This window comes from Mustela putorius, unplaced genomic scaffold (assembly GCF_011764305.1).
Source record: "Mustela putorius furo isolate JIRA1106 unplaced genomic scaffold, ASM1176430v1.1 tig00003869_pilon_pilon_pilon, whole genome shotgun sequence".
In the NCBI taxonomy this organism is placed as follows: Eukaryota; Metazoa; Chordata; class Mammalia; order Carnivora; family Mustelidae; genus Mustela; species Mustela putorius.
The window spans coordinates 14,742,961-14,864,856 of NW_025422021.1; the positions used below are offsets into that span (position 1 = coordinate 14,742,961).

General features: G+C 35.5%; 1 protein-coding gene across 2 annotated transcripts; it reads left to right on the plus strand.

Moving 5' to 3' along the window:
• The first annotated feature begins 27,272 nt into the window (after window positions 1-27,272).
• SCN7A (sodium voltage-gated channel alpha subunit 7) lies at window positions 27,273-113,283 on the plus strand. 2 transcript variants are annotated; one of them, XM_004744002.3, is made up of 25 exons: window positions 27,273-27,709; window positions 47,020-47,255; window positions 50,639-50,751; window positions 51,104-51,193; window positions 52,669-52,797; window positions 54,225-54,319; window positions 61,416-61,622; window positions 65,016-65,085; window positions 66,482-66,623; window positions 71,512-71,718; window positions 78,649-78,751; window positions 79,451-79,689; window positions 81,040-81,213; window positions 82,690-83,046; window positions 88,537-88,974; window positions 91,996-92,101; window positions 94,085-94,239; window positions 97,465-97,638; window positions 100,083-100,190; window positions 102,899-103,177; window positions 104,125-104,178; window positions 104,969-105,106; window positions 106,866-106,970; window positions 107,249-107,519; window positions 110,200-113,283. In XM_004744002.3, exons 2-25 carry the CDS (start codon window positions 47,034-47,036, stop codon window positions 111,264-111,266), a joined length of 5,043 nt encoding a protein of 1,680 aa, XP_004744059.1. In that variant the 5' UTR covers window positions 27,273-27,709; window positions 47,020-47,033; the 3' UTR covers window positions 111,267-113,283. The 2 variants fall into 2 exon arrangements, with proteins under 2 accessions (XP_004744059.1, XP_004744060.1); XM_004744003.3 differs by lacking the exon at window positions 27,273-27,709 and adding an exon at window positions 27,791-27,939.
• Window positions 113,284-121,896: the final 8,613 nt, after the last annotated feature.

Sequence of the window (121,896 nt, forward strand, 5' to 3'; positions counted from 1 at the left end):
AAACTGGGTGCAGGAAGGAGTGCGTGACAAGCACACACACACAAAAAATGTCAGTGCATGTGTTTTCCCCACTTTTTCCAGGCTCACCACCACTGAGAATTATTTTGTTGCTTTAGGGAAACAATAGCATACTGATTAATGATGAAGATCATAGACAGTAGACTCAGACTTTCTAGGTTCAGACAGGGTCCCAACCATTCTCATCCTTCTGATCTTGACAAATTACTCACTTCTTTGTGCCTCACGTTTTTCTCATTAAAATGAAAATTGCTTTAGCCCTTATCTACTGGGATTTTTGTAGTTTAAATAAGTCAGTCTACAGAAAGTGCTGAAACTAGTGCCTGACATATTGCAAAGCCCTCCGTAGATGCTAGCCATTATTATTTCCCCTTACCTCACTTATTTCTGTAAAGAGTATCTCCTAACCAAAGAGCCCCATCCTTATTCTAATAGTGACTTAAAGGAAAGCTGAAGAAGAGAGGGTGGTAAGATTTGATTTGGCTGGAGCACAAGATTTCTTCAGGGAGAGAGTACGGAAAGACAAGAAATGGGAGATGGCCAGGAGGTGTAAGAATTATTGAAAGTGGAATAAAAGTAGGGAAATGATTTTTTTTTTAAAGATTTTATTTATTTGACAGAGAGAGCTCACAAATAGGCAGAGAGGCAGGCAGAGAGAGAGGGGGGAAGCAGGCTCTCCACTGAGCAGAGCCCGACATGGGGCTCCATCCCAGGACCCTGAGACCATGACCGGAGCCGAAGGCAGAGAGGCTCAAGTCACTGAGCCACCCAGGCGCCCCAGGAAATGATTTTTAACAACATGCCTTAGTAAGATACTAAAGCTTTAGAAATTTTAAGAAGATTCAGTAGAAACTAAAATTGTTTTTTTTTTAAGGTTGCCAGATCATTTTATCATTCATTAATTCATTCAACAAATTATTAATGGAGCTAGAACTATGTGTCATATATCTTGTGCTAGGTACCTGTGATAGTCATGAAAGGTTCTGTCTGCATTTAGCTTTTGTTCAAGGAAATGACAAACATTGATTGAATAATCAGACATAGAAATGTTAAATTATTAATGTTGCAGTTGCTATAATCATTCACTCCAGGTGATCAACAAAGCTTTTGTCGGTATCTGACTGATGATTAAGGGAGGGAGCTTGGCCTGTTTTAGGAAAAGAAGGAACGGGTGTGGCTGGGCTGCATTCATTGAGTGCTTGAAGTGAAGGAGAAAAGGGATCAGACATGTGTATGTGTGTGTGTGTGTGTGTGTGTTCCCATGTGAGTCTTAATAAAGATTTTGGTTTTTGTCTTTAGGAGAAATGGCCTGATATAATCAGTTCTTTTTTTTTTTTTTTAAAGATTTTATTTATTTATTTGACAGAGAGAGATCACAGGTAGGTAGAGAGCCTGGCGCAGAGAGAGAGAGAGAGAGGGAAGCAGGCTCCTTGCTGAGCAGAGAGCCCGATGCGGGACTCGATCCCAGGACCCTGAGATCATGACCTGAGCCGAAGGCAGCGGCTTAACCCAGTGAGAGCCACCTAGGCGCCCGATATAATCAGTTCTATATAGTGAAAGAATTTTTCTTCAGAGACTGCTTAGAATAAAAGACCAGTGGACAGACCAGTGGGAGGCCATTGAATTCATACTGAGGAGAGCTGAGTGGCTAGAACGGGGTAGTGACATCATACAGATGGCTTTATGTATGGATTTAAATGCTTTTAAAAGCTGTTTAAGAGTGAATCAGCAAGTTCCACTAAGAATGACAGAACCCATAATAAAATGTGTGAGGTTCAAGGAAAAGGTATGACAGATGACTTGTAATTTTCTAGCTTGACTAACTAGTTAGATAGATGGCAGCTGCATTCCTGGGAAGACTGGAAGAGACTAGAAACTGCATTGGATTTATTTTTGACTCTGAGAAATCTGTCCTCAAAATGAAAGAGGGTTTATATAGAGTTAAAATCATCACCGTAGAGATGAGCCAAGAGTACTGACGATTTATGAATATTGAAATTTACTGTTAAAAGATATGCAAATTATGTTTCATTTTAGAGTTATTTTAGTTTCAGGTATATCACATAATGATTCAACAATTCTGTACATTTTAGAGTGCTCATCAAAATAAGTGTACTATAGTGGGATGCCTGGGTGGCTCAGTAGTTAAGCGTCTGCCTTTGGCTCAGGTCAGGATCCCAGGGTCCTGGGATTGAGCCCCACATCGGGCTTCCTGCTCAATGGGAGCCTGCTTCTCCCTTTCCCACTCCCTCTGCTTGTGTTCTTGCTCTCTCTGTCAAATAAATAAATAAATCTTTAAAGAAAAATTTTACTATTAATTTCCTTTGTCTATTTTACCCATTACTCCATCCACCTCCCCTCTGGCAAACACCAGTTTTTTTTCCCTGTATTTAAGAATCTGGTATTTTGTTTGTTTCTTTTTTCTTTATTCGCTTGTTTTTTTTCTTATATTCTACATTTGAGTGAAATGATATGGTATTTGTCTTTCTCTTACTGATTTATTTCACTCAGCAGTGTACGTTAAGATACAGCCATATTTTGGCAAATGGTAAGATTTCATTCTTTTTTATGGCTGAGTAATATTTCAGTGTGTGTGTGTGTGTGTTCATATCTCACATTTTCTTTATGCATTCATCAACGAATGGACACTTGGGTTGCTTTCATATCTGGGTTCTTTTAACTAACGCTGCAATAAACATAGGACTGCATATATCTTTTTTAATTAGCATTTTGTTTTCTCTGAATAAGTACCCACTAGTGGAATTATTGGATTATATAGCAATTCTATTTTTAACTGTTTGAGGGAACATCATACTGTTTTCTATAGTGGTTGCACTAATTTCCATTCCTACCAACAATGCATGAGGGTTCTTTTTTCTCCACATCCTTGTCAACACTTCTCCCATTCCAAAGGTTGTCTGTTTTGCTTATGGTTTTCTTTGCCAGGCAAAGCTTTTTATTTTGGTGTAGTCCTAGTAGTTTTGTTTGGTTTTTGTTTCCTTTGCCTCAGGAGACATATCTAGAAAAATGTTTTTATTTCAAACAGATTACTCCTTATGTCTTCTTCTAGGAATTTTATGGTTCCAGGTTTTGCATTTAATCCATTTTGCATTTATTTTTGTGCCTTGTTTAAGACAGGGGTCCAGTTTCATCCTTTTGCATTTAGCTGTCCAGTTTTCCCAGCACCATTTGTTGAAAAGACTGTCTTTTTCCCATCATTTACTCTTGCCTTGTCATTGATTAATTGACCATAAAAGCATGGGTTTATTTTGCATTTTATTTTATTATTTTATTTTATTTTTAAATTAATATATAATTATTATTTGATTCAGGGGTATAAGTCTGTGATTTGTCAGTCTTACAAAATTCACAGTGCTCTCTACAACACATACCATCCCCAAAGTCCATCACCCAGCCACCCCATCCCTTCCTCCAACCCACCAACCCTCAGTTTGTTTTCTGAGGTACGAGCCTCTTATAGTTTGTTTCCCTCTCTGGTTTCATCTTGTTTCATTTTTCCCTCCCTTCCCCTACGGTTCTCTGTCTTCAGTGAGATCATATGATAATTGTCTTTCTCTGATTGACTTAGTGTATATTTTGCTTAGTGTATACCCTCTAGTTCCAAGCATGGGTTTATTTTGGGTTCTCTATTCTGTTCTATTGATCTATGTGTCTGTTTTTGTGCCAGAGCTATACTGTTTTGATTACTACAGCTTTGTAGTATATCTTGAAATCTGGGATTGTGATCCCTCCAGCTTTTTTTTTTTTTTTTCCTCAAGATTGCTTTGTTTATTCAGGATTGTTTTTGTGGTTCCACACAAGTTTTGTGATCATTTTCTCTGGTTCTGTGAAAAATATAGTTGGTATTTGATAGAGACCACATTAAATCTAGAGATTGCTTTGGGTAATATGGATATTTTAACAATATTAGTTCTTCCAATGTGCAATGTTCTTTTTAATTTATTTTGTTAATTTTTTTTCTTATTAAATAGAGAAAACCAAGGAGACTTCTTTGTAAAATTTCAAATTAAACAATATTTTCACCCAACCTGCATGGAAACCCAATTCTAAAACATTAGGAGCTTTTCTTGGCTGAAAAAGATGTCAATATTAGGCATGCCTGGATGAATTTAAAGTCTTTGTACTGCCCTGCTAACTGGGGCTTGAGACTTGGCTGCTGATATACAATTTGAAGATAGTAAGCATTGTTTTTGACCAGAGACTGAAGAAATTTATAGGTAATTCTGTGCAAAGAGGAGGAGAAAAGGAATTTGGTTTAAAAGAATAATAAGCTCTTATTATAGAAGAGAGAGAGAAACCATTAAAGAAGCACAAAAATGCTGCCAATTGTGTAAAAGTCTGTCGGACCAAGTATTGTTAGACAGTGTTCCAGCAGAAGATGCTCTTATTATATTAGAGGTAGCATAGTTACTTGAAATCATATGCAGAATTCATAACAGTTATTTAAATAAGAAAGGTACAAAATAATCTGCCTGTGAATTTAAAGAGAAGAAACTTCTACTCTGAGTAATAAATCAAGGAGCCAGTATTGTTAAAGATCAAAGAAGTTGAACAAATCCATGGAGGAATCTTTCTTCAAAAATAAACCTGTTTTGGGACGCCTGGGTGGCACAGTTGGTTAAGCGCCTGCTTTCGGCTCAGGTCATGATCCCAGCGTCCTGGCATCAAGTCCCACATCAGGCTCCTTGCTCGGCAGGGAGCCTGCTGCTCCCTCTGCCTCTAGCCTGCCACTCTGTCTGCCTGTGCTTGCGCGCGCGCGCGCTCTCTCTCTATAACAAATAAATAAAATCCTTAAAACAAAAAAAAACAAAACAAAACAAAAAATTAATAAATAATCCTGTTTTGAGCCCACCCTAGCACGCATCTTGATTACTTGGTAAAGTCAGTGAAGAATGAAGAAAGAGAGGAGGAGAACTGTGGCAGGATTCTAGGAATAACAAAAAAGAGACAGAAAGATCTGAAGAATGTAGATGCCACGCAGGTAAGCTTCAGCTTCTTGAGGAAAGAGACCCAAGTCCCTCGGTGATCCTTCTCCCCAGAATCACTTCAGCAAGCCTAGGGCAGAGCTTAAGAGAACAGTACTTAAACAATTTTTTTTTCCTGAAATCAAAGTTGGTTATTTGATGGATTAGGGACACATGCCCTTGTGTTCCACAGAGCCCTCCTTGAAAAATGAATGATTTGGTTATAAATCTGCTGAGTAAACAGGCACATTTCAATATACCTATATGAATATTCAAAAGGACAAATGAGCGATGTGTTGTGAGCACAGAAGGAGAGATTCACCCTGTCTGAGCAACTTACAGAAGTTAGCCCAGAGGAGAATTATTGAAACTAGATTTTTATTTAAGGTATAGAAGAGTACGTATATAAGTGTACACCTCAATTAATTTTCATAACATGGATATAGCACATACAACCGACCACGCAACCAATGCACAGATGAAAATAAAGAAAATAGCCAACCCCCTCTATCCGTCTCTCTACCACCTTACCCAAAAGAAAACACTATCTTGATTTTTTTAATTTAAATTCAATTAGTCAACGTACGGTATATCATTACTTTCAGATGTAAAGTCCAATAATTCATCAGCTGTGATAACACCCAAAGCTCATCACATCAAGTGACCTCCTTAATGCCCATCACCCAATTACCCCATCCCTCTACCCCCTCTCCTCTAGCAACCTTCTGTTTCCTTTAGTTAAGAGTCTCTATGGTTTGTTTCCCTCTCTGATTTCTTCCCATTCAGTTTTCCCTCTTTTCCCCTATGATCCTGTATACTGTTTCTTATATTCCACATGAGTGAAACCATATGATAATTGTCTTTCTGACTGACTTATTTTGCTCAGCGTAATACCCTCCAGTTCCATTCATCTTGATATAAATGGCGAGGATTCATCATCTTTGATGGTTGCTTAGTATTCCATTGTATATATGTACACCACCTCTTCTTTATGTACTCATCTGTTGATGGATATCACAGCTCTTTCACAGTTTGGCTATTGTAGACATTGCTGCTATAAAAACTGGGGTGCACGTGTCCCTTTGGATAACTACATTTTTATCTTTGGGTAAATACTTAGTAGTAAAATTGCTGGGTCATAGTGTAGCTCTATTTTTAACTTCTTGAGGAACCTCCATACTATTTTCCAGAGTGGGAGTACCAGGTTGCATTCCCACTAACAGTGTAAGAGGGTTCCCCTTTCTCTGCATCCTCGCCAACATTTGTTGTTTCCTGACATTAATTTTAGCCATTCTGACCATGTGAGGTGGTATTCATTGTGGTTTTGACTTCTGTTTCCCAATGCCAAGTGATATGGAGCATTTTTTTCTTGTTTGTTGGCCATTTGGATATCTTCTTTGGAGAAATGTCTGTACATGTCTTCTGCCCATTTCTTAAATGGATCATTTGGTTTTTGGGTGTTGATTTTGATAAGTTCTTTAGACATCTTGGATACTAGCCCTATATCTTTTATGTCATTTGAGAATATCTTCTCCCATTCCATAGGTTGCCTTTTAGTTTTGTTGACCATTTCTTTTGCTTTGCAAAGGCTTTTTGTCTTAATGAGGTCTCAATAGTTCATTTTTGGTTTTGTTTTCTTGCTTTTGGAAATATGTCTAGCAAGAAGTTGCTGCAGCCAAGGTCAAAGAGGTTGCTGCCTATTTTCTTCTCTAGGATGTTGATGGATTCCTGTCTCACATTTAGGTCTTTCATCTATTTTGAGTTTATCTTTGTGTATTGTGTAAGAAAATGGTTCAGTTTCATTCTTCCTCATGGCTGTCCAATTTTCCCAATACCATTTGTTGAAGAGACTGTCGTTTTTCCACTGGATATTCTTTCCTGCTTTGTCAAAGATTAGTTGACCATAAAGTTGAGGGTCCATTTCTGAGTTCTCTATTCTGTTCCATTGGTCTATGTGTCTGTTTTTGTGCCAGTGCCATACTGTCTTGATGATTACAGCTTTGTAATAGAGCTTAAAATCCAGCATTGTGATGCCACCAACTTTGGATTTCTTTTAACATTCTTCTGGCTATTCGGGGTCTTTTCTGGTTCCATACAAATTTTAGGATTATCTGTTCCCGCTCTGTGAAAAATGTTGATGGTATTTTGATAGGGACTGCTTTGAATGTGTAGATTGCTCTGGGAAGTATAGACATTTTAACAATATTTATTCTTCTAATCCATGAGCATGTAATGTTTTTCCATTTCTTTGTGTCTTCCTCAATTTCTTTCATAAGTGTTCTGTAGTTTTTAGAGTGCATATCGCTTACCTCTTTTTTTTTTAAGATTTTATTTATTTTATTATTTATTTGACAGAGAGAGAGATCACAAATAGACAGAGAAGCAGGCAGAGAGAAGGGGGAAGCAGGCTCCCCGCCGAGCAGAGAGCCCGATGCGGACCTCGGTCCCAGGACCCTGGGATCATGACCTGAGCCAAAGGCAGAGGCTTTAACCCACTGAGCCACCCAGGCGCCCCAGATCGTTTACCTCTTTGCTTAGGTTTATTCCTAGGTATTTTATGTTTTTGGGTGCAATTGTAAATGGGATCTATTCCTTAATTTCTCTTTCTTCTCATTGTTAGTGTATAGAAATGCACGTGATTTCTGTGCATTGATTTTATATCCTACATGTATATGTTGCTGAATTCCAGTATGAGTTCTAGCAATTTTGGGATGGTCTTTTGGGTTTTCTACATGAGGTATCATGTCATCTGTGAAGAGTGGGAATTTTACTTCTTCTTTGCCAATTTGAATGTCTTTTATTTCTTTTTGTTGTCTGATTGCTGAGGCTAGGACTTCTAGTACTATGTTGAACAACAGTGGGGAGAGTAGGCATCTCTGTCTCGTTCCTAACCTTAATGGAAAAGTTCTCTTTTTCCCCATTGAGAATGATATTCACTGCAGTACCATAATTTATATATCCATTTGTACTAACCTAAAAGATACACTCAATAAATCAAGGACCCATTGTGTAATCTCTAGAAAACTAATCCTTTCTCTTCCCAAAATAGCAACACAATTTATAGGGAAGTTAATATAAGGGAACATAGAGAGAGCAAAAAATATATTTGATTAATTCTTGTTAAGTCAAGAAAGAAGAAAAAGGAAATAAGAACAGAAGGGAAAACTTGGAAAAAAGCATAAGATAATAGACGGGGATTCAAATATACCACTGATAACTTTAAGAGATGAAGATTTTTCACTCTGGATAAAAATAACCTGGCTATTTTCTAATTAAAATAAAGGTACCTTAAATATAAGAAAAAATGAAAGGGGCTCCTGGATGACTCAGTCAGTTAAGTGTCTGCATCCTGATTTTGACTCAGGTCATGATCTCAGGGTCCTGCAATTAGGCCTCATGTGGGGCTCCTCACTCAGCATGGAGTCTGCTTGTCCCTCTCCCTCTGCTCCTCCTTCCGCTCCCCCCACCATGTTCTTTCTCTAAAATAAATAAATCTTTAGAAAAAAAAAAGAAAGAAGGAAAATAAAGGGTACAAAAGGATATGCCATGCAATATTCATCAAAAGAAAGAATGTATAACTTTACTAAAAATCAAACAATAATTCTTTAAATCAAGAAGCATCAGTAGAAATAAGATGGCATTTTTGTAATGAGAAAAGGTTGAACCTACTGGGAAGTTATCATAATATTATATGTTTGTATATCCAAAATATAGCTTTAAAATTAGAGAGCAGGGGCACCTGGGTGGCTCAGTCAGTTGAGCATCTGCCTCCAGCCTAGGTCATGATCCGAGGGTCCTGGGATTGAAGGATTCCCACATCACATTGGGCTCCCTGCTTAGTGGGGAGCCTGCTTCTCCCTGGCTTCTGCCCCTCCCCCTGCTTGTGCATGTGCATTTTCTCTCTCTCTCAAATAAATGAAATCTTTAAAATTATCAAATACTGACAAAACTATATGAAAAATACACACAACCACGCTCATTATATTTTTTCCAAACTTCTTTCAGTAACTCATAAAAGAAGGCAACAAAAAATCAGGATGCATATAAAATATTTGAACAGCATTATTAACAAAAGTAACTGACATACTACCTATTAACCACAGAGTACACTTCCCCCCCCAAGACCACAAGGAATATTTAAGAAAATAGCTCTATATGCTCTTGGACCATAAAGCTCTTTATGGTTTTAGACCTTAAAGTTCAAGGTTTAAAAATCATACAGGATATTTATCTGACCACAATGGAATTAAGCTAGTGGCAAATAACAAAACAAACAAAAAGGAAATCTCTAACCCTTTAGCAATTAAATAACATACTTCTAAATAACCCTTTGAACAAATTGTCAAATAATATAATATTTTGAGCTAAATGAAAATAAGAAAAGCAAACAGAAACTTATAGAGTATAAAGCAGTGCTAAGTAAAATGTATAGACTTAAATGCATATTGTGGAAATGAAGAAACCTTAAACATTAGTCATTGAAGAATCAGTCTAAAGAAGCTAGGAAAACATCAACAAATCAAACCAAATTAAAAGAGAAGAATATAAATAATAATGTGCACAAACAATAGAAAATAAATGAATGAGAGAAGTCAACAAAATCAAATTTAGTTTTTTAAAGACTTAAAAATTTGAAAAAATAAAAAGACTAATTAAGAACAAAGGAAATTATGTATATTAAGAATTTTAAAATGAGATATTGTTGTGTATCTTGCAGGTATGCAAAAGTAATAGGGAGTATAATGGACAACTCTATTCCAGTAAGTTAAACATTTAAATGAAATAGACTAATTTCTTAAAAATGTAATTTTCCAAATTTGGCATGGGAAGAAATGGAAAATGTGAATAGTTTGGTACCTATTTGAGAACTTGGATATGGCATTAAAACCATGGTTTCACATGTGAACTTTTTTAGCCATATACATAATCTCCTTCATAAAATAGAAAAACTACTTGAATCATTTTATGAGGTCAGCATAACCACTGATCAGTAACCTGATGAGGTTACTGTTAGAAAGATAAATTATATGCCAATGTCTCTCAAAGTTGTAGATGCAAAATCTCTAAACAAAATATTAACAAATCAAATATAGCATATAAAAAGGATAATATGTCATTATCAAATTATATCTGCAAGGATGTAAAGGTAGTATGACATTAGGAGAGCAGTTTATTTCAAACTCTCTTTTCCAAGCCAGGGTTCCTTCTCTTAGCTGAATTCTGAAATCATTTGCCTTTTTGCTTCTTTATTTTCCCAACTTCATTTTTTTTTTATGTTTTATTTTCCTTTGCCTATCAGAAGTCTTTGTAGTCTTAAACTGGGATGCCTATCAACCACAATTCCAAATCTCCTTCTAGAAATACTCAGGCAGCCTTGAGTTGGTCAGACAGTTTGGGGCATAAAACTCTCCTTATTGGAGAATTTCTGGTTTCCCTAACTCAGGCTTCCCTGGTGAAATGTACTTCATATGGCTTCCCATACCTTCCTCCAGTGGGAGCAGAATAAACTCCCGTACCCATTGAAACTTGCATTAGGACTAAAACTCTGTTATTAAATACTGCTCAGCCAGCCACATCTTCTTAGAAAAGATTACCTAAAAATAGAATGTGAAGTAAAATCTTATTTAGCTGATTTTTGTTGGTGATTGAAGTACCATGGGATCTGAGGTCTGGGGTACCACAGTCCCCAATGGAGCATAAAAAAATAGCTTTTGCTTTAGGTTCTAATTTCTTTAGAAGGGAGAACAGACATACAGGAGTGTTTTACTGGGACAGGCAGAGCTTTGTAACAAGGATGAGTTCTTGCTCTGTCTCACTGGATGTTTTCAGAGAAGCAAGATGGAATAAGCCAGGTGGAAGTTGAGAGGAAATTTATTCTGGTTCTCTTTGGACCTGTATCCCTCATCAAAGTTTTCCTCATGGAGTTTACTTTGCCTTCACTTCCAGGTGTTTCACCTGACTGTATCAGCTCCCATCAGGAATGTAAATCCCCCTAGCCGCTGCATGGAACTTTCTTTGCTTCGGAAGTGGTAGAACGAGCAAATACCACAAAATTTAGCATGAGGTTGTACTGCAACCATTGGGACAAGGTCCACATAGAGTTATTAGATGCCCAGCACCTGGGACCAAAGAATTGGTCTAGGAAACATAAATGAGTTTGAGATGCTCTGGTAGCAATAAGTGGTGCCAGACACACTCATTTAACCTCAGTCTGCCTGTTAAACTCTAGAAATATATTCCATACTTCTAGTGTTGCATGTTTAATGAATAAAATTATTTGCTAGTTTTCAGTTCGATACTCAAGAACACTGTTAGATTAAATCCCTGAGCTTTTGCAAATTCCGAGCTACCACATTATTGAGATGTGGAACACACATCCTACCAGAGCATACCAGGTTAATATCCCCAAGTAATGTATCATAGAAAAATAAACCATACATTGAAATTCAGAATATTTTAATAGGACAAATGCTAATAGCAAGTTTTACCAATACCAGTAATTTTACCCAGATATATTTTTGTCCCATATTTTTATAACGCTTCTTAGAGCATTCCATCAGATGTGTTAACATCTCTTGCATCTACTCTGTACTTCTCAGACATTATAAAACTTGGTGTGATGACTAAAAATAGATCCTGGTTATATGGTTATAAATAATATTCACTGTAAAACAAATTTATATATACATTGAGAAAAGAAGAAAAGTAGAGAATGAGTGCTTAGAAGTAAGGCATAAGAATGACCAATATACTAATGGGTTTTATAGGTTTTTAACATTTCTGTTTTATATCCAAGTTATGATGAAACTGGAAATTATGTTATTACCATAAGAGATGACTGCTCCCATCTTTCTATTCCTTTTAGCATCTCCATTTAATCGTGTTTAGAAGATGGATTAGAATTTAACTTGTCACTTATGGCTTTTAGTAAAAAGCTTGGAAAGAGTTGCTTTTCGACACTTTCTCCTCAGCGGCCCCAGTGGGCCTGTGAGGAGTATTATGTTCTTCTAACTCTTGGCATAATACTCTAAGAAGATGCCAATGCTTAGCCAAAACAGTTGCATTAGGAGAAGTGAATATTTGGGAGAAAACAGAGCATCCCTAGGAAAGAGTTTGGCTGGTGCTGGCCAGCAATGTGTGGCAGCAACTCTTAGGGGATAGATGCAGGGTACTGAGTGGAGAACTTGGCTCCTCCACCTGCTGGAAGACAAATAACCAATACATGTGTGTAGAAAATAACTCCATTATTATATTCATGATCACTACCAAACCCGTATAGCACAGTACTTTAGGGTCTCTAAACTTGTGATCTGGGCTGAAGTTATAATGTAAATCCAGGGACTCAGTCCATATCTGCTAGTGTTGCAGTAAGTCCTTTAAGCTACCTTTATGCAAACCAACGTTTGGGAACTATGTTTGGCTTAGAGTCTAACAGTTAATAGGTTATACGCTAGGGATTAAGAACATGGACCCTGGTACAAAGTCTACCTGGACTCACTACATAAGCAGTGAGGCTCTTCCCTTAAGAGCCTTTAGCTCAGCATACAATTTGGGCTCCGTGAATCTTGGCTGTACTAACAATTGTCAAGGCAAATCTCCCTATTCTCAGTGCCTTCGTTCCTTGTGTGCTGCCTTTTCTTTTTTTAAGATTTTATTTATTTGACAGACAGAGATCACAAGTAGGCAGAGAGACAGGCAGAGAGAGAGCTCGGAAGAAGCAGGCTCCCCGCTGAGCAGAGAGCCAGATGCAGGGCTCAATCCCAGGACCCTGGGATCATGACCTGAGCCGAAGACAGGGGATTTAACCCACTGAGTCACCCAGGTGCCCCTGTGTGCTGCCTTTTAATAAATCTATTTCACCCTTAAGAATACTCTAAATGATCATTTTAACTAGATTTCAAACCTGCCAAATTGGGAATGTTTTTAATTTTAAAAAATGGTATTCTACCTTCTTCTGGAGTCAGGAGTCCATTTATTTATGGTCTAGTTCCTTCCCTTTACCCTGGGAAACCTTAGAGTTACCTAAGTACAAGCATTATTGTTTAACCATGTTAAATGTCAGAGGCACATAGGCTGGATTGCCCCCCAAATAACTGAGACCCAAGTAAGCAATCTAGGATTCTTTGGAGTTTCAAAGCCAGATCTTAGTTGGACGGGGAATGAAGGAAATGGGTGAGGAGTGAGGAGCCCTACTAAAAAGAGAATCTGGGCTATTTTCAAAAAAACAGATTGTTGGAGAGTGCAATAATGCATTATTCACATATTCCATTACGTTTCTGACTTCGATAAATAATTAACCCCCCATGAAATGAATACTGTAAGTTTGAGATTGAGCTAAGAATGTATTATATATAATATTACCAATAAAATTTTCAACTATAAATGTTTTTTAAACAACTAATTTTAAGTAAAATGAAGACATTATGTTTCAGATGCAATTGTGAGTTCTGAGATAATCATAGTCTTCTTAGTCTCAAATTCCCCAAAACTCACAGAATTGCTTAAGCAGTAATATATTTCTTACATTTCTTCACTGTCTAAATGCATTTTTAGTTTTACTTCCTTGCTCTTGGACTATTGAAAATCATTGCAAGTGCAGCAAGACTACTTTTTGTGCCATTACAAATAATGACATTTATTCCTAATGACTATAAGGGGGGAAGCCAAAAAGCAATTGCAATTGGTTATATACAGAAGGTTCTTTTAGTCACAATTACAGCATTTGTATAAATTTTCAAATCTTCAGTTGTAGATGTCTCAGAAGACAAATTCTCAATTATCATTAAAATACAAAATATAATTTTCTAAAACAAGTGTTTTTCTCCTAAACAAGATCTTGATCTTGTAACTAATTCTTCCCTACACCGTTCTTTTTCTAGATCCCAATATAAATTGTCACTTTTGCAATTTCCCTCCCCCAAAATATGTTAAAAATTTCCTTGCATTCTTTAATTATTTTATTAAAATAAAGTTTGAGCACTGGTTTTATATAAATTCCCTATTCTCTACCTGGAATTTCAAATGTGATTCTTTCTCTGACACACTTCAGTGTTATTATTTTTTTTTTAACTGAAGTACTTTAAAAACCTTCTAATGTCCTTCTTGCCACTCACCTGTTTCTCTTCTTTCCTTGCATTTTCCTGTGCTTGGGTTAGGGGAGGCTCAGTCATTTTAATCAGTGGGTTCTTTGTTTTTCTTTCCTCTTTACATATCAATCCCTATTTCTGAACAAATATGGTCTGTAGAAATATAAATTCCTTGCTCTTATACCTCATGGCCAAATTTCTTGTTGTTAAAACCAAACTGACTTTTAAGAGGTTGTCAAAATTGCTGCATTGGCCAAAGTTTAGCCATCATTTATTTTTTTTTTCTTTAAGATTTTATTTATTCATTTGACAGAGGGAGAGAGATCACAAGAAGGCAGAGCAGCAGGCAGAGAGAGAGGGGGAAGCAGGCTTCTTGCTGAGCACAGAGCTCGAGATGCCGGGCTTGATCCCAGGACCCTGAGATCATGACCTGGGCTGATGGTAGAGGCTTAACCCACTGAGCCACCCAGGTGTCCCTAGCCATCATTTCTGACAAGAAGTGTTTTTGATCATTGTCATCTAGATCTAGAACAGTTTTTTTTTTTATTCCCCTATACAATACCTTCTATTTGTTCTTTTAATGTACTTATCCCATTGTACTGTAAGTTCTATTTATTTATCTGTATACCCTATGAAACTATATTATTCATGAGGGACGTAAAAAGGGGGTCTGCCTTGTGGCTAACACAATATCTGACACATAGTAAGTAACCTACAAATATCTGTGTGTAAAATTAACAATGAAAACTCCCTCTGCCTCCCTTTGAGGGATTAAGAATGAAAAGGCCTAAGTGGGCAGGATGTCTAGCACTCCATCATTGACATCTATTATCTTCGAAGTCCCTTATGAAATACATCTTAAATTCTACAATGAGAGAGTTGAACTAGATGCTATCTAGGGAACATTGTCAGCTCTGAATGTCTAATAACAAATGATCTATGCTGTTCCTTCCAATTAATCTGAACAAGAAGGAAAAAAGGAAAGCTACGTGAAGATGCATCACTGCAAATGCGTGGAAATGTCTATATAAACTGAGTAATAAGAAGGAGAGAGTAGAAAAGGAGTAAGGAAAAGAAGGAGAAGAATAGCGAGATAAGGAGAGCCAACATAGACTCTGAAATTTTATTTTAGACAGGAATAATTTCAAATATACCAGTTGAATCAAGTCAAGCATATCATGTATAATTATTAATTTCACTAAAGTCACAGATGCAATAAAAATAGATCTATCTGAATCAAAATTTTGCACAACACCGTACCTCCCAATAAGAAAAAACTAAATAAAAACATGGGGATATATGGTGAAGGGACATGGACTGTGTAGATATAAGGCTTAATTTGAACAGCAGGGGGCACTAGGGCATTTTCTTATTTAAAATATGACGCATCTAAAGGAAAAACTTAACTTTGAAACTTTTTCAATCAGTCACATTTGCTCAGAATGCTCACCATATGCACACTTTTGAAAAATATATTGAGGAAAATTCCTTGAGAAATAATGTACTAGCTCATAAGTATTTAAAATGAAAAAATTATTAAATTAATCATCATACCTATGTTACCTTAAGTCAGTGCTTACTAGTTCAATTAAAACAGATGGCTAATATATATGCCTCTTATAAAAGCAAACTGCAATAATTTCTTCTTGTAATTGAGATATAATTGACATATAACATGTCTTGTTTTAGGAGTATAACATAATTATTCATTATATGTATACATTGAAAAATAATTATAGTAATCTAGTTAACACCCATCACCACACACAGTTACAATTTGATTTCTTGATGAGAACTTTTAAAATCTCTCTTAGCAACTAAACTATAATTTGTGGCTTTCCTCTTTGTGCAAATGCTCTCTGAATAAATGCCAATAACTAACTGAGTGATAATTCTCTTCTTCAGTATTTAAGCTGCTTCAAGGCATGAAAAGGCATTCCTAGTAATTGTGACTACTTAATGCAAAGTGCCATGAGGATTTGGACATGCTGGCAGAAAATAAATTGTGCATGATTAGTAGGAAGAAAGAAAAGATTCCCAAATGTACTAAATGTATTAAAATTATTTGCCATTGTCTATGATACTTACACTACCTTTTTATGGCTTTTTAAAAGATTTTGTTTACTTATTTGAGAGAGTGGGAGGGCCCGAGGTTGAGGGAGAAGCAGGCTCCCCACAAGCAGGGAACCTGATGAAGGGCTTGATCCCAAGTCCCTGAGATCATGACCTGAGCCAAAAGGAGATGCCCAATAATGCATATATTATGTTTTTCTTTGCCTTTAGTGACTTTGACACCTTTGAAGAGTACTGACCGGTTATTTTGTAGACTATCCCTCAATTTGGGTGTCTTACATGCTCTCCTGATAAAATTGAGTTTATGCATACTTTTATTTAAAAAGATTGTATTTATTTATTTGACAGAAAAAGACAAATCACAAGTAGTCAGAAAGGCAGGCAGGGACAGAGGAGGGAAGCAGACTCCCTGCTGAGTAGAGAACCAGAGAACCCAGCGGGGGTGGGGGTGGGGGGGTTTTCCCAGGGCTTGATCCCAGGACCCTGAGATCATGACCTGAGCTGAAGGCAGAGGCTTAACCCACTGAGCCACACAGGTGCCCTGAGTTTATGCATATTTGACAAAATACCACAGAAATAGTATTGATGTCTTCTCAGAAGGAACATGATGTTAACATGTCTTACAAATGGTGATGTTAATTTTGATCATTTCATTATGTTGGCCTCTGCCAGGATATTCCACTGTAAAGTTCCTATTTTTCCCTTTTGTAAGTAATACCTATTTTCTGACTAGATTCTTTGAAATTATTGGAAGACTGTTTCTCACCATACTTTCTTCCTAAATAATACTTCCATATTTACAACAGTTTTAGATTTACCAAGGAAGATTTCTGAGAAGACAACAGAGATCCCATATACTACTGCCCCTACTCTCCACACATTTTCCCTTCTTATTTGCATCTTAAATTATATGATATATTTGTTATGATTAAAGAACCAATATTGATACATAATTATTAACTAAGGCCCATAATTCAGATTTCTTTTGTTTGTTTTTTTTTAAACATAATGTCCTTTTTTTCTGTTTCAGTATCCCATCTAGCATACCATATTTACATGGAGTTGTCATATCCTAATCTTTTGGATGTAGCAATTTCTGAGACTTCCTTCTTTTGATATTTGTTTTTTTTTTAAGATTTTATTTATTTATTTGACAGAGAGAGAGATCACAAGTAGGCAGAGAAAGAGGGAAGCAAGCTCCCCGCTGAGCAGAGAGCCTGATGTGGGGCTCAATCCCAGGACCCTGGGATCATGACCTGAGCTGAAGGCAGAGGCTTAACTCACTGAGCCACCCAAGTGCCCTTTTCTTTTGATATTCTTAACAGTTTCAAGTAGTACTGGTCAGGTATAATATACGTTGTTCTTCTGTTGAACTTTACCTGATGTTTTTCTCTTAGTCTGGGGATATGTTTTTTGGGAAAAAGAGGAGAGACATAAAGTGCCATTTTCATCAGGTCATATCAAGAGTGCCCACTGTCAACATGATGTCAGTCATGATGATGACTGTTGATATTGACCTTGATCCCCTGGCTGAGGTAATGTTTGTTAGGTTTCTACACTTTGAAGTTATTCTTTTCCCCCGTTTTCATACTTGACACATTGGAAGGAAGTCACTATGCCCAGCCCACACTTAAGGGATGAGGAGTTATTCTCTCTCTCCTTTAATGTGGTGTATCTACATAAATTATTTAGAATTCTTCTGCATGGGAGATTTGTTTCTTCTCCCACATTTATTAATTTATTCAATCATTTATTTATATCAGTATGGACTCATGGATATTTTATACTTTGAGTTATAATTCAACACTACTTTTTTATTTGGTTGCTCAAATTGTTCTCGCTTTGGTCATTAGTAGCTTTTTCAGTTGGTTTCCAAGTCCCTTTGCTTTGACACAGCCCCATTAATGGGAGGTGGGTTGCTGTTGGGTTTTTTTTTTGAGCATTTCTTTATTTTCTAGCACTATACGATGTGCCACATTCATCCTGTTTATTTCCTATCCCAGTCCTAGAAACAGCCATTTTTCAAAAGAGTCCTGGTTAATTTTATTGGACAAAGATATGGGCAGTAAATACACTAACCATCCCTTGCTCTTAACTCATTTTTTTTTGTTTCTTTCTATTATAATATTTCCTGATAACTTTCTTTTGTAAGGAACAATTTTCATTTAAACTGATTGGCTTTTGTTGGTGCATTCACTTGGGAGACTTTCCCATTCTAAGAAATTGGCTTGTATTATTTACTTAACAATTTGCTCTCACTTGTTCTCTCTGCTCTCTTCTGGAATTCCTTTCAGCTGAAGGTTGAACCTTTGGAATTTATTCTCTGATTTTAATCTTCAATATCCTGCTCTTCATATCTGTGCACATTTTTAATGGTTTCCACAATTTTATTATTCAGGCTCTTTCTATATTACCACCACCACCACTACCACCACCACCATCATCATCATTATCTGCCATAGATATAGACTCCAGGAGGTCTTTCATATATTATTCTTTTAAAATAGGGCATCCTGGGGTGCTGGGTGGCTCAGTGGGTTGGGCCTCTGCCTTCAGCTCTAGGTCATGGTCTCAGGATCCTGGGATTGAGCCCCACATGGGGCTCTCTGCTCAGCAGAGGGCCTGCTCCCCCCCTCCCCCGCCTGCCTCTGTTCCAACTTGTGATCTCTCTCTTTCTGTCAAATAAATAAATAAGATCTTAAAAAAAAAATAAGGTGTGATAGGGCATCCTATCCTTGTTCCATGGATTTATTGCTCTTATTTCTCATGTTAATTATATTGTCTTTGAATTTTCTTCTATACTTTGCTCTGTCTCTAAGTCCACAGAATTTCTTCTTTCAATAGATTTGTTTCAGTTACTCTCTGCCATGCTAAAGACATTCCTCAACTTTTTTCTTGAAGACACCAAAATGCCAGAATCAATGGGCCTATCCTCTGGGATAGATCAGATTTTCTAGTTAAGATTCTAGAATCTCTTTTCTGAAATATAAAATGTAACTACTTGAATTCTGGGTGTTGGTTAAGGGAAAGAACCTGGAGCAAAAAGGAGAATCTTATCACTGAGAATATAAAGTTTTATTAATGTTCCTCTTCCCGGTCCAGCACCTCTCTTCATTCTCCACTGTGTTTAGTATCCCAGATTTCAAGCCTCTGCAATCCAAATTTCCTTGAGAACATAACTGCTACCATGAGTTGAGGAAGAGGGCAATTAACAGAATGGCTAGAGTTGGATCTCTCATGGCCTGAAAATTTTCAAATAGCCTCCTGTTTACAGCACCCAAATTTGCCCAGTTGTATGATAACCAGGTTGCCTCAATTCCTGAGATTTTCTAGCTGTTGGCAGAAAGAATTAGTTTCTCTCACCAGTATCACTCTTTATAGGCAAGTAGGTTGGACTTACTTTGACTTTACTAAATCATTTATTTTCATTTTTCCATCTGCATTTCATTTCATATATTGCATTTTCCTGTTATAAATGTCTCATAGTTTCACTGAAGATCCTGTTAGCAATTTCTGGTTTTTCGTTGTCTTAAAAAATTTGGGAAAGGAAAAGTTGTAAGAGGAGTTTTAAACTTGGCATTTTATCAAACCAAAACAAAGTGGTAGAAACAAATAATGTAATGTAACTATGAAACAATGCATTTGAGGAAACAAACTAGACTCTTACTATAGCTATTCAGTTAGTCCTTCAACCTGAATTTCTTGCTTGACAATTGTAATTTAGGTTGGGAGAAATGTTTATTGATAAATTAGGCTGTGATTTTGTAAGTTCTTAAATCATTAGAAGTCACAGCCATTTTTTCTAATTTGCTGTTTGGCAGGGACATGAAGTCTAAATAGTGTGCCAATTGCAGATAGAGACAGGGCATGGCAGAAGTTGCCGGTCAGCCCACAATATTTATTCTTACCTTTCTCTGTATTAGTAGAAACCTCAACTTTTGACTCACTGAATAGAAACCAGAATGAATATCACATTCCTTAACTTTCCTTGTAACCAACTGTGTCTAGTTAAGTTCTGGCTAATAGGCTATCAACCCAAGAAGGTGTAATATAAAACTTCTAGATTATAATATTTAGTGGAATGGGCATGAATTCCATTTCTTCTATTCCCTTTTTCTACTGCCTGGAATACAAGTGTATTGGTGAGCCATCTTGAATTATGTGAGTGAGTGTTTAATACACTAGAGATAAGAAAGCAACAAAATTGAAAGAACCTCATTGGGGGATATTTTGGACTGCTTATACCTGGATTAGTGGGTTTGAGAGAAAGAAACTTCTGCCATGGTTAAGCCACAGTTATTTTAAGTTTCTGTTACAGCAGTCAAATCTGACTTTTTTACTTATGACATGTATATACTCAACTATTTCACATATATGCACATAAATTATAATGGGATTTCTAGAAAATGACAACAAGTTGAAAATTTGTGATTATCTTTGCTTTCTATTTTATTTTTTCCACTTGAAAATATTCTGGGTTTCTGCTAAACTGGGTTAAGAATTACTTGATACATGACTATTGGATTCAAAATTGCAAAATGGAATGCACTGTGATCAGGAACATTTTGAACAGGAACTTCAGATCTACCTGTGATCTTCGTAATCTGATTCTTAGGATCAAGACAAACTATAAAGTATAGGTACAAAATGACCTACCATATACTATATGAGTATGTATTTTCCATATGAGATATTTACCATTTTCTCTGCTGATTTCCAATATTTATTTATTTGTTTATTTTTAAAGATTTATTTATTTATTTATTTGACACAGAGAAAGAGAGAATGAATGAGGGGGAGGGGCAGAGGGAGAGAGAGAAGCAGTCTCACTGGAGGTGGGACTCAATTCCAGTACCCTAAGATCATGACCTGAGCTGAAGGCAGAGGCTTAACCTACTGAGCCACCCAGGCACCTCTGATTGCCAATATTAATACAGCTTTTTGCTGATATTCTTTATTGACTGTGCCTATCTTTGGAAGATTTTTGGAAAAAGTCAAATTAGGGCTATGAGTTTATATGTGTATATGTATAAATATATATGTGTATATATATGTATGTATATTACATATGTGTATATATATATTATGAATGCAAAACATGTAATCCAGGTATGTATGTATATGCATCTAAGGAGTTAAGAAATTGAAATTAGTTTACAAATTTGTCAAGTGACAAAGGGAAGTAGAGGAGTCCAAACAGCTTTAACTATCTATGGTCTATTCTTTTATTTCTGAGAATCCCTAATAAGCAAGCCATTTATTGTATTCCTCTGACACTGTTAAACAACTTTCTATAGCTTTATTTGTTGTCCAGATTCTTACAGTTCTGGAACCTGGGATAGAGTGGAAGACCATGGCAAAGTTTTCTTAGAACAATTCTAAAGAACTCAAACATATAAATAGAATCATAAGTAGAATACTATACACTTAAAAATAGTGGTAAAGGAACTGATTCTGGCTTTGCAGTACTGTCTTTATGTAGGTATGTAAGGATGACAAAAAGTGAAATAATAAGGGTGCCTGGCTGGTGCAGTCAGTAGAGCATGTGAATCTTGTTAAGTGTTGTAAGTTTGGGTTAGAGTCCCCATGTTGGATGTAGAGATTATTTAAAAAAATAAAATCTTAAGACAAACAAGTATTACGTATTATGGATGGACTGTTTGTAACTCTCTCCCCCACCTGCACCCAAATTAATATGTTGACACCCTGATTCTCAGTGTGAAGGTAATAGGAGATGGTGCCTTTGGGAAGTGATTAGGATTAGACCAGATTACAGAGTGGATCCCTCATAAATGGGTTTAGTGGTCTTATAAGAATCATGAGAGGGCTTGCTTCTTCAGCTCTTCACCATGTGAAGATACAAGCAGAAACCTATAGTCTGAAACCTAGAACATGACTCTCACTGGCCCCTGACTATGGTGGAACTCGCATCTCAGACTTCTAACCACCAAAGCTGTGAGAAATCCATTTCTATTGTTTAGAAACCACCAAGTTTGTAGTATTTTGTTTTAACATCCCTACCTAAGACAAAATGGATTCTAAGTATTTGCCTAGGATATTGCACATGACATGGAAAGCTAACTAGCATTAGCTAAAAAGAAAAAAATATGAAGTCTTAAGAACTTTAAAATTCAAATGATTGAAATCATGCAAATGATTTTCTACAATATGATTTATATTATATTCACCCTGAATGATATCTAAGCCTGGATTTTGACAACAAACCCAAGCCCATGTCTATTCCTTATTATACTAGAATAAGGGTAAGAGAATTTCCTCTTTGATGCTGAGTGCTTTAGTTCCTTGTGTGCCTTGGCAATCCCCATAGATGTAATTGAACTTTCTTGTTTTTACCCTTTCTTTCAGAGAGGCCTGTGCTTTATGTCAAGATTCTGCAGCCAGGGGAAATTTTCATACCTATGTATTACAAAAGCATTGAAGTATATACATTCCAGAGGCTAGGCAGAATGAAAGCAGATCAACAATTCTCATGTTCTTCATATTATGTGTACTCTATGATCTATTTCTATGGTGAATCACTACAATTTTCTGGCAAGCCCATAGTGCCTTGGGGGCATGCTTGGTGCTCATTCCTTTGGCAAATTTACTGGATACTGACTCTATTACAACTTGTGTTCTAAGTGCTACCTCATAGCAGTGGATAAACAAGAACTGTCATGCAGTATTCATTCTGTAGAACAAAACATAAAATAAATAAGCAATTAACATTTAGCATGCTAGGTAATCGTTATGGAGAAAAACAAAGCACGGGCCTCTGGGTGGCTCAGTCATTAACGGACTGCCTTTGGCTCAGTTTGTGATCCCTGGGTCCTGGGATCTAGCCCTGCTTTGGGCTCTCTGCTCAGAGGAAAGCCTGCTTCTTCTTCTCCCACTCCTGCTTGTGTTCCCTCTCTCGCTGTGTGTGAGTGTGTGTGTCTCTCTCTATGTCAAATAAATAAATAAAATTTTTAAAACAAACAAACAAACAGCAGTTGCTAGCTATGGCCAGTTTCACAGTATGGGGATTATAGCTGAGGTGGAATGGAGAAAGAGATCCTCTATTAGAGAGGAAATCAGAAGCTAGGCTATTAGATGTTTCATCCAAATGTTGTTGATATCCAAATGGATGGGAAAGTGATTAATAATAGAAAGAATCTGGATGGAGGAGAAGACTGTCAACCTGAAAGTAAATCCTTAATAAATAAGAATGTCCATAAAGTTAAAAGATGACTGCTAGACTAGAAGAAGTAAAAGATGACACAGCTAGACACATAGATCTCAAAAAAAAAAAAAAAAGGAGTTTTGATTTGTTTGCATTTGGGGAGAATTGTTTAAGATTTTATCAAATCTGGATGTCATGAAATAGAGTGAGAATTAAAACAAGAGTCCCAGCTATACTCCTGATGCTGACACCTTTGAGGTTAGATTAAACAGCCCCCACTTAAGCAGGCTGCAAGGAAAATAATTCCCCTAGGGGCCTATCAAGTTCAAGTGAAAGTGTGATGAAGTAGGTTTTTCTTTTCTTTTTTAAGCATTTTATTTTATTTTATATAGTTTGATTAATTAACATATAGTATATTATTAGTCTCAGAGTAGTGTTCAGTGATTCATCAGCTGCATATAATACCCAATGGTCATTACATCACATTCCCTCCTCCTTAACGCCCATCACCCCATTACCCCACCCCCCATTCCCTCCATCAACCCATTTTCTTATGGTTTGTCTCCCTCTCTGATTTTGTCTTATTTTATTTTTCTCTCCTATCCCGTAAGATCTCTGTTTTGTTTCTTAAATTCCACATATGAATGAGATTGTATAATTGTCTTTCTCTGACTGACTTGTTTCACTTGGCATAACACCCTCTATTTCCATCCACATCATTGCAAATGGCAAGATTTCATATTTTGATGGCTGAGTAATATTCCCTCTTATATACCTATATACATACACACACACACACACACACACACATACATACACACATATCTCATCTTCTTTATCCATTCATCTGTCACTGGACATCTGGGCTCTTTCCATAGTTTTGCCATTGTGGACATTGCTGCTATAAATATTGGGGTACAATTGCCCCTTTGAATCACTACATTTGTATCTTTAGAGTAAATGCCTAGTAGTGCAATTGCTGGGCAGTAGCTGTGCCCAGGAGGGTGGCTCTGTTTTTAACTTTTTGAGGAAACTCCAAACTGTTTTCAGAGTGGCTGCACTAGCTTGCATTCCCACCAGAAGTGTAAAACAGTTCCCCTTTCTCCACATCCCCATCAAAAGCAGTTTTTTCTCAATAAGGTAGGACTTGCAAGTTTAGAGCTTCTACCTTCTAAATATGTACTTGGGAAATACAGCTTAGAAAACACGATTATAAAATTCTTAAGGCAGAAGTGTGGAAAACAAACAGCTTACCCCTACTGAGCAATCCAAAATAATCTCATCAACTCATTATTAGGAGCATAATGATTGTCAAAATTTGTCAAATTAACTTAGTAATAATATCAAATAATGGTGGCAATGATGTAGGAAAAATGTTAGTGTTCAAAGTTGATGGCCAAGAAAGAATTCCTGAGACATCTTTGGTACAAAAAATGGTTTTATTAAAGCACAGGGACAGGACCCTTGGGCAGAAAGAACTGTACTGGAGTCATAAGGAGTGTTGCATTATATACTTTCAAGTTGGGGTGGGGTTAGGGATAACGTAAGTCTCTAAGGAATTTTGGAAGCAAGGTTTTCAGGACCTTAAGGGGGCTAACTATTGTTGGGAAAATGTCATTTATCACTGTCTAATAAAACCTGAGTCATGAGACCCGTCAGATATATACTGGAGGGTCATATGCTTGGGGCATGATTGCCAACATATATCTTGCAGGGCAGAGATAAATGAAGTCTCCAAGGGAATTTTTATATTTTAAAGTTACAGGATTCTGGGGGTCAGGCTAGGGTTGTCTTTTGTCCTTAGCAAAGTATTAATATTGAGGCAGTTGTGTTTCTAGAGGAATGTGACTCTGCCTGTTTTAAGGACTCATTAATGGGCTACAAGTAGTAAAGAAGTTTAATAATTTTCTTCTGCCTTTGTTTCCCATATTAGCAATATATTTGCTCCAGAGCAACAACAAATGATTGCCCAGCTCAGAAGATAAATCCAACATCATTGGTTTCCCTTCTATTTGTCTCTTGTTTCTATTATTGGTTTGCACAGCATCTTGTGTTCATTACACATTATACAAAGCAGTGTATGTCAAAAAATAAAAATTAAAAAAAAACAAAGCAGTGTATGTCAAGTATATTATTTAAACTTTAAAATATTTAATATTAAATTTGTTAAATATTTATATTTTTTTTACACTTGCTCTTCGCCAAAAGACCGAGAAATGATTCTTGTGTTTTTTCTTTAAATATTTTATTTATTCACTTGACAGACAGAGATCACAAGTAGGCAGAGAGGCAGGCAGAGAGAGAGAGTGGGAAGCAGGCTTCCAGCTGAGCAGAGAGCCCGATGTGCAGCTCGATCCCAAGACCCTAAGATCATGACCTGAGCCGAAGGCAGAGGCTTAACGCACTGAGCCATCCGGGTGCCCCTCTTATGTTTTAATATACTGAAAGATGCATAGATTTTCCTGGGCGAAAAGGGATGCATAAGTTGGATTGCCCCAAAAGAAAGTTCTATGCGTTAGAACATTCACTTGTAATACCATCAAAAAGTGTGGGAAAGAGAAGATAATAATTTACACATTGTGTTTTTATTTATTATTATTACATTCAGTTAGCCACTATATAGTTTATTAAAAAGAAATCAAGTGGATCTTTGACACTATGAAGTCCTTGTTAATTTTTAGGTAAGCTAATGGTATTGGGTTGTATTGAAGGGGTTGTATTTTTGGAGAACTTATTCAGAGACTTATGTTGATAAAATTATGGATAAAATATTATGATGCCTGGACTTTTAAGCTAATCCAAAGTGAGAAGGCAAGCATAGATAAAACAAGATTAGCAATAGCTGAGGCAGTATGACTGAGGCAGAGTGATGAGTACAGAGGAGTTTGTTATACTTTCTTTTTATTTTTGTATATGTTTGAAATCTTTCATAACAAGTGTATAACTTAAACAAATAAAATACATGTAACAAGGCCTTTTCTGTGAATCATGGATGAAACATGCAGCCCCTGACATGGTTTGCATAGAACTAGTATTAGTTTAGTTCCATTTTACCCTTCTGTGTCTCATGCCTTGGAATATACACTTAGCGTCTCTTAATAAATATACATGATTTCTTTTCCCTTTTCCTCATTTTTAAGTTATTTTTTCTTGGTGTTTGTGGAAATCTTTTTTTTTTCTTTTTTCTTTTAATTGTTATGTTCATTTAGCCAACATTTAGTACATGATTAGTTTTTTGATATAGTGTTCAACAATTCATTAGTTCACCATTTCCAAACAAGATAGGGTTATAAAATAAACGTTCTATGGTGTAGCAAAAGTTTCCAAACCCCCTTTGAGAAAGAAGGTCCTGCACCTCTTGATTCATCCATCCCCAAGCTTGATTGTTGCACACAGTATTTCCAAATATGCATGATTTTTCCTTTGGCCTTTGTATCTCAAGTCACCAGAGTGGGAGAGAAATCCAGAGTGAGGTTGTAATAGCTCCAACCCATTCTTTTCTTTTTATTTATTTATTTATTTATTTATTTTTAATTTTTTATTTTTTATAAACATATATTTTTATCCCCAGGGGTACAGGTCTGTGAAGAGCCATGCCCCACGTCCCTAAGCAATGTTCACATCTGACGGCTGCAGACTGTTAATTGCCCCCTGACAAGCTCTACTGGGGCAGTTAGGCAAGGGGAGAGAGAAAGCAACTGGAGGTGAAAACCTGAGTTTGCTGCCTTCTTCTCTTTCTCTCCCCTCCTCTCCCTACCCCTCTAAAACCCTTAGCTGCAATCCCCCCTTCCTCTTCTCTCCCTCTTTTCTTGCTCTCGCATCAGATCCCCCTCCTCACGGATCCCCTCGTCTCGCCCCCTCCCTACTCCCACAGCTGTGGGTAAGACGCACGCAGCAGCTGCGGTTGTGAGCTAAGCACTGGCGGCTGCGGGTCTCCTCTGCATCAACCCGCCCACGCCCGCCCGGTCTGGAGGGCGAAGTCGCGCACCGGCCTTGGGATGAGGGCGGGGGAGAGGGTGGAGTGGCTGGGAGATGAGAGGGTGGAGTGGGAAGGACGCAAGAAACAACATCTAGGCGGCAGGCGGGGCTCCACTGCGCATCTGGCCAGGAGTGGTCTCTGGGTCAGTGGCTGGGCAGCCACCCCAGAGACGCGTCTCTAGCTGGGAATTCAGTGGGGCCCATTCACCGCCGAGCCATCGTGGCCTGTAGCATCAGCTGGTGAGGGCAGACGCCAGCCTAGCAACACCGCCTAAGCAACCAGAACTCCTCAGAAGGCCGGAGGGATCTGGGAAGAAAAAGAAGCCCAGGAGGAGAAAAGGGCTCCAGGGAGTTCTGCTTCTCAGGGTTCCCTCAGGTACTGTTGGAGACCCGTCACGTGGTTGCAAGTAAGTGTCTTTTCTTGCTGTGTGCCCAGCCCCAGAATGGTGAGAGCCACCGCCTGCAGCCAGCCTTTCCCACCCACCCCCAGCCTGCCCCACCCCATACACACCCTTAAGGTCTTTAGCAGTAGATTCAAGATTCTGGACCTGAATTAAGAGAGCTACTGCAAAATCAGCATTGGTCTGCGGATGTTTACTCTGCACTGTGCCTGTGGTCAGTTTTCTCATCCCACCAGGTAAGCTTCTGAAGTCACGACGCTTTACACTAAGAGCAGAACGTAGAGTTTCTAATTTCTGGAAACCCTGCATGGCAATGACTTTAAGGTTACATGACACAATGATAGAATATAGGGGATAAAAGCTTACGCAGAATGGAGTATACTTTAAAGGAATCCTGTGTCTTATTTTAAATAACTTAGTGATTTTAAGATTGGTGCTTTTCATATGTGAATCAACGATATAAAATTAGGAACATAGATTAAAAAATTAAAAAAAAAAAGAGGCATAAATATGATGGAAAATGGTGTGCCCAGTTTAAAAGGCTGGGCATTTTGGTACTGTTTGGATCAACAGGTTTGTTTTTCTTTTTGTCTTGTTTAGCCTGTAAACTGCATACCTTCTGGAAGTTTTCTTCTAGCAGTGATGAGGCATTCATTGTGACTCTGGTTATATGTTGCCTCTATTACTTAGGATATTGGTCAAAGCAAGACAAATGATAAAAACATGTAGAATGACATACTGATATGCTCCCTTTATTAGTGGAAACGATGGAGTCAAATTTGGGTATTGGTCAGAAAATTCTCTTGAAATGAGAAGTTTGGGTGGTATTTTGTAGATACTTTTCTTCCTAACTATTGTTCAGTAGAGTGGTTTATGGCAAAATAGAAGGAATCTGGGCTCTATAATAAACAGAGCCTTGTGCACCACCATACTTGCTATTTTCCAGCTCTAATTAAAGTTTCTAAAATCCAGCCACTAATTTTACAAATCAAGAAGATAAGTCTCATAAGTAATTTTTAAGGCTACTTAGCTAATCAATGATGAGCTAAAAGTCCAATGAAGACTTGAGATTTAGAATGATATTTTTTTTCATTTTTTAAAAATGAGTCATTTAACTTTTGATTAAGCTTTATTCTTCTTATTTGTAAAAGACATCAAAAGCTTACATATTCTGGTAAGAACTGAATAACACAGATTACATGAAGGGTTTTGTGAATGTAATATCATGTGTAACTGTTGCTTATATAAGGAATTATTTCATGTTTTTATCCACTTCACTATTCTAGTTCTCATTTTACGTCTCTATAAAAACGAAAGGGGCTTTGACAGCCTCAGTACAATGCACTAAAGGAAAATATATTCAAATCTAGGTTCCGATCTCTTGGCATCTGTACAAAGTATATTCTAACCTGTGAGACTCCATCTTCACAAAATTGTGTGCCATGATTAACAATTCATATTTAAATACTTTTGAATATTCTCAAAATAAACTCTATCTTCTTCCTCTTTTTAGCTTTAAGTTTTATTTTAGAGTTACGGTCTTACTTTCTTGGGACCTTAAGTGTATTAGATATTGCTAAATTTATTTGGCCCATTAATTTATGTAGGAGAAGTGAAAGTTTATGTATACAATATTCTACTCTTAACTGCTGGGATTCATTATAATCCTGGCTTCAAGAAAGAGGTACTGTGAACCCCTTCTTTCCAATGATGTGTTTGAAAACAGTAGTAGAAAAACCTGAAATTGGATGTAGGCTCAACAAAAGGGACTTAAAGACCACTGATGACATAGGCCCCAAGACCTGCTGTTACTTAGAAGTCTCCACTAAGGAACAGAAGGTAGAGCCAAACACGTAGGAATTGGGCATTCTGTCTCATAGCCTCCTGTGGGAGAGGCTCTGGTAGGGTAGCTGATATACACTCCCACTAATTTTGCCCAGGCAAGATGAATATAGCTTTAAAGCACTCTGGGAATGAAACAGCAGTGTTTTGCTCAATATCTTACTTAGGGAAGAAGTATCCTAATACTTCTCAGTCCTAGATCTCTGTACCACAATGGGGCTACTCAGAGACTGACTGAAAACCCTATACCTAGCATCATCGACCCTCTCTTGAAAGCTTATGGTGGGGGCATTAGTATAAAACTTCATTTGGGAGACTCTGGTTCTCCTATTTTCAGTAACCAGTATCAATTTGGTCAGCCATTGGAGGATATCTGCAAGTGCCATCCATGTTGACTAGCTTTTGGCAATGTAATCATCCACTATCATATGAACTTGTACAGATCTCATTTTCCCTGAGTTGGCCCCTTTCTCTTCTTTTAGTGTGAGCTGAACAAGACCAGGCAAGTAAGTCGTCACCTCCACAATGCTGAAGGAGGAAACCTTTAAGGCTAAAAAGAAAGTTTTCATTTGAGGGCTTCTAGGGATGGTTTTCGGCTGGTCTGTATCTCTTGGCCCAGCCGTGATTATGATTTCCGTAGATTTGTTCATTCATTGTTATTTATAAATCAGACTTACTCTAGTTGTACTCCACGCCAGTGGGAGATCCCTCCTTCGTCTGGCAAATAGTTATCCCTCGTATATACATAGTATTCTGGACTGAAGTGACTCAGCTTATTGCTAGCTGAGGATAACTACTCTGTGTACAGTTGTGGACACCACAATCATTGTGGTGGCAGGCAGGTGCCAGACTGACTAGATGAACATCAAACAAAAGGTTAACCAAAATGCTGAAGCTAGCACCCTCACTGACACCACGCCCACAACCCTGGCCAGAGAAATTATGACTTTAAAAGTCTGAGATTAGGACAGAGTGTTTGGTTTTAAACTAGAACCAAAGGATTCTGATTTGGGGGCCACAGTACCTGGTTGAACATATGCTAGAGTGAGGCAACTGATCCACCAGTCTTTAATTCTCTGAATTCTCCCAGAGTTTGCAGGGTCCAAGCACCTGATTACAGGCTATAACTTTGTCTCTGGTCCGTATCTAGTCTCACCCTAACATGTTTCAAAGTCATTCTCCAATTTGAGAAGGAGTTGAGTATCTATGAGTTTGGTTCTCCGTTTGAAAAACTAGAGTAGTTTTGGGGTGAGAGTAGATCCTGGAAATGCAGACCAACTCTTTCAGAGTGATCACAAGCAGAGGCAAGTAGCCAGTTCTAAGAGGCCTCCAGGATTCCAGTAAATGTGCCAGTTTGGGAATTTTTAAAAGAATTTTGTATTCCATAGATCTGATTTTATCTAAAACGATATGCAAAAAGGCCTCAGGCTTGCTGGTGGGTATAGAAGTTACATGTATAACAATCTCTCCTTTGTATTATTCTAGCAGGGGCAAAAATTCATTCCTCCTTCCTGAGTTCTTAAATGGACTCTGGCCAGGTTCTTCTGGTCAAGGGTCTGACTGACTAGGGTCACAAGAACAGTTAGTTCTGTAAAGATTCTGGCTTTTCCCCAATATGCTTGCTTTGGTGGGCTGGACAGGCACAGCTTAGAAGTTGTTATTGTATCCATAGAAATAAGGGAACCATGCTAGTGAACCATGAGGTTGCTATAGAGAAGTTCAAGTGGGCTTAGTTAAAACTGAGGCAGCTTTCCTTCATGTTCCTGGAAGCATTCCCTGCCTGCATTGGTGGTCATAATGGCTCACTTCTGAGACTCCATCCTACACAGTGACTTACTGTCTTGCATCCACTCAGAGGCTTTCAAATATCCACTGAGCTTTCCATGGGCTAATTCTGGTAAGTGTATTTGAGACCAGATGCTAAGATTTTGTCACATGATACTTTTGTCCAGATTTCTTCTCTTCAGTATAAGATGTACCACTCTGAATGTGTATGACCTGCACTCCTCCTCCCTGGCAAGAAGATACTTGTAAAGATCTCAGCTCCTGGTTATTTTAATGAACCATTACTAGAATCTAAGTTTGCTAAATTGGCAGGGGAATTCAGTTTTCAGAAGAGATCTTTTTATTTAAGGGACAGTTGGGGCTTGTCTGTTGGGATTTTTGGTGGTACTCATTTATTTACAAGGGTGTTTTACTAGTTTTTTAATCCAGAAGAATTCCTGGATTATAATTCTTAGAGAATATAATCAAAACAAAATGGCAATGCCTACATATGTTTTTGAGAAAGTTACTTACTTACAATTTTTCTCTGCAGGATGATGTATTCTAGGAATACTTGACTGAAGTCAGAATATATGAAATATATGAAAATGTCATATATAAATATATGGTAGATTATGTTCAAATAGTATAGAAATATTAGCCAGAAGGTGACAAAATTCCCTGACAGTTTTTCCATCCCTCTCCATAGATGTAGCATCATCCTGCATGATGCTTCCTTCCTTCCAGAGGGGCATCATCATGCATGAACTAGCATATTTAACACTATGTATGCAGTTCTTATAAAATACGTTAGTCAAAGGTAAACAATGCAACCCAATTTCAACATTAGGTTTTCACTAATTTACTTTGGGAATCTTTCCATATGAGCACAGACATATATGACTCATTTTTCAGTATTACTAAATAGCATTCCGTGATAGCAAGATTTTGAAATTTATGGTATCAGTTCCTTAGGGTAGACTATTTGATTATTTCTAGTCTTTGGAACTGAAAGTGTGGTGTGACTAACATCTTGGCAAACATACTTTCTCAAACTTTAACAAGAATATTTATAGGACAACTTAATTGAGGGCCAATGAGTACCATGCAACTTTAATTTAGAAACTATTGCCAAACAGAAAAAATAATGCAAAAAAAAAACAGATATTATTTACCTTTCTAGCTGAACTTTGTGAGGGTGCCCATTGCTTCCATATCAAGGTTGCATCCATTGAGAAGAGTTTCAGTGATGTGTTCTAGAACTTTACAGTAAAAATAATTGACTATTTTAATCTTATCCATATATGTCAAAATTTCATGAGCTTCAGTCATCTTTCTTCATAGCTTTCTACTTCCTAAAAGACAGTGATACTATTTTTGTATCCTCCATAAGAAAAAAAAATCAATGCGTCTCATATCATTTGAGTCCTAAATTCTGGAGAAAAAAAAAAGGGGAGAGAGGGCTCTAAAGGAAAAGGCTCTACACCAGGGAATGTAGCTGTGAGTCATCACAGAACGTGGGAAGGATGAAATGTAAGCCATAATATATATAGGAAGTGCATTTAAGTGGTCTCAATGAACAAAAATGTCAATCTAAATTGGTCACTTCACTAAAGCTGGTATGCTTCCTACATTCTCAACACTATAGATTCAGTTTAATGATCACATTAACTCTGTCTCCTTCACTTATGCATGTAATACCTTCCAGTCTCAAGTTAATTTGTTTATCAGCCTTGTCATTACTGTCATTACTTTTTTTTTAAGTTATCTGAATGTCATTGGTACAATAAGCTTGATGCATTGTCCATGTCGAAACTAAGTGAGAAGTCTTTTTGCCCTCATCTCCTATTCCATATCCAAGTGAAATTGACATTTGGGGTATTATCCTGACTCTGTGGATCCACTGTCTTATTTTTATTTTTGTTTTATTTTTCTTAATTTATATTATCTTGCTATCTGATCTATACCCTTGTGAGCTACCATGAATCTTTTTAGTAAATACATTAGGAGAATAAATATATATTATCTGGTATACAGTGGAACATCTCATAATTCTCTTTGACAAAGCCACTCTAGCTCATCCTAGGATCAACTCCAGCTTCCCAGAAAGCAGAGAGTTTTCCATACAGCTATTAGATGGTGTGGTTCCCATTCCCTGAAGTGGGAAGAAAGTAAAGGAGTTGAGCATGCCCTGGGGCAGTCATTTCTTACATGTGTGGACTCTGTCTTCCCAGCCTGACTTCATTATTGGCAGGCTCTACTTTGGGAATCAAACTGAGGAATAGGGGAGGAGAGTGAGAGGAAAAACACTGACTTCTGGAATCATCTTTTTTACCTGTCCTTCATTATCTCTAAGAAGATGCAGCTGTAGTTGCCGATACAGAATTCTATCCACGTAGTCTCTTCCCTTGGAACTCAGGTAAAGAGATGGAACATTGGTTCTCTGCTTGGATGGCTGTGTCATTCGTCATCCCACTAAAGATGATTTTGAAAAGGAAAAAGAATGCTATTAATAATTAGTTCTTGGGGCACCAGGGTGGCTCAGTGGGTTAAGCCTCTGCCTTCTCCTTAGGTCATGATCTCAGGGTCCTGGGATCGAGCCCCGCATCGGGCTCTCTGCTCAGTGGGGAGCCTGCTTCCCCCCCTCTCTCTACCTGCCTCTCTGCATACTTGTGATCTCTCTCTCTGTCAAATAAATAAATAAAATCTTAAAAAAAAATTAGTTCTCAACAATAGACATAAATCCAAACTGTCCTCCAAAACTGTGACTTTTGGCCATGCTACTTAAATATGAGATTAGATGTACTGGAAACAAGAGGAAGAGTAGAAGGAAAAAGATTCATTATCTTGGAAGGAACTGGAAGCAATAGGATAAGGTAGATGTCCCAGTTGCATTTCTTTGTTTTTAAACATTAGAGGTATTTTGCAGCAGGACCTCTGTGGCAAAATGGCTACATCTGGTAAGATCATTGCCAACTAAACACGCAGAGAATGAGAACTGTTTTAGAGCTGAGGAGTAAATAAATAAATACATAAAAAGTACCTAAAGAGGTGAAAAACACATGAATCATCTGGAGGAGTTATGTTCCTAAGCAGGTATTTGCCTTAGCAATTCTGGTATAGCTTTATCTCTTATAGTTAGGAGCTCAGACAAGAAAAAACAACAATTCCCCCAAATGTAATGATGTCTCTGCTTTCTTTATAAATGAGGATGGATGGAGCCTGGCTATTAGCCAAAAGAATCTGTCTAGCAAGCTGCATTAGATTTATCTCAAGAGGCCCAAGCTCAAGATATTCTGAAATTATCTGTGTGGCTTGGGCTGCTGCTTTCTAGATTTTCAATATTAGCACCAGGAGACTTCTAACTTGCAGTCGAGAGCTGGTATAATTCAAATCCACTGTGAAGAGGATTTTCTTTCCATACAGCTATCCGTACCACCATCCTCTCACCTTCTCTGTACTATCAGAGGCCCCAGGATTGACATCTAGTCAGCTGCTCACATTATGCTACATTGTTCAAGTCTTGTGCCCATCTCAAGTTAAGCCAGAGCCAAACTAGGTGCTAGAGGTCTATGGTTGTCTTTATGTGACAACTGGCTCTGAACACTTCTATCTGGTCATAGATTTCAGGCAGTCTGTGGATCTCTGAGTTTAGTTCTACTACTCAAAGGTGGGCAAAAATGAAGGTTCAAGGAACTCTAACAGTGTCAGTGCAGATTAAGAGGATGCTTAGGGAGGTCAGCTTGTTGTGAATGTCCCCAAAAGCTCCAGGGAGAGTGCCAGTTTGGTTTTTTTCAAACAGACACTCGGGTCAGGTCTTACAAATCAGAGGAGCCAGTTGCATTAAGTACTTCAGGATTGAAGGCAAATTGTAGAATCTGGTTGCCTGACAGAGGCCCTTTGCATTCCTCTGAGAAGAAACAAAGGGTACTTTTCTCTCAATTGTTGAACCCTAACATGGCCTCTGGTCAAAAATTTTTGGTCAAGGATCTGACAGATTAAGTTCACTGTGAATATAATTCTAGGAAGATCCTGGCTCCTTTACAACTTGCTCATTTTTGGGGGTAACAAGGGATAATTCAGAAATTCCAGAGGTCAATTTCACAAAGCAATAGAAATTTTGAGAACATCTGGAGAAATTTGGGACATCAAGTGATTTGGAATGCTGGGTTAGACTCCCTTCACAGACTGATTGGTAGGGATCAAAACCTTCATTGTCTTGGGAGATTCGAGTAGGAATATTTCAGACAGAATCAACTTTACTTTTGTGTTCCTGGCAACCTCACTTCCTATTGTCTTCATCACTTTTATGTATAGTGAAAGTCCTTAGTGAGGCAGGAGACCCTCACTGAGATCCTGTTCCCAGTCAACTGCATCCACAGTAGTGGATGCAACTGCAACACAGTGGTGTTTCAACTGCCACAAAGTTTTCCTTCTGTTCACCTTTCTTCCTAAATTTGCAATCTGATACAAAAAGAGAGACTTTGCTATCTGACCCTGCTTATGGACTTCTAATTCTATTGGGTATATTGACTATGTCATTCTGATGCTTAATGTCTTAGACTGCTCCTCTCCCAAGAAGAGAGACATTAATAGTTCTGATTATTGGAAATTTGACATTTTGGAGATGACTTTAATTCCAGTCTTTGTTGCTCTTGAAGCTTAGTTTTCAGAGATGACCAAGATGATGTGGTTCTTATTTGCTTACAAGTCTGTCTCCCATTGTCCTTAAATTCAGTGACTGTATTTTATTAATATTTCCAGCACTTCTGTCTGGCACAGTGCTTGGCACCTAGTAAGTATATATTCCACAATGATTGCTAAATAAATTATGTCAAAAGCAAACACTGTGGTTAAATTTACTGTCATAAATGACATATCAAGGGGCACCTGGGTGGCTCAGTGGGTTAAAGTCTCTGCCTTCGGCTCCGGTCATGATCCCGGGGTCCTGGGATTGAGCCCCACATTGGGCTCTCTGCTCAGCAGGGAGCCTGCTTTCCTTCCTCTCTCTCTGCCTGCCTCTCTGCCTACTTGTGATCTGTGTCTGTTAAATAAATAAATAAAATCTAATAAATAAATAAATAAATAAACAAATAAATGACATATCAAAATGTGAGTGTTGGATCCATGGTCAAAGGAGTGAGCCTGATACAAAGTGAAGGTCAAGCAAAGCTTTATTTCACACCAAGCATCGAGAATCAGACTGACCGGCCAGGCCCGTCTCTTGCAAAGAGGCCGCCCCGCCCAGCCTCACAGACTAACTTTTATAGAGTAAAGGGCATGTGGTTGAGCCTGGCTACACACAGGTGGCCAACTGAATTACAATTCACCCTATAGTAGCTATTTGAACTAGCCTATCACTCAGGTCAGAATTGGCGCCTAAAAGGCAGGGTCCACATTCTTGGGTGGTTAGGGAGGTGCTTCCCTGATTGGATGTCTCCACCTGGCTTGACTCATCCTTGTATTCTGGGCCCTGTTACCTCCCTCTGACCTGACACTCCTGGTATATGGGCTCTGTTATCAGGGGCTGGTTGGTCAGTCATATTTTACTGGTTTCCCAGACTTGTTTCTAAGTAAATTCCTCTGGGGGGACGGGGCAGGGTCAATCTAAGTTTACTACATAAACAACAAAATGGCCTGCTCTGGCTAAGTAGGCCCTTACAGTGAGAACAGTTTTTTAAAGAAAAATTGAAGCTCAATTTTCAAATATATCTATAATTAAAATGTTAAACTATAGAACTATAATAAAAATGTGATTTTTATAATAAAAAATAAAAATAATTTAAAAATTCATAATAAAATTATAAAATTATAACTATATATCATGTACATTATATTATATAATATTTTATATATTATATTATAAGATCATAATAAAAATTTAAAAATAAAATAAAAAATTTAAAAACTTAAAAAATTTAAAAATAATAGTTCTTTCTGCAATGTAACCTATCCCAATAATCTGCTCCAAGGGGTCTGAGAGGGGTTAGGACAAGGGAACTAAGGAGGGATAAAAGGTAACAAAATCTGAAGCCACCAAAAGCCCAGAACTAAGATCCAAAGTGGGTCAGTACTAGATCAAACACACATATTGAGGAGCCTTGGCTAAAAAGGATCAGACACACATATTGAGGAGCCTTGAACTCTGGGCAGAACATAATTACAGAGAATGTAAAGATCAGAGCCATAAAATCAAAAGCCATTTAAGTCAAGAAAGAGTAAACAATTCCAGGGCCAAGAAAAATAGTTGGCATTAAACAAAGTGGTCACTAACTGGAGTGAAAAGATGGAGATACACAAAGAATCCAGAAATATGAATTATACAGTAAATGGAATGAAGCCTGAACCAGTTTTGGAGACTGGAGCTTGTATGCTTACTGGACTAGATGGCTATTTATGTTATGTTAAGTCTCTCCAGCCAGCTGCCTTCCAGTCAGTCTACCTACATAGAAATAGTTATACCACTAAGACATTAAGTCACTGGGTAATAACTGTGACATACTTTAGATTATTCTTATAATAAAAAGAAACACCATCAGCTTCTTCTAAAGCTTAGTGGAATCTAGGAATCTTAAGGGACGTGTGTTCTGCCTTATTTATCCAAGAGTCAACCTTCATCAATCTCAATCCTTCTAGCTATATCTCAGGATAAGAAAACAACACTTAGGATAAGGAAGAGGGAGAAGTTTTAGAAGAGCCAGAACTTTAAAGTTTGGTTGATTTTTTCCCCCCATTGGAAATCTTGGACTGCCAAGATTGCTGGAGGCAATTATTAGAAGAAGAAGCAGATAGAAGCAAGTAACTTGTAGCAGAAGGAATAAAATCTAGAAGTCTGATGATAAAAGAGATATAAATAAGTAAAGCAGAAGAAAATGTAAGAAGCAGAACTCTTTGAGTTTTAAAAATTATTTAAGGATGTCACAGTATTGCTTAGTATTCCTCAGGGTGCCTGGGTGGCTCAGTTATTAACTGTCTACCTTTGGTGCTGGGATCCAGCCTTGGGTCATTGGACTCCCTGCTCAGTGAGGAGCCTGCTTTTCCCTCTCCCTCTGCTTGTGTTCCCTCTCTTGCTGTCTCTATGTCAAACAAATAAAAATCTTAAAGAAAAAAAGGATGTCATAGTATTGCAGTTACTATAATTGAATATTATTACTTTGATTTATCAGTAAGAAATTAAATAAGGGACACCTGGGTAGCAGTCAGTTAAGCAGCTGACTCTTGGTTTTAGCTCAGGTCATGATCTCAGAGTCATGAGATGCCTCTGGATGCGTCATGGATGCATCTGCATCAAGCTCCGTGCTCAGTGCAGAGTCTACTTGAGATTCTGCCACACCTGCTAAAATAATTAAATCTTAAAAAAAAGAGAAATTAAATAACATTCTGCCTATTCTTTTTATAAATTCCATGAAATAATACAATAATTTCAATTAAAAAGGTGGTTAACCATAAAAATACCATGCTTTAAAGGATTCAATAGTAAAAGCTAGTATTTATTGTGTAGTAACCAGCAGACACTGTTCTAGGTGCTTTATATTTATTAACTCTTTCAATGCTCACATTCCCTTTCTTATTCCCACTTCCTATTCATGTTTATGTTTGAGGAAACTGAGGAATGGAGAGGTTAAGTATTTTGCTTAAGGTCATAGTTAGAAAGTGTTAAAGCCCAGGTTTGAATCCAGATAATCTAGCTCTAGAACCAAACATTTTTCCAAATTTTTATTAAATTTTTATTAATATTTTAAACTTACAGAAAAATTTTCAGACCTGTGTAATGAACACCCATACACTCAGAACCTAGAGTCTTCAATTATCATTTTATAATATTTAATTTATCATTATCTATCTATGCACTACTCAAACCATCTGTCCACTCTTTATATTTCCATATTGCTTTTCAAAATAAGTTGCAAACACCATCAGACCTCACAATAAACACTAAATATAATTCATATATTTAAGTAGAATTCAGTATTTGTTTATAGACTTTTTTATTTTCTCATTTTTATTTATTTATTTGGGGAGCAGGGGGCAACTAAGAATTTTAAGCAGGCTTCATGTTTAGCGCAGAGCCCAGTACAGGGCTGAAACCACGACCTGAGCTGAAATCAAAAGTCGGACACTTAACTGACTGAGCCACTCTGTTTATGGGCTTTTTAAAGGTAAAAAAAAGTTAAATGTACAAACTTGAAGTGTATCGTTTGGCCAGTGTTCACCAACATGTATAGCCTTGTGCTCTGAAGTCCTAATAGGCTGTTGAACATCATTTTCACCCTAGAAAGTTGTATCATCCCTCCTACTCAATTCCTGTTCCACACCTAGAGATTAGTTTGTCTGTTCTAACACTTCATATAAAGTGGATCGTATAGTCTTCTTTAACTCAGTGTAATGTTTGTCTATCATTACTTCATTTGTTTTTATTGCTGGGATTGTGTTCTATTATATAAGAGTCCACAGTTTTTATTTTTCTGTCTGTTTTCTTCATGGACAACTGAGCTGTCTCCTTTTTTTGGGTAATTATACTTTATATTTTTTATGTTTTTCCACATATTTACCAAATCTCTTACTCTTCATTTCTTCTTGAAACTCTAAATTTCCAGCTAAAACATCTAAAAATATCTTTGTGTTTTTTCTTGGAAGATACTTTTGCTTTATGTGGAATTCTAGATTTACCTTTTTTTTCTTCCAACACTTTAAAGCATTATTACACAGTCTTCTGGTTTCTGTATTTTTGTGATGAGAAGCCAGTAATCATCTTATTATTGTTTCCTAACATATGCCACTTTTCTTTAAGTGCTTTCAGTATTTTGAATGATATCTCTTATTTTTTATCCATGTAATTGTTTTGTGATTTATTTTTTATCCATGTGATTTAAAACAGTAAAACACTTATTAGTAGTGATACATAAATCACTTGCTTTATAAACTTTTTGAAATCATAAATGTTAAATGATAGGTAGGTGCTTTTCAATGGACTGTCCTTAATATCATTCTATAAAGATATAAAGAAATTCTATAAAAAATTTTACATTTGCAAGGACACATAATTTTTTGATATATAAATTTCAACTCTTTATATATCTATAAAACTATATAACCATATTTGGTATATATATGTATATTAATATATACACATATATTTATGTATGTATATAAAATAGTATACACATACATATATAGTCTAATAATATACACATACATATATGGTCTAATTATCTTTATTAAGCTCCAGATCCAAATTCCTAATTAATATCTGAATTTTATTTTAAAATATTTTATTTATTTATTTCTCATAGAGAGAGAAGCGAGAGCAAGCACAGGCAGACAGACTGGCAGGCAGAGGCAGAGGGAGAAGCAGGCCCCCGCCAAGCAAGGAGCCTGATATGGGACTCGATCCCAGGACGCTGGGATCATGACCTGAGCCGAAGGCAGCCGCTTAACCAACTGAGCCACCCAGGCATTTTGATTTTGGATAGTTCAGATACACCTCAAACCCCCAAAATACAAAACATTACCTCATCTTTCCCTAATCTAAACTGATACTTCTTCCATATTCCATACACTTTATATGGTATAGCAGTCAATCATATGATCCAGATGTGTGTGTGTGCGTGTGTGTATGAACATATTTTAGTAGACGCACCTGATATCAGGATATCATGACTGCTTTATTCTTAGCTATAAAAATACTACTCTGAGCAGTCTCATGAATAGAAATTCGTTTGAGGTATACCAATGAGGTAATTTTCTTTTTTTAAATACATTCTTTTTTAAAATACATTCTCTTCTTTTTCAAAATACATTCTCTAGAGTTCTCTCTAGAGAACCGCTTTATTTATTTATTTATTTATTCGTTTGTTTATTTATTTATTTATTTGTTAGAGGGAGAGCACAAGAAGGGGGGAGCAACAGGCAAAGGGAGAAGCAGACTCCCTGCTGAGGAAGGAGGCTGATGCGAGACTGATCCCAGGACCCGGGGATCATGGCCTGAGCTAAAGGCAGGTGCTTAACTGGCTGAGCCACCCAGATATCACCCAATGAAGTAAATTTCTATTACTCAATTTCTGTTACTCAAATTGCTGGGATAAAGTATATACATTTTAATTTAGATAATTAGTTCTAGATCTCCTTCCAGAAAAGTTGTATTATTAACACTACCAAAAAAAAAAAAGTTTATTGGAGTGCTTATTTCCTCAAATGCTAGCCAGTAGTTTGCTTCATTAAATTAGGACTTCCTTTTTAAATTATTATAAATATGTTCATTTAAGTTTTCTTTTTATAACTTGGATGTTTCGTTTTTTTAAATTTATTTTTCATTTAAATCACCAAACATCTAAGGTTTTTTTTTTTTGTTGTTGTTGTTGTTATGAATCTTGGAACACTGAAAAAAATAAAATTAAGGTGTTAAAAATAATTTTAAAACATTTTTAAAAAGGAGTATATGGAACAAGGATAATGGGCACTGCCCAATTCTGAACCTCCACAAATATACTCCATAAATAATACAGGACAAAAAGAAAAACATAACTATATAAAACCCACACAATCATCATTAACTAGAAAGCAGAGAATGATTGAACTTCAAAATGCTTGTTAAAAAAACCAGATTCATTTGCACACTCTTTCATGCTCCAAAAACTTTAGGGAAAATAATTTCTAAAGTTATTTAAAATGACTAACAGAGGGCGCCTGGGTGGCTCAGTGGGTTAAGCCACTGCCTTCGGCTCAGGTCATGATCTCAGGGTCCTGGGATCAAGTCCCGCATCGGGCTCTCTGCTCAGCAGGGAGCCTGCTTCCTCCTCTCTCTCTCTCTGCCTGCCTCTCTGCCTACTTGTGATCTCTCTCTGTCAAATAAATAAATAAAATCTTTAAAAAAAAAATGACTAACAGAGAAAATGCTCACCTGAATTGTGAAAATAATGGGTGGGGGGAGCATTTTCCATCTGGGTATCTGCAAAAGAAAATAGGGGGAGGGGGCATAGGCAGTGTCCTAAGTCATAGTCAAGATCACAGCCAACAACTGGCAGAAGCAGTCCAGTGAGCATCATAATAGCTCTGCTGAGATCATCAAAAGTATAGCACTGGCCACTGCTACTGCCTCTGTTGCTACTATCGCTCCCAAAACTGCTGAAAGTTTCTGCTGAAGCTTCTTTCTCTCTTGCCAAAAAAAGGGATTCTCCACTGCCTCTCTTACTTTGTGTCATTAAATCAAAATTAGAAATCTTGAGCTGATGCAGTTGGTTTGCTTGGAAAGGTCATGTTGTCACTCCTTAGACTCATGAGACCCTGGAAAATCGTTATCTACATTAGCTTTCCTTTTCACTTCTTTTGCGGGAGGACTCCCACCATGATTCATACAATGACAAATTTTCTAAATCATGTTAGGCAGCAACACCTCCTCCCCTCCAAACTAATGTCTACTATGCTAGCTCACCTTCAATTTTACAAAAACTTCCAAAATATTTGAGTTTGACAACATTTACAACAAAGAAAATTTCCAGACAATTCCACATGACATCAACCTGTCAGTTATTCAGTGAAACTGAAACCTAGGGTTTTTGGATATCTCTAAGGTAGCTATACTAAGGTAGCAATTGTTTACACTTGTCTGAAAACTTATAGTTTATAAACACTTTTGTGGTATAGTTTAAAGATACCTAAATTTAGATTTAGAAACACCTGAGTTAGCATCTCAGTGATAACTCAGTGAGTTAGCATACAGTGATGGAGATATCATGAAACTCATCAATCCCTGTTCCCTCACAGGGATAATATGTGAGTATATGAGATCATAGAATTAGACACCTCTAGTTCAGTGCCTCTCAAATGATAGTCACTCAGTAATTGTAACTATAATTAAAATTGCCATTATTGTTATGATAAATACTGGCCTAGATTCAAATGTTTGAATGTTTGAAATTTGTTTTAAGGAGAATATTTTTCAAAAGAATGCATCTCGGGCTCTCTGCTCAGCAGGGAGCCTGCTTTCCTCTCTCTCTCTGCCTGCCTCTCTGACTACTTGTGATTTCTCTCTGTCAAATAAATAAATAAAATCTTAAAAAAAAAAAAAAAAGAATGCATCTCTTTTCCCCACACTGATGCTGCTGGCTGCTCCTTTCAACTCATGTCCAAGCGAACTGGGGCTTGCACTCGAATCAACAATATAAACTATCAGTACAACTGGAACTTGTTAGAAGCTGAGTGTGAGGTGACTTTGATACAATTTTTGCCAAAAGCTTACTTTAGCTCTTCAGATTTTTATAAAGGCATTCTAATAGACAGATTAACTATTAATCTTTCTATATTTTTCAGGCTTTCATATTATATTAAGTTCATTCACTGGAAAGCATAGTGCCTGACCATATTTTATAAATTCCCCACAGAAATGCTTTCACTGAATTATGAGGTAATGATAAATAATTTAAAGTCTGCACTCAGCCATCTAAAAGTCGGATGCAAGCCAGTTCCATTTGATAATGCTTGCTTTTCTTTGTCATACCATCGAAGAGAATGCCCACTCTCCATTCATTCACCTAGTCAACAACCCAGAGTGGTTTCATTCAGCATCAAAATCATTACTAGAGATGACTTCAGGGTTAACTGACTGGATTGGGAGAGAGAATTAGAACTGGCAAAGTCAGTACTATGGCCCAGGATTTTGGTATATGGTCTAGTTTCATATTTATGACCTTGTGAGATACATAAGGGATTCCAAAGTTTACATATGAGGGAAGTATGACAATCTACATTATCAAGGTCTTGTAGCTAGTAGGTGGCATATTAAGAAATCAAAGATTATTTTGCTAACTAGGAGGTGGTAACAGGAAAAGAATATTATATTTGGACAATGTAATAAGAAGGCTGGCTTGGAGGGGCACCTGACTAGCTCAGTTAGTGGAGCATGTGGCTCTTGATCTTGGGGTCGTGAGTTCGATCCCCACATTGGGTGTAGAGATTATTTTAATAAATAAGCTTAAAAAAAAATCTGGCTTGCAAATTTAACTTTGAGGTTTCTATGGAAAGTGTTCAAAAATATTTGCAGTAATAACAGCATCTTTGCAGTAAGTTTGAACCTCCCTTTGTATCTACTTTTAAGGACAATATTCTTTACATATATAAACTTAATAATATTTTTTAGCTGTCATAGTAGATCCTAAAAATATAAGATGTAATATGTACCTTTATTGTAATTTGAAAAGAAAAAAGACGCTTTTGGTTTTGTTAATTCAGTGTTGCATAGGTTCAGTTTAGCTAATGGCTAGCCCAGACTTTTAGGTCATGTGGTACTCTGTGAAAACTCAATCGAAAGATTTTAAGATTGGAAAGTTCTAAAATTATAAGGTTGCAACCAATCAATATTTGGACCCATTTAAATTATTATACCCAACTGTCAAGGAGGGTGTGCTTTCATATTGCTACTTACAAGGAAGGATTAATGTCCAAATCAACCTGTTCCATGTCTTGACAGCTATTAAAAAGTACTTTATTATTTTAAGCCAAATGTATTCTGCTGCATCTCAGTGTTCCTAGTTCATCTTTTCTTTTTATTAAAAATACTTAAATTTAATTTCTATTCTATTGTGAGAATCATTGAGATATTAGGAATCAACAGTGTTCCACTTAAATGTTTTCTACTTTCAACTAACATATACTCCCTCCATTCTTTTAACTGGTCTATAGATGGTGTGATTTGAGGTTAATCAAAATTCTGATCCCATATGAAGACCCTTCAGTTTACACACAGGCTTCTCAGGTGTGGTCATGGAATGCAGCAAAATAAAGGCTGTCTCCTCTGTCTTCCTTCTAAACAGACAGAAGTTCTATTAGGGTTTTTTGGCAGAAAAAAAACAGTATTGATTTATATTACAATTATTATTAAGTAAAACCCCTTGGCAGTTTTCTCTGCTGCAAAAACATACCTATTGCATTGTATAGATGGGTTGTTTTGGTTCAAATTTCAAAACCTTACATGTATTCCTATTTCATATTATTCTATTAGATTTGGCCCATTATCCTAAGATATAAAATCTTGCATAATTGAAAATTCATATTTACTTTCCATCTATTGTGTGCCAATTACTGTACTAGACATTTTCACTATATTATTATACTTTATTCTTCTTTAACATGAGAAGGAATCCTAATTTTATGACTAACAGGTTCAAGAACATTAAGTAATTTTACTGAGACCATTGAGAACATTAAAATAGAATTTAGGATTTGCATGTAGGTCTATTTAATTCCAAGGTTCATGACTATTTTTGTTTATACTAGTCTATAACCATGAGTTGTTAAGAAACTATTTAATATGTATTCAAGGAATTCCATCTAAGGAATACAATTTTGAAACCTCATTAAATATTTTAAAGGAAGATTTCATATGTAAGAGCAAACATCAGTTATCTGTACCTTGTATTTATAAATTGTACTAATTCAAAGCATTTTGACTCCCCTCAATAAAGTATGATATGTGAGATGTGTTCAACAGGAAATAGGATGGAGAAAATCAGCAAAAAAATATCTTTATGTGAGAGAATAAAACAAAGTTCATGAATGGGAAATTGATGCATGAAATTATATTTAATAAAAACTAACTTCAGTGGCTTTTAGGATGACTTGAAATAGGCAAAGATTTAGAACTGAGAGAAACCTGTAGGGACTACTAACACAATCCAGATATAGAATTATAAAGATGTCTATCTTGGGGCACCTGGGTGGCTCAGTGGGTTAAAGCCTCTGCCTTCAGCTCAGGTCATGTTTTTAGGGTCCTGGGATCGAGCCCCACATCGGCCTCTCTGCTCAGCGGGGAGCCTGCTTCTTCCTCTCTCTCTTTGCCTGCCTCTCCGTCTACTTGTGATCTCTGTCTGTCAAATAAATAAATAAAATTTTAAAAGATGTCTACCTTCACATAGATATATAAACAATGGATAGTATTTAAATACATAGTTGAAAATAATTGTAAGAAAATTATTTTGTTCTGAGGAATTGATGACACAAATTTCACAAATAATTTTCAAGGTATTAAATTTGTGTATTTGTGTGTGTTTGTTTTTACTATGGTTAAAAGGTTAAAGAGTAATTTTGGTCATTCAGGAAAACAATGAATTTTGTTTTTATTTGTTAAAAATTGCATTATTGGTATGATTGCCACACAAATAATTGAGAAGAAGAGAGTGTTTCGGGAAATGTACGTGTAGATATCCATGTACGGTAAATTCAGTGTTTGCCTATGTATTCATGAAAAACATGAATATAACAAAAAGGAAAGGCAGATTTTCAAGGATAGCGGTTAAAATTCGGGAGAAAGTACTGAGTGAGGGAAATAATCAGAACTATAAGAGGAGCTACAGAAGAATGGGACCCAAAGCCAATGAAAAATGAGTTTAAGGAACAAAAGTTTAGTTAACGGTTAAATACAGCTGAGAAAGAAATAATTGGGTTTTGTTCTCCAAAAATCTCTAGAAGTTTAGAACTCTTTTATTATGAGGAAGAAACTGAAAAAGAAGATTTCAATGAACTTATAAATAAGTATAATATCAAGTATAATAAAATCTAGTTTAACAACTCATATCTACAAAATTCAGGAATTTTCTTTGAATGTGTATATTCAGTTTGCTGCTCTCTTTCAATCATATCCTAACCATTTGCAATTTAAAATTTTTCTTTATATGCCCAAATTTTATATAGAACTAAAGAAAATACATTTCTTGCAGGTACAAAATTGGAAATGACTTCCCCAGAACAAAAGGGCCTTGTCCCCTTCACCAGAGAATCTCTTGAACTTATGAAACAGCATATTGCTAAAAAGCACAGTGAGGACCAAAGAGATTTAAAGCCAAACACTGACTTGGAAGTTGGAAAAGAGCTTCCATTTGTTTATGGGAATCTCTCTCCAGGAATGGTGTTGGAGCCCTTGGAAGATGTGGATCCATACTATAAGAATAAAAATGTAAGGCTTTATTGACCGACTACATTTCCATTATTTATTTCAGAAGTACGAAAAGTATAATTGAGATATGATTAAAAAAGAATGAAGAGTAAATCAAAGTTATTTTAAGTAGTAAAAAAATGGATAAGAAATTTCACAAATATTTGGGATTTTTATCAAATCTGATGGCTTTCCTGTTAGGTTAGTTTGTTGGAAGTTACTCTACTTTTAATAGGCTATACTGTGATGCCTTAACATAAATGACTTGTTTTGTGGGAGTATGTTGACTGGCTGCTTAAGGTTACTGATTTTAAAAGAACTGTAATATAAAATTTTTATAATATGTACAATAATTTTAAATGTTCAACTGAATGAGCTTATTCAGTAGTTGAGAAAATAAGCCAACCTATATTCCTATATTTTATTTACCATTTTTATTAATTCATACATTCACATCCTATCTTATCCTGAGAATTACTTGAGGAGCAAACTAAATATTTGAACAATTGTAAAACAAGCACAAAAATGATGAAAATAAGAATAATTATGCTTAGTAAAACCAGAGATCTGTGTGGGTTGACAAAGCTGGAAGAGTCTTCCTTGAGAAAATAGAATTTGAATTACAGCTTGGAGAACACTTCACATTTTAACAGTGCAAAGGGAAGATCTTGATATTAGTTGGAACAGAGAAGAGACAGGGTGTGATAGAACTCGACCCCTATTGCAAGTGTGAAAAATGAAAGAATGAGGAAGTGAAGATGCCAACATGGATTTAATGTGATGGCCAAAGGATTGATGTGATGAATGCAATGTTTAAGTAAGTTTAACCTAAGACTTCTAAATTACTATTGCATAGAAAATCTAGGGTCAGAAAGATGGTATAAGAAAGAGAGTAATCTGGACCTGAAGTCAAGAGACCTGATTATAGGAGGGTCTTGGAGGAGGGAAAAATGTAACAAACCTGAGAAGAAACAACAGGATTTGAAGACAGACTAATAATCCAAAAATTTATAACCTGGAATAATGGTGGTGCTACTTATAAAATTGAAATAATTCTAAAAAAGAATAAGCTTGGGAGATATGAAGATTAGCTCTGTTGTGGACAAGTGTAATTTGATATTCGTAATATTACCAAATGGGCAAAATGGAATTGAACCAAAGTCTCTGGACGGAAGACAAAGTGATGATTTTGCATAAACACAACTCTTTCAAATATTTTGCATTATGGAAAAGTATTGGCATTGTAAATGTATTAACAAAGACTCCAGTATCTCTTGTAGCTTCCATGGGCATTATGTAACATTAGCTGTAAAACACTTGTAAAATCTTCAGAATATTTTAGTGAAAACGTATGTTGTCATCTCAATTATCTCTGCTTTCACTTTTGCTGTGTTTAAGTCCTAATAGTTGACTTAGCATAATAACCTTAGAAGTAACTCTAATCTAGCAGAGTTCTGAGTTCTTTGTAGTGTTTACAGATATGGTAGGCAAATCTAAGTTTGTTATTGAAGACAAAACCAAGGATTCTGAAAAATGAAACATGCCAAAAATTGTAAGGTTAGTTTGTATAAGAAGTATTAATATTAATGATGATACAAAGTATTAAAAATGTGAATTATATTCAGTTTCTTCTGTTAAGGGTGGTATACCAACAAATAGTCCTAAAATTAAATAATTTCAGCACTTAAACATTAATTGGAAAATTGTTATGTCTGGAATCACTTATTTCTCCACAAAAACATAGGCTAGTTGATTGCACATATATTACCTCTTTTTTTTTTTTTAAGATTTATTTTTTTATTTCAGAGAGTGAGGGAGAGTGAAAGAGCGTGGGGGAGGGGAGGAGCAGAGAGAGTCTTAAGCAGACTCCATGCTGAGTGCAGAGCTTGACCCTGGGCTCAATCTCCCAACCCTGAGATCAGGACCTGAACCAAAATCAAGAGTCAGATGCTTAACCAACTGCACCACACTGGTGCCCCACATATATATTACCTCTTGTAAGAATATTGATATTCTTCAGGGAAATAACAGAAAGCACATTTTAAATAATCAGATTTTGGGGAACACTTTTATTTTATTTTTGCATTTGAAATGGAAAGAGGGAAAATAACTAAAATACATGCCAAAATGTCCACAGACTGTATATTGGAAAAGTGTTTTAGTGAGAATCATAACACAGTTGGTTTCCATTTAGAAGATGTTTTCAAAAATTATCAATGGATATATAATTGTTTTCACTAATATATTTATATATATAGACAAAAATATAAATGTCAATATACAGTCACCATAGATACCTCTAATATATAATTATATTTCACATACAATATAATACTTAAGTATATAATAGATTATACTTATACATATATCATTTAGTATACTGTATTGTATCATATTACATTGTATACTATATATTATACAGTGTTATATTATAATGGGCATAATATCATGTATAATATATTTTTACTCACACCATCATAAATGAATTTTCCAAATGGATATGTATATATGGTAAAATTATATATATGATGTATACACACATACATACATAGGTAGATACATTTTAATTTCTTTTTTCTTTTTAAGATTTTATTTATTTACTTGAGAGAGATAGAGGGATCACAAGTAGGCAGAGAGGCAGGCACAGAGACGGGGGGAAGTCCCCATGCAGGGCTCAATCCCAGTACACTGAGATCATGACCTGAGCTGAAGGCAGAGGCTTAACCCACTGAGCCACCCAGGTGCCCTGACACTTTTTAATTTCTATATTATATTATAGATACACACATATACATATGTACACATGTACATGTATAGTTTATTTTTAGGATATTTCTGATCTTTCATTAGTTTTGGATTTAATGCTTCTGTATCCCAATATATTAGTTTTACATGATGTAACTTTCTCTTTTAGGGATGTTTATGTCAATGATAATATATAAATGTGGTTTTATACCTTAGATAATTACTAGTGATTAGTAAAATATCTTAGTGAATGGGGTCATTTTTGCTGTTGTAATCACACACATTTTTTGCTTTGAAATAAAAGTAACTTTTTATATTCACTAAATTTGGGTCTCTTTAAATGCATCTTTATGAACCATTTGGATATAGATTTCTTCCTATTACATTTGTTCTGCAGGAAGACTTGAGGATTGGAGTGTGGCAAATGGCTTTGTTAGGCAGAACATTGGGGGAAAAAAAAGTTATGTAATCCTAAATATCAATGAAAATGTTTAAAAGAAGAAATCTTTATACTTGATTTAGTCTGTAAAACAATATCAAAATATAAGAAAAGTGTAACAGCTAAAATTCAGTTGAAATGATCATTGGCAATAATTTGCATAATGGATGAGTTTATAGTTCCTAGTTATAATTTTACTTGATTTTTTTTCATTTTATAGACTTTCATGGTATTAAATAAAAGTAGGACAATCTTCAGATTCAGTGCCACGTGGTGTACACTTTCTCCTTTCAATTCAGCTAGAAGAACAACTATTAAGATTTTGGTGCATCCATATCCTTTTCTGTTGTCTTTAAACTGTAGCAGTATCAAATGTGACTATTCTATTAAAATATTGCTGCAGTGTTTTTCTCTTTTGAATTTTATCTCATTTTAGGTCATATTGGAATCTGGATTACAACTGCACCAAGTGTTCCATATTTGAAAATACATTTATAATTTATTTTCTAGTACATTCAGCAGTAATAAATATTAACAAATCTTAATCCTCCTTGTTTTTCAATATGAATAGTATTCTTTTTGATATTTAAAGAGCTATTTTATCTCATGTATATACATATAAACATGTTAAAGAAACATATATTTCCAATATTATTTTATCCATTATTCCTTGACTGTAACTTACCTTTTTCCGACTATTCATTTTAATTAGTGTCCTGATTGACTGCATATTTATGTCCATGACTGAGATGCCAAAATGGGGCCCAGCAATACAGTAAGTCATATAATTTTATTATACATTATTTCACGTATGATTTTATATTATATTTAACATGTTGCATTATAATACTTTACATACTACATATTTAACATTTTATAACTTATTATTTATATTTAATATGTAATATTCCTTGTAATAAAAACTCATTCTTCATAATATATTTATACATATAACACAGTTTATGGGTTTTCCAAGTAAAAATAAATCACATATATATCAGTTAATAAATTTTAATGTTTTTCTGCCCTTTCATTTATTCTTAGTTGGACTTTAAATGCTGCTATTTCCCGGGGCGCCTGGGTGGCTCAGTGGGTTAAAGCCTCTGCCTTTGGCTCAGGTCATGATCCCAGAGTCCCGGGGGATTGAGCCCTGCATGGGGCTGTCTGCTCAGCAGGGAGCCTGCTTCCCCCCCACACCCTGCCTGCCTCTCTGCCTACTTGTGATCTCTTTCTCTCTGTCAAATAAGTAAATAAAATCTTAAAAAAAAAATCTGCTATTTCCCAACATATTAAGTCAACTAATATAAAAGTTTGATTATTTAGCTAAATGTTTGTGTCTATATGAGGTTTTAGTATAAAGTTAATTAGTAATGATTAATATATTATTTGGATTTGCTTTAAACTCAAGTAACATTTATTCTTTTCCATTCTAAGAAAGTTATTTCTATTGCTTTCTTTCTGTTCTATTTCTTCTCTCTTTCTAGAGGGATGTGAATAGTTTGGATATTAGACCAAAATAGTGGAAAGGCCCATTAAAATTTCTAGAGAATAAGCCTTTCTTTTTTTCTTTATTTTATTTTATTTATGTATTTGAGAGAGAGGTGAGCATGGGCGGTGGTTAGGGGCAGAGGAAAGGGGAGTAGACTCTTCCACTGAGCAGCCAGAGGTGGGGCTCCATCCCAGGATCCTGGGAAAATGACCTGAGCCAAAGGCAGACGCTTAACCAGTTGAGCTACCACCCAGCCTCCCCAAGAAGAAGCCTTTCTTGATGCTACCTCTTAGGCTTTAATTCATTCTTAAAACTAGTTAATTTTGGAAGGTGAATATAAAACTGATTCATTACAAAAATTCTTACATATACACATAATAAAATTAGTTCTTTCATACTTTTATAATTCAGTAAATTATTGTGTGACTTCAAATGCAGAATAAATTTGATATTTTATATTTTCATTATTTACCAAAATATATGTAAAGACAATGACTCTAGCTAGGGCTTGTTGAAAAAAAAATTGATAGTTAAATTTTATGGTTAATGCTAAAAGACATAGCCCACCCTAAAAGCCCTACCTTGTGGTTCAAGGAGCATAGTTTCTTTTCTTTGTTTGTTTGTTTGTTTGTTTTTTCTAATTGGTTGGTAGATTGGTTGGTTGACTGGTTGGTTGCCAAATACTAACCATAGACATATTATTTCAGAGTTGGCAATGCATTATTCTCACTTTTAACGTTTATATGAAAAACTGTCTGCAGGAATATTTTGCTTGGAATTTACACATTTGAAATACTTGTAAAACTCATTGCAAGAGGCATCTGGGCAGAACCTTTTTATTTCTTTGGTGATCCATGGAACTGGCTCGATTTCAGTGTAACTTTGTTTGAGTGAGTATTTCTTCAAATTGCAAACATCTTAATACCTTGTTAAGTAAGCTTTTCATAAAGAAACATCAGCATTTACAAAGTTTTCTCCTTGTAAAAATTCTGCAAACAAAGAATATTTCATAATCATAGCCATAATGACTCTCAGGCAGCTCCAACTGAACTAGCCCTCAGAATGTGCAATAAAAATGAAAGGAATTGGATATTATCTGTTTTCTATCTGAGGCAAAACAACAGAGGTTAAATTTTAGAATTTTAAGTGATGATTTTCAGTGCTAAGAAAGTCTCTTGGAGACTTACAAGAAGATCTGAATATGTTTGATTTTATCTCCAACCTACATTTTGTTTAGCTACATTATTTAAGGCAAGTAAACACTAGATAACAGAATATCTTACACACACATTCATACACATCCAGACACACGTTTTCAAGAATGTTTCATTAAATTCTAATGATTTACGTGAGTATTTTTTCAATGTTTCTATTTGGTGTACTCTGTTCTATGGCTAAGGAAATGATCACTGGCTCCAAACTCCTGTTAAATAGAATTTAAAATGATATTCCATTTTTAGGTTTGGGGTTGATTTTTAAAACAACAAATAATCTTCATAAAGCACATAATCAGTGTCTGCCCTGTGGTAAGCAATAAAAAATAGTAGCTAATATCATTGAAATTATTATCACTACTACTGATTACTACCATTATCATGCTGTTGCCTTTGCTGGTAGCTAATACTTAGCTAACACAGTTATTAAATAACCCCATGTGTCAGGTGCTAAGCCATGCTCTTTACATCTATGAGTTGTTTAATCACCACAAAAAGCCTCAGCATTAGGAATCATTATCCCCACTTTAACTTGAAGAAACTGAGGCAAGAAGGAATCAGTAATTTTTCCATGTCACACAGCTAGTAACTTGGGAGCATGGATTTGTAGATAAGCATTCTGGCTACAGTCTGTGCCCTTAACCACTCTACTCCCTGCCTTCTGCTATCTTCACCATCGTCAACCCCATCATGATCATCTTCATCATGATCATCAGAAGAAACTTAAGTACTTAATCTCATTGCTTAAAAAACTATGGATTTTTCCAATTTTTAACTACCTCTTCACTGATTAGATAACAAAATATTTATGAACATAATATAGGGTATTTGGTATAGAATGATGACTAATCACAGTGTCAAGCTTTTATAAACAGTCATAATTTGTTTGTGGGTTAATATTTACCTAGCTACCTTACACTGTAGCAATCTTTGTCTTCCAATCAATAAAGCAACTATTTGTGAAATGGAACAATGAGAGCAAGGTAAACGTTTGGATATGTGGTTTTAAAAATAAGTTTTAAATAGTATAAAAAGTCAGTGATAAGCAGTCTAGACTTAGTATGACTTCTAATAATTCTAATAATTCTAATTTAATCCCACAGGCACATAACAAGATATTTACTTCTCGGCTCAAATACTATAATATTTAGTATTTCAAGAAATTTGAGAATTTTGAAAATTATTCCCCTAAACCAAGGTAAGAAATGGTATTTAGTTCTTGTCTTCATTTTTATTTATGTTCTACCCTGTATTCTTTTGAACTCGCCTGTTAACTGCTTGGAGAAATACTAAATTGAACAGTGTTTCATCTTTGAAGTCAGTGAATTATCTCATCTGTAAGTTTATGTCAGTCACTCCAGGAAAGCAAAAAAAAAAAAAAAAAAAATCACATTTGACTGTTATTTATTCGAGATGGATTCAATTCTTAATGATAAAATAAAGAAATTAACCAAAGTATATTATTTTCTATTTTTTCTTATTTATCCTTGCCTCTTAAATATAAACTTACAAAATTGTCCTTAGACTTCTGAGAGAGATAGCAATCTAGACAGGTAGCTAATATGCCTTTTTTTCCTCACTGTATCTAAAAACCAGTTGAAATGAACAAAGTAATATAAAATAAGATAAATTCCATTTTGCTCTGAGTGCTTGGATAGGTTTCATTCACATGCCACAGAGTTAAAGGAGGTTCTGCTAAATAAGGTAGAGCTGTGAACACATTGATGGAAGATGCTAATTTACAGCTCCCGTTCCTGAAGATATCCTAGAGAAGCCCATCAACAGCTTTTAATTTGTGTTAAGAATGAATGAAAACAATCCAGTATGAAACAACTCCATTAGTGTTTTGGCTGCTGAGTCAGCAGTATGAAATAGGTGGGCCAATAAACCCAGAGGCAAGTGTGATAATACCAAAAATGAGATCTACAGATGATTTTTGTCCATTGGAATACCATGAAGACGGCCAGATATATGCATGCTGTACACTTGGAGTCTAGATTGGGCAAAACAGTAAAAAAATTAAGAGAGTATGGTGATGGATGATACATAGCCCCGTGGATATATTAAAACACTGAACTGTACACATTAAATGGGTGAATTGTATGATTTATGAATTATAGCTCGATAAAGCTGTTTAACAAAAATGGATTGGCAGCTTCAATGAAGCTGAAGTGAAGAAACCCAGTGAAGAAGGTGGCAGTGATAGGAATTCCCACAGTTCTACCTACCTTACTACTCTCCACAAATTACTAGAACATAAAATTGCATCAACTGTGTCTTCATCTTAGGCTCAGAGGTAAAGATTATAGAAGAAATCAGGTGAATCTAAATTAATACAAGAACAACATATCTTAGCACATTTAGAAACACACAGGCTGATAGAAATTTCTCTTTTTCCAAGGGAGAAAATAATCAACAGAAATACCAGCAATATAGAGCATATGAAAGTATTTTGCAATACCAAAAGAGAAACATGCTATTTAAGAAAATAAAAATAATCCTCTTTTTTCTTTAAAAAAAATATGTCCTAAGGAATAGGAGCAAGCATAAGAAGTCATCCTTTTTGTAGTCCCTTCAAGATTTTATTTATTTATTTACTTACTTACTTATTTATTTATGAGAAGGCACAAGTTGGGGGAGAATCAAAGTGGGAAAGAATCTCATGCAGACTGCACTGATCTCCACATGGGGCTTCATCCCACGACACTGAGATCATAACCGTGAGATCTTGACCTGAGCAGAAGCCAAGAGTCCATGCTTAACTGATTGAGCTACCCAGGTGCTCCTTTTGTGAAGAAAACCTGGACTCAAGCAAAAGATGAAAATGATATAATAAAATAGACAAAAGTACTTATTAGGCAAAAAAAGTGTTAATACCCAGGACAACTGTGTGATGTGGTCAGTTAAGCATCTGACTCTTGGTTTTAGCTCAGGATGATCTAAGGATCTGAGGATCATGAGCTCCGTGCTCTGCGGGGAGTCTATTTGAGCTTCTCCCTCTCCCTCTGCCCCTCCCCCTGCTGCTCTCTCTCTTTCTCTTTCTAAAACAAAAATAAATAAATAAATCTTTTAAAAATGTATATTAACTTTGGTGAGTATTTTATGGTAATAGATGCATTAAAATATGGTACTATCTCTTTAGTATTTTGGTATAGTAAAATAAAACCAGTTGTGTAAGGAGAAACTAGAGAAATTCTATATTAATACAATAGAACAAAAATGGATGGGTTATCGAAAAAGAGAAAACTAAGTTCCACCTTATGGATAGTTGGTGACCCCAAAAAAGAGAACAGAATAAATGTAAAAGATAAATCATTCAAAAATACACTAGAACATTTTTTTAAAAACTTTAACTTGAAATTTTTGTCACAAATGGAGAAGGTTCATTTTATAGTAGACAAAAAAACTAAAAGGTACACTTAGATATATTATAACATTTTTTAATTGAAGCCTTAAAAAATAAGTATATTATAAAAATCCTATGAAAAGGCAATGAAAAATTACCTATGAAAAGGTTATTTTTAGACCTTTTGATAATACTGAAAATGAATAGCCAGTGAAATTTGAGCTTGGGCAAGGTATAGGCAGGAAGATTATGACACTAGTGTTCTATACCTGTCTGTCATCCAGATGTGAAGCTGATAGGAAGATATTCACAGCCAAGCAAGAGTTCTGAAGTTTTATGTATGTATCTTTCCTGAACAACTGGTATGAAAAAAAATACTCAACAATGGGAAGATTTAATATCAGAACTAATCATAGTGAACTCTGAAATCATTTCAACACAGAATGAATTCCAAATTACTGATAGTATGCAAAACAGAATGCAAATATTACAACCCAAATTAATAACAGACATTCCTAAACTAGAAACATGTTTTGTGTTTCAGAAAACTTTGAAATAGATAACAAAATTGTTTTAGAAAACTAGTGATTTTTAACATTAAAATCTAAATTAATTTGGATGAATTCTCACATCTACCCACCAGCATTCTTTTTTTTTTTAGATTTTTTAATTTATTTATTAAGATTTTATTTATTTATTTGACAGACAGCGATTACAAGTAGGCAGAGAGGCAGGCAGAGAGAGAGAGGAGGAAGCAGGCTCCCTGCTGAGCAGAGAGCCCAATGTGGGGCTTGATCCCAGGACCCTGAGATCATGACCAGAGCCAAAGGCAGAGGCTTTAACCCACTGAGCCACCCAGCATTCTTGCATGATAACTACCAGCTGTAGTTGAGGAACAGCTACTCCTTTAAATCAGGCATATTCATCCAGGTCCCCTCTGCTCCCCTTTTGCATAAATTTGTGTTTCCTGACAAGCCATTGTAAGGATTTGAATGTTAACCTTTCCTGTAAATCATGAAAAATAATATGTAATGGAAAATACACAAATTGAGCCCTTTACTTGGTCAGAAGTACTAAATTATATTAACAAAAACTGAGAAGGGGGAATAGAGAGATGTGAGAAAGTAAATGTGGTTATTTCTTTATCTTACATTGTGAAACTATAGTACATAAAGTTTTATTTTTGCTATAGAGGGTACAAGTTTGTCCCAATAAGAACTTAAGTTTGATACAGTTTCTCAAAATATATTTTACCTTAAATAGTAGAGAAAAAAGGAGAAAAAGTAAAGTTTATTTTTAAAAGATAAGACACATAAGGGATTGTCTCCCTCCCAATCCCATCTTGTTTCAAACCATAAGTGACTCTTAATCTCACAAAACAAACTGAGGGTTGCTGGGGGGAGGGGGGTTGGGAGAAGGGGGTGGGATCATGGACATTGGGGAGGGTATGTGCTTTGGTGAGTGCTGTGAAGTGTGTGGACCTGGTGATTCACAGACCTGTACCCCTGGGGATAAAAATATATGTTTATAAAAAAAATAAAAAATTATTAAAAAAAAGACACATAAGGGAAATATATAAATCATAAACCTGGTGATTCACAGACCTGTACCCCTGGGGATAAAAATATATGTTTATAAAAAATAAAAAATTAAAAAAAAAGAAGAATATATAAAAAAAAGAAATAAAAACAAAATGGTAAAGTCATATCCAAAAATAAACGCAGTTTATGAAAATAAATACAATTGGATTAAATTTTTCTGTCAAGATGTATAACTTTAATATTAAATCTTAAGTAAATCAAACTCCACAAAAGATATACCTAAACTAAAGCAAAATAAAAGCTTAAAAATAAAAAGAATGGGAGCTTGGTTATGTGTGTATGTATGTCTATATATATGTGTGTGTATGTATATCACATTTTCACATGCATATATTTTTACTTAAGAATTGTTCTAAAATAATTCCAACAGGGGTAGCTGGGTGGCTCAGTCTTTTAAGCATCCAACTCTTGATTTCAACCCAGGTCATGATCTCATGAACGTGAGATGGAGCCCCACATGCATCTGGCTCCAAGCTCAGTGGGGAGTCTGCTTGAGATTCTCTCCCTGTCCCCTGCTCCTCCCCAGCAGTTTACACACACACTCTCTCTGCTTCTCTCACATAAATATATAAATCTTTAAAAATAATAATTCTAGCAAAACATTGTGAAAAAACTTTTCAATAGACAAAAATTTACAGAGAAAGGGGAGGATGGTGGGCGGGGGGTGAACCAGGTGATGGGGATTAAAGAATACACTTCTCTTGATGAACACTGAATAATATATGGAAGCGTTGAATCATATATTGCACACCTGAAATGAATATTAACACTGGATATCTACCACACTGGAATTAAAATGTTTAAAATTTAAAGAAATAAATATAAACTGTCAGAATTGGAAAAAAAAAAACTAATATAACACTGTGTGTTAAGTATACTTCAATTAAAAAAAATATAGAAGAACTCATGGCAGTTGCCAAATGACAAGTACATATAAAATATACATGTTTTGAAGTTCATTATAATAATCATAGAAACTACAAAGTAAAGTGATCCCATTTTTCTTCTAATAAATTGACAACAAAGTTTTTTAAATATCCCAGTTTTAATGAAGGCTTGACTATGTATTTATATCTTTAGTTTATATATTGGTTCAACATCTCTTAAAAACAAATTGAACATAAATGTATCAATACATATAATATGATACAGAAATTCTATTTTTAATGTAATATTTTTTAAAAAGACTTGGATATAACAAAATAAAATAAATAGTATAACTCCAAGTGGCAAAATAAGCTATAAACAAGTATTTCCATATGATAGCAATTAAAATTATATATTTATCTAGATATCACATTTCTTTAACCACAGAAATAGCTTTATTTCAACCTTATTTTAATGTACTCAAAAAAGCCAATCATCTTAGGAGGTCACTGAAAAATAGATTCTCAGGGCATCTAGGTGGCTCAGTCAGTCAAGCATCTGCCTCTTGACTCACCTCAGGTCTTGATCTCAGGATTGTGAGTTTGGACCCAACACACTTAAAAACTTAAAAAAAAAAAAAAAGATTTTCAGTTCTCACAATAATATATGAAGCGGGTATTATTAGCCACATTTTAAAGATACTAAAACAGAAGCATAGTAATATTGACAGAATCACAGCATTAGTACATTCTTATCCACTGTGAAGCTGAACAGTTATTAGGATCCTAAATATAAACAGACCAACAAATAAGAAGAGCAAGGGAAGAAAGAGAAGGAAGGAAGAAAGGTTAATACTAGTTTTACTGATGAAGTTACATTATTTACATTATTTTTGTTGTTTGTTTCTTTTTTTTTTTGTTTCCAGAATTGAGCTTTTAAAAAACATTGAATTGCTATGAACACCCAATGTTACATTAATTTTAGGTGATTCTACCTGTCTGTCTGTTTTGCCATGCTCACAAGTGTAACTAACACTATCAACATGCAATGCTCTTACAATACCACTGACTATCCCCCATGCTGTACCTTTCATCCCATGACTTACTCTTTCCAGTACTGGAAGTCTGTACCTTTCACTGTCTTTCACTCATTCTGTCCATGACTCTGCTCTGGCAACCACCAATTTGTTCTTTATTTATGACGCTGTTTATGATCTTTTTGTTTGTTCATTGGTTTACTTTTTAGATCCTACATATAAATGAAATCATATGGCATTTGTCTTTGCCTGTCTGACTTACTTCACTTAGCACAATATACTCTAGATCCATCCATGTTGTCGCAAATGGCAAAACTTTGTTCTTTTTTATGTATGAATTATATTCTATTACATATGTAAATGACATTTCTTTATTCATTCATCTGTGAGTGGACACTTAGGGTGCTTCCGTATATTGGCTGTTGTAAAAAATGCTGCAACTAACATAGGGGTGCATATATCTTTTTGGATAAATCTCTTCTTTGGATAAATACCCAAGAGTGTAATTACTGCATTTTATGGTAATTCTATTTTTAATTTTTTGAGGAACCTCCATCCTGTGTTCTACAGTAGCTGCACCAATTTACATTTTCACCAGCAGTGCATGAGGATTTCTTGAGCAAGTTTTATTTAATAAATAGAAAAATTAGTTCCTGAAGTAAAAAGACAGCTTTAAGGCTGAATTCTCAATTAGTAAATGTTCTAATGTAAATACAGTCTGCAGATACCACAGTTGTGTGTTATTCTCATTCGTAATTCAAATTTGTACATGTTTTGTTTAATCAGCTCCAAAAATTGAATTCTTAAAAAGTTAGTGAAAGAATAGTATAAAATACTGCTATTTCTTTTTTTAAAGATTTTATTTATTTATTTGACAGACAGAGATCACAAGTAGGCAGAGAGGCAGGCAGAGAGAGAGAGGAGGAAGCAGACTCCCTGCTGAGCAGAGAGCCCGATGCGGGGCTCGATCCCAGGATCCTGGGATCATGACCTGAGTGGAAGGCAGAGGCCTTAACCCACTGAGCCACCCAGGCGCCCCTAAAATACTGCTATTTCAAACTATTTCTTGTTTCAACAACATTTGCAACCTATTTTGATTTATAACTCTATACTTATGCTTATATACGGTGGTGGTTGGTATGAAAAGCAGTAACCAAAAGTCTTGTTCTTTATAGCAAAGAAAAACAAATAATTAATTTTAAAATTTGTGCCTGGATTATTTTAACAAGTGTAATAAGCCAGCAATAATATAGAAACCTTAAATTTCATATTTTTATTTATTTTTTATTCATTTTACTTATTAGATGTAGATAATGGATGATTTAGATTAGGAAACACAAGCTGTTGATTTCAGCCGAGTATGCATTTACCATGGAGGAATTGTGCTAACAGCTGCTTTACTAAGATATTTTACTTTATCAAAAACAAACTTTTTTCTTTTTAGGTCTGAAGTCTTTCACAGGGATCCTCATCCACTGCTTGAAGAAACTTACTGGGGTCATTTCCCTAACTCTGTTTTTTCTGACTGTATTTTCTTTAATTGGGATGGGGCTCTTCATGGGCAACCTGAAGCATAAGTGTTTGCGATGGCCCCAAGAAAACGAAACTTCAACCCTGCACAACAGAACTGAAAATCCATATTATATGCGAGGTAAGAATCACTTGCCATCTATGTCAAAAAAGTTAAAATTTTTCTCTGCAACGGAGCAGATTTCACAGCAGTGTTGAACACTCAACTTCGGAACGAACTTGCAAATGCTCTAACTATGCTCAAGTTCACATGCTTTTTGAAAGTTCACATGTTGCCACTTAGCTTTTACCAAAGACCTGCATGAGTACTTGTTTTCAGTAACCAAAGGAAATCTGAAGATGATTTTTGCTTTTACGAAAAAACACTAAAAGTAAAAATAGCATTCAGGGTTTGCTTTGCAGCAAGCCATTATAAAGGTAGCCTGCATCCCGGCAGGGAGAACAGCACCACCAGAGAGCCTTCCACTGGAACCCCGCACAGCCTCCCAGCATCAAGCCAACATAGCTTTGAATTGAGACAAACCTTGCTTTGTCTCAATTTATTTTGTGTGTCTATTAGCAAGATGTGTCCTAATGTATCAGAAAAGCTGAAGAGAGGTTATATTTGGGGCCTGGGAATGCCCACAAATTTTTCCCTATAAACTAATGGTAGGAGCGCCTGGGTGGCTCAGTGGGTTAAGCCGCTGCCTTCGGCTCAGGTCATGATCTCAGGGTCCTGGGATCGAGTCCCGCATCGGGCTCTGCTCAGCAGGGAGCCTGCTTCCCCCTCTCTCTCTGCCTACCTCACCATCTACTTGTGATTTCTCTCTGTCAAATAAATAAATAAAATCTTAAAAAAAAAACTAATGGTAATTACTTCTTTACCTTATGCCTTTCCCTTCACAAAAGGTTTCATTAGGAATGTTCTACTTTGGATGGCGGAGGAAACCTGTGCTGATTTGGATCAGTTTCATTTATCAGAATTGCAATTCAAAGTTCCAATCTTCAGATAGTTCAGTGAGGAAGACCCAAGTTTGAAATTGTTAAGTTTTGCAAATTTTATCCTTTAAAAAATAAATATAACCAGTCTTTTTTTTTTTTTTTTTTTTTTTTACAGATAGATCACAAGTAGCCAGAGAGGCAGGCAGAGAGAGAGGAGGAGGCAGGCTCCCTGCTGAACAGAGAGCCTGATGTGAGGCTTGATCCCAGGACACTGGGATCATGACCCCAGCCGAAGGCAAGGCTTTAACCACTGAGCCACCCAGGCGCCCCTAACCAGAGTCTTATTTGCAGTTTTATCAAAATAAAATCCTCATAATTCTACCTTTCTTCAATAAAGTTGTTTATTTAAAATATAAATTTAAGTCTACTCATTAGAAATTTTAAAATGACCCTGTAAATAAAAAATAGACTACATTATAGAAATTCTCACTATTGTTGGATTTCAGTTACTGCTGCTCATTTTAAATGTTTTGAGTTATCTTTTGGTAAATAATAAACATACTTCAGGCAAATACTAATAATGCCAGAATAAATATTGCTTTGCTCCTATATATGTAAGTAACACATATGTCTGATCACATATCTTCACCATAACCCTGCAGAGAAGTGAATGAGCCTGCTTACAAACAGAAAAAATGGAAGTTCAGAGAAATTCAGTGAATGTTCCAGTGGAACAACAACAACTCAGTGATAAAACTAGGATTCTAACCATCCCAATCTGGCTTTCAAATCCATTCCTTCTCCACCGGGTTATACTCTCTTACTGGATTTTTCACTCATATTAAAATTATCAGGTCTTTCTGAAAGGGTTTAGAAAAATATAAAAGCATATTTTTAAACTAATAAAAGTAAATTGTTGTTAAGTCTTATGTAATCCCCTACATTAATTTTATTTGTATTTGGATATATAAGTTCCAAAACAAATCTTAATGAATTTTACTCCTTATTTTTACCCCATAATATCATTATGCTGCAAGTAATACAAAATTATTGGTATATGAGTATGTGAAATATTTCGTTATTATGTGTGTCTATCTCATGGTCTTCATTCTAGTGGTGAGGGCAACAGAAAAATGGATGTTAAATCTTAGATTCCAATTAAAATACTCTTGAAATACTCTTTGGTTTCTTTAGTTACAACAAAAAATATACAAATTATATAAAAAATAAACAATTTTTACTACTTCACAATAATGAAATACTTCAATATAGTGAATACCAATAGTTATTGCTGGAAAAAAATCCAGGTTCTTTTCATCTTAAAGAGTAAGTTATATTATAAAGAAATCACTTTTTTAAGTTTACAGCTTTAAAATTTGTCCAATTCTAGTCATTCCATTTTGTCTAAAAATATGTTAGGACTTGCTGAAAATATTATATTTATAAAATTTTATTTAACCTAATTGCCATGTCAAAGTCCTTTTATTTTAGAACAATATTTGGGACAGTCCTCAACTACTAATGTTGAATTTCATTTGGATTTTGACTGCCATTTAAAAGGCTTGACCAGTGGTTCCTAACTATGATTTAAAACTTCTTCTAGGGGCACCTGGGTGGCTCAGTGGGTTAAAGCCTCTGCCTTCCACTCAGGTCATGATCCCAGAGTCCTGGGATTGAGCCTCACATCGGGCTCTCTGCTCCAAGGGGAGCCTGCTTCTCCCTCTCTCTCTGCCTGCCTCTCTGCCTATTTGTGATCTCTGTCTGTCAAATAAATAAATAAAATCTTAAAAAAAAACTTCTAACATTATTTTAGGTAAAGTTAAAGTGACATCATTTGGCATTGTAGTAATTCAGTTTTGTGTGTGTACATATGTATATATATATATATAATTTTATATATACACACATACATTCAGGACTGATCTCATGTGTTGGAGCTGTGATTTGAGTTCAGAACCTAAAATCAATACTTCTAAGCATGTATGTTCCCAACCCTGGTAGTTCATATCTGTAAATACACCATTTACATATTGAATGACAGCAGATAAAGATACCTGAATAAATTCTATGGGCTATGATTCAGATTAGTTGGGATTATGGTTAGATTAAATGACACCAAGGTGAGTAACTGGCACTGGATGCTCAATATAGAAAAATAAGCTTCAACATGGGAAGAGAATGGTATTTAAATGCAGAGACAGAAATATGGTCTCATGTTAAGGAAGATCATTAGGAATAAAGCCTGGAAGAAAAGGTCTCAGCTTTCACTTTGGTCTTGGGAATTTTTCTTCAGGGTTCTGGTCATAACTGACTGGTTAATATTTGCTTCCCAGAACTCTAGTTTTGAAAGTGATTCTCCTCTTTTTATGCTGGGTTTTGTTTCTTTTGGGGCGGTGTAGTAGGTAGATTGCCAGACATCTTTTGGTCTGTGCATCACATGTTAGGACAATCTTGTAGATAAGAAAGGGTGGGCTATATATTCCTACCTTTTCAGTATAGAGAGAGATGTTCATATTCTATGCAGATCTAAATGGATATCAGATATGCTCTTCACTCAAAATTAGATAACAGAATGTAATTTCCTATTTTGCAGAAACAGAAAACTTTTATTATTTGGAAGGAGAAAGATATGCTCTCCTTTGTGGCAACAGAACAGATGCTGGGTAAGTGGTGTTAATGTTCTTGTATCAGTCAGTTTCATAGATCCATAGTATTTATTGAATGATTAATGCTTTGGCTGATGTTTATCATTTGATTACATTATCTCATTTTGTCATTAAAACCATGCTGAGAAATATACAACACGGAATACTATTACCCTGATTTTACAGGAAAAAGCAGTAAACAGACTACTTAAATGATTTATTCAAGGTCATGAAGTGAATAAATGGCAAGGCTGGGACTTAAATAAGGATCTGATTTTTTGTTTTCTGTGTACCCCAGAGCTAGTGGGAATTATCAAGAGAGATGATATAATCTTTTCTTGGTCCAAAAGCCTTTGAAGAGAAGAAATAGGAAATATATGCTGTTATTTCATTTATTTTATGGCTTGTATATATTTTATGACAAAATTTACATTAATAAAAAGTTTATTGCTCTTATAAATAGTATTTATAAATAACTATTCAATGATATGATAATACAAGTTTTACTGTCATATAATTTCCAATGAAGAGAAAGGAAAGTAGAAATATAGTGCTTCTCGGCAGTACTAGCACTTTCCTGTAATTCCTTATGTCACTTCCATCAGCTGGAAATGATATGGTGCCCATATCATTTCTTAGGCTCTAGGGCTCAGATTAACAAAAGTCATATGGGGATAAAGGAGCATGAATTATGTAGTTTATATATTCATGTGATTTAGACATTTTGTCACTTGCTCAACACTGCCCAGCACAAATACATTTTAAACCTCTCTTTGCATCACATTTGTTAACTATTAAAAGTCCAAAACAAGTCACATGGCCAAAGCCAGAATAACACTGGAGGAAACTACACAGGGTATGGATGGAGGGAAGCATGATTTATGTGGCCACAACTATAATAACGAATCATAATATTCAAGCCCCCAGAAAATAAAGTATGAAGACTCCATCAAAGGAAGTAAGATAAATCTTTAATCTGATCTTTCTACCATTGTGCAAATGCTGATTATAACTTATCAATGTGGAAGTGTTTTTGCACCCTTAAATAATGGGACCCAAGGGCTTAAGGTGAGACATTTGAAAATTAAACCCTCAATGACTGAAGCTTTGTTTTATGACGGTTATTCCCATTATGTATGCTTTCACCTTGATGCTGATAGCAAAGAAAACTTCAACAAGGCTTGGCAAAAAACCATTGGTGAGACCCCTTTTCCTTTTAGATTAATTAACACTGTTCACTTGTATTAACTTAAAATCTACCTCATTTGCAGCTTTTTCACTGGGCTTTGTTTAGACTGTTCCCTGTGGAAGAACTCTTTATTATTCATAGGTGGATATTCTGTATTTATGATTTGGCCTGTAATCTAAAAGTCACATAAGAGTAAGCAGTTTCTCTTCTCTTTGTCTTCTTTAGTCAATGTCCTGAAGGATATGTGTGTGTGAAAGCTGGCACAAATCCTGATTATGGCTTCACAAATTTTGACACTTTTGGCTGGGCCTTACTTGCCCTGTTTCGGTTAATGACGCAGGATTACCCTGAAGCACTTTATCATCAGGTAAGAACAGAATCTACATGGCACAAAAAATGATATCATGTCCCTACCTTCTAAAATAATGGTAAGATGTACCACGATTTATTAAATTTCTATGGGGAGAAGAATTTGAGGGCAGAAGAAAAGAGAGTCAGAATTACTGAAAGTCAAACTGTATGCTAACTCTGTGCCCAAGTCTGTGCCTTTATGTATATCATATTTAATCTTTGAAACAATCCTGCAAGACCTATCGGTATCTGCTAAGATCAGAGTGGTTGGGTAACCTCTCCAAAGTTACAACACATGTATCTTCTAGAGATCACTGCCCTGCTGTATAATATCACACATTTGATATTAACTGAGTAAAGAACATTGGTAAGTACTGCCTCTTCAGTCAAAAAATTTGAACCTGGGACGCCTCGGTGGCTCAGTTGGTTAAGCGGCTGCCTTCAGCTCAGGTCATGATCCCAGCGTCCTGAGATGGAGTCCCACATCGAGCTCCTTGCTCAGCAAAGAGCCTGCTTTTCCCTCTGCCTCTGCCCCACTATGTCTGCCTGAGTTCGCTCTCTCTCTCTCTGACAAATAAATAAATAAAATCTTTAAAAAAATTTTTAACCTATGAGATTAACATGTATTAAGAAATTTTTTTTTACTTTAAAAAAAATTTTTTTTAAGGATTTTACTTGTTTGAGAGACAGAGATGACAAGTACTCAGAGAAGCAGGGAGAGAGAGAGGAGGAAGCAGGCTCCCTGCTGAGCAGAGAGCCTGATGCGGGGCTTGATGCCAGGACCCTGAGACCATGACCTGAGCCAAAGGCAGAGATTTTAACCCACTGAGCCACCCAGGCACCCCAAGAAATTTTTTACTTAATGTCTACAATGCGTATTTCACTTCAATTCTTCTATTGCTTCTCATTCCCCTTTAATATTTAATCCTGATCTGATTATAACAGAAGGCTTGCTGTTCTGAGACTTGAAATCCAAATTCTGAGAGCCTCTCTTTGTAACTGATGATTTATGTGCCATATTTTCTTAGAAAGTTAAAGTACACATTAGAATGGTGACTTCATTTTTCTAAGAGAATTTTCATCACAGTGAAATATGCAACATTAGTTTAACAACATAGTTAATATTAAAGTATATTAGATAAAATAAATTACTTTAAATTTTCAAAGTATGTATAGTTGAAGGAGAACACTCTCTTTTTTTAAAACATATACATACATTCCATACTTTTTATGATTGGATAGATAAATTATGAGGGGTGTGTGTGTGTGTGTAATAACCTCTATAGGCCATTAATAATGATTGGACTTTTAGCACAAATGTTCATGTTATGTTATTAAATAAAAGTCAAGTAAAGTAAATAGTACAATTATACTTCTATAAAAGAAATACATGAAAATATTAAAATGACTTTTTATCTTTTTTTTTAAAGATTTTATTTATTTATTTGACAGAGAGAGATCACAATTAGGCAGAGAGGCAGGTAGAGAGAGAGGAGGAAGCAGACTCCCTGCTGAGCAGAGAGCCCGATGCAGGACTCGATCCCAGGACCCTGAGATCATGACCTGAGCCGAAGGCAGTGGCTTAATCCACTGAGCCACCCAGGTGCCCCTTAAAATGACTTTTTAAATTGCAAAGTATATTTTTCTGATTTTGTAACATGAATATTTATTTATATTGTTATTTTCCAAACTTTGACAAGTATCAGTATCTCTTCCACAACACTAGGCGCTTCTTATTTCTAAAATCATCTTATCACATTTTCCTACTTCTAAAAATCCTTCAGAAGTTCTGCATTCCCATAGGATGAAGTTCAAAGTCCAAATGGATGGTCTATAGTGCTCTTTAAAATCTAGTTTCTGGGGGCACCTGGGTGGCTCAGTGGGTTAAAGCCTCTGTCTTTGGCTCAGGTCATGATCCTAGGGTCCTGGGATCGAGCCCTGAATCGGGCTCTCTGCTCTGCGGGGAGCCTGCTTACCCCTCTCTCTCTGCCTGCCTCTCTCTGCCTACTTGTGATCTCTGTCAAATAAATAAATAAAATCTTAAAAAAAAAAAAAGATCTAGTTTCTGCATACTTCTCCAGATGTATTTTCTAATAATATTCCAGTATATATTCTGCTTTATTTGAGTATAGAAGAGGCTTTCTGTTTCCTAAGTGAGTTTTTCCCATAATTTCTTGTTTCAATGTATGTTGTACCCTCAGCCTAAATTCAAGTTTCATTCTACCTTCAGTCTCATACTTCAAATTCATACCTTAAACCCAGAAGAAATCTTGAGCTTTTCCCCAAACTCTCCTTTCATAGCTAGACAAGTCCTACACCAAAATACCATGTAACTGTACAACTGCCTCTAATTGTGGTTATTTTATTTGTTTGTTTATTTTTGAGAGAGAGAGAGAGAGTGAGTGGATGCACACATGTACATGAGAGGACAAGGGGAGGGATAGAGAGAGAGAGAGAGAGAATCCTAAGCAGTCTCCATACCCAGCATGGAGATCCACATGGGGCTTGAACCTTGAGGGCTCAAGCCTGAGATCATCACCTGAGCTGAAATCAAGAGTCAGATGCCTAATGGACTGAGCCCCCAGGCCTCCCTGATTGTGGTTACTTTAATTGCTTGTTCAGTAGTTTCTCCCACTAGTAGATATGCTACCTGAGAAGAGTTCTTTTTATCTCAATTTAATTGTTCTATCCTCAGTATCAAACACATAGAAATGCTTCATGAAATTTTAATAAGCAAAAATGTGAGTATTTATAGATCGTATCACTTTATATAATGTTTTCTGTTTTTTGGGTTACAGCCCTCAAAGTACATTAGCTAATTTTCTTGTTAGAATTGGTTTAAAGTAAATCCTTTCCCACTGCTAGTGAAATGAAACATCAGTGTGGGAGTGCCCTGGTGGAGTCCACATGGGACTTTCATCAGTATTGAACTCTTGTCATTAACTAGTGTGTAGAGATGGTTTTCTTTGATTTGGACTGGATTTGTGCTCTCAGCATTGCCCCACACTGAACTGACCATGGCTAGGGAAATTCAGCAATTATTCCCAAAGAGTGTAGTTTATGTTTTAGAGAATACAATTCTCTATTCATTCAACAAATATTTATTTGATCCAAGCACTCTTTGATACACCGAGGGTACAGAAATGAACAAAACAAAGTGTCAGTCCTAATGGACATAAGCAAAATGTTATTTCTAACAATAGTTAACCTTCACTGCATATTTGCCAGAGGCTAAATGCATCTTCACGTGCACTATTTCATTTGCTTTTCGTAACACTCCTAGGCTTTGAGTGCCATAATTATCCCAATTTCAAACTAAAATATACTAGAACTAGAATGTGTATACTTTTCCATCATAATAAAAGTGTATACTTTTATCCTCCAGTCAGTTTCATATACTGGAAAGAGCAAAATTTTTGGATTCAGGCCTTTCTCCAAAGCTGTGAGAGTTTTGACATGTCATTTTGCCTAATTTTCATCTTTCTTCTGCATATTGGAAATAGTAAATACCACATAAAGGTACTACACAGAATTAATGATACAATAAGCAAAGTATTTATTTATTTTTAAAGATTTTATTTATTCACTTGACAGAGAGATCACAAATAGGCAGAGAGGCAGGCAGAGAGAGAGGGGGAAGCAGGCTCCCCGCTGAGCAGAGAGCCCGATGCGGGGCTCAATCCCAGGACACTGAGATCATGACCTCAGCTGAAGGCAGAGGCTTAACCCCTGAGCCACCCAGGCACCCTAAGCAAAGTATTTATTAATGTGCATGGCCTGCAGTGTATCCCATGGTGTTCATTACTAACTCTTGAATCTACTACTGTAGATGATAGCTAGTTCTGTGGGAAAATTATTTAACCAAATCCTAAATAGGTGACTCTTCTAAGAAATAAGGTTTATTAAAAATGCTTATAATGATAAATATACTATAGGTTAATAAATTATTTTTGATTGAATGTTAGAACTTATTAAACTGTAAAACATTTTTAACTTTGTTGTATCAATATAATATTTTCTGTAAATAATACTTATCTATTGATTCAAGTGGATGCATAAAAATTAAGACTAACCTCATCTGGGTTTTTTTGGATTTTGTTTATATACTTATAGTCAACGATAATAAATCAGTGGTCTGAATTACTTACATAGTGGACTGTATCAATTACTTATAATTTTTAAAATTTTAAATTCTCTCATCTATCTTAGGTAATTATTATGAAATAAAAGCTAGTCAATGCTTAGTTTTGAAATCTAAAATCTTTGGTTTTTTTCTATCCATAAATAACTTTAATAAGTGAATTATATGACCTTCTCATGTGATTTGTCTAAATGTTCTTCACCATTAGATTTAAACAAATCTAAATGTTCTTCACCAAAGCAGATATTCTGATATAGAAAGATTTTTGTTTCCCACCTCTTTGAATAGATCTAAGCTTGTCTCTTGTTATGATGTTTTCATAGAATAATGAGAAGATGAAACTAATCTCTAAACGTTCGTTCTCTGACTTTTATTAAGCTTCATATATTTAAAGATTCTACTGTAAAGGAAAGTCTTTACTTTAGACTGTCCAGCTTTCTTAATTGAGAAATGACAATTCTTTCCTTCCAATATGTTTCTTTGTTAGTGAAGACCTAAAAGCCAGATGCTCACTCTAATTTAATTCAATTACTAAATTCTTTGATTTTGTACTATGCATTTTGTACCTTATATATATATATAAAATTGAAGGGCTTTTCTCTTATTTCTCCAAGTAGAGCCAGTAAAACTGTCCTGTGATTACATTCCACATACAACTAAATTATTTTCATTAACAAAATGTGATTTTTTCATTTTAAAATAGGAGATTATAGGAAGACAAATAACATTTTCCTCTTTTGTCTTGTTTTCTAACTCTTCTTAGATCCTTTATGCTTCTGGGAAGGTCTACATGATATTTTTTGTTGTGATAAGCTTTTGGTTTGCTTTTTACATAGCAAGTTTGTTCTTGGGCATACTTGCTATGTCCTATGAAGAAGAAAAGCAGAAAGCTGCTGAAAAAGCTAAGAAGATTGAGCCAAAATTTCAGCAGACTTCAAAAGAACATCAAGAAGGAGACAAAGCAGTTGAGGTATGAATTTTTCTTAATGCTTCATAGAATCAAAGAATTTGAGCTATTTCCTCAAGATCTTGGAGTATATTGCTTTCTAATGGTGCTCAGTACTGTGTGTTGCACATGGTAAAAATATTACCAGTGATCTTGATAAGTGGGCTCACTTTTGCTACAAAACATTGTTTCTTCAGTGCACCATGGCAAGAGTGACCAAGAGCTTTAAATATTTCTTTAAGACAGATACATTTTTGTTCCAAAATGTATATTACTACTGCTGATAAATGATGGATATATTATTTTTCAAACTTGACTTCTCTGAATGCAGGTTTAGTTTATTAATTCAAACTTGCTTCTGATAGTTCATCAGAATTAACTGGAAAATTTCAGTATTCAACTCAAAAGTGATGCTGTCTTCCATAATTTAGAAATCATGAAGTACTAAAAGCATAGATAAAAAATACAGTACTGAAATTGTGAAAAGAGCAAACAAATGTACTCACTGGCTTTCTAGCTCTTTCAGGAGGAAATGCTCTATACATCTTGATATAAATAATTATTTTATCCATGGAATAACCAAATCCATGATAGTAAAACTTAATAAAGTTTAACTCTAATTTTCAATTATTTAATGTGGCTTTTGAGTTTATTTCAGATTTTTAGCTCTATAGCAAAAGATTCAGTCTATGAATCTAAAAGTATTGACAGAAGTAACATTAAAGAAATTGTAGAGATTATCTTTAAAAAATCAAAATTCTGCCGTAAGTGTACTAAGAGAAGAGGACCCAGGAAAGCAACCACAAGTAGCTTTCTTATATTCAATCTCAGACTTCTTTCTCCACTGGGGAGGAAGAGGTTTAGCTTAGTTTCCTAACACCCCTAGCTGGAGCTGTTGAGGTATATGGTGGGCAGGAGTCAAGTGGCCTGGGGTAGGATACATTCCTTGCCTCTTCCAGGTGTTGCTCCCTTCCCCTGCATTGTAAGGACCCTTTTGCCTGGGAGCTTGGTCTTTGGAGAGCTCTGGGCCTGAAGTGGCCATGGTCAAGTTGAATTCTCCTTGACTGGAGTGGCTTAGTTACAGGACTTCACTTGGGAGGAGGTGTCATACCCTGTCTCCTTTTCCATTCTTTTAGATTTGTTACGATTTTGCACTCTCAACACCTGCTTATAAAGGTTGTCTACACTGGAAAAAAAAGAAACAACTTGATGGCAAAAGGGCAGATTCAGGGAGCAGACAAAGGATAGAAAAGAGCTTTACTAACACCCTGTCATATGAAGAGTGTAAAAAGAGATGAGGAAAAGTTAAGAGCTAAGATACACTCTGGCACTAAGTGGAATGCGTAATAAGGCTGGCTAAGAGATTTATTAATATCAAAGGTAACTTCTGGGTCAAAAGGGAGTAAAATGTTAACTTCTCTCTATATAAAACTATTAAGTCATCATCAATAAAGATGCTCTAGAAAAGTAGTTCTATAAAAATGTGGGAACTGAAGAACAGAATGTAAGATCATACCAGATTCAAGTTATTGATAGATACTGTGTCTACATGGTTCATAACATGCATACCACTGAAACAAGAAGCGATTATAGACAGTATGAAGAAAACATGTATAAAAAGAAGCTATTGAGTGTAGCCATTATATCATCCATGAGGAAGTCACAGAAAAGATTACAAAAGATTTCTGTCTCTAGAAATGAGTGTGGGGTTCTTCTGATTGAATGATTATGGTCTGAATGGTATTCAAATGTGTAATTTGTTTTGAAGTGGTTTTTCAAATGTCAAGGACTACACACAAATGTATCCAAGAGCACAATACTTCTCTTATGCCAAGATGAGATGCCCTATTAACTCTGCTTAGGAAGAACTTGTATTATTTCCCAATTTCTTAATATCTCCATTCATTTGGCTGGTTTGGGTCACATGAAGCCTTTCTGGTTTTAATTAAAATCTTTCAATTGTAAAGGATTTCTTTTCCTGGAAGAACACTAGAACATTTTGTCAGGAAAAACTTTTTTAGGAAGTAAAAGCGAAGGTCATTTTCAAAAGATTTACTTTCTTTTCCTTTTTTATGTATACATAAGAAAATGCTGGAAAGGGAATTTAAAATGGAACATACTGAGGACCCTATAGGTGACTGATTTGATTTAAGACTAATCAGATTCTAATTCTCATGTTGGAATTACTGGGAGATTACTTAGATGCTTCATATTCTCACCTTGTAGGAAAGCAGTAGATCATATTGGCTAAAAGCAGTTTGTAGTCAGATAAATATAGATTTCAGTCTGTTTTAGCCACTTAATAGATGTATGGTATTTGCCAAGTCTGTTAACTTTTCTGAACTTCAACTTCTTTGTCTGCAAGATGTATATAATTGTAGTATCTGTCTCATGTTGATGCGAGATTCAAATGACAAAAATTCTTGTAAAGCAGTTGGCAATGCTTAGAGTATACTGAGCAACTGAAAAAAAATGTTAATTGCTAATTATAGGAAACACAAGAAAGCACAGCAGTACCTAATGGATTATACTCCATCAACATAAAACTCTTAAGTCTTTGACACTATCCCCCCTTTCGGGGCAATTAAAATAATAATAACAATAATAGCAATAATAGTATATAATGTTTATTGAGTGTCAACTATGTTCCACACATATGATAAGCATCTTCATGATCTTCAAATTTTATCTTCATTGAAGAGTTCTGTTGGAAAGTTTGACCTGTATTTATTGGTGTCTGATTTCTCAACACTTTACTTCATTTTTTGCCACTTTATTTTCCTGGAGGCTCAATGCTGAAACTATATTATTCCATCAATTGCACAGTTGGCAGATGAAACTTTCTTAAGAATTGCCAGTCATGGGGCACCTGGTTGGCTTATGGATTAAGCCTCTGCCTTCGGCTCAGGTGATGATTTCTGGATCCTGGGATTGAACCCTGCATCCTGGCTCTCTGCTCAGTGGGGAGCCTGGTTCCTCCTCTGTCTGCCTGCCTCTCTGCCTACTTGTGGTTTCCTTCTCTCTCTGTCAAATAAATAAAATCTTAAAAAAAAAATTGCCAGTTGCTGTCCAAACCTCAAGAAGAGAATCAGATATACACAACTGTAAGAATATAAATATTTTTAAAAACATTTTCCCATCTAAAATGATATCCTTATAGCTCATCTATCTCATTAAATAAAACATTAATGACAATCTACTATATGCTAGGCATTATACTAAGCTTTGGAGATTTTAAAATGTTAATAAATACAAATATAGCATCTATCTATAGGTAATGGTCTAATGGGGAGATAGACCATAAAATTATCATACACATAAAATTGTACCTCTCTGACTACCAGACATTATGTGTTTCCTGAAGTTATGGGTTGGGAGACATAAAACACCACATACAATATATTCTTGCCATAATCTGAGCTAAGCCTAGTAAGCCTCTAGATCTGTCTTTTTCTAGAGACTGTAATAAAAGAACACAGGGGCGCCTAGGTGGCTCAGTGAGTTAAAGCCTCAGCCTTCGGCTCAGGTCATGATCTCAGGGTCCTGGGATAGAGCCCCATGTCGGGCTCTCTGCTCAGCGGGGAGCCTGCTTCCCTTCCTCTCTCTCTGCTTGCTTCTCTGCCTACTTGTGATCTCTGTCTGTCAAATGAATAAATGAAATCTTAAAAAAAAAAAAAAAGAAGAAAAGAACATATTAAATTACACTAAAAGGACATAATATATCAAATCAAAACTGTGGAAAATTCTACAGTTGTAAGTGATCCATTATCATCAACAAGTAAATCACAATAGAAAAAATAAAGCCACAAGATAATCAGTAGGCCTATGAAAAAAATGCAATATGGGGATCTTTTTTGTATTTGATTGGAACAAATAAACTATAATAGAAAGTTTCTGAGCAATGAAAGGAAACAGAGCATGGTGTAAGTATTGGATAATATTAAGGAATTACTAATTTTCTGATAGTGATCTTAATATTGTGATTGTGTCTTACAAAGTTTATTCTAAGAATTATATGATGTCCAATATATTTTTCCTGAAATATTTTGAATAAAGTGGGGTGAGTAATACATGAGAAGTGAAGAGTATACTATTATTAAATTTTAAGGCTAGATATTAGGTACCTGTTGATTCACTGTATTATTCTCTTCATAAATAAATGAAACCGTAGCAAGTGCTATAAAAGTGAGAAACATGATGTTTTAGGAGACTATATAAAGGATTTCCCTGAGTAATAACAGGGTTTTCTGAGGAACTGATGCTTGAACCAAGTTCTAAAGAATGAGAGCATGCCATGTAAGGGGAAGGAACAGAGTGAGTTAGGATTAAAAAAAAGGCCAGTGTAGCTGCAGTAGAGAGAGCAAATGTGAGTCTAAGATGAGTATATCAGGTGTTCACTGCTAAATGCTAGAAATATGGCTGGATTCTTTCTTATTCATGCCTCCTTTCTAGAGAAAATTTAAACCAGTTGTGAGAACAGGAATTTTAGGTGCTTTTTCCAGTCTAATTTTAACTTTAGATATGCCCTTATTAGCTCTTAAACTTCCAAACAGATTACTGAGTCAGGATCTACTTAATTTGCATTATATAATGGTTCTGTCCTTAGTAGTTGGCCAACTTGTGGGCGTTCATTCAATATTTTTAAGAGCTCCATTTAGGTAACTATATTACTAAACCAATATGTAGTTTATTCACTTTAGATTCTAAAATATATCCACAGTTCAAGCCAAACAAGTAGAGATTAAACATGACCACATCAACAATAACATAGTTACTTTCCTCACTGTACCCACTTCACACAGATGATTATCTTGACTAAATTCCTTCTTGGGGTGATTCCATCAGACATTGTCACTATCAGAAACATCTCTAGGAGAAGCAATTCCTTTATCCTAATGGAAGGACTAGTGGAAGGTATTCAGTATACCACAAAGTATCATCTTCATGAAGTTAAACCTGGGAAATCCCTGTTAGACTTTAATAACAGAACAATTATGCTTCTCTTGGTTTTTGACTCATGGAAATTTGAAACTGTATAAATTATAACTTATTTTTTATTATGTTAGTCACCATTCTATAACTTACATTTTATGAAACCTTTTAAGTCAGTTAAAAAATAGTTTCTGGAGTAAGTTTAGTTAAGGTAAATAAATTAACCTCACATCCTGAGTTTTTAGCTTACTTTTTCAGAAAAAAAAAAATTAGTAATGAGGGAACAGAGATCAGTAGACCTGAAGAATCTGTCATTTTCATGGTGGAATCAGTATATGGTAGAGTTGGTTTTTACCTCCTCTGACTCTAGTATGTATGAAATTAGAGGAAACTTGACTGATACTGAATGAGATAAATATGATGATTTCTTGATCTCTGTTATGCTACTTCAGGAAGACTAGAGCAGAACCTGCCAACTACGTTGTGCTGGGTATCAGTTATCATTGAGATCCGACCACTGATTCTTTCAGTGTTAGTGAAGCAGCACCCCCATCCCACTTACCTCCATTCTAGAGCAGCCTGGCCTATTCAAATTTATTTACTCTTTATTTCACCTATTTAGCTACACCTATTTACCAAGGTAAATGTTTACCAATACCTATTTAACTTGGTATCATGTTACCAAGTTAACCTTTGTGTCAAATATAAACACTGTTGGAAACTCTGTGGTGTAATATAATCTACCCATTGTCAGGTTTTTTTTCCTTTTGTGTGTGCCTGCGTGCATGCACACACACACATAGATTTCTGTCTCTAGAAATGAGTGTGGGGTCCTTCTGGGGGTGGGGCAGAGGGAATCTAGAGGCAGAGAGGGAATCTTAAGTAAGCTTCACACCCAGTGCAGAGCCCAGTGAAGGGCTTGATCTTACAACCCTGAGATCATGACCTGAGCCGAAATCAAGAGTTGGACACTTAACTGACTGAACCACCCAGGTGTCCCACCATTGTCAGTTTCGTAGAGTTTAAATTCAAATATAAATTATATTCTTGGTCACTAGAAACACCTGATCTCTATTTGTGATAACTATGATGGTATACAAGTTGAGACATCTACATCAAACCCTAGGAATATGTTTCCAGAGCAAGGCTTCTTTTGAACTCTGTGTAACCACATTGGTAAAATAGAGTATCTTAAAACCACTAACTCAAGTGACAAGACAAAAAGAAGTGATTCCCTTGTGGAATTTTCAGATATGCTCTAGCCAAAACAACTCTTTTAAATCCATTCTTTTATTGATTCTTTTACCTGATACTATTCAAGTTTATTTAATTACCACAGAGCCAACTATTTTTTAAAAAGATTTTATTTATTTGACAGAGAGAGATCACAAGTAGGCAGAGAGGCAAGCAGAGAGAGAGAGAGGAGGAAGCAGGCTCTCTGCCGAGCAGAGAGCTCGATGCGGGACTCGATCCCAGAACCCTGAGATCATGACCTGAGCTGAAGGCAGAGGCTTAACCCACTGAGCACCCAGGTGCCCCAAATAATTTTTATTTTATCAAGAGTTTTCAAAGTTATAAAATACCTTCAAGGAAAAATGTAAGGTGTTTGAGAAATACTACTATTCAGTAGTATGTTTGCCAATGGGATATTTTGCAGTGATCCTAAAGTATACGTTGAATGGTTTATCAAATATGAGTAATGAATCGCTTTTCAGCCTTTTGGCTAAGATCAAGTGCAAATACGAGTAATAAAAACAGTATTCTCTGATTTCCTACTTTTATAGTTGATCTCATTGTGTGAAATGATTTTTTTGAGTTGCAGGATAATACACATTCATTACCAAAAAGTACTAAATCAGTTTAATATTGCCTATAGTGTAAAGACTAGCACATGATGAAACCCAAAAAGATTTCTGGAAATAAGAATCAGCATTTTAAAGAAGGTTATAAACTTTCTTATAGTTTTAGTCTTATATCTACAAAGGCAGAAGCCAGCACTGGACTCATCTAATTTCTTTTTAGACCAAGACCACACAAATAGAAATGAAGAAAAGATCACCAACTTCTGTGATTACTTCTTTGAATATGTTGGATGATGCTACTGCTGCTATCAGACATGAGGAAGGTAAAGTAAAAAAATAGACACTCTGAAAGGTACTATTGATAAGACTCACTTTTAAAGTAATCCTGTAACTTCTTTAGAATTGCAGATGATAACAAAAATTTAAGGAATAACATAAGAATATTAAAATGAGCAATTCCATACACATAGTATTTTAAACATTGGTATTTTAGACATTCTTATCACTCACCAAAGAGTACTAAGAAATTTTCTTTAACATTGAAAGCAACAAAGTATTAACTTATAACTTAAAACAGAGGTTGGATAATATAACAATCATATGTTAAGATATTTTTCGATATATAACCAGTAATTCATTGTCATGGACAATATTAAAAGATATTTATGCTTTTGTAAAGCATAAAAATCTAGAAATTCTAAATCATAATACTCAACTTTATTCCATATTTGTTTTCTTGAAAGAAACTCCTATAGAAACTCTTTGTTTTCTTGAAAGAAACTCCAAGTAGAAACTTTCTAATACACAGTTTATCACATTTCATTTGTCTAACTCAGCAAGCATGAACAAAATAAAGGAAATTTGCTTTGCTCTGCTTTTTATTAGTACAGAATATTTTTATTTGTTAATTCCAGATCAGAAGTCTAGTCTAAACATCTCTTTGCATGCAAAAGTCAAAATATTTTATTAGTTAGAACTTAAACAATTTGCTAGTGTTTAACTTTTTTATTTCTTTATTTCAGAATCTGAAAAATCCAGGAAGAGATGCCCATTGTGTTGGCAGAGATTTGCTAAAACTTTCTTGATCTGGAATTGTTCTCCCTGTTGGTTAAAATGGAAAGAGTTTATCCATATGATTATAATGGACCCATTCACTGATCTTGTCCTTACCATATGCATAATTCTAAACATATGTTTTTTGGCCTTAGAATGTTATCCGATGAGTGAAGAAACCAACAATGTTCTTAGCATTGGAAACCTGGTAAGGCTCTTGTACCTTATTTTCATTTATGACTTCAGCTTTTCTTTAGTTATCATTACCCCATTATTTTATTTTATTTTATAATTCCAGTGTGTTGCAAATGCATTATATGCATAGTAGATGAAGTATTGTGTTCATACTTCCACAACTGATCATCCCCAGCCCTGCTTTGTAGGTGTTTTTCTCATTGAATAAGTTTGTAGCTGAAGCTTAAAATTCTGCCATTTAAGTTTGAGATTCTAGTCAGTTGCTTGGCAGTTAGATTAAATGGAAATATTATTTATTTCTTCTCCCTTCCCAAACATATCCTGGTATATACCATATATATATATATGGTATATATATATATATATATATATATAGCCATAGCTTCATAAAACAGAGCTGAGAAGAGGTGAAATAACAAATGCGAACTCCTCACTGACACCTGAACTCTAAATCCTGACTACAACCGCACCTGCCCTGTCTGCTCTAGCCTCTAGTCTTTGGCTTGATGGGAACTTGTCCTTTTTTTAATCGATACAAAGCAAAATGCAAAACAGATTTCTGTGAGTTTAAAAACAAGTCGCGTCCAAGAAAATATACAATGTTCAATTTTCTTTGCTTTTATATTGGTGGTTGTTTGTTGCTTGGTATTAGTATAAATGGCTAAAATGCTACCCATTTTGAATTATATATTTACTTGGAACCAATACAACAATTTAGTCATTTCTACCAGTATAGTTTTCAAGAGACAGTGTTTACAGGTTTACTTTTTTTTCCCCTTGGTTCACATATGCACTTTTTTTTTTTTAAAGATTGTATTTATTTATTTATTTGACAGACAAAGATCACAAGTAGGCAGAGAGGCAGGCAGAGAAGCAGATAGAGAGAGAGGAGAAAGCAGGCTCTCTGCGGAGCAGAGAGCCCGACGTGGGGCTCGATCCCAGGACCCTGGGGCTATGACCCGAGCTGAAGGCAGAGGCTTTAACCCACTGAGCCACCCAGGCGCCCCCATATGCACTTTTTAAATTCTTTCACAGTTTAAAAAATTAAATATCTTATCATGTATTCCTTATCCCCAAAAGAACCATTCAAAATGAAAAGATTTTCATCTTTAAATATTCTTTTGTTGTCTTTCAAGACAGTTTTTGTAAATATTTGAAGATTCTGTATACAGTGTTTGACGTTAGACTGTTAAATTAAAAATGTTTGAGTCTATCCTTATAATAATATAGACTCCAAAACTAATCAGCTCTTGAGAGAGGAACTGTGAAAAATGTGGCAGTGAAAAGTTATACTTTTTGTGTATGAGGTTTTGATATTGTAATTGGAAGCATATTCTCATCTGTGTGTTTTGTTTCTGTTTAGATTTTTATTGGAATTTTCACAGCAGAAATGATTTTGAAAATCATTGCAATGCATCCATATGGATATTTTCAAGTAGGTTGGAACATTTTTGATAGCCTGATTGTGTTCCATGGTTTAGCAGAACTTTATCTAGCAAATATTCATGGAGTGGCTCTTTTTCGAACATTCAGGGTGGTAAGTAGGATCCAAGATTTCCATTTTATTTTATGAAAATTTATCTCAGCCTCCTCAGACACAACACAGGAAGAATAGTAACACTTATCCCACTGGGGTATTTGAAATAATAAATGAATTAATTTTTATGTAAAGAGCTTAGAAGGTGCCCCAGGAAGAATAAACATTTTCCTGTCATTTGACCAAAACCTCAAAGGAAATAAGCTACATATGTAGCAAATTTGAGGTATAGTTTTAGGAAGCAGGACCAGAGTTACTGGTCAGTTGTGAGGAGCAGGATAATGTGGAGTCCCAGAAGCAGAATGCCAGTGTATAACTAAGGAATTTGAATGAGGTGAGTATTTCTAAATGTAGAATTAGAAAACGTTATAGAAAACCAGAAAGGCCAGGGAAATGTTATTACGAAAGTCTTTAAGTCAGAATTGGTATATATGCCTGTAATGTAGGGTAGTAGTAAGAATCAGAAAACTACCCAAGGAAATAATGTTATTAGAAGAATATATATGGGAATGTTACATACTTGATCAGTAATATATTCTTGTAAGAAGTTGCAGGAATGTAGCAGGAATCAAGTACAATTAAGTAGATTTGATCTTATCTAAATACTTCAGAACACTGCCTTATGTCCTCATCTGTACATTTTTCTCGTCAGTAAGATAAACATATGTGAGATGTACCTGTCAAATTTATGGATGAAACAAGACTGGTAAATACTAAAAAAAGATAATAAGAGATAGTATCAAGGTATCTGAAAGGCTGGTGTGGATTGAATATAAATGATTCAGTTTTATATGGATAAATGTGAAACCCAACTTTTGAGTCCAGAAAGACAACTATATACTAAAAAAAGTTGGGGAAGGTATAACATATATAAAAGGAGATGTTTCAGCTTTAGATGACTAAGTTCACTGTAATATGGTGGCTAAAATTTTAAGGTAATCCTATCCTGTTTCAATAGAAATCTAGTGAAAACAAGAGAAATATCCAGACTAAACTGAACAGACTGCTGTGTTTGGTTTCTGATATGTTACTTTAAAGGAAAATACATAATAGAAACTTCAGTGGAATTTAATGGGACCTAACAGACTTTTTTCAATATCATCTATATGTCAGAATGTGGGAGAATTTCCTGTGTTGTGAAAAGTGAAACAAAGGATAGATAGTTGCCCTACGAGATATTAAAACATAAAACTAGAGTAATTATAATCACATAATAGCGAATGGAAATTGACAGATCAACAGAAGAAGATATGTATGGATCTAGTGTAAAAAATACAGAATATATATGATGTATTAAGAATTGTATAAAATGAATTTTCAGTGGTTAGTATTAACAATCTTAAAACTGAGTATTACATTAAAGACTACATATGTAGTGTATAATGCTGATAAAAATCTTAAATGTACATCATAATAAATAGTGACCAAGTTTTTCGTTGTTTCTTATTTTTGTTGTTTCTGGCATTGCTGTATTAGTTGAGAATTTTCAAGTTGGCAAAATACTGGCCAACGTTTAAGATTCTGATGCAGATTCTTAGTATCTCCTTGGTGGCCTTGAAAGACTTGGTCCTGCTGTTGTTCACATTCGCATTCTTTTCTGCTGTGGTTGGCCTGAAGCTGTTTGGTATGAGTTATGAAGCATGCGTCTGCAACATAGACAAAGACTGTCGTCTCCCACGTTGGCACATGCATGACTTCTTCCACTCCTACCTGAATGTGTTCCGGATTCTCTGTGGAGAGTGGATAGAGACTTTATGGGATTGCTTTAAGATAGCTGGCCAATTCAGTTGTATTTCATTTTACATGATGGTCATTTTAATTGGAAACTTATTGGTAAGTAATCCATGCTTTTAAATTTTTCTTGAAAAACTGATGTAATGTAGTCTGGTATTTTCATGATGACTGTTAACTGTGTTGTCTGATATGGTGACCTCTAGCCACATGTGATTGTTGGTCACTTAAAATACAGTGGTTCAATCTGAGATGTGCTACAAGTGGAAATATGCACTGGATTTGAAGTCTTAACCTCAAAAAAGAGTGTAAATTATTTTATTAGTAATTTTTATATTGAATGAATTTTTAAATGATGACTCTTTTTTCATATTTACTGATTTATTTAGTACAATGGAAGTTTTAACAATTAAATCATACTTTAAACTTGAAGCTAAGGTTCATGACAGTGTTTGTGCTAATTTTTTTAAAATTTTTTCAATTTAGTTATTTTCAGAAAAACAGTATTCATTATTTTTTCACCACACCCAGTGCTCTGTGCAATCCGTGCCCTCTGTAATACCCACCACCTGGTACCCCAACCTCCCACCCCCGCCCCCGCCACTTCAAAACCCTCAGATTGTTTTTCAGAGTCCATAGTCTCTCGTGATTCACCTCCCCTTCCAATTTACCACAACTCCCTTCTCTCTAACACCCCCTTGTCCTCCATGATATTTTTAATGTATTTAGTTAAATAAAATGTTAGTAAAATTAATTTCACCTGTTTTTATTTATGCTCTTAACGTGACTACTAGAAAGTTGCATAGGTGACATGCATCATATTTCTGTTGGATAACACTGCTGTATAACCTTGCTACTCAAGTAGCATTGGCATCATGTGGGAGGTAGTTATCAATGCAGACTTTTAGACCTCATCCCAGACCTATGGAAGTAGAATCTACATTTTAACAATAACCCCAGATTTTTATATGCACATTAAATTTTAAGAAGCACTCAAATGTAACACTGGTTGTCAAACTTGGCTGTACATTGGAATAAGCTGGAGAATTAACAGAACGATAGAATGCCCCAGATCCATTCCCAGAGATTTTGATTTTATTGTTTTGTGGACATAGGCTGGTCATCAGGATTTTTTTTAAAGTTTCATTTGATTAAATTGCAGCAAAATTTGAAAGTCATTGGTTTATTAAACTATTGTGCTTTAACTAAAAGGTAAAGCTATCACTTTTAAATTCCCAGTGATTGAACTGTTGTTATGTAGATTGAATAACTAGCTTTCACTTCTTCCAATAAAACGGAATGGTTTATAGAAGAAAACTGCTCTTACGGGAAGGAAAAATAAGGATTCACCATTTGGTTTTTATTTATAAAATCATAGAGATCAAATAGATTCTCCAAGACTGAAAAAAAAATCACGTTATACTCCATTGGATCTATTGGTGCCCTTCCTCATTGCTTCTATTTCCCCTTGGTTATAACTCCTGTCCACTTATCACTGCTGTCATTATGTTTAATTGTTGATTTACTTGTCTCAACCTTCCTTATTAAACTAAGCTCCACAAAGGAAAGGATTGAGACTATTCTCTTATGTCATCAAAGCCTAGAACAGGGCTCAACCTGTAAAAATATTTCAATGACCTCTGCCTCTATAGCTATTGGTACACTTTCACTTTCCACTGACATAACCCTATTCTTACTGGCAGGAAAAAAAAAAAACCACACACACACACAACCAGCGTACATACCAGCATGCCTAATTAAAAATGTCAGAGATAGATTTCACTTCAGTTGTGGTATAACACATATGTGCAAACAAGGTCATTAGAGACAGATCTTTGTATATCGCACATCTGTCTTCTGTACATCTGTCTTGCTGGCTAGTAGCTTCTGTTTTATCAGGATGGCTGCTGCAGTCTGAAGCTTCATGTATTCATATCGTGTCAAATTTAATAGAAGAGAAATTCCTGTTTCATTCCTGGAAATCACAGCAAATTTCTCCTCTTAAATCTTATTAGCTCTGAGTCACATGTCTATTTGTAAACCCATCTCTATTGCTCAGGGTATGGAATACATTTATTATTTATTGTGCAGAGTGTAGAATATATTAACATATTACTATGTTAAGCTACTCAGAATCCTGTCCTGGAGCTGGAGTTGGCATCATTCCAGAGCCAAATCAACTGATAATAAGGGTGATTTCCCAAATGAAATGTAAGTTTCTGTTCCCAAAAGGAAAGGCCATGGTTGATGGCTATTGACTTAAATAACACATATACATACATACACACACCCAAACACACACACTTCACAAAGAAAAAAAAAATGCTGAGGCAATTATATAATTGTACTTCTGTTTCTTTGTTTTTGAACTCCACTCTGTTTCTTATTTTTCTCATTCCTACTGATCAGAAACTTGATGTCAATAGGCAGAAGGATTTCAGGGTAAAATGGAGTTATAAGAGCCTCCACTTCCGATTGATTGGTCATGATATTGCCTGGCTTGCTGAATCTTTTAAACTTTATTCCCCTCAACAGTCATCCATGTGTGGGACATCATGATAATATTAACACTACAGTAAATACAAGGGAGAAAAAAAACAAGGAAACAATCTGTAAGGCTACAGAACTTTCCCCCTGTACTTCCAACTTGTTGCATTATAGTATTGTAATTTCACTTCAAAATTCATGTAAAAAGAAGTGTTTCTCATTTTTTAAATTTAACTTTATCTTATTTGCCCAAAAAAATTCCAACAGTAACTCAGCCTTAAGTGGAAACCTTAAAACATTATCATATAAAAAGCCAGTATTTAAGTGACTTTTAAATAGTTACATGTAGGGGTGCCTGGGTGGCTCAGTGGGTTAGGCCGCTGCCTTCGGCTCGGGTCATGATCTCAGGGTCCTGGGATCGAGTCCCACATCGGGCTCTCTGCTCAGCAAGGAGCCTGCTTCCTCCTCTCTCTCTCTCTCTCTCTCTCTCTGCCTGCCTCTCTGCCTACTTGTAATCTCTGTCTGTCAAATTAAAAAAAAAAAGTAAATAAATAAATAGATAAATAGTTACATGTAGTGTTGAGTTGTAGAAAAAAACAGTTCAGATCCAAGAAAACATGGGTTCAAATTCCAGTTGTATCATTTACTAATTAAATGGCTTTGTGCATATTACTCAGGCTCCTTAAGCCTGCAATCTCTAATCGGAGAATCCTTAAATGGTTATTGTAACTTAAATTATATTAGCTAGCACTCTATAAATATTCATAAATATTTACTTTTTAAAGCTCTAGATAATAACTCCCCCATCTATAGAATTTTGTTAATTAAACATTATTTAGAAGTTTTAGTTATGCAAACTTTCCAAGTGTTTTCACTTGCAAGTTAAGTAGTTGCCACCAAGTGAATTGTGGTCTCTGGTTGAGGACTAGAAACATAAAAAGAAAAGAAATAGAAAACAATATAAAATGCAGTTGTTTTTTAAAAATAAAAAATTGATGATAAATATGTATGTTGCTCTACATGTTTACATCTTCCCAGATTAAATATATGTTAAGATACAATTGCAACAATACTAAAATAGAACATCCATATATGTTAAATTCCTTGATTGCTAATGAAATAATTACTTGTACTTTAAAAATACTTGAAAAATGCTTGCAAAATACTTAAGAAGTACTTGAAAAATAATAAATAAATATTGAATCTTCCTTCTCTTCCATACTACTTTATTTTGATAAGAGTTGCTCAATTCTTACCTAACAGATAGACATCCTTGAGGTAAAAGGAAGGGCAAATTTCAGGAGAGACATTTAAATGTTTTGTTTTATATACATTATGTCATCTTTTATTTTCCAGTACAAAAACAAAAACAAAAAATATTTTGAATCTCTTTATAGAAACACTGTGACTAGAACAAAGTTACGCTATACTTATGTAATATAATCTTTGTGTCTCCCCCTTCCTTCTTTATTAATGCTCAAATAAGAAGTAGTCAATCCGGTATAGTTTGGTAATTTACACATTCTGTTTTTTATTTTTAATTCAGAGCACACTTGAACAATACAGTAGCATCTTGTAGTATTGCAAAATTTTTATTTATACCATAGTTCAGAGTATTTTGAATTTTGTTGTTAGCCTTTTAACATTTTCACTGTAAGTGTAAATCTGTAGGTATTGTGTGTGTGGTATGTGTTTTAAGATAAAAGAAATCTTAGATTGTAAGCTTTTAAAAATACAACTATTGTAGCAAAATTTTTCCTTGTCCAAATCCTGTCACAAAATCTATTCTTTCATTTATTCTATAATTAATTTTTTCAACAAATATGTATTTATCACTTATTTTGTGCCTAGCACTGTGCTAATTGTCTACTTAAGAGAAAACTTGGTTCCTGCTCACATGAAGTTTATAGTCATGAAATTCTCACCTAACATCCTTTCCTTATTTCTCGCCATGCCTAATAACCAAAGGAAGAAAAAGAAACAACCAACAACCTTAAATTATATTTAGTGTTGCCCTCTTAGCATCCTGAACTCATTGTCTTTGGAGAATGATAGGAATCCTAATAATGTAATTTATAAAAGGGCCATAGAGCCCCTGCCCATATCTGTAAGTTAAATATATATTAGTATACACACACATACACATATATATGTATATATTCTTAAATATAATTCATGTCATTTGAACTTGCCCATTAAAAGCAATATGTAAAAAAAAGCAATATGTAAAACATAATAGAAATTAAATCATAAAAAGCTCAAATATCTAAAAAGAGGCAGATAAACTTCCATAACAAACAAGATACTCAAATTATTATAAGTCTAAGAGAATTATCAATATAAATCTCCAACTCTAAACTCCAAAAATGTTATCTATGTCCTACAATTACAAAGATAAAAATATGATTCTCTATAAACTAAGTGTGGCTTGGTCATATCTTTCAGTGATAATAAAGGTCAAAATATACACTTCCTTGAGTTTAAATAACTGACAACTGTTAGGTATGATTCTTCCATCACTCATCTCTTTATTATTTAATCAAATTTATTACTACAAAGAATTAATTAACCTACCCAGTGCCTGTGCTAGCATGTCACAAGAAAATTTAGATGCAGTCTTCAGAACCAGGAATAGCTCTTTCCCCATGATACTCCTTGTGGGTTTGCAGAACCCATGGAGATGTCATTCTACATCTTGCTGGGATTGAACTAAAATAGTCTGCCACTTGAAGAGGCAGCCTGTTTTCTCATCTTGGAAGAGGTAGGCTGGCTCAATGAAGGAAAACAAGCTTTGGAATGAGACAGACTCAAGTCCAATCTATGTGACCTGAGATATTTGACACCTATAAGCCTTGCCTTTTTCATCTATAAAAGAGAAACAAATGATATGTCATAGAATGATGTAACCCTAAGATGAGTTCTGGCCATACAAAGTCTTAGCACATCGACCCACTGTAAGAACTGAATAGCCTAAATAGCATTAGAGTTTGTATTGGGTTTGCAAATCTCGGGTAAACTTTAAAAAAAAAAAAAAAAAAAGATGTTTATTGTTTAGAAGGAAACAAAAAGTGAGATAGCCTCAACCTTATTTACTTCCTCATTTAGATAATTTACCTGTTTCTGGCATTGGTGAGCTCATTTAGTTCCTACAACCCTGCAACTACTGAAGAGAACGAGGAAGCAAAAAATCTCCAGCGTGCAGTGGCGACGATTCAGAAAAGAATAAACTACGTGATTTCTAAAATATTATGCAAAAAGCAAAATGTTTCAAAGGAGACAATGGACCATGTAAATGCTGTATATGCTAAAGAGAATATTTCTGACCATACCCTTTCTGAATTAAGCAACACTCAAGAGTTCCTCAAGGATAAGGAAAAAAGCAGTAGCACAGAGAAAAACACAATGACTGAAAACGAGAGTCAATCACTTATCCCCAGTCCTAGTGCCTCAGAAACTGTACCAATTGCTTCAGGAGAATCTGATATAGAAAATCTGGATAATAAGGAGGTTCAAAGCAAGTCAGGTGATGGGAACAGCAAAGAGGTAAGTTGTTTGAATATTCTGATTGCTTATTGTTGGTTTATGGCATTATTGGTAAGAGAGTGGATTCGTGTTGAAGTTACAGTTGAAGAATCCAGTCAATCCTAGCTACAGCACTCTTTGCTCCTGATTGTATGCTCTTCATTAAGTTAATTAACTTGTCTAAACTTCAGTTTCCTTGTCTATAAATTCAGATAAAATTGGATCTATTTCTTAGGGAGGATAAGACTAAGAAAAATAGTTCAACGGTCCATAGAACAATGCCCAGTTTATAGTGAACACTTTGTAAAACAAGATAATATCATTACAAAATTCAGTAAATTAATAAGCAGGCAGCATAGAATGATGTAAAGCTATTGAAGAAAGTTAAGTTTTCAAAATCAGTGCATATTATCAGAGAAATCAAACTCTCCTGGGCATTATCATCTTTGAAATGTGAGACTCGACTACAGGAGGGCTAAAATACTTTCATACTTGCTAAAATTCTAGGATTCTTATCACTTTATTTCTGCAACATTTACTATAACATATAATTGAGCTAGACTAAAAGAATAAAGAAAACTCACCAGCTTGAATTGTGAACAGTGTGTGGCTTTATCAATTCTGGGACAAACAAAACAAAACAGAAAAGCAACGACAACAAAAAACCCAACACATTCAAAAAAGCATAGATATTGCTGTTAACTTAGCTTCTAAAATGTATATCCTACTGGAATCAATCTTAGTGTCTTCATGTGCAAGCACTATATCTTAGTAGGAGGTGTAATTTAATGGAAAGCTACATCTACAGAGATCTTATCTTCTCTCTGAGCTTGTACCTCAGTAGAGAGGTACTTGCATTGTACCATCTCAGATCACTCACAGGCACTGGGGAGGGAAGACAATGTCTCTTTCCACATCCCAAAAATCTCTGGCACCATCTTGTCTCCTGGATCTCTTCTAGCTTGGCACCTGTTCTGCAGTAACTTCTCAAATTGGCCTAAAAGGAGTTGAGTTATAATTATTCAAAATCCTTCCAGCTCCTAGTGAAGGCATGTATCTTTGTGTTAGAGAAACACTTTCACTCCTTAGCATGCCCAATATTTTTAGGTTCTTTTTACTTTAAATAATTCCATTTCTAGAAAACAGGGAAAACTCTTCTCCAGCTACACTTATGTGTCTTCACTTACAACTTTGACTACCATTTATTTCTGGGTAAAATTGCTATTTATCTCCACACATCATATTGAGTTGCTCCAGGAAACTTCTTGCCGATCTCATTAGAAAGTCTGGGATATGAACATATACAGGAAAGATGACACTAAAAATATTTGTAAATGGTGAGATTTCAGGAGTTGCAATTTATGCTGCATAATTATTTGGTCCTGTTGATTGATTAGCTACTCATAGATTTATTCAGTTAACCATACATTTAGTTACATATTTAATTTAGACACTTCAAAGCTTATGCAACTCATGAGTACTTTAGGATTCTGATCTACTAAAAACTGAAGAAAATAAAATCACATGTGATCTGATAATTCTGAGATACAGCCTCTTTCTTTGGTATTTAAACTCTCAGCCATTTTTTAGTTGCAACATAACTAAATTTATATAGTTATAAAAATAACATCAAACTTTACATTGGGTTTTATAACTTTTTTCATAATGTAGAGGTATAGCATGGTCAGTCTCCCATGCTATTAAGTAGTCTTCTAATAAAATTATTTATAATTTTGAATCCCAGTTGATTTATTTTTAAATTAGAATAATACATACTAAAAACGCTTAGAAAAATCACATCAAATAGTTTATGCACAAACTCTAAAATAACATAAATATAAGGTGTATAATTTTCAATTATTGAATGCATAAGCATTATATGATGTTCATTTATTGTTTACATTCAAATCAGTACATGGCTATACCCTTTATTTTATCAGAAATAAAGAAAATATAAAGAATTGATATAATAAAGGCAATTTGTTTGGGAGTAATTTCCTGATGGGTATATTTTTTTAATTGAGTACCAAATGTCTTACTGACAATTGGCTATGTACAGTCTAAGGCAAACAGAGCTTCCTAATTATATTTCCTTGACATTTATTGAAGATAAGACCAATAGGTAGGACACAATATTTACAAATTTCCTTTTGGTATACTTTACTTAGATCTTTCCTTAATTTTTAAGAAATAAGTGTTTTTTCCAGATGTTTTACTAGATTTATCTTATTTTTTAGTCAGAAAATAATCTTCCTTACTAAATTTAAGATCTGGGTCATTTAAAGGATGGGGTGTTGTATATTTATTTTAAAATTAAGTAATATAAAGCATTGTGAGAAAATGATTCCAAGTAAAAGCCAGGCATGTCACATGCATTATTACCACATACACAAAGTCACGGCTATCTTTTCTTATCCAGGGTTGAGCTTCAGTCAAGAACAGAGTGCAAAAAAATGTCAATCCCCTCAAATAGCTTCTCTCCATAGCACTAGTACAAATTTGCTAGGTCTATTTCTGACCCTTATTCTTTGGGCCATTTACTAATTTCACCTCAGCGTAACCTCACATCAGTCCTGTCCTATGATGGTAAACACAAGAATATCTGGACTAGATTTTACCAAACAAAACTAAGTTCATTCTTGTCTACCCATATTCAGCATCAAGGGGTAATTTATCCTGATACTGCTCATCTAGCAGAAATGGCATATAGGCAAACCTTGTGAGTAACTTCAAGAGAGCTTTGAAACTCAAAGCCTTTTGGATACTGGAGATACAGAATCCTAGACATCTTTAAGGAGAACAGTGTTGTGAACTGAGTGTTAATTATTTTAGCTTAAATGAATTCTTAATTAATTTTTTAGAACTTCAGCTCACAGAGATATGCATGCATTTTAATGTCTGCCCTGAAATTAGCCTAAAAAGTCTTTAAAGCTGATAAAAGTCTTTCTATACACAATTTTTCTTATTTATGAAGATGAAATAAACTTGAACTCCAGTGAGAAGCTTTAATCACAGCTTTCTTGGTGGGACTTTACTTTTCAGAAGGTAAAGCAATCTAGCTCATCGGAATGCAGTACAGTTGACATTGCCATCTCTGAAGAAGAAGAAATAGTTTATGAACACGAGAAGCCAAAGCATCTGAAAAACGGTAAGAAAAAAATAAGTTCTTTTGATCGTTATATTGAAATTACACTAAATTTTTCTTAGCCTAATACTATGGGATATATTTTAATTTTAGAGTTTATTAATTTGGTTAAGGAACACACACACACACACACACACACAAACAAGTGTGCATCACACACACACATGCCTGTATGAATCCTGATAAAATTTATAGGGAATTTCAATAGAAAAGTGAACATTTGGAAAAGAGGGAGAGAACTTAGTTCCTAGGAAGTTTAATAGAGTAGTTAAGAGCTTTCTGGAACCAGATAGCCTGAATTCAAATCCCAGCCCACCACCGACAAGCTTTTACTTGCCCTCTCTCAGGCTCATTTCCTAATATGTAAACTGAGGATAATAATAAAACTTACAGGATGGTAAAAAAGAATAAATAATTATACATGTATGTGTGTGCATTCATGGGTGCATGTGTGTGTATACTTATGCTTCAAGGAATACTGTCAATATTCAAAATACCTATATGAAAACATCTTGTATCTTTCATAGGAAAACAAATCATGTAATGGTGATTTATTTTTTTTTAAAGATTTTATTGATTTATTTGACAGAGATCACTAGTAGGCAGAGAGGCAGAGGGAGAGGGGGAAGCAGGCTCCCTGCCGAGCAGAAAGCCCAATCCCAGCTCGATCCCAGGACCCCGAGATCATGGCCTGAGCTGAAGGCAGAGGCTTAACCCATTGAGCCACCCAGGCGCCCCAATGGTGATCTATTTTTATATCCCACATGAATATGAAGAAATGTATGACTTCAGTCAATTGATTAACTCATGAGATATGTAACATACATATAATTCTAATTAGTTTCCTACCAAGATTAACAGATAATTACAGGTTCTGGACGTTGGAAATCATCAGAATGGTAACTGCTAAGTGCTCAAATTTCTGTATTCAAACCAAGAACTTGCTCTCAGTAGCTCAACTTTTAGGACTTGTATCATTCAAGACAGAGGAGGAAACATTTCTGATAGTTTTTTCCCCCAAAGATGTATAAATTGACAGTAGGTAAAATTCTAAAATGAAATGCATTGACTTTAAACTTCACTCACCTCTCTTTCTTCGTTTTCTCACCTGTTAAGCACTGTCTTCTCAAGTCTCAGATTTTCTTTTAGCTAACTCTCTTAACCAGAAGGCAGAGTCCAGCCCACGCACATGTACTCTACCCACTAAGTACTCGGTAATCCAGGGGAGGTCCTCAGATAATCTCAATCAGAATCCCTATTCTCATGCCACCTAAGACCTGACATCAATTTAACTGACTTTTTTTTTTTAATTTTATTTATTTGTCAGAGACAGAAGGAGAGAGAGCGAGCGAGCATAGGCAGACAGAGAGGCAGGCAGAAGCAGAGGGAGAAGCAGGCTCCCCGCCAAGCAAGGATCCTAATGTGGGACTCTATCCCAGGACCCTGGGATCATGACCTGAGCCGAAGGCAGCCGCTTAACCAACTGAGCCACCCAGGCGTCCCTATTTAACTGACTTTAACTAATGTTATACTTATTAACATTTCAGAAATATCTATGTACTTAAATGAGAGTGTTTATTATGCCATGTAAATCTTCAGAGAGTGAACTTTCAGGCATTATACCAAAATGTGATATGTAGATGTTGTGTGTGTTGGGGGATGGTTTGGTTGTGTTTTGTTTTGCTTTGTTTTGTAGGATGGGGGACAAATTCTGTTCTCAGACTTTGTCCCACAAGACTTGGGAATGTTCTAAGTCACCTCTGCCTTTCACAATTTCCTTTCTCCTACTGTTCACAAACTACTCACAAGTTTTTCTTTTCTTTCCTCAGTGACTTCAGTGGTCACAGAAACAGGGGTAAAAATCAAATGTTTCTAAGTCAGAGAGCACCTGTATTAGATTCTGTAAATACCTAATTGCTAAAGCATATGGTGAGCTTTTTCATGACTTTTCAAGATTTTTCCTCTTAGCACTTTCATTTTTGACAGGTTATAGAAGAAGATCTTCACCTGGCCAACTTAGTAGAGCATCCAAGAGAGGAAGAATTTGGCAGAACATAAGGAAAACCTGCTGCAAGATAGTGGAAAACAGTTGTTTTAAGTGTTTCATTGGCCTTGTCACACTGCTCAGCACAGGTGCTCTGGTAAGTAAGTGTGGGAGACTTTTCTGGGAAAAAATGTATTTGAAGTCTGCTACTTGAAGTCATCATGCCAGATTAGTTTTCCACAGAACACTTATTATACAACAACGTTCATATTCTGTGATTTTACTTTTGGAAGACATGTTGCAGTTTCTTAAAATCTGTATATGCCTCTTTCAATATTAAATAAATAAAACAGTTTTGAAATATGTGAATGACAGTGGCAAAAATGAATGTTAGATACCTAATACTTTTTTTTTTAAAGATTTTCTTTATTTATTTGACAGAGAGAGATCACAAGTAGGTAGAGAGGCAGGCAGAGAGAGAGAAAGAGGGAAGCAGGCTCCCTGCTGAGCAGAGAGCCCGATGCGGGACTCGATCCCAGGACCCTGAGATCATGACCTGAGCTGAAGGCAGCGGCTTAACCCACTGAGCCACCCAGGCGCCCCCCCTAATACTTACTTTAATAAAGTTTTTTGGTTTTTGTTTTTTGTTTTTAATTTTTAATTTTTTATAAACATATAATATATTTTTAACCCCCAGGGTACAGGTATGTGAATCGCTAGGTTTACACTTTTCACAACACTCACCATAGCACATACCCTCCCCAATGTCCATAACCCCACCCCTCTTCCCCTAACCCCCCTCTCCCCAGTAACCCTCAGTTTGTTTTGTGAGATTAAGAGTAACAGATGAATGGATAAAGAAGATGTGGTATATATACACAATGGAATACTATGCAGCCATCAAAAGAAATGAAATCTTGCCATTTGCAATGACGTGGATGAAACTAGAGGGTATCATGCTTAGCGAAATAAGTCAAGCGGAGAAAGACAACTATCATATGATCTCCCTGATATGAGGAAGTGGAGATGTAACATTGGGGGTTAAGGGGGTAGGAGAAGTATAAATGAAACAAGATGAGATTGGGAGGGAGACAAACCATAAAGTTTTATTTTTGAGATAAACTTTAGTAATATGCACATACATACAGTTGTACTGTGCTAGTACTTCGGTACCAATTCAATCAGGAAAGAGAATTGCTATCTATACTTTCAATGACCTTTGAACCAAAAATGTATTCATCTATTGAGCCAACAACCTTAATTCTGGGAAATTATCCTATAAATATCTGAGCATGTATTAAAGGCATTTACAAGGCTATTCGCTGAAGAATTCTTTGTAATAGAAAAAGATTGAAAAGCAAAAACAGTCCATAATAAGTGACTGTTTAAATGTGCTGTAGTACAATCTCCCTGTGGGATATCATGCAGCTATTTTAAAAATATAAAAACTGGGGTGCCTGGGTGACTCAGTCGGTTAAGCCACCAAATCAGTTTTAGCTCAGGTCATGATCTCAGGGCCCTGAGATCCAGCCTGAGGTCAGGCTCCCTGCTCAACAGGGAGCCTGCTTCAGGATTTTCTCCCTCTGCCCCATCCCCTGATCTCTTACTCTCTCTAAAATAAATAAAACATATTTTTTTAAAAAATACAAAAGCATGCTGATATTGCAAAGTACAGTAATAAGTGAAAAAAGGAAGATTTAGAATAAAATGTATCTGTTAGTTTATTAACATTCATGTTTCCCACTGTCACTCATTTATTTTGAAATTGTTTTATTTAGTGAATACTGAATGAGGTATGCTAGGTTTTACATAAGGAATAAAGAAAAATAGAATGTATATTATTTGCTTGTATTTGATTAAAGAGGATCAGAGAAGGATACACAGCAATAGTTAATTGTGAAATCACAGAGCAGAGAAGATAGAGTCACAGCTGGGAACTAGACCTTACACTGAATACATTTCTTAAGTAAACTTTGTATTGACATTTAGCACAGATACTAAGAACCGTGTTGAAATTCTAAGTGTATAGGCTAAAGAATTTTCACAAAATGAATGCACCTGTGTAACTGCCGCTTAGCTTGAGGAATAGACATTACCAGGACTCCAGAACCACATACTCTGACCCCTAACAATTACTTCCACACTCCACACGGGTAACTGGTATGTGGACTTCAACTGCCAATAGTTTAGTTTTGCCCATTTTTAATGGTTTTTTAATGGATACTTTTTAATATTTTCATATTATTTTGCATTATATACTATTTAATAAATAAATGCATATAATAAAATCCTTTATAATCATTTTAGATATTTATGATTTGCTTGTATAGACACTTTCACTCCATAATTGGTTCAATTGGAAAGTCTGTAACTCTACTATCATGATCTATTTACTTTTTTTTTTTTTAAGATTTTATTTATTTATTTGTCAGAGTCAGAGGGAGAGAGAGTGAGCGAGCACAGGCAGACAGAGAGGCAGTCAGAGGCAGAGGGAGAAGCAGGCTCCCTGCTGAGCAAGGAGCCCGATGTGGGACTCGATCCCTGGACCCTGGGATCATGACCAGAGCCAAAGGCAGCTGCTTAACCAACCGAGCCACCCAGGCGTCCCTGACCTATTTACTTTTATTTAATGTTAGACTTATAAGAATCACACCATTATTTGTATATGATTATTCTTATCTTTATTTACTTTTTGACCTTGAATGCACTTTGATATAAGTCTGCCTAGCATTATTAGTACTTTTTTGCCTTTTTCAGTGCTAAAAGAAAAACATGAAATTGCTTTAAATGACATTGTCAGACTTTTCATTCCTCCACAGTAAAATTAATGTTGACCTATTAAATCTAAGAAGCTTGGGAGAAATGATTACCATTTTATTTCCTATTCATGTGCTTCCACTGGTTTATCTGATTATTTCTGTGGCAGTGCAAGTTTTATGACTTTGCTTATAACAGCAGTGTGGATATCTGAAGACAAATTAAAAAAAAAATCTCTACTTCTGTATTAGCACCTAGCATGTACCTGTGAGTTGACAACATGGAATTAGAGATCAGAACCAGTCCGATGTGAGTAAAGGTTCCACCTCTTATATTAAGTATGATTAACTGACTGAAGAGAAGTTTTTTGGATCACTATGATGCCAAGTTCAGTCTGTATAAGAAGAAGTTCTGGTACCAATTAATGATGTCTGCTATGGGCATGGGATCAGAAAATGATACAGATTATGTGAATAAATCCAAGCAAAGTGAACCAGCCCTTAAAACAACAACCTATGACTTGACTCACCATCTGCTTAATAGGGAAGGCATTTCATTCCTCCCTATGCCAAAGATTTTTTAAGAAATTACATGTATACTAATCCTTAAATTTTTTTACCCACAGGCTTTTGAGGATATCTATATTGACCAGAGAAAGACTATTAAAATCTTATTAGAATATGCTGACATGATCTTCACTTACATCTTCATTCTGGAAATGCTTCTAAAGTGGATGGCATATGGTTTTAAAGCCTATTTCACTAATGGCTGGTACAAGCTAGACTTCATGGTTGTTCTTGTACGTATTTTAAAGAAAAATTTAAACGTTCACTATTTGATTTCCATCTTTACTCAAATCCTCACTTAACTCTTGCATTTACTTGTATCTTCCTTTTTTTTCTCTCTCTCTGTATATTTTAAGTTACGAAAATCCCCTGTATCTTCATTTGTAGTGCTTAACATTTGTCCTTTTCTTCTCATCCTAATATTTTAAAAGTTCAACATTTCATTCCTGGATTATTCTAACAATCACCTATGAACCCACTACTAACAGAATAGGCCTATTGCACATCAGTATCCTAAAATATTTAAATTTTATTGGTTCAATTTTTAAGTCATATATTCAAAATTCGATGACTTACCACAACCTTCACCATCACCACACTGATCCAAGCTACCAAAAGTTCACATTTGGATCAGTGCAACACTTTTCAACCCAAGATCCCGGCTTCCGCCACCGCACACCTTCATTCCGTTTTCCACACAGCAACTACGTGCATTCTACTGTTGTAAAATCAAATCCAGCTCAAGTCTCTTTTCTTCTTGCAAGCACCTCATTTCACTCCCAGTAAAAAGCTACACTCTGTGCAATCAAAGCCTACAAGTCTCTACATGGTCCAGTCTTATCTCCTCCTACTCTCCATTTCCCCATCCCAGTCAACAGACTGCTGCATCAGCACTGATGTTCCTAAAGGCCTTTAGGTATGCCAGAATGACTGCCATCTTAGTACCTTTTCACTTATTTTTCCTTCCACCTGGAACTTTGGCTGGCTTACCTCACTTCCACTTACTCAAATAAAAATGCTGAAGTTAGGTCCTTCTGCACTACTGTATTTAAAACTGCTTCCACTACAATGTTCCCTTGTCCTTTCCCTCTTTCTTCATCTCCACAGCACCTGTTAATGTTATATATTAATTGATAGTCATTGTTTATTCATTATGATTGTTTGTCTTTCCCCACTGAAAGGTTAGCTCCTTTAGGGAAAATTTGTTTTCCCAATATGGTTCTCTTCTTATCCTCAATGCCTAGAACAATTCATGTATCATAATAGGTACTCAGTAATTTTTGTTGACTGAACAGATGGTTCCTGTCCTATAAGCAGTGATTGAAGCTTCTCACTGTTTAAAGAAGATGATTTACAATATCTGGTCTCTGGCTTCTAAATAAATTATTCCAAATTAACCTTCTGCTCCAACAAAATCACGATATACTTTCAACCCATTTTCCTCTTTCCTAGTCATTGTTCCACATCCCTCCACACTTACATAAATCATATGCTTACTTAAAAGCTCACTTTCAGACCATCTCTTAGTATAGCATAAGAAAGAACAAATTTGGTACGCCTGGGTGGCTCAGTTGGTTAAGCAGCTGCTTTCAGCTCAGGTCATCATCCCAGCGTCATGGGATCGAGTCCCACATCCGGCTCCTTGCTCTGCAGGGAGCCTGCTTCTCCCTCTGACTCTGCCTGCCACTCTGCCTGTGCTCACTCTCGCTCGCTCTCTCTCTGACAAATAAATAAATAAAATCTTTAAAAAAAAAAAAAAGAAAGAACAAATTTTTCATTTATGCTGTCTTGAAAATACAGAAAATATGAAGATACTATAAAAGTCAATCAACTCTACCATCTTGCTTGATCTCTATTAATATTTATTAATCCTGATTGATTTTTTAAAGATTTATTTATTTACTTACTGACTTATTTGAGAGAGAGAAAGAGAGAGAGAGCAAAGGGAGGAGCAGAGGGAGAAGAAAAGAGAGAATCCACCAAGAATGGAGGCCAAGACATGGTGCTCAACCTCATGTCCCTGAGATAATGACATCAGCTGAAACCAAGAGTCAAACACTTACCCACTAAGCCACCCAGGTGCCCCAACCCCAAATGATTTTCATGCATATGCTTACTTTAAAATATCACCTTAGTATCTTTTCTATACATATTTGTAATTTGTATTTGGACCTAAAAATATTCATATCTTCCTTGATGCCTCTTCTCTGAAATCCTATTCTATTATCTTAAATAATTATGTATAAATTAATATGTAAAAACATTCCAAATTTTGCTTTTATGAATGCCTAGTATACTATTACTAGATGATAAAGATTCATGAAACTGATTCTTAATCTAATTTCAAACTCAAAGTTTATATAAATATTCACCCTTAATCATAATGTATGTCAAATACACAAATTTTTATTTATCTCAATAATATATATTCCTACTACCAGAAAATATTTGTTTTATGTTTTTTTAAATAATTTTACCACAAAGCTATTTTCTTATACATTTCTATAAGTCATTGTTAAGATATATGGAAATATACTTTAAATCTTTTGCATACTTCTTGGTAAGGTTTGAACTGTTTATCTTTTTTATAATAAATGCAAAGCTTATTTTGCAGATTGTTTCAATTAAGTAAAAATTAAGCCCCCTATTCACTCTGTTTTTCCTTAAATATATATAGGTGTTTTGTCTGAGCTTAATAGGCAAATCTCGGGAGGAATTCAAACCACTTACTTCCATTAAATTCCTTCGGGCACTCAGAGTTCTATCTCAGTTTGAAAGAATGAAGGTAAGAAAAAAGTTTCTAAGCTAATGTGTAGATTTTTATTTACGATTACTGAACTTCTATAAATTAAATCTTCATAGTCTTCTCATTTGCATCATTAACAATATTAATGCAAAAGCCTTACATTCTACTATTTTAATATATTGAAGGCATAGTAGAAATTTATTAAGATTTTAGGTCTTTATTGCTCATAAGATATGAAAAATCATAAAAATAAGATTAAAAAAACCCTAATAGTTGGGAGAGAATATTAAGTTTCAAAAAGTAATACCATTCTAACCTACACGGATGTCTATGAGTATTAATAAAATTATCTCAATATTGAAAATATAACTGACAGAAAATGAAACTTTGATCACCTACCTGTTTAAAGCTATAGGAATATTGTACACACTAAATAATTATTCTGAACAAAAGTGATTTTAAAATAAATTAGTTTTTTTTAAGTCACACATAACAAACTACGGACTCTTGCGTTCTCTCCCTCACCAACATGTTAAAATCTCTTCTGAGCACTGTGAGTAAAACTCATAGGTTGAGCCACAAAAAACAACTAATGTTCAATCTTTTGGGCCTATGATGGAAATCCACCTGCTATGGCTTGACCTAACGAAGAAAACAGAGTTGATGACCACCACACATAGTGTAATTATGTAATATACAGTGATCAACTGTGTGTGGAAATAGCAGAAAAAATCTAATTTCACCTTTCATGTCGTAATCATACATCAATGTTTTCTTGCATTTTTCATTTACAAAGATTACTTATCATTAACATGCCTATTTGCTTAATATAACAGAATGCCACATTGTCAATATAGATAAAATCCAATAAGAAAATTATCTATGTTTAATGGTATAAGAAAGCGTCCAGTTTCATTCTTCTGCTTGTGACTGCTCCTTTTTCCTAGCACCATTATTAAGGAGACTGTCTTTTCACATTGTATATTCTTGCCTCTTTTGTCATAGATTAATTGACCATATAAGCCTGGGTTTATTTCTGGGCTCTCCATTCTGTTCTGTTACAGATTCAGATCTTAAGCTTCATCTTTACCTCTGGAGGTTCTGAAAGATTCTGAAAGATTTCTGAAAATATATCATTGAAGTCACATGATTACAAAATTAATGTCTGCTATAGTTAATAAGCTCCAGTCTTGGTCCTCTCATTACTGAAATATTTGTGTCAACTGTATCTATTGCTTTTATTCATACATAAGTGTATTTTCTCATAAGCATAGCATTTTTTTCATTACAGGTATCAGTGGGCCTCTCAAAATATCTAAAATGCCAACAAAGGATCTGTGGCTTAGTTTTAGAAATAAAATGAAGTGTTACTGAAAGCACAGTTAAAAGTTAAAATATTTATTCAAAGCCAGAAGACTAAGGAATATCAGCAAGAAAACACAGCAAAAAGGATATGGATTTAGTAATGGCTGGGAGAAGGAAGGATAGAGCTGTAGCACAGAGAATTGATGGTGCCTCATGGAAAAAAGAGAAAGAAATGAGATTGGGAGGAAAGGAGTCAAAAGTGTAATGCTAGTTGTCTTTCGCTGCTTGACTTATTTCGCTAAGCATGATACGCTCTAGTTCCATCCATGTTGTCGCAAATGTCAAGATTTCATTTCTTTTGATGGCTGCATAGTATTCCATTGTGTTTATAAAAAATAAAAAATTAAAAGTAAAAAAAAAGTGTAATGCTAAGGAAAAGATGAAGAAATAGCAAAGAGTGGAAATTTCTGTTGGCTATAGGAACTGGCTTACATTTGCCATAACCACTACAGTGGAGTGATAAGAATAAAATTCCGATTGTAATATTCAAGAGAGAAGGGAGTTGAACAAATGGAAACGGTGATTCTAGACTATTACTGTTACTCGAGTTGAGGGGGTAGATTTATTTCCCATATTTCTCACTCTGGAGTGACTCACCAGGGACATAGAGTGGTGCTGTGAGGTGGTTTTTGATTTTGCAGGCTTCAGGTGCCCATTCAGTGTTTCTTTTTTTTTTTTTTTTTAATTTATTTATTTGACAGAGAGATCACAAGTAGGCAGAGAGGCAGGCAGAGAGAGAGAGAGAGAGAGGAGGAAGCAGGCTCCCTGCTGAGCAGAGAGCCCGATGCGGGACTCGATCCCAGGACTTCGATCATGACCTGAGCCGAAGGCAGCGGCTCAACCCACTGAGCCACCCAGGTGCCCCCCATTCAGTGTTTCTTGATGTAGCCTCCTGCCTTGACTTCACTGATAAGTGATCTCTTGGTCTTCCTCTTACTTCTACCAACGCTTCAGTGTCTGCTTTGTAGGCTAATCCTTCCAAAAGTTAGAATCGCCAAGACTTAGATGTAGGCCTGTTTCTTTCTCGTTTTATGCACTTTCTAGGTAATACATACACAGATAGTCACACAGGTTTGGTTGTCTATACAAGAAAGTGATAAATGTGTTGAATCAGTGAAATAATTATTTCGCTAATCAATTCTATTGCCTTTTAGTGATTCCTTTAGTACAAAAATTTTGAGACCATCTGAATTTTTAATGTCTATTTTTTAATTAAAATTTATTATTTAGGTTATTCAAATACTGGCATGTGGTCTATTGAATTTTTAACGATGGCCTTTTTTTGTGTTATTTCTATATGACATAACATTTAGTATTTCCAATTAAAGTGATTTCACATTTCTTACCTAAATTTTACCTGTTTGTTTTTTATTTTACGCCAGGTGGTTGTGAGAGCTTTGATAACAACAACTTTACCGGCTTTGAATGTGTTTCTGGTCTGCCTTTTGATCTGGCTGGCTTTTAGCATCATGGGAGTACACTTATTTGCTGGCAAGTTCTATGAATGCATTGACCCAACAAGTGGAGAAAGGTTTCCTATATCTGAAGTCATGAATAAGAGTCAGTGCGAAAGCCTTGTGTTTAATGAATCCATGCCATGGGAGAATGCAAAACTGAACTTTGATAATGTTGGAAACGGTTTCCTTTCACTGCTTCAAGTGGTAAGTTCACTTCTGATTTTTTAAAATAGATGTTTTTATTTGCTCATTCATATTATAGGTGGAAATAAAGAACAAAATGTGGTTGAGTACTAGAATTGGTTATAACACATTTTAGCAATTATTAGTAGATATGGGACATGCGATACCAGCCTTGTTTGGAAACACAGACACTGCTCTGCTGGGAGAAGGAAGTACAGAGGAAGGTAGAATTGACAGGGAAGATGGCAGGTACTGGAAACCTATTTCTACTTCTGTCATCATTGATAAGGTAATAGGGTCACAATTTTTGGTCCAGCTCAGGGTACTATTGTTTTATTCCTACTTAGTGCTATGGCTCCTCAGTCACCCAACATCTAACAGAAATGAGGAGATAAATTGTTCTTCCTTGTCTTACCTCCCCCATAGAAAAGCACATGTGTAGCAGTATAGTAAAAATGACACTTGGGCAGCATGTATTTATTTACAATTTATCTATATACCTCTTTCTTTTTTTTTTTTAAAATTTTATTTATTCATCAGAGAGAGAGAGGGGGAGAGAGCAAGCACAGGCAGACAGAATGGCAGGCAGAGGCAGAGGGAGAAGCAGGCTCCCTGCTGAGCAAGGAGCCTGATGTGGGACTCGATCCCAGGACGCTGGGATCATGACCTGAGCCGAAGGCAGCTGCTCAACCAACTGAGCCACCCAGGCGTCCCTATATACCTCTTTCTATTTCTACTATCTTACAGTATTTTATTATCAACTACAATTAAGCTACTACAATGAAGCTAAGTGGTTTTAAATTCGTGTTAATAGACAATATAAATGCAATAATGAAAATTATAAAGGTCTCAATTACATGGTATATTGAAATGTGGTCAGCCTTACTAATCAAGTTTTACTATATTAATAACAAATTGAGTTTTACATTTTATTTGCCATAAGAATTAAAAACATGCCATTTTTACAGGCAACGTTTAATGGATGGATCACTATTATGAATTCAGCAGTTGATTCTGTTGGTGTAAGTACAATATCATCTTGGAGCCATTGTGAAGGTTCAAGGCAAAGTTATTTTCTCAATTCAAGAAAAGGGTAACAACAATAACAGAATAAATAACATGATAAAATCAAATGCTTATGCTAGAAAGAAATTAAATACATTTCATATAGACTCTGTCACTGAAAATGAAATCCTCCCAGGACTATGCACAGTGGTTGAAGCCCAGTAGGCCCATTTGAAGGATTATCTGACTTCATTACAATTATTAAACCAATGCAGCAAACTTTAAAATCCAAGTAAACAAAGCGATAATGCCACTTCACCAAAGAACAAAGTGGAAACATTACCTCATGTAGAACTGTTGGTTTTTCTTGTTGTAAACTGCTTTATAAATTATATGTTTTAAAAACTTGGTATAACAATAAATTTTTAATTTATTCTTATTTTTAAAGATTTTGCTTTTTAGAGCTGTTTTAGGTTTACAACAAAATTGGGAGGGAGGTATAGAGATTTCCCATATACCCACTGTCCCCACACATGCATTGCCTATTATCAATGCCATTCACCAGAATGGGGCACATTTTCACCAAGGATGGACCTACATCGACACGTCATAATCACCCAAAGTCCATAGTTTACCTTAGGGTTCACTTGGTGTTATACATTATACGGGTTTGGACAAATGTGTAATGACATATAACTATCATTATAATATCATAGAGAATATTTTCTGTATGCCCTAAATCTGTTATGCCCTAAGAAATCTGCTATGCCCTACCTTATTTTGCTTATTTTTTAACTTAACTTTTAGGTAAATAGGCAACCTAATTTTGAAGAGAACATCTACATGTATTGTTACTTTATCAACTTCATTATTATTGGATTATTTCTTCCTTTGAGTATGCTGATTGGTGTTATTATTGCTAATTTCAACATGCATAAAATAAAGATAAGTACAAATATTTTTTGTTCACTAGTGCTTGAGAAAATCACGCACATTTGTAAAAATGTCCTTCAAATAATTAGTTTGGGATTCAGCTAGATATCATTTTTATTTGGTACTTAACTAAAAAAAATAAGTTGATATTTTTGCATATTGACAAATTTTGTTAAAGTGTTCATCTTTACATTGTTTTCTTTTTTTTTTTTTAAGATTTTATTCATTTGTCAGAGAGAGAAAGGGGGAGAGAGCGAGCACAGGCAGGCAGAATGGCAGGCAGAGGCAGAGGGAGAAGCAGGCTCCCTGCCGAGCAAGGAGCCCGATGTGGGACTCGATCCCAGGACACCGGGATCATGACCTGAGCCGAAGGCAGCTGCTTAACCAACTGAGCCACCCAGGCGTCCCTACATTGTTTTCTATATTCAAATGTAAATGGGAAAGTTTAAAGGCTTAAAGTTACAAGTGTTTCTATATATATGTTTGTAAAAAATGACATGCTGACAAACAAGTAATATTGTGGTATGTCTGCACAAAAATGTAAAGAAGTTCAAGAAAAATAAGCTATACATTTTTACTCTCTGATATGTTCACAACTTCAGAGTCATAACCAACATAGACATCTTTGTCAGTGCAGTAGGTTTTCCAGCTAGACATAGAGAGAATCCTAAATATATGACCCAAATAGGAGTGCTTGAAAAGAGTAGGAAACAATTCAGAGACAGAAGCAAACATCCAACTGACACCATCTCCAACAAGATTTCTTTCAGGGCTTCTACAAATGCAAATGCCTCAAAAGTCCTTTAAGTCTGCTTATTTTAACCACAGACATCTACTCTCTAGAGGTGTAGGGAAACCTTCTAAAAAGTCGAAGAAAAGAATAGTCTAGTTTTGAAATTCTATTTCAGCCATGTCATCAAAGTTCAGCCACGTGCAGACTCTGGTAAACAAACCACTCAGTCTCTGCTAATCAAATGGGATTAGGAGAACAGTGTTCAACTACGCATCTAATGGATGCTTCAGCTTCTTGAGACTTCAGCCCAATGGGATAACATCCTAGGATTTGCTTCTGGAATTCAAATTCATGACTCTCATCTAATTTAAGTGACTGAGTCCTGACTTAGGGCAATAATAATTCCTAATTTTTAGATGAACACATTAACTATTTACCTCTTATTCACTTTATACATTCTGTATAAGATACTAAAATTAGCACTAGGAACACAAAAATAAATAAGCTCTAGAAGGCGCTATGAAGATGTAAACACAAGGTGCTGTTGGCATAATAGTATAAAAATATCATCTGATAAGCATTATTTGGAAAATTAAGTAATATATGGACTTATAAAAACACATAAATGACCAATTCTGGTTTATTCCTGCTATTAGAAGGTACAAACCAATTTTATCTTTAGCTTAGGAATTCAATTTTTCTTAGCAAACCTTTCCATTTTTCCCCCACTGTTTCTCTTCCTCTCTGTTTAACATGAGGTAGGACTCAGGAGAATGAAAAGTTGAAAAAGAGTTGACTGCCTACAAGAAAGTGCATCAGAACATAATTGATATGTGTCATTACCCAATATTCTACATGTGTTTAGTGTGGATTTGTGTGCAAAAAATCAGACGTAGTTAAATGTGATTTAGATCATTGCCTTATGCCCTTTGTAAAAGATCAAATCAGTAATTACCAACCTTTCCAAAATGCCTATTAATGATAAGGTAAAATTTAGATTCAGTGTGATTTTAATATCTTGTTCTTTCATTTCTTTACCAGGGAGGCTCAAATATCTTTGTAACAGTCAAACAGAAGAAACAATCCCATGCACTGAGAAGGCTGTTGTGTGAGGAGTCTCAAAAAACAATCCGGCGCCCAGGAGTAAGTTTCTTCTGTATATTCTCTTTTAAAAATGAAAACATGTTTTTGAAATTCTTCACAAATGCTCTTGGAAAATTTAAAAATATGTTCCTTAACAAAGTTTGGATGGTCTTTTGTTTGTTTTGACTGCATACACTATAATTATAGCTTGGTAAAAACTTGGGCCCTCACTTATTTTCCTGTTTATGCTAGAAGGGAAATTATAATTTTACAGACAATATGTGTGTATATATAAGCTATTAATAAGGCCCTATTGCCTTTCTTTTTTTCATCCACAGAATAAATTCCAAGGATTCGTCTTTGACTTGGTAACAAGTGAAGTTTTTAATGCCATCATTATGGCTCTTATCTGTTTTCAAGCAATAACTATTATGATACAAAGTGATGAACAGAGTAAAAATATGAACATTACTCTCTACTGGATTAACTTAGTTCTTATCATACTATACACTGGAGAATGTGTACTGAAGCTCATTGCTTTCCACTGTAACTATTTCACCATTGGATGGAACATTTTTGATTTTATGGTGGTCATTTTCTCTGTTATAGGTAAGATTTTTAGTCAATTTTCTTTTATAATAATAATAATTCAGGCAAGTTCTTATACTAAATGTGTCCTCAGATACAGACAAAGGCAAACAGGCAAACAGAGAAGGGATCCTTATTCCAGTAGGAATTTTTGCATTCATACATGTATACACACTTGACAGTTATAAGATATTCAAAATACTTGTTGAATTAATACATACACTTTACTTCAGAGGTCACCTTTTCAGTGTATCACATACAGAATTTCCTAGGATGGCTCTAGAAGGAGATTTATGTCTTAGCATGATATAACCTTTCACAGTCCCTATTCTTTTTTCTCTAATCTCTAAAACTGTTTACAACTTTCACAGCACTAGAGTGTTAGGCTTTAATGAATCTGTCGCCAGTTTTCTCTTACCCTGGGGACCTCAGTCTTTTATTTAACAAATATATTTGATTATCCCCTTTGTGAATACACATTATGCTATATGCAAAGAATTCAGTAGTAAATAAGGTAGGCATAATCCCTATATGCACATAGTTGACAGCCTAGTAAGGGATAGAGATGATTAAATAGTACATATATAATGTTGTGCTATTAAGGTGATAACGGAAAAAGCACAGGGTGATACAGTGGCACAAAAGAGTGAGGGGAACCTAACAGTAAGTAAGTAAAGGTCAGAGGAAATTGCATGGAGGAAGCAAAATTTAAACTGAAACTTATTGGATACAGGGGTAGCCAAGTAAAGAATCTAAGATAAAAATGTTTTAGGCAGGGAAAAGTTTATTTTCTGCCTCCCTATAAGACACATACTAGAATGTAAACTCCACAAGAGACAATATTTAAATGTTAACTGTGTCAAACATATTCTACATAACCAATAGGGAAAATGGGGACAAACTATCTGCCCACTGTGCTTCCAGAAAATTCAACCTATTCATTTGGTGGTAGAAGCAGTCTGCCTATTGATAGACAAGCACAAAAAGCTTGAAAGCAAAGTACATAAAAGTAGGAAGGGGCTGATAGGAAGAAAATAGAGGAATATGGAATTAAAAAGCCATTTGGGATTAAGGTGAGAGTTACTGAATCAGAGATCTCGAAGGAGAGCAAAGCACAAAGAAAAAGCTGTTTGATTTTGAAATCTCAGAAGGTGAAGAATCCTGCGTCCAGAATGTGGCCGTAGCTGCATATGACTAAAGTAAAATGATGGAGATTATCGCAGTTAAGAAAGTCAAAGAAGAAGAAACTGACCTTTCAATGAGTTGCTGATGGTGGATGTTGGGGTGGAAGGGGCAACAGTGAAACAAGTACTAATAAGTCTCCAATGAGTGTGAATGAGAAGGAATAAGTAGATCATAGAGCCAAGAAATGGTAGGCAATAGTATATAGTTCAGTGGCATGATCCACAATGTGTCAGGAGAGAAATATTTTTTTCTTTATAAAATTGACTTAAAGTATCTAGAAATCACATTGGAAAGAATGAAAGATGCTTGGTAATTCCATTTTTCAATCCCAGGAAATATGGCGTGGGAAGAAAGAGCTGTCTGCAGTTGACAATGTTACAAGGGAAATAGTATCCTTAAGATAAAGTCAGATTTTAGATAAGAAAGGAAGTAAAGAATATGTAGTGATGAGGATGTAGAAAAAATTGTCTACAATTAAATGGGGATATGTCTAGCATAATGGAAGAATTTGGAAGATTGTGAGGAGAAGTGACAATTTGAGTCAGAGTAGAAGATTTGCTCTAACAAAGTGGAGATGAAGATATAGGTAAGATAGAATGTCAGAGAGAATGTTGTCATCGACAATGACCAAATTGAAGGGAAATATGAGACATGGTCCTTCCAGATTCAACAAACATACCATCTCAATTAGAAGCTTCATGGGATTCTCTCCTCCCCACCTTTTCAACTCTAAATGAGCCTCATTGTCTCCAATACTTCCAGAGAACATATGCCCTATACTTCCAGGGTAATTGTTTTACCTTGTTTTATAGTGGTAGCTCTCACTTCCGTAGTTCCCTCATCTAACCACAACTGCTACAAAAAAAGTTCTATGCCAGGACTCATTTACTTAATTCTATTTAAAACTGCTGAGGACCCAAATACTATTTATGAAATAAATAAATTAAACTATAATCTGTGAATCATGGAATGCCAAACATTTTTGTAATTATATTGATCACCTAAGTCTTTCTACCTTGCATGATAATAACTTTAAATATCTACTTCTATTCTCTAGATTATAAGATCTTTAAGGACAAAAGTCAAGTCGTTCATCTCTGCATATTTGCATGACACCTTTATTAGATATCCAGTAAAGCCTGGATTGAACTCTTTAACAACTACCACCAGAAAAAAACATGACTAATGTTCTATATTATGGAATCATGCCATTTGTGATTCCAGAAATACTTGACCTATAGTACTCTTAAGATGATGTGCAAATAGTTCTCTTCCAAATTTTGGTAAATACCCTGAAAATTGTCACAGTTAGTGTTTGGGTAATCCCCACTTTCAATATGTTCTGTTATTTGGGAAGGATTAATAAAATGATCTTAACATCTAGAAAAAAATGATATAATAGTCATTGAAATAATAAATAGTTGAAATAATAAATGAAATAAAACAATTTATATTTCTCTAAATATAATCACATTTAAATAATTTTATTCCCTGTTTTATCTTCTCCCACACCAAGAACTAGTTCTGCCTATAACAGTAGGATACTACCTCGTGTCTCCTTCCATTATGGAACTGATACGACTCTCACGGATTATCCACATCCTGCGTCCTGGGAAAGGACCAAAGGTATTCCATGATCTGCTACTCCCTTTGATGCTGTCTCTACCAGCATTGTTGAACATCAGTCTTCTCATCTTCCTGGTCATGTTTGTCTATGCCATCTTTGGAATGTACAATTTTGCCTATGTTAAAAAGGAAGCTGGAATTAATGATGTGTCCAACTTTGAAACTTTTGGCAGCAGTATGCTCTGTCTTTTCCAAGTTACAATATTTGCTGGCTGGGATGGGATGCTCAATGCAATTTTCAACAGTAAATGGTCTGACTGTGATCCTGATAAAATTAACCCTGGGACTCAGGTTAGGGGAGATTGTGGCAACCCCTTTGTTGGAATTATTTATTTTGTCAGTTACATCCTCATATCATGGCTGATCATAGTAAACATGTACATTGTTGTTGTCATGGAATTTTTAAATATTGTTTCTAAAAAAAAAGCCAAGACATTAAGTGAAGATGATTTTAGGAAATTCTTCCAGGTATGGAAGCGGTTTGATCCTGATAGGACCCAGTATATAGACTCTAGCAGGCTTTCAGACTTTGCAGCTGCCCTTGACCCTCCTCTTTTTATGGCAAAACCAAACAAGGGGCAGCTCGTTGCCATGGATCTTCCCATGGCTGCTGGGGACAGAATTCATTGCCTTGACATCTTACTTGCTTTAACAAAGCGAGTTATGGGTAAAGATGTGAGGATGGAGAAAATGATTTCAGAGATGGAATCAGGGTTTGTGTTAGCCAACCCTTTTAAGATCACATATGAGCCAATTACTACTACTTTGAAACGAAAACAAGAGGCAGTCTCAGCAACCATAATTCAACGTGCTTATAAAAGTTACCGCTTGAGGCAAAATGACAAAAATACATCAGATATTCATATGATAGATGATGACAAGGAAGTTCAAGCTACCACAGAAAAAGCCTATTTTGACAAAGCTGAGGAAAAGTCAACTATTCAAAGCCAAATCTAATCCCACTTACCACATTTTAATCTTCTTCATGTTCTAAAAATGTCAGAAGTTTGAATCAGAAATAATAACCAAGATCAGAGAAGTAGAGTTTACTTATCAACTGTTTACAATCCATGGAAGTTAAGCTTATGTTCATAAGACTCCATGTCAAGTTTGCTTTTTACCTTTGTATATCCAGTGTAACCAAGACAACCCCTTAAAAATCACTTCAGTGAGTTAAAATGGCTTACAATCGCCATTTGATAATCCAATGCTTATTTTCTCTCTCTGGCTTTTATGGTGTGTGCTTCTTCTAGAGGACTGGGAGGTGATAGTAGAGATTGGTAGCAAAAGGGGCTTCCTTGTATATTTTATGTCTACTTTATGGGATTTAAGTCACCATTAGTAGGACTTAGTTACAAATAAGCAAATACAATAAGTACTTTCTTAAGGTGGGATGGTGTTAAAAAATAACAGTGTTACAGGCCATTAAATCATAAACTTGCCTACACAGATGCCAACTGGGATAGAGAAAAAGGCTATTCTAGAAAGTTCCTTTGAGATCAACCACAGATATTCTTGGGCTGATCCAAACCATGTTTGGTTGACCGGAGCCTTGGTTTTCGTTTTTATTTTCTTTTATTTTTGGTACTGGGAATTTATATTCTTTGATTGTTTCTGGATTCCTGGTTTTTCATCTCTTTGGCTAGTTCTGCCTACGCTCTAGCTAGCTCTTCAAAGAATGAATTCGGAGAGTCAGAAGCATAAAGGTAACTATAATTATTGCCTACATTTTCCTCATTTTTTTTCACATTTATACTTTTTCTAAGTATACATCTACTAAAATGATAGATATAGAAACTGTTAGTAGACTCCTGTATTATCTTATCATATTTACCATTTATCAGTGATGTAACATTGAGTAGTATGATCTGGTAAATGAAAGTCATAATATGATTTAGAAGAGTCAAGGGCTGCCATTATGTCTAGGGATTTTCACAGAGTCTTGATGCTTGGGAAACTGTGTCCACTTTGAAATACTTTCCACTGTACTTTGTGGTTCTCTATAACTCGGAGAAAGAAAATGACCACTGAAACTGTGAGGAACCTGAATAGGAGATTGAAGTGTAAGTTTGTTATTGGTGGTGTTATGTAATATGAGTATATACAAATTAGTTTTCACTTCCTCATTTATCTTTCTAAGTTTGTTTTTGTTGTTTTTAATCCATCACACATACCTCCTATAAAAGGTTTTGTGTTTGAAAAACTTGAAATCATAAATATTAATTTTCACTATTGAAAATGTATTTAAAAGTATTTAAAACCAACAAGTAGTTGGTTTTTGACATAATCACAAAAATGTAGCTACTTGTATCCATGTAGTTTGAGATTCTGGTATTTGTTCCCTTTGTATGAAGATTGATTTCAATGTGCCTACAAAATCCTAAAGGATTTGGAAAGAAAATATGTGTACTGTTGACTTAAATGGAAAACTTCAAATATGTTGTATGACATTCAATGTCACCTAAATGTCAGTAATTGTATTTTATTATGAATGCATGATCTTGAGCCTTAACTTCTATAGCCTGTTTCTGCCCCTCAGAAATGTATTAACCTGACCAAGATGCCTTTGGGGGAACCCTTAAGTAAATGTAATTTCAGGGTTCTGTTTCTCTCTATAAGTGTTCCTTCCCTTTCTCCTCCCGTTCTTCATCATGTGATGGGGACTAGTGAGGAACTAGTGTTAACTTGGTGACATGGTGACAGCTGGTGCTTGATCTAAACTTTTTAGTTTTCTATTTCTTAGAAATGCTTTAATGTAGAAACTGCTTCAGATATTTAAACTTAACCTTAACTTGCTTCTGTAAATTCAAGATCATTAACTGATTTTAGTTTGAAAATTGTATCTTTTACTTGTAAACCATGTTTGCCACTAACCTTCCAAAAACTGTGTAATGAATTATTTTTAACAAAGTCTTACAATATACTCTACTTTTTAGAAACTATAGAAAATAATAAATACAACCTGTTAACTACAGTAAGCTTTGGTTTTTTTGTTTGTCTGTTTGTTTTTTTAATAAGTCAGCTTGTGTATTTTGTATGATAGGAACTTTTTCAAATGAGCCTAATCACATTAAAGCTTACTCATTCAGGCTCAAAATTCAAAACTGTGCTTCCTTTGGATTAAAAAACTTTTGTAAAATAATTGTAGTAAGCTTAACAGAGACCTTTACACACTGACAAAATTTACAAAGTACTCCTCCTATCAGTCATTAGTTTTTAGATATATATCTCAGTATTACTTATAATTTGCTTTATGGAGGATAATGCTGAATTTAAATTGATTGTTGTGCTTTTTTAAAAAATGTCTTTCTATACCTTTTAATAAATATAATGAATATACTTTGAAATGGTTTTAAAGATATTGAAAATAGCTACCATTTATTGAGCAGACTATTATGCCCCTCCTTGCTCCAAGCATTTATCATGCATGAATGTAGCATTCACAACTCATGAAGAAATGATAATTTTCATTTTATAGCTGAGCAAAATAGACTTAGAATGGTTATAAGAGCTTCTATATGGCACAGAACTTGTAAGCAATGAGACCAGAACCTCAAACCAGGTCTAATTTCAGAGCCTTAATATTTGACTCCTATGCACAATACTGTCTAGGAATAAATGACCTAGTTAAAGGCAGAAAAAGTTTAAGATGAATTAAGTTGTTGAAGAGAGATAAGTTCTCTCTCTCTCTCTCTTTCTCTCTCCCTTCCCCTCTCTCTTTCTCAATCTCTCTTTTGGTGGAGGGAATTTTAAAAGTAGAGCCAATCCTTGGAAAAAAGAAAGACACAAGGAATAAAACAATAGAAGTTTTTCATTCAATAGGTATTGTATGCTAGATACTGATGTAAACCCAGAAATGGTATACATACTCATTCATACTTACATACATAAAACATACACACATACAGCTGAGACTAGAGAACTTGCTGACTACTGAGAGAAAACAGCTAATTATAATACCTGGTCATTTGTATACTATTGGTGTAAACTGCAGTATGTATTCAGGAAAGAAGATGAGTTCTACATTGAAAATTATAGGTGAAGTTAGTAAAGTGGACCCTGGAAGATAAAGAAAGATTTTATCAATTAGAGAAGAAGGTGACCATAGTCAACAGAGACATTTTTAAGAAAAGGAGTTCATACAGAGATGAACTCCTGAGCTTTTGGTTCCGAGCTTTTGGTTCTTCAGACTAGACTATAAAGAGAAAGAAGAATTAAAGATGGGATAAAACATCTACCCCAGAGATTGGACGGAAAATTAGAGCAGAATACTTTGAGAACCCTGATCCCTTCCTGGACATGCTTTATTTAGTCCTTTGGTTAATCCCCCTTAACTGTTCTTTGCAGTGATTCTAGGTCTACATTCTAATTCTAACAGTTAATGAAGAGCGCCAGTCCGTGAATGAGTCTTCACTCTCCGGGGGACTTTCATCTTTTATGTTAGAGAACCTAACACTGTCAGGGTCAGACACTTAACTCCTCTCCTTATCTGTAAGTGAATCTCTTATCTTCATTGACTTCAAAAGCACATAGGAGCTCAAAGTATTTTCTCTCAATTCCAGCTAGTTTATGAACCATCCTGATGGTACAACACCCCTAGTCCTGGATTCTAAATCTACATTGCTGCTTCCTGACGGTGCATGGGAGAAGAATGAGGCACAAACAAGTCGGCTGCAAGAGAAAGGGAGTAGGGGGCAATAGTAGAAAAAGACTGTTGCCCCCAAACAACTCCTCTGTCCTGCTTTTGTTAGATATATAGACGGCAATCAACAAAAGAGCCAAAGAAGGCCAAACATTAATCATATGCTTAGTAGATAAACAAGAAGGAGGGCAAAATATGTCTGGTCAAGCAGTATAAAGTTTATAGTTGAGCAAGCACATAAGCACATTCAGAGGACTTATCTAATTAGCCACAGGTGCTCTTGGCGGGGGGGGGGGGGGGGGTGGATAACAGAAAACTGAAGCGGGCGACATTCTGCCCTGAGCTAGTCGGGCATCCCCAGCTGCTCTGCTTCAAGGCCGTATATCGTCCTCTCCCCCCAGAGACCTGTTGCCAGTATGTGTTTTCCTTGAGGCTCTATCTAAACGTGCTTGGTAACTAGTAAAATTTCCATGGGTTATATTTTAAGTAATACATTGTTCTGAGGGACAGTTACACTACATCACATGAGAGTAACTTCTTAAAATGATGCATAAATTCAGAGTTCCCAATCATGTAAAATCTCATCAGCATTCTTCCCATTCTTTTCTTCTTCCCATTTTTGTTTTTGTAAGATTCTACTGAACACCTAGGGATTAGACACAACAGTTTAGGGATAAATAAGGTCAACTTTATCCTTAAAAAGGTAGTAGTGAGGGTTTTACAGAGAAGCAAAACTAATAGAACACACATGTTTGCCCCACTCTCCAAAAGTAGAGTGTTCCTATAAATCTTTTATAAACTGAAATGACGTAAAGTGGAGAAGTAATTACCACCAATTTATATGGAAAAAAAAAAACTCTATCATTCCAAAACCCCAAAAATAACCTTTGAGCTTTTTTAGATCTTTGCGTATCTAACAGATACACAAGATATTTCAAACAAAGTGTGGATGCTCACAAATACAATTCAAAGGTATGGCAGTTTGATGTTGAGGTGCTGAGTATAGCTCTAGAGAAGGAACTTGGTGCAGCCACTCTTGCTGCCTGGATAACAGCGTATGGCAAAACAAACACTATTTTCACTTTTCCTTTAATTTTTTATTTCCTTTCTTCTTTTCATAAAAGTGAAAATCCTCTTTGGATTTCTTTTGGTTAGCAAGAACAGATACTCATGTAAAAGCAAACTGGTGCAACTCAAACTTTAGAAAAGCAAGGGATACCTGTATCCAGATTTATAAGAGGAAATTTACTATTACAGGAAATGTTTCCCAGGATTACAGAGGCTGAGGTATGCGACAATATACCGTGTGCAAGCTGGAGAATCAGGAAAGTCAGTGGTATAATTCAATCCAGATCCTAAGGCCTGAGAACAAGGGGAGTCATGGTGTGTCTCTTACAAGATGGAGGCCAAAGAATGTGGGGAGAGGCACTTGTGTAAGACTTGGAAGTAATCTTAAGACCCAGGACAAAGGAACTCCAATGTCCAGTGCAAGAGAAGATGAATGTCCTAGCTCAAGGACAAAGAAAGAGAACTTACCCTTCCCTCCATCTTTTTGTTCCACTCAAGCCCCCAATGAGTTGGATGATGCTTGCCCACATTGGTGAGGGCAGTCTTCTTTTTTTTCATCCTTTTACTTTTAACAGACAGATGTCATTGGATTTGAAGCAAGTTTCTTGTAAGTAGTATATAGCTGGGTCACACTTTTTAATCCACTTTTATTGATGTATTTTGACCATTTACATTCAAGATAATTATTAATATGTTAGCTCTTAAGGTTTCTATTTATTATTTGTTTTCTATTTGTTTCTTCTGGTCTCATCTCTCTATTTCTGATTTCTCTGTTTCTCTTTTCTGGCCTTCCTGCACAAAACTGGAGCATGTTTTAGGATTCCATCTTGATTTATGTATAGTACTTTTAAGTGTATCTCTTGTGTATCTTTGATAGTCATTCTGAGTATTACTAATCTCTATCTATATATGAATTATACCATTCACTAGCATCAACATTTTACCACTTTGAGTGAAGTGTGGAAAACACATTATTTATATTTTTTTGTCTTCCTCATTTTTAAGAACCACTGTCATGGGAATCAGATGATGCTATACTTTTTTAAAAAGACTTATTTATTTAGAGAGAGAGAGTACTTGCATAAGTTGGGGGGACAGGCAGAGAGAGAGGGAGAGAATTTCAAGCAGACTCCATGCTAAGCATGGAGCCTGTCACAGGGCTTGATTTCATGACACTTAGATCACAATCTGAGCTGATATCAAGAATCAAATGCTTAACTGACTGAGCCACCTAGGTACCTGTGGTGATATAATTTTTGTTCCAATCATCAAATATGGTTTTAAAACTCATGAGGCAGTGAATGGTTCTTCAAACACACCCATATTTCTGCTCTTTGCGTTATTCCTTTGTCCTTCCTGATGCTCCAATACTCTTTCTTTTATCAGTTCCTTTCTGTTTGAAGAATTCTGTTTAGCCAATCTTTAAGAAGATATTCTATTTTTCTTTAATATTTTTATACTTGCTTGTTGAAATGATAACATTTTCGATACATTGGGTTAAATAAAATGTAATTACTAAACTTTAAAAAAGAATATGTGTGCTAGTATAAATTCTTTTAGCTCTTTTTTTTTCTGAACATATTTTTATTTCTTTCATTCCTCAAGTAAGGATTCACAGAATACAGAATTTGTAGCTGACAGTTCTTTTACTTCAGCACTTGAAAAATATCGTACCACTTCCTTCTGGTTTCTATGACTTCAGATTTGAGATCCATTATCATTTGAATTGGTATTTCCTTGCGGGTAATACTCATTTCCCTCTAGTTGCTTTCACGAATTTTTTTGTATTTATTTTTCAAAAATTTTAACTGTGGTGTATCTTTGGCATGGATTTCTTTGTGTTTATCCTGCTCAGTATTTCCTCAGCTTCTTGGAATTACAGGTTTGTGTCTTTTACCAAATTTAGGACATTTTCAGCCAATACGTCTTCAAACAAGTTTTCAGCCCCCTCTTTTCTGCTTTCCTTCTGGGATTGTGTTGACATAAATGATAACTCTTCTATATTGTCTCGTAGGTCCCGGAGGCTCTGTTCATTGTTTTCCCAATTGATTTTTTTTCCGTCTCTGTTGTTCAGATTGGATGAATTCTATTGTTCTATACTCAAGTTCACTGGTTTTCTCCTGTCATCTTCATTCTATTCTATTGAGCTGTCTCTTCAGTTTTTTATTTCTGTTATTGTATTTTCCAATTCAGTAATACATTTGGTTTTTTCTTTAGAGAATTTCTGTTTTTTGTTTCAGGAGACTTTATAATTGATTGTTGAAGCATTGTTAAAATGGATACCTTTAAGTATTTTTCAGATAAGTTTGACATTGATTCATCTCAGTATTGTGTCAGCTAATGGTCTTTTTTCCTTCAAGGTGTGATTTTCTTAGTTGTTAGTATGTTGAATGATTTTTGTTTTTTTTTCATCATACTCAGGGAATTTGTCTACTATGGTGGGAAATACTAGATCCTATGTAAGTCTTTCATTTAGCAGGTAGTCACTCTATTTAGGTTTAACTCCTAGGTCTTAATTTATTTTTGTGAGCTGTGATTCCCTGGTGGCTTAATTTTTCAGAAGCTTTGTGATCTTTTGATTACAAAGATGTGATCTTCTTATCTTCTTGGTTTATCTGGTGTGGCTTGGACTCCCACTGGTTTCTGTTGGTACTGCCTAAGAGACTGGAGGAAATTTCCACAGGTCAGGCAACCTGGTTTTTCTCGGTGGTGGTAGGGGAAAGAGGTGGATCCTCCTATTTACAGCTCATGAGAAAAAGAAGATCTCTGAAGCAGGCTGCTTGTGGCTACATCCACCTTGCTGGGTCTACACATCCATCACAGTGTCTTTGGAAAAGAAGGGAGAGTCTTGGGCAGATCTCTGGATCAGAGAGAGACGTTCTGGATCAAAAAGCCTTTCTGGATTAGGCCATGTGCTGCAGCTTGGTCTTTCTTTGCCAGTTCCATCCACTTGCTCCACCAGAAAAAGAGCATCTCAGGCCCAGCAGAAAAAGAAAATTCTTCCTCAGTCACCGTCTTTTTCGTAGGGTCCTCAAGAAATTCTTGTCAGTAGTACAGGCTTGTCTAATGTTGCCGGAGAGACTCTCTTAAGCTTCAGGGGAAGAATAGGCCTACCTGAGACTACCTTCTATTTTTAGATCAAGGTGGGGGGTGGACTTCTGCTGTTGGATGTTGGGATGCAAGATGCTTTTCACTGCACTGTATCTCCAGTTGTGTGTGTTCGAGCCAGCTTGTTTTCTTTTTACCACCTTTAGGGTCCTTTTTGGTTGTGTTTTGTGCCATTCCCGGTTGTTTTTAGCAGAAAAGAGCAGAGAAAATATGGTTTATGACATCTCATCTCAACCCAAAGTCTCATAATATATTTTTTAAAGGTCGGTTGAAACTATTAAAGGAAAAGTAAGTTAATGTAGAATATTTCATTTTCCAATATCACATAAATGAGACATCACTTTAATTGGACAATTATGTAAATATAATATTAGTGTAAATACTAAAAATGACTAAAATACTATGAAATTAGTACTAGATACTAAATATTTGAAGTAGTGTGAAATTATATTGCCACTTATCGAGGTGCTTAGAATTATCATTATTAACAAGCATTACTATTTAACACAAAGAATATTGGTAATAAAAATTTAATTAAGCCATCAAAATTATGATCAATTTTTTTTGCATGGATGAATCCTAACATAGAACAGTGGTTCTCAAAATGTGTTCCTCGGAGATGTCTGGGTGGCTCAGTCCATTAAGCATCTGACTCCTCATTTCTGTTCAGGTCATGACCTTAGGTTCATGAGATGGAGCTCACACTAGGTGTGGAACCTGCCTAAGATTCTCTCCCCCCCGCCCCCGCACCTCTCCCACTCAAATAAATTAAAAAATATTTTAAAAAATTGAGGTATCAGCTGTCATGGATATCTACCCTGTGTTCCACCAAAACCACTCTCCTTTCTTCTCCTTGCTCTGCTCTTAGAGACTCACTTACAACATCTGCTTCAGTAGGTTCTCTTACCCTCTGACTTCCGGTTGTGTTTCGCCAATAAAAAGCACCAGAAGAAAAGTGCTTTCTCCTTCCTCGATTACTGTGTTTCATTTCTGTTCTTTGCCTGTGACCACACCTTCTGTGAAAGACCCTTTCTGACAGTTAATATGTATTCTTCAGAGATTTCTGGTAACTAAGCTGCCTGCCCCATCCCCTTCACACCTAGAAGCAGAATTCCTTGATTTCTCCTTACACCTTACCCACACCTTTTATAAGCCCATTTGCTGAAGTCTCCCCAAATTATTTACTTGTACTATGACTTTCTTCCGTAATAAGAGCTTACCCTTGATCCATATACCAACTAAACTTGGGCCTTTTGTGGTTTTTGAGACTTTAAAAGAACTCAAATCCTATCTCCTATAATAATTTCAGCCAGAGAAAGTTTGCATCTCATTTCTCTTCGTGAAGCCAAAGCAAAACAAGAGAAGAGAGAGAGTGAGTGAGAATGGAGAGACGAAGGGAGGGAGGGAGAAAGAAAGAAAAAGAAAGGAAGAAGAACGAACGAAAGAAATGTTATTACATGCTACAATACTTGTGTTTTATCATTATTTGTTTATGTTCAAGTATAATTAATATAGTCTTTTATTAGTTTCAGGAAAAGGGTAAAATACAGGGTAAAAAAATTTGAATTAATATCAAATATCTTAAAATATGCAAAATCTTTTTGTGTTAAAATTCTTACACTGATAAGAAAAATCTGTGTTCTGAGGTGGCTGACAATCCAGCAGGGGAACCCCAGCCCCTGACCCAGGGCCTTTGCAGGCTTTTCCCTAGCCCTACCAGCCACAGCCACAAGAGTGGCACAGGTACGGAAGTAAAAATGTATAAAATAGCACCTTCGTGTTCGGGTCTCAGACCTTGAGAGATTACTCTCTTCTGGTCCTGCTAGCATGAAATAAATCTCCGATCCTCCAAGGCCTACAAGTGCTGCTTGGTTTTTCGTTTTTTGTTTTTAGTTTTTTGGTTTTTTTTTTTTTTTTTTTTTGGCTAGGATCCAGTCTGTGTTCCGTAACAATACCATAACCTGTCTTATCTATTGCCAAAAGCCAAGTTACAAGGTTTTGTGCTTAAATACAAAAACAAAATAAAATACAGGCTCTCTGGCCTCTAAAAATTATAATCTAGCCCAACAGACCATGAAAAAAGGGTATAAAATAATTAAAAGTAGTATACATTACAACCCAAATTATTAGTAGGTAAAGGTACGACAGGTGCTAATGTGATGTGATCATGGGACTTGGTCTAGCCTTTGACCACACACTAATATCTGTCCATGATATAAACAAACAACACTTTCACTAGTTTCAGCTCAGTTCTTCCTTTCTTGCTTCAAGTCTCAATTATTTGAATCCCCTGCCCAGAAAATCAACTTTTTGCTGCCACAACCCAGCCTGAGCACTTGGAAATCCATCACCAAGGATACTGAGTCTTATTGTTCTCAAAGCTTCCAGTCTATCCAGCAGAAACAGAGATAGTGACCTCCCCGAAACAGAGATAGTGACCTCCCCTGCTATCCTTGAGCAGACAGCTCAAGGCATGGCAATGAAAACTGTTCAATAAATTTATTCTAAGTATAAGCATTAGACGAGATAAAGGTTTCTTAAGTCACTGTTAAGAGGACTCTAAGTATGTAAAAAATGACTATTAGTCCCTCCAAATATATTCTTCCCTTCTTCTATGGTAATAGCATTCTTAATTATTAGCTAAGCACAGCCTTCTGGAATAAATACTACATTTTACGACTTCTTTTTCCAGTGAAGGCTGACCACGTAACTGAATTCTCTTCTTTTATATTTCCACCGACTGGAACCTGGGTGAAGAGATGGGTCAAC

Coding starts and splice junctions, on each gene's coding strand:
- SCN7A (XM_004744002.3), top strand. CDS start 47,034: ATGACTTCCCCAGAACAAAAGGGCCTTGTCCCCTTCACCAGAGAATCT. Junction 65,086..66,481: donor GGCAACAGAACAGATGCTGG/GTAAGTGGTGTT, acceptor TGTCTTCTTTAG/TCAATGTCCTGAAGGATATG. Junction 79,690..81,039: donor TTCTTAGCATTGGAAACCTG/GTAAGGCTCTTG, acceptor GTTTCTGTTTAG/ATTTTTATTGGAATTTTCAC.